This window comes from Oreochromis aureus, linkage group 17 (assembly GCF_013358895.1).
Source record: "Oreochromis aureus strain Israel breed Guangdong linkage group 17, ZZ_aureus, whole genome shotgun sequence".
NCBI classification, from domain to species: Eukaryota; Metazoa; Chordata; class Actinopteri; order Cichliformes; family Cichlidae; genus Oreochromis; species Oreochromis aureus.
In genome coordinates this window covers 31,770,291-31,914,469 of record NC_052958.1, presented here as the reverse complement: position 1 = coordinate 31,914,469, position 144,179 = coordinate 31,770,291, and the positions used below count along the sequence as shown (strand labels likewise).

The window sequence follows — 144,179 nt, the reverse complement described above, 5'->3', positions numbered from 1 at the left end:
GCTGAAAAATAAAGCAAATATTAAACCAGACGTAAAACGTGAAACTAGCCATCCCACACATGACTGAATAGTGTAATACTCTTGATGTTTCATCTGTCATCTGTTACCAAGTAGACTAAAATGCAGTTAGAAGCTAAATGAATTTCAGGCTTTTGGCCTGGGAGATGTTCTGGGTTATATGTGTTTTGTAAGCATGTATGCGGCCTTCTATGCTCTTAAGTCACTTACACAATAGATTGTGAAGACATAACGCTTCACAAAGCTCGAAACCTTCAATAGACTGAGCATCAATTCTAAGTGAGCACAAAAAATGCAATGTGTGTATAAAATAATTATATCTGCACCTGTAAAGGAAAGGTTAATACGGTGGCAAACATCTTCACTGCAATATCAATGCTGTAGCGTATATTATTAATGCAATGTTAATAATGCAGGTTATATTGTTGCAGTAAAATAATTTCTGTATCTCCACACTATGTAATACTACTGAACAAACTTTTTTGAAATGATGAAATGTGTTGCATGAAGAGACAATTTGATAGAGAAGACTGTTCATGTGGCAGCGTAAATGTAAAAGTAGAATCAGACTGAATTATAGGCCGCTGTTTGTCTCTGTTGCACACCTTTAACCTGTATTTTCAGGCCCTCTTCTTACACTGCAGGTGGAGTTTGAAGTTGAAGGAGGTCTGGCCTTGACTAATGGATTGTAAAAGGTTTTCACTCTGTCCTCAGTACCACAGAGAACCTGTTCTTGACACGAGAGGTTTTCTGTGTTTTTGCTACTTTATGTGGATTTTCATGCTTTCCATGAAAACTACCTTTGTTATAATTTGGGCATCATATATCACATTTTTTTGCACGCTTGATGAAAGGTGTTAAAGTATTTTATTTTGAAAGTTCCATCTGCACTAACCATTTCGCTCTAGACTGTGGTTCAGTGTTGTGTTTAGGTACCTGGAGACTGGCTAAGTCACTGTTTCATTTAGTGAATGTCTTGTCACGCAGATGGATTCAACTCCAGCATCTTTGAATGTGGTCGGCATCAGTGGTGCGTGTTCTGCTCTGCAGCCTTGGTGTTTTCGGTGTAGCAGCACATGAACCAATTCTCCACCTACTCCTGATTCTGGCTGAAGTGGACCTCCATCTCTCAGCAGCTTCCAAGCCTGCAGGCAGGAAAACACAGCACATGATAGGCTGGTGGTTATCAGTAACCACACTTTTAAAAAACGCTTCATTCAGGTTCAACATGTAATTTTTAATGGGGTCAGATTATAGTCGGAATTAGCTAAACATCGTGTTAATGAGAGGACTGAAATGCATCACAGTCGCCTGCTTTTTTCTCATTAAGAAGACCATTTCTAAGACAACCTGTCATTGGCAGGTTGGAGTTAAAACAGTCAGATAATGTTTCACCATCACAATTAAGATCAACAGCTCTCAACGCCATCCTTTGGAGTGGGAGATAGCGTGGTTATTAATTCATGATGAAAGTGGTTCATGGATAAGCAGTCAAACAAACCAGCATAAACTCACTCATTTCTAAGCCTTTCTAAGCACTAAGCATTTCCAAACCCCTGTCCACATACTTTCACATATGTCTTCTGTATGTCTGTTTTTAATTGAAGTTAGTTTAACCTCATGGAAACCTGAGTGTGAAGCTCTCGGTAACATTTGAGAAAATAGTATGCATTCAGAGTTCATGAAACATCTTTTAGATGAGTAATTTTTAAATGTTCAGCAATATACCTCCCAGCAGAGATTCTGACTGGGAATAGCAGGAGGAGGTTAAGTGAAACAGATCCTGGTAGACTATTTAGGCCAGAAGTACTGGGCCTACTAGACATTAAACCTACACGAACTGCTCAGTCATGGAAACCCTTGCTATGAAGCCGTGCACATTTTTTGTGCTGATGCCAAAGGAGGCGACAACAGAGGCGACTTTTACACACTCTGTGCCTCAGTGACCTGCCCGCTCTGTAGCATTACATCTTCTGGCACTATTTGCTGAGTTGCTGTGGTTCCTAAACGCATCCACATATTTTTCAGTTATGGTAAATGTACTGGTTCTTAGAAAACATCATTCACATAAGCATTTTTTTCTATGTCTAAGTGCTTTTTAACTAACATTCACTTCCCAGTGAAAGTATTAAGAGCTACTCTGGGTTCACTATCTTCCACAAGGATACTTTGGCATGCAGACTGGAGAAGCCAGGGATCGAACCACCAACCTTTCTACCTTGCTCTATCCCTTGAACCACAGCCACAGTTCAACCCAAGTTAATCATGGAATATCTAGAAGGGAAGAAATTTCACATATTGTTAAGATAACACACTTGAATTCAGTGAGCACTTAAGAGCAACACATGTTTGTAAAGACAGGCTGCATGGCTAGGTGCTTGATCTTATACACTTGGGGCAATGGGATTAATAACTTGAATTCAAAGATGAAGATACTATGTGACCAATTTTTGTTCTGTGCAGTGTAAGTTATGAGAGTTAGTATGCACAGTAGCATCAAGAGGCTCAAAAAATACCTTTTACACAACATTAAGATCTGGTTAGTGGAACATCCACCTACACGTCATCATTTCTCAGGTGATCTTAACTCATTTACTCACAAGTGAACGTTGGATAAAACAGCTTTTCCTTTTGTTTCCACATACAGAAAACTAGAGATGATGTTTTGATTTAAATATACCATCTTCCCAGAAAGAAGACAAAGCAGCCTTCACGTGAGATGCTTTCTGACCGAGTCAGCTAATAAATTAATTTCACAGTTAGAATACAATATAGAGTTCATAATTAGTCTTTGAGGGAATATAAATTAGCGGGGAAGATACAGCAGGTGAGAAGCACTGCAGAGAAACATGGACTGATTCAGTCTGTAACTGTTGGAGCCTATTTCTACGACGAATTTCATCACAACTTTGGAAATAAGGACTTGGTTAAATTATCATGTTTTTAGAAAGTCAATGCCATTTTGACCTCAAAATACTGAAATTAAAATTGACACGATTAAAGATTAAACACCATCTCATTACTTTTCACCCAGCAACCCAACATTTCACATATTAGCACTATTTAGCACAATATAGACATGTTGTCCTGGGCTCACTGATGGACAAATGCGTCACCTTTCTACTGTGTCAGAAGAAACAGTCATTTTATCCCATTTCTTTCCTTTTCTTTCTCTTTTTTTTGCCTGGAAAATATCACCTACAGGCACTTCAAACAGTTCAGTGACTAAACACGCAGATTTCCTGTTATTGAGTGGGGATCTCATTACAGCAAAGTAATTCACTCCTCAGTGGCTGCTTTGGAAATGCATCTACACCCGAGAGCTCCAGCGTGCCCATAAAAGAGCTAAATTAGCACATGGTAGTTTGACATTTTGTGGCCATAGGGAAGTGTTTGCGGGAAATGAGGTGCTTTATCTGGCCGCCTGCTTTACATTCAGCGTAAATGTGAGCTCTTGATTCAGCACTGCGCTGAGGAGGAATCACTGTAACGGATATGACAGGTAGGTGCTCTGTGTCGAGCCCTAAAAAGCCCTCTGTCCTTCCTCACACATGCTGTTGGATAGTGTTTCATCATCTGCGGTTCCATTAAATTTGTTTCATCTGTCATCCGATACACCATAAAGGCATGACGCGGGGGACATAAAAACACCGGTTACGTGTCAGTGAAAATAATGGCAGGAGTTAGAGCTGACACTGTAAAATCAACACCGAGGAAAGAGGAAAAAAAACCCTAATATGATCTATGAAAGATCTTCCTTGCTTCAGATGGGAGAGTAGCTTCTATGTGATGTTCAAGGAAATCTGAAACATTTGACCCACGAATGGTCAAGTGCAGATCTACTTCAGGTATATTTATACTACCTCACTCAGTAGGTCTGTTTAGTGGATCAGCCCTTCATCTGTCAGCGTGGCAATCGACTAAGATGAGAGACACGTGCTGGGTGGAGGAAATAGCTCAGATGGAAGAGTGAGAAAAGACAGGAGGGAAGGCGAGTGAATCAAATTTCTGAGGAGGAAACCTTGTTTTAGGGAAATGTAGCCCGGGGCTATGTTTAATGCATTAAAAGCAACCAGTAATGTTATCACCAAGAGTTACAGGGAAATAAATAACATTAGACACGACTGACATCCAGTAGCGGTCCAGTCAGAGGCTCTATTACCAACCACGAAATACCGATCATATTCTTGCTATGAGAAAAGTATGTGTTTTTAAATACAACAGTTTTTAGTCAGTGACTCATTTGTTGTGACACTCAAAGCATCAAAAGGTGATTTTTAAATATTAAAAAATGATTTTCTTTATTACCATTCATGTATATCTGCACTGTCTTTTGTTGACTGTCTGTTGCTGAGCCTATTTGTACTGGCCTTTGGTGTCGGGTATGAGCCACATGGGTCATACTGTTATTCTGTGTTTCTTTGTGTGTTTGTTTTTGGGTACTGACAAAAAGGGAAAAGTCAGTTAGGGAAGACATCACGGCGACACTAATACGGACATCCGGCTGACATGAGGCCACATCCCAGATGCTAATACAACTTTAATTTTTTTTTAAAAAGCCTTAAATGTTCTTAAATGGATGTTCATAGATCTATGATCCATTTCCAAGAAATATTTGCCACTGAGGTTAAAGCTAACAGATGCATATAAAGAGTCAACTTTCTCCTCATTTGATGATCAATGACAGCTGTGTTCCTGTTATACAGTCTATAGCTAGTGAATATTTAATAAAAACATGGCTCCTGGCTTACACACTGGCAAGACTTATCTTGGATGAGGGACTAACCATGGTATTAGATAACAAATGAGTTTGGAGAATACAGTCATGGCCGAAAAATTTTCACAAAGGCTTGAAATGTGTGTTTTTATGTACTTTATGCAGTTTTTATTTAGATTCTTCTTCTTCTTCTTCTTCTTCTTCTTCTTCTTCTTCTTCTTATTATTACATGTTTCTATGATAAAGTGAAAAACAAGTGCATGGATTGGCAGTGGTGCTCCTGCTTAAACATTTGGTCATGACTGTAGAGCTGCCAACATTTTGAGCTCAAAAGCTGTCATGTTTAACAGAAGACAGAATTTGGGATTGTAATTTTAGGGTAACAGCGATCTGGTGTCTGGCCACAGCTATTTGTCAGATATGCTCAGGACTTTAACGCTGCTCTTTACTCCTTCATCCAACATCCTGACTACAAGGACCAACTGCTCACTTACTAACACTGGTGTGCACCATTGATCTGAGATATTCAGTTGTAGGGAAATTAAACTCAAATGTACACATGTCAAATCATATTCATCATGTTCATCATATTCAAAGCAACCCGCTCAAGTTTAAACTGAGGATCAAAATGAGGAAAGAACAGCAACTTAAGTGACTTTCACTGTGGCATGGTTGTTGGTGGCAGGTAGGCTGGTCCAAGTATTTCAGGCGCTGCTCATTGGCTGAAATTTTCCCACACTACTAAATCTTTGAGGAATCTTTCCAGCACTAGTTCTTAAGGTAAAAAAGGATCCAACCAAAGTTTTCCTACCAAGTTTATCATCTTAAAAACACTAACACCTGTGACAAAACAGATTTATTACATATACACTGATCGGGCATAACATTATGACCACTAACAGATGATGAAGGATAAAGCATTGAGTTAGAGGGTGAGCACGTTCTGTCGGGTGCAGGTGGACCCAAATGCAGAACACCAGACAGACAGAAATAACAATAAATAAACCCTTTATTAGGAAAACAGCAAACTCTAATAAAAAAGTCAAATAAAGGAGCAAACCACAGTCTAAAATAATCACAGGGAGCAAGGATAAACAGAGAGCACATCAGGACAATGTATCAGGGGAGACACGCAGACACTATGACAAAGATTAAAGGAATATTGGACTATATATAAACTCAATGAGGAGTAACTGGCATACAGGGCACAGGTTAGAGCAGAGCACGGGAGGAAAGGATTCACATCAGGAGGTTAAAATAGAATGAGACACCTCCAGTAAAACAAGAAATGTCCAAAGAAAACTAACAATAAGACATGAAGCCAACCATTAAACAAACAAACAGAGACGTGGATAAAGGCAAGGCAGGAGCGTGTAAACAAAACCAGGGAGACTGGAATAATAATAACATGAGCACAAGGACAGAAATACAACAATATCACTGTGAATAATATTCTATTAATAGGATAAAATATCTGTCTTTAGGTTTATTGAATGCATTTTACTCTTTGGAGATTTTCCTTTCACGTGTCCGTGTGGGTGAAAAGTGAGACGCCACGTTGAGTTTGTGTAGCATTTGTGTGTGCGATCAACGGAAAGATAAATTCTGAGTGTGCGATCAATGGAAAGATAAATTCTGCCCATGTTAAATATTTAAATATGACTTCTGTTAAGATATAATGATAATAATAATAATAATAATAATAATAATAATAATAATAATAATAATAATAATAATAATAATAATGATGATGATAATAATATTATGGATTGCTTTTCCCACCATCTCTGATGATATATGGTTTCTAGTTCCTCCGGAGTTCTGTAGTACTGATAGAGACTAGGAGTGTAGGCTCATCTTGACTGTCTTAATACACATCCTGTTGTTGAGCTCGCAGGTATGAGTTGTTTAGTAGTTTGAACAATTCCCATTGCCCCCTCCAACATCCCACACCTCACCATTTTGACACGTAGCCTGTGGTTTCATTTCCAGATGATATTCAGCTCACATCTGACGTCTTATTTTGATTTTTTTTAAAAAAGGGGATGAAGGTGTGAAGTGTCAGGCCCGGAGAGACGGCCCGTTGATCAAAGCTCAGTTGTCCTCTCTGTGGTTGTTAGTAGCATTTTCAGTGTTGCTGGTTGGATCCTATTACTATTATTATTATTATTGTCATTCAGTTGTGTGAGCTATATTAATATTTTTGGCTCATTGCCGCTCTCAGCTTTAAGTGCTGGTTACAGTATGATGTCCAGTGTAAAAAACCCCAAAGAAAACATGGACCTGCAGGGTGATTCTGTCAACTTTTTGAATTCTTAAATTGCATGTTTTTAAAGCTTTGCCCACACAGGGCTGATGGGGCTGACAAAGCACTGCTAAATGTGTCTACATTCATTTTGGGTAAATCTTAGTTACCTTTAATAGTGAGTTCATTAAAGGATAGGTGAGGAGAAATAAGGATTCTGCATACTGCTTTATGTCCAAAAAGAGAAAGAAGAAACTTGATTTGAGGCGTTCATTAAACTGGTGCTCTAATCTCCAGAGTGTGTTACCAGTGACAATGAGTCCTGATTAGAACAAACACTTGTGGTGATAATGAAGGACTGACAATAGGTGCATTAGTTGCATAATGGCAAGACACTGTTGCAGTATGATCTCGTTCAATTTGGAATAACAATGTTGATGCAGTTTGCTTTTCTTTGTTGAAAACTGGATGCGGACACTGCTGTAACAAAAGACCTGTATCAGGTAGCTTCATTTGAGCATAATTCATAATAATGATCATCTTTTCTATGTCTTGTTCTAGCTGAGAGATCCTGTCTGTCATAACTGCTGGACTGGTGATGCTCGCAAACCGTTACGGCTCGTCGGTCTCTCGATGGGAGACGTTGGCCCTAATATCACGCTCCACAACACTCTCAATACCCTGCAGCTTTCTCGAGAGCTTTACCTCATCTTCTGTGCTCCCAAAGTGCCGCAGTACATGTGTTACTCGTGCTCGCTCGCTAAAGATCAATGTCAGCTGAGTGAAACACTTAGGGGAGTTTAATTTGAACGCACTCATACCTGTGCAGCCTGTGACTTCCGTAGCTACAGGTCAAGTTTTTTTAAGTGACAAACTTGCTGTCAGGCTTTTCACCCCAGTATCATTCCTGTGATACCAGTGATGCTTTCCACAAGTGTAACAAATGTGCAAAAGCAGCTGTCATGCAAGATCTACTTTTGCTCCAATTGCAGAGCACCTAGTCCCTTTGGTAATTATGTTAAGGCTTATTGAACACAATTATAATTACAGATTTTCCTCAGTCACTTTCAGTTGTGCACAACATTTACAAGCTGGTTTACAGTACAGAAACTTCACATTAGTTTGCATGTATATATACACTATATGGCAAAAAGAATTTACTCGCCTAGTGAAAAGTGCATAGAGAGCTTCATGTAATGGGTTTCCATGGCTGAGCAGCTACATCCAAGCCTTACATCACCAAGCACAGTGCAAACTGCCGGATGCAGTGGTGTAAAACATGTCACCACTGGACTCTAAGGCAGTGGAGATCTCTAGAGTGAAGAATCAGGTTCTCCGTCTGACAATCTGATGAATGAGTCTGGGTTTGGCAGTTGCCAGTTAGTCTGACTGCATGGTGCCAAATGTAAAGTTTGGTGGAGGAGAGATTATGGTGGGTTTTTTTTCTTTTCAGGAGGTTCCAGTGAAAGGAAATCTTAATGGATTATTTTACCAAGACATTTTGGACAATTTCATACTCCAAACTTTGTTGGGATGTTTCCTTCCAGTTGCAGCATGACTGCATCAGTGCACAAAGCAAGGTCCATAAAGATGTGGATGAGCGAGTTTGGTGTGGAGGAGGTTTACTGGCCTTCGCTGACCTCAACCTGATAGAACACCTTTGGGATGAATTAGAGGAAAGACTTGCGAGTCAGGCCTTCTCATCCAACATCAGTGTCTGACCTCACAAATGAGCTTCTGCAAAGAATGGTCAAAAATTCCCCTCAAACTCTTTCCTAAACCTTGTGAAAAGCATGTCCAGAATCTTGGTGACTTTCTGCTAAAAGTCTCATTCACCCAATAACACACTCAAACTCCAGTAGATGCATTAGGGGTATCTCAGGGTTCAGCATCTTGCCCAAGGTTACTTCAACATGCAGAGTAGAGGAACTGGGGATTGATCCACCAATTTCCCAGTTGGTGGATGACCTGTTCCACTACCTGAGTCATATAATGTCAGTTCATAGGAAGCATTGTAGAACCACTCAGAAGGGGGCTGAATGCTTTTAAAGGTACTTGAATTAGTACTTTCATTATCCTAAAGCCTTTTTGCAAATTTATCTCAAGTATTTTGAATTTCAAGTAATCTTTCAAGCCAGAACAAAACAGTGCCAAATGAAAGTTTTTTCATCATTTCCATCTTGAAACTCCTTATTTGTTCTAAAATCTTTTCCTCATCCATAGAGAACATTATATAATACTGCATATAGTACTGTATACATTATATAATTCTGTTGTTGGGATGTTGCCTCTCAGCAGGCTGGGGTCCTCCTTATCATCTTCACAGTTTAGCTGTTGATGTTTAGGCCAAGCTGCAGCTGTCAAATGAAAAGCATCCCGTGGAGCCAGTGTCTACAGGTTCACATCAAACCCTGGCAGACTCCATCTGCTCAGAAGGCAAGACCTATATTTATCCTACCTTGAAATGCCTGACTGTAATTTAATCAGCTAGTGTAGGTATCAAACTGAATCATACACTCCTTTCTTTTTTCTTCCTTACTAAAATAATTTGCCACTTTAGGTTCCTCAGTTCCTACATTACCTTCTTCCTGTGAGTATTAACAGCAAAAAGTTTAAATTGTGACTTTAATGTCGGTAGATACACCAGATATATAACGCTGCAACCAAGGGATTAGCTAAGCTTCATTTATCAACCAGACTAAGCATGTGGAGGAAAAAAAGCTACAAAGGGCTAAACAAAAGACACATTAAAAAAGAAATGTAGAATAATTTCTTGGTGAAGCAACACTAAGTGGCTGCTAAAGCTAAGAGACAACTACAGTTAGCTGTGCTGGAACTGCTAATACCTAATTGTTACTACCTTCAGTTGGCTTATGGGTAAAGGGAGAAATAATAATATTGATAATATTAATAATTATGTGAGATGGAAGAACACGTGGAGGCTGTTTGGGTAAGTTTGAAAAGGCTTACCTTTTTAACAATAGTCAATTTAGAATGCTTAAAACGCAGCTTGAGAAAAATGGAGCCCCAGGAAGAACGACCACAGGTACAAACTTTACACAGAAAGTCCCGATAAGGTTTGAACCCATAATGCTAACAACTCAGCTACATGGAGCACCAATAGATCCACCCATCTTTTAGTTTGGGTGGAGGGACTGGGGCCCATTCCAGCTATGCAGACACCCCGAAAGCAACGTCTGATTGATGATGTGGGACGTGTACAGCTAATATCGATCATGTTAATTCTGTGGCAGAACCACAGCTTTCCAGCAAGGTGGAGTTTAGACTTAAATTAATTTCTTTTAAATAATCTTTTAATTAGTGAGGTGAAATTGAATTCTATTTATGGATATAATGTAATAGTTTCCTTTTAGATTATTAATGCACAAAAATGATGAAAATACATTTAAAACCAGAGTGAAGGACAGGAACTCAGCGGTTAACTGTGAAGCCCTGATCAATGGAGTGCCTGTGAAGATATCATCTCACTGTGTTAAATGGTTATTGTGCCTCTCTGATTCCATAGAAACAACCTGCACGTATAAAGTATAATTTCACATGAACTTGAACAGAAGGAAAAAATGATGTCTGAGGAGAATCCCCAAGGATCTGAAAGCTTTATGTCAGTGCTGTTAACTGTCTTTGGAGGAGAGACTTACTGACTTACTGACACCACCACCTACTTCACAACAAGCTAAACTGATATACTACCTCTGCCAAAGCAAGGCCAAAGTGATCAGTGCTGTTTTTTAGTTAGCTCATTTGAATTTCACTGGTAGAGAGATGAAACATGGTGTAAAGAAAGACTACATTAAATGCTGATATAAATATGGGTTAGATTTTATATGAAGTATGAAGTCAGGCAGCGGCTTTAGTAAAAACTTCGATCCTGGAGTGTTCTTACATATATATGTTTTGTTGGATATGAATTATAAATAAACCAGTAATACATAAAGTTGGTAGGAACTTCAAACGAAACCAGTGTTTTTCCTGGAGGGGAACAAGTGGGATTAAGAAAGGCATTGTTTCCAGATATGTCATACCAGAATGTTTCACGAATGAGCCAGAAGAAACATGTATCACATCAGCTTTATAGAGTGCTGTTCTCTCCTCTCGTCTGACCTTGCTTTATAAATCTAGTCTCATAAGTAACACCTCGAGGCTGTGTTTGTTTTCATTACAAGGGTAACTGGACAGAGATGTGAAGCAGCTCTCAGCATACTGACAAAACCTTCCTTAAACCTCAAAAATGGACTTTACTTATACAACATAAGCTAAATAATGACTGTTTAGCGTAGTAGGTGTGAAAGTGAACCTTGGTGCCAGCGTTTCAGTGCTCTTCCTTTCACCCATTGCATGATGGGATAGGCCTTCAGCTCCATGTAACCCTGAACAGGAAAAAGTAGTATTGGAAAATGAATGAATAATACAACTAAGCTTATGCTGAGGTTCTTTCAGAAACTCACAGCCGTGGACACGACTGAATACTTTTCCAGGCAAATGACCTGCCAAAAGATTCCACGAGCAGATGCTGTGAATAAAAAGTTAGAGGAAGAGTGCATTGATCCCTTGGCCGGCTCCGTTTGGTTTGCAGAATAAATAAGAGCATGCGAGGAAAATTGGGACAGGGGACTGTGGGGTGGCTTTGAAATTGGTGGCAAATTACAGCATCGCATCGGGACAAGTAGCTGGAAAAGCCACAGGGCCTGGTAAATCTTAGCCGTTCATCACTTAACACTGCCAAATAATTTTACCGGAGTAGACTATAAGCACATATTGTTTCAGGAAAGCTTGCTGAGTACACATGCTCATTTTTAGCATAAGCTGCATATAGTTACACCTGGGGGAGTCCAACACAGCCGCACACACTCTCTCATTGTTTGCCCCCCTGAGTCCAATTATGATGACAGGCATGGTCACCATTATAAGCACCGATATGAAATTTTATCATCTCATATCAGCTGAACTCAACCATAAAGGACACTGAAGGGAAATAACCACTTCTATCAATATTCAGACAGTGAATCAGCTGACACGTAACTGTTGAAAATTCTCCAGTTAAATGTCCTGTGTTCAAATATTCAGTCATGAATATTCCCCTCTCACTTATTCCATATTAAAAAAATGTAAAATGTAAATGAGGCAGCTAAAGCTGTGCTCAAACTAGAGGTGATAATGATAAGGAAAGTTGATGTAAACTGTATGCATCAGCAAAATGTCCCTGTTATATCCCCACCCCAACCAGGCCATTGCATTTACTCGTTACACTGATTTATATAAACCAGCAGATTACCAGCTCCGGACAAACTAAAGGCCACAGACGCTGCTAGACGAATGGATATTTTCTTTCTCTGTCTGTCTTCGTCTTGCCTCCATTTCTCCAGATTCCTCTCTGCAGTGGACAATAAAACTATCCAAACCTAACTGTTACAACTGTGAACCTAATAATTGGTTGTGTCACCCTTGGCAGCAAGAACTGCAATCAAATGCACATCTCTGCAGAGAGAATCGTTTAAATTAAATTATTTAAAAACTACACTGGAGGGTTTCCAAACATGGACGGCCTGTTTAAGGTCATGCCAAAGCATCTCAATCTGATTTAAGTATGGACTTTGATCAGACCACACCAAGAACTCGTGAACTCTGACCTTTGACCTGGTTTTTGTTGTTTCTGCTTCCTGTCTACTATCAAATGTTTAGAATTACTAATGAGTCCTTTTATGATTTTACAGCTGTTGGCACCATTGATTGTTTCGTATTTGTCTCCATCTGGTATAGCTAATATTGAAATTATACATAACCCAAATTCCCCAGAAATTGGAATATAAAATTAAAATAAAAACAGAATCCAGTGATTTGCCAATGATACCATGAGATATGCTTCATTTTGAACTTAATGCTGAAAACAAGCCGGACGCTCTCTTTCCTCTTCAGCTTGGAGGATGTCACATCCATATTTTCCAAAGAGAAGTTCATATATCGATTTGTCTGACCCTAAAACAGTTTTCTCCCTTTGTCTCAATTCATTTTAAATAAGCTTCGGCCCAGAGCAGACAGCAGTGCTCCTGTGTCATGATCAACTATGGTTTCTTCTTTGCACGACAGAGTTTTAACTTGCGTTTGTGGATGGCACAGTGAACTATGTTAACAGACTGATTTGTAGAAATGTTCCTGAGCCCATGCAAGGATTTCCATGACTGAATCATGTGTGTGTTTCATACAATGCTGTCTGAAGGCCAAAAGATCACGGGCTTCCAGTACTGAGTTTCTCCAGGTTCTGTGAATCTTATGATGATGGCATGTAGATATCATTGATATGATATCCACAGTCTTGCAATTTTATGTGGCAGAACATTATTTTGAAATTGTTCAATGATTTACAGAAGCAATTTTCTGCAGATTGGTGAATCTCTGTCAATTTTTACTTCTGAGAATCTCTTCCTCTTTTCATATGTAGTCATGTTAGTGCCCTGATGCCAGTTAACGTAATTAGTTGCAAAATATTTCTCCAGCTGTTTCTTTTTATTACCACTTACATTTCCAGCTTTTTATTGTCCCTATACAACTTTTTTGAGACATGTTGCTGCCATCAAAATTCAAAATGAGTTTAAACTTGAGCTTTTCTTTATTATATTGTGAATAAAATATGGATTTATGAGATCAGCAAAACATTGCATTCTCTTTTTATTTATATTTTACACAGTATCCCAACCTTTTAAAATTGGGCTGGCAAGATAGAGCTGAACGCTACACTACTCCAAAAGTTAAGGTACTGCTTGATCAAGTCTCACAAAGTCTGAAAAAAATGACCTCCAGTTGGCCACTCATATGCATGCTTAGTTTTTGATGCACAGCACTTAAAGCTGTCCAGTAACTTGTAAGTTATCCTATTCTTTATGATGCTAAACTCAAGTTTTTACAACAGCTTTGTTGATGCAACATCTCAAAAAGACACAGCAAAAGTTGACAGAAGATGACGATAAAATAATTTGTAAAATAACATTTTTGAACGTCACACCATCATTTAATTAAACATACTTTTATCAGTTATCTGACTATAAATAACTCTGTTACATGAAGCTAAAATCAGTAATTCCCCAGTGCAGATGGATTAATGCTTAGGAAACAAAAGAGAAAAAAACAGTATAGCATTCTATGTATGGAGGAAGCGTTTGTCTTTTTCGTGTGTGGATGTGTATTTGTTTGCCTGTGACTGTGAGAAAGCCTAAATATGCCAGCGTGCATCTGTTTACATTTTAATGGGCAAAAAGATTTCAATATCAAAGTGAAGCGGATGTCTGGATAAATGAGGCAATTATTTTCACAGATTCCAGTGAGACTCATTTGCATTATATGCTAACTAGGGCTAACAGCAGGTAAGAGGGGAATGAACACCAAGAGTAGATGTTATCTGACACAGCAACTTAATTCTGTCCCCAAGATAGATTTGGAGAGGAGGACTATATTTAAACATTGTCAAGAAACACAAGACGTGTTCTGCTGGGAATAAATAGGTTTCTACAGGAGGTTTAACATAACAGATGGCAAAAAAGGTTCAAACTCAAAGTTCCAGAAATCAGTACTATATATCAACAATATATTAAATTTGCAATGATAAAAGCATTATTGGTATTACCAGACTTTCAGTGCTGTAGCAAATCTAAGCAGTAATGTCCAATAAACATCTTAATATTATATATCTATAATATTATGTTTTTGGATCACTCCCTGGAAATCTCACACATCTGACTTCTTGCACTCAGATCATTATCATTTCACCGTGGACTTCAAACTTGAGCAGTACTTCAGCTTGAATTTCAAACTGACCCACATTAAGTGTCAAAAATCATCAGTGAGCATCACGAATTAAACAGGATTCTCTTATTTAGCAGCAGCAGCATCAGTTAGGCACAAAAACAGCATCAGCCATATTCAGCTGCAAGAACAAACCAAGCTGCCACAACACAAAATCATAAAGCCAGATTAGAAAATAAAATAAAATAGTATTTTTTTCTCTGCATCTCTTCATTGTCAGACGCTAACACAACAGCCTCATTATCAGATGCATTATTGGATGTTCATCAGTGCAAGTGTCAGTGCCAGTATCATAAAAGTAGCAGCAGTAGAAATGGGCAGATGTTAGTAATCACAGCCTCCAAGGTTCAAGTTCCCAAACACATTGGTAGATGCACTAAGTTTTGCATCTTCTTAGCTTGTCTGTATCTTAATTTTACCATTCTTGCTATTTTCTCTTTTCTTTATGTGTGATTTGAATCTTCTTTGTGTTTATTTTTGTCATTTGCTTTGCTGTGGAGCACTTTTCAGAGGAAAAGGCCACATAAATATGATTTTTTTTTTCCCATCTTGCATCAGGACGGCTGCTCTTTGATCTTTGATGCAAACTCATAACTTCGTAGTTAGTGAACTTCAAATCTTAATAAAGTGTTCAACACAGGCTAGGAATGTCTCCTTTTGAACACAGGGATCCACATACCAGTTAGCAACAGTGGGTTTAAGTGTTTTTCAGTCAGCACCACAGTCAGGTTTCATAATATGAACTGCTTGTTCTTTTTGCATTTTAGCAGGGCTTGTTAGTAAATCAAGGGAGCCTTCTCTTCTTTGCCTGTGCTTGTCGATGTTTGATTCTCGCCCACAGAGTAGACAGAAACACCAGTCTGCAGTACTGAAACCTGCACAGAGTAGTTATTTTAGACCAGAACTGGCCATTGTATGCCCCTGGGCCACATCTGGGCCTTCTGTTGTCCCTGACAGACCTTGTTAGGTCAATAGGAAATTAGTATAGTTAGTCATATAGTTAGCTCCATTTCATCCACCAAAGACTCAAAAAAGAGCGCTTGATACAGAATGTAGAGTTTTTAACAAGAAACAGATATAAAAGCATGTAATGAAGTCAGAGGTAAAGCTGTGTGAGGTGTGTGTGAGGAGCAGATTGCTGTTTGACTGCAGTTTAATTAATTTAAGAGTGAGCCTTTCTCTGGGTAAATTGTAACAAGATGGAGCAAATGCACTGCAGGAAATCTGGAGATTCCGTTAAAAAAACAAAATGGACATTTCTGACTTTTTCGTCTCTAATAAGAGATGTTAAAGTGATAAGTGATGTTAAAGACACAGCCCAGTTCCTCATCTTTGTACATAGGACAAAAAAAAGTTTGAGATCATAATGGAGCGGGTAACAATGCACTGTATGAAAGGGACTATAACAGAGAGTGATCTGTTCACAGACGTAACCTTTCAGCCCCAGCTTTGATTGGCTGGAGCTGAAATGAGACAAATTGGCAGGTTTTATGACCAAATCTGGTAGGGAATAAGTTGTTTTGAACTGGATGCAAGATAAAGTGACTTAAATTAACTGAAATTAGTATGTTTGCATTGTGTTGCACCTCAATACTAAGATTGAATTATGTTGTTGATGTTTTAACTAGGGGTGGGAATTTAATGCATTAATTGCGATTAATTAATGCGATTAATTAGTCAATGCATGATTTCCTAGAATGCAGATTAGACTGATGGACACATCAGAGCTACAAAAATGGATAAATCAGAAGAAAGCGCATTGCTGGGACTGATTGGAGACAAATTTCATTTCAAAAACCTACCTGACGGAAGCCTTGATAAAAGCGTGGTTTTGTGGAAACTGTGCAAACAGGAGTTTGCATACCACCAAAGCATTTCAACCTTAGTGTACCATCTAAATGCGAAGCATGTTGCAGCGAGCACAGAAACTGTGGGAGCTGGTAGCGTTAGCTGTCTCAGTTCGGCAGCCAAAACTTGATGAAATGACTGACTTCAGGACTGTAGACCACTATCAGCAATAGAAGTTAGGGGGTTAGAAAATGCGCTACAGTTAGCGTCAGGTGATCTAACTTTCGAACTCCTGTGCTGAAAGACTATTTCAAGTAAAATTCAGCAGCTTTATGACACACAAGCAAAGTTAGATGCATTGCAGACAGCCCTGCTAATCAATCAATCAATCAATCAATCAATCAATCAATCAATCAATCAATCAATCAATCAATCAATCAATCAATCAATCAATCAATCAATCAAAGCTTTATTCGTCACATGCAGGTTGCCCTGCAGTGAAATGGGACCCCCCCGACCTTACACATATAACACAGACATTACATGGGGATACAGGTCGGAGATTGGTAGCATTAGAGAAAAAAAAACATTGAAATGTACATCCTCTGTACAAGAGGAGAAAAAGAGACCCCTACTCATGCTGTGCTTCCATGGTAGGACAGCATGAGAACAGGAAACAAAAAAACTCCTCTGCACAAAAAAGCACATGAATGTCCACAGCACAACATTATGAAGGACATGACAAGCCACGGGGTTGGGTGGGGGGTGAGGAGTAATCCGAAGCGAACACAGCATCTCCCCTGCACAGCGCTATCATTCCAGCGCGGCACATAGACCCGCCGTGTTCCCCCGCAGGAAACAAGCATCGAAGGCGTTTGGAAAGGGAGGGGGATCAGTGTATGCTTATCAGTGTAAGTGTATGTGTGTGCGTGTCCATAGTTCAGCGGAGACAGTGTCCTTCGCCCTGCCAGGCTAAGTAAACAGTCTAATATGGAGGAACTACACCAGGAGCAAACAAGACCGGGGCAACAGAAAGAGCCACTCATACAGGATGCTTCCACAAGGTGGAATTCAACCCTGCATATGGTTTCTTGGTTACCAAAGAATCAAGAGGCTATTGTTCCTGATTTAGACAAACAAAAGCACAAGCTACTAATTCCATCAGAGCTGGTAAAACTCCAAAAGCTGCCGGCTGTCCTTGAGACATGTAGGCAAATAAAACAATTTTTAAACTTATTGTTACTGTTTCTTCAAAAAGCTCTTTAGTTGACAGTTATTATGTAGATTAATAATTACTTTCTTGAACTGTCTACTACAGATTTGTGACTGAGCTTCTTGGAGGTGAGACATATGTCTCATGTTCAGTGGTTTTACCTGTTGTTTGCCACCTGCATCATGGTGGTCTCTGATGATGAATGAAACTACGTGGTGAAATTTAAGACTGCCTTCACAAAGGACCTATCCCAAAGTGTAGCTATATTCAACCATCAGTGGTTCAAGAAAGCTACTGTGCTTGGCCCATGCTTTAAGGATTTAAAGTGTCTTGCAAAGGGAAAGCGAGAAGAGGACTGGACCAGCCTTGAGGCCCTGCTGCAGGAACGGTGTAAAGATGCCACCACAAAGGAGCCAGCAGAGACAAAGAGCCTCTTCCTCTCTTCATTGTCTTCAGACTCTGGTTCAGATGAGGAAGCCCTGTGTAACAACGACCTGAGTTTATACAGAGCAGATTCCACTATCAGTAAGAATGACTGCCCACTTCAACGGTAGTCCAGTTAAGCAGGGACCCACCCACAGCTGTCTGTCCTGGCCTGCAAGTATCTGATTAGTCCTGCCACGTCTGTCCCACGTGAGAGACTTTTCTCACTTGCAGGTCACATGGTAACAAAAAAGAGAGCTGCCTTGAGCTCTGAAAATGTGAACAGGCTAGTTTGTCTAAGTAACTGGCTGAAAAAGACGGAGAGTAAATAAGCATGGAGGTATTATGAATCCATTTGCACTAAAATGTTTAACGATCACTGTTTTAGCCTAATGACTTAAAGTACTTAAAATAGCACTTTATTTTTCAAGTCTGCTCAATTTCGGGCAGGGATATTATTTTGTTTCTCTGTTTTGAGTTGAAATGCAGTTTACTTTTTTTTCCACCAGAAATTAAAAGAACTTGAGTTTACAATATTCATGTCCTTGTCTACTATTTGTGTCTGCTGCCCACTAAAACCCTTGTAAATAAAAAAAAACATTTGTGCTTTGGGAAAATTTTCTTGTGCAATTAAATGTGATTAATTGAGATTTATTAATTACAAAGCCTCTAATTAATTATTTTTTTAATTCGAGTCCTATCCCTAGTTTCAATCTGAAATGGCTAGCATCCTCATAGCAAGAACACTGAAATACTAAGAATGTGTTGCAATTGTAGAGCATCATGAAACTGAACATAGTGACATAGGCTACCACGCAGCTGTCAGGTAAGCTTGGGCAAAGTGCTAAACAGAAGAATCTCAAACACTGAATTTGACTTCAATGTATTTTTCAAGCCCAAAACCAACTAGATTCCTCTCACTGAACAAGAAAAAAAAAAAAACAGATAAAAATGCAGATTAAATCTTTAAACAACAAAGAAAAATATCAATCGCACTTAAACCCAAACAAAAATTAAAATGCCTCTGATATTGTCACGGTTTGCCAGGGCAAGCCGTGGGAATGTGGGGAAGGAGGACCAAAAATGCAGGACTCTGCATGTGGTGAACAATGCATTTATTTACAGTGAGGTAAATAATAATCCAACAATAAATCCCCGTGCGCTCCCCTGACTCCCGTGCCGTGTCTTCTTCCCACAAGTCCGAGCCTCATGCTCTCCGCTCCCGTGTCTGCACTCCCCGTGCTCGCTGCTCTGTGGCCTTCCACGCACCCCCTGCCGGAAACAATAGAAAGAGCCGTCAAGACACTCTACTGCTGCGGGCATACACTCACTGGACTTGTCTATCTAAGAGCACAGTCATGGAGTCTCACACAACAATCCTGCGCCGAGGAGCACTCAGCCACACTGCTAAGTAGCTCCCTGAGGAGTCAGGTGTGGCCAGCCTCCAGACTGGACACAGCCACCAGGCCTGCCTGAAACCCAGTGCTCAGCCACACCCATACACACACCCACTTGCCTATAAATACAAACATGGAGAACACAACAACAGCAGCATAGTGCAGCAAAGATACATAATATAAAATGAGACCACAACTGCTCATGGACCCTGGGTCGCTCAGACCAGGGTCCCTGACAGAAATCTTACAAAAATCAACATTTGTTCACAGCTGGTTTGTGGAATTTTTCTTTTTTCTTTTCTTTTTTTCACATTTTCACTACTAGTAGCAGTTTATAAAGAAAAAACTTATTATTGCGCAGAATTGTGTTTACCTTATTGATGAGGCCATCCAGAACAGTCGCAGCTTTTCATGACACCGCATGGAAAAAGTAAATAGCCCACCCCTACTTTAGACAGGACCGATGTGAATCAAACTTTACTATCAGTGGAAGCCTGTTTCCTGCTATCATTAGGACTAAGGTCTGCACTGAGCCTACAGACAGGGTGGGAGAAAAACCAAGCATGCAGAAAGTTTTACTACTTTTTTCATGTGTTGGGTTTCCTTTTTGTTTTTTTTGAAAAGTACATTTGAAATGAAATTTATGCAGAACATAATCATTATGATTAAGCTCAGAAGTAACAATAGGTGTATCAATAATAATACATGTTTGTATTCAAAGAAGAATGGGGCATATTTTCACAGTAATATTCAAAAGAAAGAGCTGGCAAAGATGAGAAGATGCATTTTCACAATATGCGACAAATTACTTTTCTCGCACCTCCAGTGCAGCATGGTTTTACATTCTGTAAGGCAATTTCATCAGATCTCACAGATACGGTAACAAATAATCACAAGAAGAAATAGCATCAATCCAATTTTCAATTTTGCTTTTCACAGGAGGAGAGGCTGGTGATGGCAGCGATATGTTCCCATTTATGACACCATGTCCTATTAAGGGGGGTGGGGGGTCTCTTTGCATTTTCTGAAGTGTCGTTCTACTCCACGAATCTTTTGGAGGGGGAGGAAGACCAGTTTTTCAGACACCAAAGTTAATAAGTGTACCTGCAAAGGAAAGATATCCAAAGAAGTCAGAAACATAGAAAAAATTCATTTATCACCTACCTATCTCTCTATAGGGTTTCAACACATTTATATCACAAGGTATAATATATGCCAGGTACATAAGTTGTGGATTTGTCAGCCAAAAACAAACAAAACAAAAACATGGATTCACCGAGCTGCCTGACTTTGGTGTTACTATCAAGTACAAGTCACATGGCAAGCTGTTCAACACTAGGAACTTCAACTGTGGTTTTACAATTAGTAAACCAAAGACTCCTTCTGAACTGTGGAGACCCCTGTCATGACCGAAGACTATCACTTTAACTGGGTACACAGGGTTAGGTATCTAGGTGATGTCATATTCACAGCCAGTATAAAAGATGGATGCAGCTACTGGGATTTCAGCCACTGGTTTGCAGATTCCCATTCTGAAGCCTTGACATGAACGTTTTAGCTTTTTGCTAATACCATCTTGGCATTTTGAAGTAGCTTTCTTAAAGTCTGTTTAGCCCCCTGGTGGCCATTAAAACGAACTTTCATTTTGGCTTCACTTTTTTCAGACTCTGCTTTTCTATGGTCATATCAATTGATGCAATATCACTGCATCACTTGACAGTGAGATCAACAGAGGGTCCCTAGATTCTAGATGCTGGAAAAAGTCTCTGCTGTCACAACCACAATGATGCTTGCAGTCTACAAAGCCATTGCACTTCCTACACTCCTCTGTGGCAGCGAGACTTGAGCCTCCTTGGCTCATGCCATCAGAAGACACATCAGATTATGAACATCAGAATGTAGCTGCATGTTACCAATCGAGCGGTCCTGTCCAAAGGAAGAATTATCACAGTGTAGATGATCTTCAGTGGCTTGGAATTGTATCCAGGATGGAATAGAACCGCACCCCAAAATAACTGCTGTTGGACCAATTGAATAATGGCTCACAAGATGAAGGGAAACCTCTCTAAATGTGGAAAGAGTGTATGAAATAAACCATCCGATGCTTTGCCACTGACATTTCAAAATGGTACGAAGAGATGGCAGACAGAGACTAGAAGCATCAGACCCTGTGACAGGGCTTCCTCAGAAGCACAGCTCACAGCCCCTGCGGAGAAATGCAGCAAAAAGCACCATAGAATCGCATTGTCAGACCTAACAGGGATTGGACTGGATCTCTCCAATGACTCTTTTCATAACTTTGCATATATAAAGCTATCTGTTCTTACTTCCATGTGAATAACCATCTCTGAAATGGTTGGTTCCATTGATATTCCCGTGGCTCCTAAAAAGTTTCCATCCGCTCACAGTCACCCAAAATTTCTGACTGAAGATTCCAGCCTCGCTTGCTGCTGTGATTCTAAGGTATACTCCAGAGTGTGTGAGAACAATGTGCCATCATTCGATGTGGTTCAGGCAAGTGTAGTCAAAATTTTTTTTTTTTTTAGAAATAACCTAAATAAAAACTTTAACTTATAACGTTTTTGGTTAGACTTGGCATTTAGCACTTAAGGTCAGAGAAATCTTGTCATTTAGTTCAACATTTGATATAGGTGACTGCAGTTTTAATTCTGCTGTCCGTGTCTTCGTTGTAATTCTGTATGGAGCAGTTTATAAATATCCCACTTCATTAATTTGTTCTTTTATTGTAAAAAAAATAGTGAAAACAAACACAAGGTGTTTATGGGACAGCTTTTTTAGTGGCGTTTCATGATGACGTTGCTCCTGTGTTACAGTGTTGTTTTGGATGCCTCATTATTGTGCTGTGTGACAACGGAAAATGTAAACAAGTGAGTGGCTTGCAAAGTTGTGAATAAGTCACGCATGTGCAAGTCTTACGTAACTTTGGTGTCTTATGTGGGAATTCCCTAGCCACAATTCTGGTGAATGTTGATTGGCTCAAAGGTTTGCTTGAACAGGAAAGGAAGCAACTATGGCATTTATCAAAAGAGAAAAAAAGGCATGAAAAGGTATGACGCAGAGAGGTTTCTGTTCACTTGTACATTATGACTTCTGCCTTCTCCTTGACAAGGGCTAAGGTGAACGCCATAAAAACAGGACACCACACTGCCTATTGTTCCAAACATTTTTGACACCACCCCCACATGACAGTACAACGCTACAATATGTTGGTGTAGATGTGTAAAGCCTTGTGTTGAACCTATGAACTACCGGTGTGCTACCCCACTGGCAACGTCACTCAAGTCAACTCGTGTGACAACCTGAATTCGACTTCTATGTTCACTTCCAGAGCTCCCTGACCCCTGGAAGCCTGCTGCATTAGTCGACACTGTAAAGTTCTCTCTAAGACAGTGAAAATAAAGAGTTCAAGCCACTTCTTATTTATAGCATGCACCTACTGTGGACATGCACACCTTTCTTTATTTTTGTTTGTAAATAGCAGATATTACCATTACATAGTTCACTGGTTGCTCTATGTGCTGCCTGATAGTTGCTCCATTTGTGTGTGCAGTTATGTGTGTGTAAACCACTGTCACTCCCCACTTACTCCTCCCTTTGGATTGATGTTACCTGCTGTTTCTCGCCGCAGTTCTTCTCCTCATGTATCACTTCAGAGTCATTGTTCCTCACCATCCCGCCTTTACCGCGTAAGAACAGGTGCCTCCTCTCATTTCTGCTGCCAGCTATCATTTCTTACCCAGCATGCTTTGTTGAATATGATCATGCAGCAGCTTCATCAGTGCTGGCAGTACACTGAATCAGTGGGGAAATGAACTGGGCGGCGTGCAGCTCATTCTGGCTCAGCTCTAAGGTCTTGTTAGTGTTCATTTGAGAGGTACAGTAGAGCAGGAAAATGGAGCCGTGCAGATGGATTTCTGCCAAAATAAGCCTCTTTACACCTGTATAATCATGCATATGCAAATGATATGGAAACCTCTTTACTTTGCTTGCATTATGCTTGCATCTTAGGTGGGGTGAAACTGTGATGGAATCCTTAATGCTTCAAAATGGAAAGTCCCCACATTATCTTAATACGTCATGTTAAAGAGTTGGGTTAGTCATATACCTACAGTAATCTACAAATAGGTGCTCCTGACAGGCAACCTCATTCAGTCTTCTCTGTTATGGTTCAGTCACACAAGTAGAACAGCAAAGACATTGTGACCAGGAAAAATCAGTGGCCACCGGTGATTGCAATGAACTATTATTATTTTTTTCGTATTTGATGAGTGATTGCAATTAGTCGTGATGACCAGCTGGTTGCCCATAGACTAACCTCTGGACAACCGCTTTCTATCGCAAGGCTATTGCACAGATCACCCGGGGGAACTAGGGCTCGAGTCGCAGTGACTGCAGTCCCTTTCAGACAAATTGCCATGTAGCTTATACATGCAGACAAATTGACAAAAGACTGCAGTCAGTTTGAGTCAGTCTGTGTCAATAAGCGCAGCTCGTCTACAGTGCATCTCTTTGCAACAAGGGACTTAACTCAGCTTTTTTCCAAGTGGTTGTATTCTGGTAATATTCTTCTATACAAAACAGGGTAGCTGAGCGACTATGCCATTTTGCAGTTAACCCTTTAAAGCCTTGATCACAAAATAATTCCCAGAAAATTCAAATTATGTGAAAGTGGAGAGTTTATTGAACCAATTGACAAACTTTAAATTTGAGTCGTATTTGCTACAGCTGGCTTTTTTTGAAATTGCTTAAAAATGTATTGTGCAAATTATTTAGGTTTTTTTCAGGGGAAAAAAAATCAAACCGATGCTTTTGTTCTTCAGCAGCAGAGCTTTTGCAGCCACTGAATCACAGGTTGCAAATATAATTATTCAAACCATAAATGCAAACACACATAGACCGGGTTCCAAATTATTATGCAAAGGATTTTTGTCGCTGACTTTCCTACATAGTCTATTCAAATGACAGTCAGTATACTTTTCAAGTAATCAATCGTTAGAGCACAATTCAATTTTTTTTAAACAAACCTCCCAATGATAGCTGTGGTTTTGCACAAATAGCCCCCCACTGATCCAAATTATTATGCACAACAGAGTTTCAAAACATTTTACTGGTTGTAAAGAACTGAAAATGGTTATTTGTTTAAAGTGCAACATTAGGAGATCATATTTACTGAAACCAAAGCTATTTCAATTATAAACATCTTAACAGGCCAAGTTACATATCAACCCTTTCTTTGATATAACCTTCACAATTCTTGCAACCATCCATCATAGATCTCAGATGCTCCAACAGTTCTCAGTAAGGTTATGCCCATAGCAGCCAATGCCACAGAGGTATTTTTGCAGCATCAAATGGTATATTGTCTGTCATGGTTCTGGTGCTTTGACTCAGTGTTTTGTGTTTGTGGACCTTTGAATCTTAGTTAATCATTATCGTGGTATTGCTAGTGTGACTTATGTTTCCTAATTTAGTTTTCTTACCTTTTATGAGTTTTCCTGCTCATTGTGTTTAACTCTTGTGGTTCTAGGTTAGTTCCCTTAATGTTTCCCTTTCCCTGTGTTTTGTCTTCAGTGTCTCCCGTGCATGCTCCCTCTCTCGTCTTGTCCCTCGCTCTGTCTGTCTCCCTCTCTCCCTCTGTGTCCCTCTTTTCTCTAGCTCTAGCAGTCCCAGTGTCTTAGTTTTCCCTATTATTTCCAGGTTACCATGTTTCTTAATTGATGTTCATGCCAAAGATTTATTTTAGCCAACTTTGGGAGTGTCAGCAAAAGTTTAAAGTTGCTGTTAAAGCTCGGATTTTTTTTTTTCCTGCTTTAGGGTTCTACCCTGCTACACAGTGAACCCTGACATTATTATGCTTGAAGATAATTTTGCTAATGAGGGCACGGTTCTTCTTTTTGGACCGTGGAAGAAAGTGGTCAATGAGAAACTCTACATACTTTGCTGTGGTCATTTTCACACCTTCAGAGATCCTAAAGGGACCTACCATCTCTCTCTCCCCATGACTCTGCCACCTCCTTGCTGATGTCACAGCCTTGTTGGGACATGGTGGCAATCCACCAACCATCACTACTCCATCCATCAGGACCATCCATAGTTGGGTGGTACTAATCAGTTAACAAGACAGTTTGAAAATTACTCATGAGACTACCAGCAGCTTCAATTACCTGCTTGCTGCTTTGTAATGGCATTTTAGCAGTTGTTCTCTGAATCTGATGAATTTGTCTGGCAGAAACCTTCATCTCTATGTCTTAGTCTGCACGAACCTATCTGTGCTCTGACTAAGCCACAAGTTTCTTCACAGTACGATAATCATGCTTAAGTTTTTGTATAATATCTAATGTTTTCAGACCTCATCTAAGGCATTGCTCTATTTAACACGTTTCTGCAGCAGAGATGCTTTTTCTTTCCCATATTACTTGAAACCTGTGGCATGCTTAATGATGTGGAACATTCTTCTTAAGTAGTTTTTATCTTATTGGGCTCATCCTGTTCCAAACTAATTATGACAGCTGTCTGAGATCGATATCAGTGATCCACAGAGCCCCGAGCCACAATACCACCCATGAGTTTAACTGAAAACAAAAAAATGAATGTTTATGACACTAAAATCTTATTTGCATAACAATTTGCAACACAGTGTAAAGATTTATCAGCTTGGTCAGCATCAGCAAAACAGCATCTCGTCTACCACCAAGCATTCAGGCTGTGGTGGAGATGGAGGAGGAGGAGGACTCTTATTAGAGCATTTTGTCCCTCAAAAAGTCTCAAAGCCAGCCAAGTTAGGAGCTACTCTGTAATATTTTTTTAAAGTGTTGTTTGCTATTTGGCTTCCTGTGTTATGCTACTATGACTTTGACTTTGAAATGTGAGACGTAGCCTACATGATTCTTGAGAATGATCCCACAACACAGATATGGTTGATATGATTTGATATCAAAGCCATCTGAACACAAGCAGATGTTTTGTTATGAAAACCCCATGGGTTTATAAATGACTTTGGATTATTAATAATTGTGAGATCAAGAGAGACTCTAATATAATACTGCTCTGAGTGTTTAAAAATAGAGTGGGAGGCAGAGCCTTCAGCTTTCAGACCCCTCTTCTGTGAAACCAGCTCCCAGTTTGGATTCAGAAGATAGACACACTCTTTACTTTTAAGATTAGCCTTAAACTTTCCTTTTTAATAAAGCTTATAGTTAGGACTGGATCAAGTGACCCTGAAGTCTCGGTTTGTTATGTGGCTTCCCACAATGCACTTCTTCTTTTCAGCCACTATGCGTTTATACACCACTCTGCAATTTATCATTAGTTAAGCTTAATATTTGTCTCTCTCACAAAAAGTTGATTCTGTTCATCTGGGTGTAGCGTGTTCAGTGGAAAAAACTCATCCAAGTGACTTCTTTACTCTCAGCTGACTGTAGGTTTCTGTAACCTTATAAAGAGCACATTTACATAATGAATGAGAGTCAAACCTTAAATCCTGATCCGTATGCGCTGGTTTACTGTACACATCAACTTTTAGATGTCCCCCATTACTGATGGAAATCTCACAGTCTGAGACAGCTAACCTGCCACTTTTCGTATCCTCCCTAGTGAATTTGATGTGTCGGTCCACCGAGTTCATGTGATCTGTGAATTGTGGTACGTCCTGAGATTTGATTTTCACTCAGGTATCATCCACATACCTGAACCTGAACTTTGTGGTGTTCCAGGGTAGGATAACAAAGCCCCCTTTTCCACTTCTTCCATGTACAAGTTAGCCATAATGGGTGAAACTGGGAAACCCATGACACACCCATGTTTCTGCCTGTAGTACTGACCCTTGTATGTGAAACATGTAGATGAAGAGCAACATGAAAGAGCAAACACCCTTGGTCGGTGCTGAGTGTGGTGCTGTTGCTGAGGTTGGGGTCATCCTGTAATCTCTTATAAACTACCACCAACGCTTTAGTAACTGGAAAGTAAGTAAAGAGAGATGCAACATTGTACGAGACCATGGTTTTATCTACCTCCATAATGACATCTCTCACCTTCTCAACAAAATCCAAGGTGTTCTGGATATAGAGTTCAGAGCTGCCTACCAGCGGGCTGAGGATTGAAGCCATAAACTTTAACATAGTATAGGTTTGCCGAGTTGATTATACAGACAATTGGTCTTAGAAGTACGCCTTGTTTATGTATGTTTGGTAAATCATACAAACTTTGTGTAGCTTCCCCTGGGTATAGTCTGTGGTACGAGGTCTGGTCAAAAGGATTGTCTTGTTCTAACTGCTTCAGACAATCTGTCAACCCTCTTCCTGTAACCACTGCCTGGGTCTCGTTTCAGGGGCTCATAAGTATTTTTGTCACTGAGCAGTTACAAATTTTTCTCATGATAGTCTTTCTGGTTTTGCAAAGCTGTGCGCCTACCCTTGTCTGCTGGAAGAATAATAGTGTTGTTGTCATTACTAAGCAATATGAGTGCCTTCATTTCCTCCATGCTGATGTTGGATGCTGGGGGCTGTGCATTGCCGAGTCAGGCCGAAACTTTCATTTGCGGTTGCTCTGCTTCAACGTCTGCAATGTCGTTCTTTCAAATTTCTGTTTCTGTGGCTGTGATCAGTTCCAAAAGCCAGACTTGTCTTGGCGTCACAGCAGAGTTCAACCCTTTTGAACCTGACAGACAACTCACTGTTTGGGTGAGTTTTTCACCCACTTGTCCACATCCTCCGTGTGGCATCCTTTTTTCTTCTGGCCACTGAGGACACTCTCCATTCTTTGCTGTGGTTTCCGACAGTAAGAAAGTCAAACTTCTTTCGTTGCCTGGTCTTTTCATGCTCTGACTCTCTTCCACACCCATCCCCTTCACATAGTCGTGGCAGATTGCTGCCTCTTCCTGAGCATGGTTCTGCTGTAGATTTCTTCCTGTTAAAAGGGAGTTTTTCATTCCCATTTGTTGCCAGAGTGCTTGCTCATAGGTCATCTAATCTCAGGGTTTTCTCTCTAGTTCTTTAACTTACAATATAAATCGCCTTGAGATGATTGTTGCTGTGATTAAATAAAATGAAGTGACTGAACCCTATCCCAGCTCGCCCTAAGACAGCTGGGATAGGCTAAAGCCCCCCACCCCCGACCCTGAATTGGATGGATGGAAGAGAATGGATGGATGGATGAAGTGAACTAAATTGAATCAATAGCTATGTTAAAAAAACCCCAAAACATTCACAGCAAACAAACTGCAGCATCAGCATGCATCCACTGTTTGATGCCCAAAATATCATCCAGGAGGCCCAGAGATTTCACCTGCCCTCCCCCACTTCCACACCCACCCATGTGCTCCCTCTGAAATGCAAACAAAACCTAGAGCCATGTCTATAAATTGCATTTTGTTTGAAGGTGTCCAATCACATTCAAGGCTAAACTATTACTGCACCCACCAGTGACCTTCATGAGGAACAGCAGAAGCTCCACTTGAGTTTCACAACTGTGAAGGTCAGCAGTAAACACTGGACATATTTGTGGACCTTTACAGTGAGTTTGTACAAGACTTCATGCTACCTTGGGGATTAAATGTAGTTTTGATTGATTATTATTTTGAAATTCAAACTCTCACTCTCTGAATATATACTGAAAAAAGTACATGCATAATTACCAAATGTATTGGTGCTATGCCAGAGAATCGAGTTGGCATTTCACCTCTCTCCAGCACATCAAAATGACTGATGAGGTGTGTCAGGCTAGAATAATCATTAAATTAAATATGTACTGAGTTAGAGAGCATCTAAAAGGTGTCTGTTTGGCTCAAGTGCTTATGTCTCTGGGTCAAAGCCAGCCTTCACTCTTTGGTGTCCTTCAATTTTTCCTCTTCTCAACTCAGTCTCATTTTCATATTTAGCCAGAACAGACGTGAGGAAAAATATATTACACAGTACTTCCCCAGGAAACCCAAGGACGACAACATATCCTCTACCAGATTTTATTTGGAATAGTTTGTACTTTCTCAGGTTACCATGAACTTTCAGTGGGGTGCTTGTAACATTGACCTCTTATTGAGAGAAGGAACATATTCATTCTATTTTTAATGCAGATTTCGGGCTTAGTAAGACAAATTTCAATCATTTCTAAAAGATGAATGTTTCTGTGCTTGTAACATTCTCGAAGTGTTTCTTGGTTACTGGACTCGATACACACAAAAACACTTGAAATACTTCTGTATTAAATTTCCACGAATATTCGAGATGCTTGTATTTTCTCTGTGGAGATTTTATTTGTTGCTATAGTAGACTGAGTCTGAGTGCCTGAGTGACCTACTGTACCCTCCCCAGATTGTTGTGAAAAAAACAAAACAAAAACCAAAAATGTAGTGATCGCTGTAGGGGAGACCGGGGATAGTTGTAGCATTTTTGACATTTCTGTCTGTAAATTGGAGCTCTTTTAAGGTAGTGGATTCAAACTGTAATGCAAAGTATTTACATGTCTCTGCTATTAAATAGTGCAGCTATTTTCTTGCAGCACAATTACCCATTGCATGGTATGGTCTCAAACACAAAGAGTGAAATGTTACAATTAACCCCATAGTCTGGGTTAGTTGTAACATATCCTGGGGTGAAATGTAACACAATGAAATAAGGGTACTGACAAAACATTAACATGTAATCTTTTTTATTCAACACATGAATGCACTTAGAGCCATTTATGTAGCTATGTGTGTGTGTGACAGAATGCAGAAATCCAGCTTTTGAACATATTCCAACCCCCCCAAAAAGACAAATTATGGAATTTTTTTGCAACTGAATATTTCATTAATTTTGGTTGGTCTTCCTTGAGTTTGGCCTCATTGGCTCAGGGGGCATTATAACCTACAACTCTTGCACCAACTTTTGAACATAACAATGAAGGTGAAAAAATGTAGTTGTGCACCAGCATCACAATTCCATTACTTTTTATCATGGCTTACCTTGGTGTGGTTTGCAAAGTGCTTCAGAAAGATGAGGAAATCTGTTTCTTGCACCCATCCTGATTTATTTCCACTACCAATAATTCCTACTGGTCCATCTCTGACACAGTGGTCTGCATAATGTATGCATGGGAACACAAACAGTGGAGGAATTGTGTTGCCAATGGCATTAACCGCATATACAAAGGTGACCACTGAACCTCTCTCTGCTGATGTCATTGCCCCAACTTGTTTAATATAAGTTAAAGTAATAGTGTGGTAAGTTGTAACATCTGCATTATTGTTACAACTAACCCAGACTGTTGCTGTTACAACTGACCCAGACTCCTATAGCCATGAACTAGCTAACATTATAGCCAACGGCTAAAACATTAGCACTAAAGACCTACACAGAATATATCCCCATAGACATACAAATAACATAATTTAAGTTTGATGAGTTTAACTGCAAAGCAGATAATGCTATTAGAAATTGAAATAAAGTAGAAAAACTTACTTTTTGGCATATAAATTACTTTTTTGTGTGTTAAATTGTCTGTGTTTGACAAAATGTGCTGATTTTTCACATGTGATAGCAAAACTGAATTGGGCATGCACAGGATGAGTCACATCATTTGAAACTTAGCCCTGATTGGAGAAATTGGAAGTGTTACAACTGACCCACGTTACAACTATCCCTGCTCTCCCCTACTGATCTCTGCATAAAGTGCATTATTCAGATATGGCTGTGAAGGCCCAGGCCCCCTCTTTGTTGCTTTTAATTATACAAAAGCTCGTTGTATAAACTGATTTGCATAAAAGGAACATCAAAAAACGAGACAAAAATGATGCAGTGATGTGTAACATTAGAGAACAGAAAAGCTATTGAAGTGACCCTATTAATAAAACTGCTGCTTAAGCTTTGATGCAGGAACAAATTTGAAGAACCTTAATTTTAAAAAAATGTGCTTTGCTCATTGTAACTTCAGTTGGCTGTTAGACCTCCATGGTGCAAAATGATAGATATGCAGGATTCGACACGAGAAGGCTGTTAGAAGAACAAGTTCACCTTAAATCTGAGATTTGGATCAGTGGGTATGGGCGTAATTTTGTGATGTTCTCATGTATGCAGCCTGATATACGCTAAAAAAGATTTTTTTTATAAAGTGGGAAATGTTTGGTGTCCACCGTAAAGCAAACACATTTGAATACAATTTTTTTAAAGAAAAAAAAGTTATAGCGATTTTTTTGTAACAGCTTCCTACAGGGGAAAGCTTCCTAAAGAGTTAAACATCAAGTGCGCTCACTGCGCCGTGGTGGTGGCACTAAACCAGTCCTGGGACTCCCAGAAGGAACTCTTAATATTCTTTCATCTCAGTGAGGGAGGCAGTGCGTTGGACTCGGACCTGCGACAGTATCGAAGAAAAAAAAAGAAAAAGAAAAAAAAGGAGCCTTTCCTCCTCTTATTCACGGCTCCATTCTTTTGCCTCCATCACTTGGCGGAGGACAGGTGGCGTTTGAGCATCCTCTTCCTCCCTCCGCTGGGCACCGGCCTGCCTCTGTACACTGTAACAGCAAGGCTACTCGGTGCGGCGCAGCGCACCGGAGCGCAGCTGGAGGAGAGCAGAGGGGAGAAGCGAACAGGAGAGCAGAAGAGGGGGAGGAGGTGGAGGACGGACGGACTGCTACCCTCAGACAGGCGGGATTATACCCCACAGCATCCCGTCGCTTCAACATGCCTCGGGGGAATAAAAGACTTGCTGGGATTACCGCCCTGATCGCCTCGTTGCTGCTCGGCTCTTGTGGGACAGGTGCAGGTGAGCGGCACCGTACGCCTCTGGCGCTGTTTAGGAGCGATGTAGAGTGTGGTGTTTTCTTGAAAGTCATCCCTGTGGTTTACTATTCCACCTGGACTCACTCATCTCTAATGAATGAGAAAAATATGTTTGGACGGTTGTAAACACGCCCGCTAATTAGCCTGCCAGCTGGCAAAAAAGAAAGAAAAAGTAGACAAAATGTATCTTCGTCTTTGTTCTCATATATTCAGCAGATTGTTAATTCACAAAAACCTGAAAGGGCTATTATAAATAACTCTAATAACTCATAAAACACATTACAGTTTATTTATTTGGATTTAATTTCTTGATTATTTTTTCGAGTCATTATGGTACAAATGATTTTAAGAGGAAGAAATATTTTGTGTCTGCCCTGCGAAAGCTTTAACTGATCTGACCCGTTTCTCCGGGTTTGGCAAGGAGAAGCTCAGCGCAGTAAATTTAGTGAATTAAACAGTTGGCTGGATCTTATCCGACCACCACGGGGGCTTGTTGTTGAAAGGGAGCGCACATCCTCTGGGGATTTACGGCTGTCAAGTTTTAAGAGATAGGGAATTCAAGTTGCCTTCTTATTTTATAATTTTTCAGCATTTGATGTTTTCTCATGAGAAGGAGAGTGGGAGAGACTGTGCGCTCGTTCTGGAGAGGCAGGGAAGCTGTATAGGATCCTGGAGCTTCTTTAAGGTTCAGAAAAAGATCCTTAAAAAGTGATTTCTTGGTGTGAGGAGATTTCTTTAAAAGAAATCACTGAACATGTCTGTATTACAGATATAGAATTTTTGTCTGCAACAAGTGTGCTACATCTCCTATTCACTGCTGCTGTTCAGTCTGTGAGTACATATGAGCTGTTAGTTTTTGATGGGAGGAATTTAGTGAATAGTTCCAGGACCTCCACAGTTGAAGTGGCTCAGTAAGATGTCATGGCCCCGTCCTTCCCACTGTAATGACTGCACTCTACTTCCCCAATACTGTAAATAAGGGGAGCCTTGTATGTGACATCTCAGATTTAAAAACAAAACAAAAGGATCAGATGGTTTTGTGCACACAACTGGCTAAAAAAAAAAAAAAAAAAATCAGGAGGACGACTGTAAAGATGGGCATCCACAGGCATAGCACTTTCTCAGCTGTATTGATTGTTTGGATAGATAGTGGACGTATTTATATTACTGACTGAAAATGACCTAAATTTAGATGAAAAGACAGTGTTGGTGCGGACCCACTTTGTTCTGGTTCATGAAGCCTAAGACAAACAGGAAACAATCGCAAAGCCAGCAATTTCACTTTGCTTCATATAGTTGATCTACAGAGTAATGTGTATTAGTGGGAGTCTTTATCATCCGTCTAACAATCTGTCGTCTGTCCATATTATGCTTCCTAAGCAATGAGCAGGTGTCAGCTCAGTAACGAACTGCCATCTCATTCATCATGTTTTCTACAAGGAGGATGGGATGCTTCTGTCCATTCTGTAATAGTCTCTATCTGTCAATATACCCACTTTGTCACACAAGCACGCACACACTGAGCCAATTTCTCTAACTTTTCCAAAATGAAAATATAACATACCCACCTGACAAACTGAATGAACAGCTGTGTGATGGTGAGGAAGTGAACTGCTGAACTTGTCACTTTTCAGAACAGCTATGAGTCAGTTCATTTCCCAATGTGGACAGACAACATGTTACACAAACTAATTCTTTCTTTAGCGACCCAGTCCTTACCCTAACTAACTCCCAAAGCTCAAGCAAAGACTTCAGCCTTGGAGACAATAAGATGTTTGTCTTATGTCTCTACTTAAAGTCAAGGTATCTGTGATGACACAAAAGGTGCTGAGGTAGAAGGTTTTAGATGCTGTTTAATGACCAAACAATGACTTTGATTGAAATCATCTTTGCTATTTGTGTGTAGCATCAGTTTAGGCAGAACAGCTGATCTTAGTGCCAGCACACATAAGCCCGTGGCTGAGTTGCCATTCATCTATAAATCCAATCGGCATAAGTCATATCAGGCATGGTATTTATGCTGCTTTAGCCTGCATACAGCTGCTGCAGATGTGCAAGCTACTTTGAAACCCACCTCCACCACAGCTGCTTCATTCCGCGGTGCTTCTGACCTCATTAGCGTCATATCTGTTGTTGCTGATGCCTGCTCTGTTCTCTTTGAGCTCGCTCTGCATGTATGCACAGAGAAGGACAGAGAGGTCCCAGAAAGAGCAAATGTGAACAAATGTAAATTGCTGAAGATGGAAATAAAAATCTTTTGACGTAGTCCTGACTGAAATACGTTTTTCATCCACTGACTCACGATCACAAGCCCAACACAAAAGATGGTGATACCTAAAGTGAATTTACAGTACAATACAGTCACTTTAAGGTGAGAATAATGCAGACAAATCCAATGATTTTTCATACCTAAGTTGCAAAGTAGGCCAAGAAAAGTGTTTTGTGTCGTGATTGTCAACAGCCACAGTGGAAATGAAAAGTTTTACTTTCTCACCCAGCACTCATCCTCTGCTAATCAATTCATAAAGAGGAGAATTTTTTTTCAAGGCTCTCTTACCATTAAACATACATTTCTAATTGGGGGTTTTAATGGCCGTTTAAGAACATTATGCAACTGTCGCTGCTGCTAGTTACAAACAGAGGTCACCTGCTGGATAAATATGTCATTTTAAACATTTGAGTAAATGACCAAGGCTATTATTTTTTCCCATAGCGAAGACTCTCAGCACGGCATCTTCACCCCTTAGATCATTAGCATCATCAGCGGCACCACCATTATCATCTGTGAGAAACAGTCTCCTTCCTCCCACACACACCCTCCCTGTTTGCTTTGTTTTATTTCACAATACAGGTAGACACATTTCTTTTTGCATTTTTCTCAAACTTGAAAGAAAACACAATTTTTCTTTATCTTCTTTTTGATTATTGCACCGGCAGGGGCACCAAGGTAGCACAGGATGCGTTTCATCTCTCAGATGGCTGAGGGTAGAAGTTTGATTATTTAAATAGCCGAGGCTGGGACGACGACGACTTTAAGGTGTTGTTATTTTCTAAGAGTGCTGGAAATTCGTCTCCACCAGTCTCAGCCAGACAGAAAATAAAAAAATATGCTGGGGGAGAAGTTGATTTAAATTTGTGCCTGGCTCCCCGCTTCATATGGGAACAGCCCTGTCTCATCAGAATTTATTACTTTTCAATGAGCTGGTGGTTTGCACAGAGAGAACTAAAACCACGGAATAAAATCAATTTGATGTGAATGTGTCTCTGCAAACCATCCCTGTCCTTTATGGTTTGTGAGGTTTAGAGAGCCAGTATGTGGCAAAAGAGCAAAGTAGTTAAGTATAAATTGCCCCTTATTTTTATGTCATGTATTTAGCAGATGTGGAGTCATGAAGAGGTTCTGATTAAACCAAGGTTGCACAAAGGTGGCAGTACCTGGTGGTGTGAGCCTGGAACTGTCAGTCATGAATCTAGATTTATTAATCCAGGGACAAGTAGTTAAGCCATAAAAGTGACAGAGAACTGCAGTCCATCCATCTGCCTTTGTAACCTCTGGGATTTTGTATTTGCCCAAGGCCAGCTCCCCAGCGGACGTCTGCCTGCCTAAAAACAGACCCATTCATCAAATGGGCCTGTCATTATATCAGATGACTTGTTATCGGTCCAAGAATTGGCCACATTCTGCTGAGGTCACTACTCACTGTCACTCTCTGGAGCAGCAGGAAAGCAGAAACTGTAGTCATCAGCTATTAGCAAAACCACACTGTGATTACCGTCACATGACTGCCTGTGAGAAATACTTGACTCTATCTTCAGCTTTGATGATTTAGGTTTCCAATGTTTGTGTCTAAGAAGGAACTAAAATACTGGAAAACTACAAACTTCAAAACTTTTGTTAAACTTAGTCTTACTTAAGGTCTCCTTTGTTGTGTTTCTGGAGCTTTCAGTCATACATCACATTATCTCTATAATTATTTATTTATGTTGCCACTAAATTGTAGAAGTTAGGCAAACTCTGCAATGCAAGCAAATCTGCAGAAAAAGCTGCTAAATGAAAGATGTGATGAGATTCTTATCTGCTGTTTCAAATAAGTGTAGTCTGAACCTTTTGATCAAACATATTTTTGAAACAAAGCAATAATTAATAATTAATAAAACAACATCCTTTTTTTAACTCAAGTTTTTTTTTTCTTACAGTCCTTCTTTTATATTACAGCATTGAGCAGAAAGTTTCAACCATGGTTGCTGGAAATAAACCTACCAAAAACTTATGTTTCTGCTTTGTTGCTAAACAAAAATTTCAAACCTGCATTACATTTTAACCACCTGGGGGCAGTGCAACCCTCATAGCCTGTATAAAAGACGGCTTTACCATCACGGTCTGAAAACTGAAGCCACTGCAAAAGCACCTTAAAGCTGCACACTGTCCAGCATATTATACTAATAATAACGACACTAATAATAATTTGTTATATTAAAAACAAAATAAACTAACTAAAAAAAGTAGCAATACAAATAGTAATACATAGAAATGTCAATAATATATTACACAATATGTTATTGTACAATATATTATTAATATTATATATCTGATAGATAATTCTCTGTGTTTTATTGTATCCTAGAAAGTCACAGCATGTGGTATAAAGATTTCCTGTATCTGTCCTTGTAACAGTGGAGCTTTCAGTCTGTTACAGATGCTTCTCTGCTGCCCATCCACTAAGTGTTGTGCGGGGTGGTCAGGATAATCCATGATAACAGTTTTCTGACTGCTTCTTCATAGAAGACTCTGGGAGAACAGCCCTAATATTGCTTGTCTATCAGCTCAGAAGGACCATAATAAAGATCAAGTTGGTTGCAACCAAGCCCATAAACTCATCAGGTGTTTTCTTAGTGACAAGAAAGGCCTCAAAGTATTCTTGCCTTGCTTTTGACAAGTGGCTACTATATTAGCACGCCATGTACCTTGATTTGTCAGTCAGATCCACCACTCTGCTACATCCCTCACATGCTCTTAAGGATTGTTTTGAGTCGACTGTGTGGGAGGTGATCTGTGACGACCACGGAGAGGACATCGACAGCCTTACTACATGCATTACTGACTATACTAATTTCTGTGTGGATAACACCGTACCTACCAGGACTGTACGGTGTTTCTCCAACAACAAACCTTGGATTACCCCAGAAATTAAAGCTGTCCTCAAGCAGAAGAGGAGGGCCTTCAAATCCAGAGACAAAGAGGAGTTGAAAAGGGTGCAGAGAGACCTGAGGGGACTGATAAGGAATGGGAAGGACAGCTACAGGCAGAAGATGGAGAACCAGCTTCAGCAAAATAACGTTGGTGAAGTCTGGAGAGGCCTCAGAACCATCTCAGGCCACAAACATCAGAACTCTCTGCCTGGGAGGGATGTGAGGTGGGCAAATGAACTGAATCATTTCTTCAACAGATTTGATTCAGCCATGAGGCAGTCTCCAACATTGGCTGCAGACTCACCCACGCCCACTGCTGCTGTTCCACCTCTGACACCTCAGACACTTCACACCTCCTCTACTCACCCTGCTCACTCCTCCCCACCCCCAACAACAGCATCCAATACACAATCAACACAAGGCTCCAGCCTGTCTCTCTCAACCACCCAGGTTAGGAGGGAACTGAGGAGGATTAATGGCAAGAAGGCAGCGGGCCCAGATGGCATCAGCTCGAGGGTCGTCAGGTCCTGCGCGGACCAACTGTGGGGTGATGGAGCACCTCTTCAACCTGAGCCTGAGGCTGGGAAGAGTCCCACAGCTCTGGAAAACCTCCTGTGTTGTACCAGTGCCAAAGACTTCACGCCCCAAGGACCTCAACAGCTACAGGCCGGTGGCTCTGACATCCCACCTGATGAAGACCCTGGGCGGTTGGTCCTGGCTCAGCTTCGCGCCTTGTGAGCTCATCACTGGACCCACTTCAGTTTGCCTACCAGCCTGGCATTGGAGCGGATGATGCCGTCATTCACCTCCTACATCGTTCCCTCGCTCACCTGGAGACCGCTGGGAGCACTGTGAGAATCACGTTCTTTGATTTCTCCAGTGCCTTCAACACTATTCTTCCCTCGGTTCTGAAGGACAAGCTGGAGAACTCAGGAGTGGACCATCACCTCACTACCTGGATTTTGGACTACGTCACCGACCGACCACAGTATGTGAGGACTCAGGGCTGTGTGTCGGACAGGGTCGCGTCTGCAGTGCGGGGCCCCACAGGGAGCGGTTCTGGCTTCGTTCCTGTTCACCATCTACACTGCAGACTTCTCCCACAACTCCACCCAGTGCTTCCTGCAGAAGTTCTCTGATGACTCTGCAATAGTCGGCCTCATCACTGATGGGGACGACAAGGAGTACAGAGGACTGACTCAGGACTTTGTGGACTGGTGCCAGCTGAACTACCTCCAGATCAATGCCAGTAAAACCAAGGAGCTGGTGGTAGACTTCCGCAGGCACAAACATCCTCCACTGCAACCACTGAACATCCAAGGTATGGACATCGAGGCTGTGGACAGCTACAGGTACCTTGGTGTTCATCTGAACAACAACTCGACTGGACTCATAACTCAGACGCCCTCTACAGGAAAGGGCAGAGCAGGCTGTACCTGCTGTGGAGACTCAGGTCGTTCGGAGTGGAGGGCCCACTCCTGAAGACCTTCTATGACTCTGTGGTGGCCTCAGCCATCTTCTATGGTGTGGTCTGCTGGGGCGGCAGCTGGGGACAGGAAGAGACTGAACAGGCTGATCCGAAGGGCCAGCTCTGTTCTGGGATGCCCTCTGGACCCAGTGGAGGTGGTGAGTGACAGGAGAATGGCGGCTAAGCTGTCATCCCTGTTGGACAACATCTCCCACCCCATGCATGAGACTCTGACAGCACTGAGCAGCTCCTTCAGTGGGAGACTGCGGCACCTGCGGTGTGGGATGGAGAGATTTCGCAGGTCTTTCCTCCCCACTGCTGTCAGACTCCACAACAAAGACTTTTGCAGCTGATCAAACACACAAACCCTCACACGTGCAATAAGACTGCTATATGTGCAATTCTTGTGCAATTCTTCTTCTGACGAAGTTGTATTTTTGTATTCTCTTACTCAGTTGTATATAGCATTTGTATTTCTGTTTTATTCTATTGTATATATTATTCTATTCTATTTTATTCTATTGTATATAGTATTTTATTTTATTTTATTGGATTCCAGTGTTTTCTAATTTCTGCTACATAACTTTGCACTTTTGCTGTAACAAACCAAATTTCCCACCTGTGGAACTAATAAAGGTCATCTTATCTTATCTTGTCTTACATACAATAAACTATGAAAGTTCCTGTTATTGTGCTCTTGTCTGTTTTACACATGAACTTCATGTAATGCGAGTAGTTTTAATGACATAAAGGCTGTCCCTGTGTCACCTCACCAGCTGAGCCACCCATGATCACTGACACAGCAGTATGATTGGGTTCCTTCAGTTAGCAGGTAGCTCAAGAGACACAGGAACTGTGCAAAAATATTGGGATGTTCTCTGCTGTTCTCTGGTAATATAAAGCACAGGGAAACATGTTAGGATTTTAACGGTGACTAATTGTCAAAAAACAATTGCGATTAACAGATTTGTTGACCTGGAACTTCCCAGAGAGAGCATGAACATGTATTTGGCCACTTTCCAAATGTAAACCAAACGTCTCTGGATCGTACCTCAGCTTTGGCCATCCTGAGGAAACACTTTCAACCACTTAATGCCTAATGAAGTGCACTGCAGGTTTTTACTGCTTTGTTTTGCTGAAACACTTGTTAGTGACAAGCTAAGAAACCAAAACAGTGACTTAAAAGGTGCTAAAATATTCCTTAGAGCTGAAGGAAACAGCTTTGCATAACTCTCTGTGGGTTTTGTCAGCATATGCAACACCTTTGACATAACCATCTAAGTCATTGCCATCTTAACAATATCGATTATTTCAGTGAGTAATGCAAGAGTTGCATCAATATTTTAGTGGAATTAATGTTTATGTGCTTGCTTTGAGCCCAAGATCTTTCCTACTGCTCTTCACAGTTTTAAGGTTTCCCAACTGCTTTTGACAGTCTCATGTGGAGAATAATGTGTTCTTCCATCCAAATTCAATAGATGATATGGCTACAAAGTCATTTATTATTAAAGGAAGGGTCATGCGAGCTGACCCTTAGAAGAATGCGCTGTATTTCTGTTAACGTAATGGAGGAGGAGAAGCTTAGGAGATTAGCGTATGGTGGTAGCAGGCCTGAGAAATCACCAAGAAAGTGGAGGAGTTTGGTTCACTGCCCTGCATGGACATTCGTTGCCTGCGCCCTTCGTCTTTAATCCATTCAGTGACACTACCAGCTCCTTCTCTCATTTCATCCATCAGTGGGTTTTCTTTGTGTGTGTGTGTGTGCATTCAGATTCATTTGTCTCTCCTCATCTCACCTTCACACAGCTGCTGCTCTGTGGTGCACAACAACACAAGTCCCACCAATGAAGTCCTGTTCAGTCCTGCATCATGATCTCACTCTGTATGGTATTACTGTAACAAAGGCTGGGGGTGGAGTAGCAGGGTGGTAGGTGAATAATAACCTACTTAACCGCTTGTATTATTGTATAAATCCACTTCGAACTGCCTCGAGAAAAACAAACTGAAGTTTTTGGTAAAAAAACAAAAATTTGACTCTTAATCATGTTACCCTGTGTGCAGTATCGCATGTATCGCATTCTCCTTCGTTCCTCTCTAAACCAGGTAAACAGGAAATCATCGTCACATCAAACCTAATCATAGTCGGTGACCTTCTCTGTTTTCAGTTTAATGAATATGTAAGAACCTCTTAAAATATATTGAGAACCCCAGCCGGCTGCGGCAGATGGCTGCCTCTCTCGCCAAGAAGTTTTCTTCCTGTTAAAAGGGAGTTTTTCCTTCCCACTGTTGCCAAGTGCTTGGTCATGGGGATATCATCTAATTGTTGGGATTTCTCTGTATTATTGTGGGTTCTTCCCTTACAATAGAAAGCACCTCAAGGTGCCTGTTGTTGTATTTAGAATTATTTAGAATTATTTAGATTTAGATTAGAATGATTAGAAACTGAATTGAATTGAACTGGACTGAGTCATCAGCTGATTCCTTTGTTGTTCTCAGTAGTGCCTTTTTTGTTGCGTTTGTTTGCATTGCTTTGTAGTAGTGTTTACTCATAGTTACAGTAATGTGTGTTTTTATTAGCATGTTCTGTTCTGTTAGGTTTTGTTAAAACTGATGGAATGCTGTGTCAAAAACCACAAAGAGAAGAAAAGATTGTGAAAGGAACCCTCAATGTCACTTTGTATGAGAAGCAATATTGTCATTGTGGGCTATTATTTATCAGACAGGCCTTGAGAAACAGAAAGGTTTTTCAGTTGCAGGATGTCATCCAAGGAAACTCTGCTTCTCACAGATCAATATATACAATAAAATATGAGTCAAAGGCACGTCGATACAACATTTTAGTGTGAAACATCACAATAAAACGTTATTTGGAAATGACTGCCTGTCACACAAATTATTGTGCCTGAATATAAAAGAATTCACCCCTCGCTTCTGGAAGTTCACATTTTATATGTGATTTGACACCTTTTTCTCTTCTTCTTCTTTAGGCTCCTCCTATTTGGGTCACCACAGCAGCCCATCTACCTACATTTTGCTATATCCTTAGCAGCCTCTTCTTTCATGCCAACCTGTCACTACACTCCACTCCACGACATTGGTGAATTTTTTCCACATTTTTCCCTCATGTCGTGCAGCTACCCATCCAACATCCTTTCTATTCATCTTTCAACGCATATACACCTAACCTTGCCTCTCTAACTGTGTCTCCAAACCACTCAGTCTCAGCTGTCCCACTTATGTACTCTTTTCTAATCTTGACTGTCCAATGAAAATATCAACATCTCCAGCTCTGCCTCCTGTTATTCTTTTTTGCCACACATTATAGCAGGTATAACAACAGTCTTGTAAACCTTCTCTTTCACTCTATCCTTCTGTCATGAATCACCCGTAGCACTCTTTTCCACCCATTCCTGCAGTCTCTTCTCCACCTCTCTTTTGCACTGTCCATTGCATTGGATGTATTTACACTAATGTACCTTTTATACCTCTACTCCTTGTATCGTCTCTGTCACCCCTCTCTCTCTGTCACCCCCCTCTCTCTGTCATTTTCACATGTGCACAATGTCATCTGCAAACATCATAGTACACAGAGACTCCTGCCTGAACACATCTGCCACCTTGAACCTATCAGTCAGTCTGCTCCCACACCTCACCAGTCTCTCAATCTCCTCATGTATATCTTGCACCATACTTTCATGCTTCTCAGCCACTCCTGTATTCCTCATGCAGTACCACAGTTCCTCTCTTAGCACTCTATCATATGCTTTCTCTAAATCCACAAATACACAGTGACTTTCTCTGTACTTCTCCATCAACACTCTCAAAGTAAACACCACATGGGTGGTTCTTTTTTCTCAGCGTGAAGCTGAGAGCCACTACTGCTGCTCACTGATTGTCACCTTAACCAAGCTTCAACAACTCTTTCCCATGTCTTCATGGTGTGGCACATCAGGTTTATCCCTCTGTAATTACCACAGCTTTGCACATCAACTCTGTGCTTGAAAATCAGTACCAGTACACTTCTTCTCCATTCCTCAAACATTCTCTCATTCTATATTCTGCTCACTTTTTCTTTTCTAACTTTTGAATACTTTCTTCTATTTCCTCATTCCATCACCAAGTCTCCTTGTCCTCCTTTCTTTGTCCAGAGGTTACACTGAACACCTTCTTGGTTTACCTCACCAATAGCTGAACTTCCGCAGTCATCTGGCTCTTCCTTACCATCCAGAGCCTGTCTCATTTCCTCCCTGAATTCTGTGCAACATTCTTTTTATTTCAGCTTCCATCTTTTAATCCTTGGCTTTAAGTTAACTCACTTTCTCTCCTTAGTTTCCAAAGTCATCCTACACACTGTCCTCTAATAAGATGCAGTCCTTCTTAAAGTAATTGTTCACTATAGCCATTTCCACCCTTTTCACAAAATTTAGTACCATCAGTCCTTTTGCACTTCTTTCTTTAACACCATACCTACCCAACACCTCCTCATCCGCGCCTGTTCCCTTCACCTACATGTCCATTTAAATCTGCTCCAGTTCCTCTTATTTTCTGACTTCCAACCTGTGGGGCATGCATACTGACAACATTCAATATCAGCACTTTGATTTCCAGCTTCAAGCTCATGATCTTTTCTGTTGATCTATTCATGATCTATTCTGTTTCAGTTCCTGTCTATACCATGGTAAGATGCACCACTGATGCTCCTGGCATTGGTTCCCTTCCATCTGATCTCCTGCGCACACAATATACCTACCTTTCTCCACAATAACAGACACCTCTCTCCCCTTACTAGTTCCTACTCTCACCTCAGCAAGCCTGCCTTTCCTTCTTTCTCACTATCTCCTAACACACTTTTCCTTCTCATCTTTTTTATTTTTGTCCAACATTTTCCGCTGACACCCTGTTGGCCAACAGCACCAGAGGCGGTCATTGTTAACCCGGGCCCTTAACGATCCTGCACAGACATTCTTTATTGTCTGCATGTTTGACTTGGTAAAGATTTTATGATGAATGCCCTTCTGATGCAACCCTCCCCATTTATCCAGGCTTTGGACTGACACTATGAATACGCTGGCTTGTGGCTCCCTATTGCTGGATTGTGTGTGATTTGACACTGATCAGTAAAAATGACTGGTTGAAGTAGATGAATTTGTTCAGTGAAAAAAAACTTTCTGTGGTCAAGATATGTACTGTCTCTGGAGGGTAAATGTCCTGCAAGAACTGAGAAAACAGAGGAACATGTCAAGTGAGCTACTTGACGTGTTCCTCTTTTTTCTCAGTTGTACGCTCCTAGTGTGGACAGTGGTTAGCAGTGCTGCCTTGCGCCAAGAAGGTTTGACCACACCAGCTGTGGAGATGCAAGTTCTGCCTGAGTGGAGTTTTGGGAGTAAACAATATAATCAAATCAAATATGAAGAATACCAAATGTCTCTATATTTGCAGTTAATGTCAAAGGAGCAGTTCCAACCCAATCGAAGCGACTGTGCTCTCAACAAAATAATAAGTCTTGTACAGCAGTGCTTCCCAACCTTTTGGAGCCACGGCACATATTTCACATTAGAAAAATCACACGGCACACCACCAAACAAAACATCACAAAAAACATAATAATTTTTCCCCGTGCACCAGGTATAGTGGAATTGGCTCCGTTTGTACGCAGTATACCATTTTTGCTTTCCTCTGACTACTACTCATGCTAGGGCCTTCATCTAGAATTTTCTCCAGGACTCAGGTCAAATTGATTACTTTTTCTTTTCAAATATTTATCTATTGCTATGACACGCTGCATTGTCTCACTCACAGCACGACTATTATATAATTTCTTCTTTGTCTTCTTCTGTTTTACTGGAAGTTGGCAACCCATTTAATTTGAGCAGGTAGTTGTACTGCCCTCTAGTGGAAGAGAATGTAATTGTTCTGCACGTTACGCCGATCGCTTAGGGTACTAATCAGGTGGAACCAGATTATCTTCCGCGGCACATAGTGGTTGGGAAACACTGTCGTGCAGAGTGTAATCATCTCCTAAGGCCATGATCATATGTTTTTAAAGAAAGCTCTTCAGGTCCACTTTAAATTTCTTTTGTTTTTTCTTTGTCCAAGTTCTACCATTTTTTTGTGAAATTCAGCTGTGGGTTTTGCAAAATCTTGCCGACAGAGAAATGAACAAACACCACATAAAACAAACTTCTGTTGATGCTCCATCTTGGCTCTCCATCTTGGCAGAGGAACAACAGTCATTTTAGCAGATGCCCAGTAATGATGTTCATTCAAGTGACAAAACCTTCTAGTGGCCATAGGGACTAAGACTCTTGTCCACTGATAACTTCAGAGGGAGTGGTGAAGCATTGCCACTATAGTTTATAAAGGAAAGGGTTACTGTCATCCAAATGTTACACACTATAGTTGTTTTTAGATCTGTTGAGTTGTTGTAATACATCCAAATTGTCTGACAGAATTTGTGAAACTTGAGGTTTAGATAATGTACTTTTAAAAGGTAAAAAAAAGAAAGAAAAAACAATACTTTGCAAAACATCTTTAGGAAACACAGAAAAAAACTTATTACCCAACCCTGAATGCTGGAGGCAAAAAGGAAAGGAGGAAGCCGATTATAATTTGTAAGTCTGTTTGGTTTTTTTTTATATCACTTAATATTCTCTAAGGGAGAATGTCTAGAAAGAAAAGTATGCCATTCAGTGTATTTTTCCTTATTTTGAAATGCTGAAATGATCCATTAATGATATTTTCATCACATACTCCACATGTCTCCTTCTGGGTCCATTAGTAAGTGTGATGTAACCAGCAGCAATTCTTCCAATCTGCATAAGACTGACATATTTCATAGTGAATGATACTAAGTTTTCCTGCTTACTACCAATGTGTTCATTCATTTTTTTTAATTACTAGTTTCGGCATGTGCTGTAATATGATAAGGGTTAAAGCTTACACATGTTTTAATTGTGCCTTTGTTACAGTCCCTTTTGATGATATAATTTCCTGATTGGGTCTGCCTCCCATGAGTCCTCATGTTAAACGGCAGTGATGTTTTCATGCCGTGTCAAAAAAGAGCGGTTGATTATGTTGCATGGGAAGGTGAATTTATGCGTGTTTTATAGCTTAATGTGATTTTCTAACTTCGGAGGGCTTCGATCATGAGTCAGCAGAATTACTGGCCTGGTGTGTTGCTAATAGACAGATGAAGGGCTGGTATGGAGGAACTAACGTTTCTCTCATTGTTAGCAGTCAGCCCTGCAGCACAGCATCTCACTTGAGCTGTCAGACTGTCAGGCTGTGGTCTGCAGCCAAAGAAGGCACAGGATTCATATCGTTCTCAGCCAAACTGCATTACCACGCAAACTTTTCCTTTGACTTTCATGGCCGCGAAATAGTAATGATTATGGATGACTCAACAGAATAGTCTTATTTCACAACTTCTGCAGGGAAAAGAGAGATAGGAAGACACAACAGGAGAAGTGAGCTTGCTCCAAAAGGCTTTAGGAAAAGATCAATCGTAGCTCAGTTCCGTTCAGTGACAACATAAGTTGTTCTGGAGAGTTTAGTTATTGGTTTAGCAGCTGGAACTGTGCCAAAGAACACAGAGAGGACTTAAAGAGGTATGCTTTGGTTTGTCTGGGCAAGTTCATGATTTTGTGGATTATTTGGGGCCATCTTTAGGAATGGTCACATGCTGACCCATCATATATCATGGTGTGATTAACTGTGCAGAGGTACATGTTTAACTGAACCAGCTAAATGTCCACTGGATTTAAATTTCCAGATGAACTGAATACATAACATTGTAACAAACTAACATGTACAAAAATGAGTGGCCTCGGTAGGGGGTTGGTTGCCAAACAAGCTTTTGGGCCTCTCTGTGTGGAGTTTGCATCTTCTCCCCATATCTGTGTGGCCTTTCTCCAGGTATTCTGGCCCTCACACCGTCTCAAGTGATTCTAAACAGGCTGTGAGGAAAGAATGTGATTGTTTTTCTTCCTCCATGTGACTAGTCCAGGGTGTACACTGCCCTCCCCAACTGGAACATGAAGTGGATAAGTGAAAGAGAATGTTTGGATGCATGGTAGGAAAGTTGCCACTTGCTTCATGATGCAATGCATATTGTTTTTGTCAGTAAATACTCTTTTGTAATTTTTTTTCAACTCTATCACACACATACACACACTTGCAGCCTCTGCACCAAATGGCTCTTCACAGTTTATTCTCAGCATCCAAAAACTTATCAGAGCCACAAGAGCTTCATGTGTGTTGGTCTGTTAATTTTGCTCAAAATAAATGTGGTAAAACGTAACTTCTTGAATGTGACGTCACATGGACCTGTCTGGTGCTTCAGCAGGAATGTCTTCACTGCATGTGTTCAATCATGCAACACATTTTACTCTGAACCACAGAAAGCCAGAGAAAAACACTGGGGATTACCAGTGTAGGGTATATCTTCTGGGCACCATGAATGTCCACACAAAATCATGGCAGTATATCTAACAGTTGTGGTATTTATGTCTAATCAGCATGGTGTATCCACAAACTGGCACTGCCACTTCTAGAACTGAAATGTTGTTTTTTCTCTTTTCCAGGACAAATACTTCTAACCACTTTTATAGTTGACACAACAACAATTCTCAACATTGCTGACATATTTTGTCAGTCGCTGTGACACAGAGATGACAAGACCCAAAACAAATGGTGCAGTGTGACAGTGCGAGGTCATACATGTGACATGTCACTCAGAAATTTCAGCCTGTCGCTACTCTGTGCAGGAGATAAATTAATGTCGCTGAGTCTGAAACTGTTCGCTGCTCTTCACCTGCTAACACTGCAGCCTCAGAGAAACACTTTAAATATTATGCATAACTTATTTCTTATTGCAAGCACAACATATGCAGCTTTCGGGGTGATCATGGCTCAAGAGTTGGCAGTTCATCTTGTAATCGGAAGGTTGCCGGTTCGAGCCCCGGCTCTTACAGTGTCGGTCGTTGTGTCCTTGGGCAAGACACTTAACCCATTGCTTACTGGTGGTGGTCAGAGGGCCCGGTGGCACCAGTGTCCGGCAGCCTCGCCTCTGTCAGTGCGCCCCAGGGCAGCCGTGGCTACAATGTAGCTTGCCATCACCAGTGTGTGTGTGAATGGGTGGATGACTGAATGTAGTGTAAAGCGCTTTGGGGTCCTTAGGGACTAAGTAAAGCGCTATACAAATACACGCCATTTACCATCTTTTCTAAAGGTCTGAATATTACTTCTTTATTTCTTGGGCAGGGATAGCTCAGTAGGTAGAGTGGTGGCCCCATGATCGGAAGGTCGGGGGTTCGATTCCCCTGAACAGCTACCCTGAGGTACCCCTGAGCAAGGTACCGTCCCTACACACTGCTCCCTGGGCGCCCAAAGGCTGACCACTGCTTCAGTGAGTGAATGGGTTAAATGCAGAGAGGAATTTCCCCACGGGGATCAATAAAGCACACTTTCTTTTCTTTCTTTTTCTTTTCTTTTCTTATAAATACATACATGTGAGACCAGACAGAATCTTTACTTGTAGGACACCTTTACATGTTTTAACACTCTTTGCTCAGATTGTGTCTCTGAGCATGTCAAAAACTTAAAGGGTACAGATTTAAAGACAACGCCTGTCTTCCTATTAGATATCCAATAACAAATTCAACAATATCTATGTAAAAGCAGCCTGGATTTACGTACATGCATTACAGCCAAAACAAACTAAAAAACCTTTTCTGGGGTAACCACAAAAATTATGATTACAAATTATGCATCATTTGATTTTCTTTAATTTAGCGTTTTGATGAACCTTTTTGTTTTGATCAAACAGTTTCAACGGTCAAACAAAATGCAGTGTAAAGAAGATTTCTGGTGACAGCTCTTTAGCAAAAGACTGTATTTTCCTCCCTCCTTAAGTGTCATGACATGTAGGTAGAAAGGACCCAAATGCAGACAACTTAAACAAAAAACTGACCTTTACTGAGGTGAAGCAAATAACTCCAGGAGGAAATATAGAAGGTGTAAAAACACAAACTTAATGAGGAAGGAAGAGATAACGATATGATTCGGCAAACAGAGCCTTTAACACATGAAGAAATCGAGGGAAGCTGAAACTAATTAAAACAACCAGATAAGGAAGTGAAAGTAAATACAAATCACAAGAGACGACTGATGATCAAAAATAAAGCAGGAAGTAAATAACTGGAAAGACTGAGTATAGAGAACTTGACATATGAGGGGGAACAAGGGCTCATAGAAAACAGATTGTAAGGAAGACAAGCTAATGAAAATTGTGAGGAAAGAATATAAGCAAATACTAAATAATCAAAACCTGGAACGAAGAAATAAGAGACACTAATAAATAAAAAGTCATTAAACCCAGAAGAACAATGAATTCCAATACAAATAACAACAGCAACAAAGCAGTACAGCTAAATACTAAGGAAAATACAAAGATACAAATCTAAAAGAATACAACAAACAAATAGTGAACAAGTTCAAGAACTCAAAAGCTCTGGGTCAGACCCAGGACCATGACAGTAAATATGTTTATAATAATAATACTTTATTATTATTTACAAGGCAATCCAGCTAGGAATTATGCTGCACAAAACACTGTTAGGAAAGTGATTTGTCAGTAAAGAAATGTAATTTCTGTGACATGTATTGCACAAGCTAAACCTAGACCTAGACGATACTATACACATTTGTGAACACAAATAGCTCTCAATAGTATGATATGAGATTAACTTGAATTATTCGAAACATGGTATGTAAAAGTAGAAATATGTATGTTTTTAGTGGTCATTAAATAACACAATGTCTAAAAGGAATACACCAGTCAAGGGAAACAAATTAAAAAATACATATCTGTTTTTATCTGCGCTTTTATTTACATTACTGATTGTAATTTGGAGACCAGACTAATTCCTAGATTAACTAAATTCGTGCCTTGTTCTGTTTACAATGTAAATAGGAATTCCTAAAATTTGAATGACAAAATTGATTAAAAGGATTTCTGCACCATATCACCACTTGAGGCGGTATTTTCTACCACGTTGCACCAGTGCAAATTAGGTCTCGGGGTTAAAAACAGTACCATCTGTATTTACAGTAACATGATTGTGTGTAAGATGTGGAAACAGAGAAATTTTTGTGACTGATCCTGTTGCATTTGTCTGCGAGTTCCTTTCTCACGGTACTAAATAGAAGTATACGAATATTTAATTAAAGTGTGCAAAGTGATTTACTAATGTTTTCAACACTCAGTCTACTACTAATTGCACCAATATTTAGTGCAGAAAAAAAGCATGTCTTATTTTTTGCACTTCATATTGAAATGGACTGATTGTGCCTGTGTTTAGAAAGTGGTGCAACTAATCACACCTATAAGCGCTATTCAGGGGTTGCATTCATAGACTATTTTACTTTGATTAGTAAATCTGGCAAAAGTATTGCATATAAAGATGCCAATTGTTGCGACGCACTTTGAGTAAAAGTTGCCAACACTCAGCTCTCTGGTATTAACATTAGCACATAAACTATGCACTGGGAGCTTCATGGCAAAGGAGCAGGGTCTGTAGTTGTTATGTGTTTGATTTGTTGGTTTGCTGAGAGAAACAGTGTTCTTGAAACAGACTTATTCCACTTCTATGTGGAAATTTACTAAGTGACAAAAACATACACTTAAATAATTAAGGCTCAGAATTCAGAGACTCAAAATAATAAAGACTTATTTCAAGCATAGCTTTAGTTTACTTGTAATAGTATTATATTAGGTTTCCGGTACTACAGGCTCTATCAGTGTTTGTGTTATTATTCCGCTGTCAAATCAAGTTAGTCCTTCTGTCAGTTTAGTCCTCAGTAAAAATTCTAAGCAAAACTTAAAGCTGGTTTTTAGTCTAATAAAGTTAGTGAGTGGCTGGGATTTCAAAGCATCTTATATATGATTGCTATATCACGTTATATCATGTTTGCCTGTGTTAATCAGTACTTTTCCCCCCTCACAGCCACCTTTCAAATGTCACAGCAACTCTAAAGAAGATCAGAGTTGCTTATTCAGAAATCTGATGATGTTTTACAGCACTCATGCCCTTTCTGCCATCATCTATATCTTGTTTAGTATCTCTGTCTGCTTTGGACTAAGCTAGACACGGCGGCATCAGAATGAATGACATGAAATGTGTTAGGTTGCATATGTTGTTTCCATAAATGAACTGAACTGAAAATCTGGAAAGATTCGCTGCTTAAAAAACAGCTGAAATCCCCAGTTATTAATGATGACTGTGCACATTTAGTGAAATAGAATCAGAATCCAGTCGCTCGAGCTTGAGTCCATGCTCACCCACTGGCTCGAGCAAGTATCTGCTGAAACAGGCACACACGAGACAACTGTACTGTTTCCTTGAAGCCTCTGGAGTGTCACATGTATGCTTTTTGCCACAGTGGATGATACACGAGGTTTTAAGGCCAAGTCTCACTGCCAACTCCTCACATATGGATGCTTGTAGAGGACCCCTGGGTGCTGCATTTAAATGCACTGAGTAAGCATAATTTTAAGCAGCAGGGTTAATGTTGTGCAGCATATTTTAACGTTAGGGAGTAAAAACTGTAGATTATTTAGCAACTGAAAACAAACTCAAAATGCTAAGATTCCAAACAGGACACAAACTGCAGTCTCCTGACTGACAGACTTGTGATTTACTTCACATCTATTCTTCCAAACTACCAGTCTCTACTGTTTATGATGCGATTATTGACGCTTGTTGTCCAAGAGTTCATTCTACCACATGAACAGCACAGTTTTATCCTCTTGCAAGAACATAGCAATGACAGTAGTTGCACACCTTTCTTTGTACCGTTATATTACTTTGTTTTGTTAAAATAATGACTGGCATAAAAAATAAGTTTTTAATATAATGGGTCACTTCAGTCATTAAATTAGTCTGCTTTGCTAACCTAATTGACTAAGATATTCATTGATTATTTTGCTAGCTACACCTGGGCTAAAACCTTAGTCTGCTAACAAGCTAAAGCTACATGTAACTTAGCTACACTATATAATTGCTGTTCAAAACGAGAAGTTAGAAAAAGCTCTTTAGCATAACTAGCAAAACCCACATCCATAAGGTGGGAAACAGCAGCTTTTTCAAATTCTTTATTCAGTATTTAGTGGTGAGTCAAAACAAAAGTCTATTGCAGACACAAATTCTGGTATCTGTTAAGTTATTTACGGGTATGTGGGGAAAAAAAGGCAGTTGGAGAATGTGGCTTATTCACAGGGGTTTATAAATATGAAAATCAAACAGGTTGGGATTTATAATAAAATTTTTTTTAAAAACATATAGATATTACTATTTGCTTTAGGTGTGACAATGTTGTGCAAAGGTTTGATGAGATTTGGCTCACCTGTTAAGGAGGACACATAAACAAGGTTACGCGTAATATTAGTAAACTACAGAAAACATCCTGGCATTTTACTTTTCATTTTTATACTGCATAGCTTAATTATCTGTTCTTGAATCTTAATTTTTCTGTAGGTGAGAAACATGTTTACTGTTTCCTATGTTATGAAGGGCTTACAAGTCACTGCTGTCCGTATGGTATTTGCATCAGTGCATTACGGCTTCAAAAAAAATGCTATGATGTTTTCCTGTTTTCCGTAGTTTACTAAAATTACTTTATTACTTTGTGCAACTGTTTGGTTGTGTTGTATTTTTTTTAAGCATTGCTGTTGTTTTAAAACATGGGCTACTGAAAGTAATGACAGTTGTGATTATCCAATTTCTTGCACAGGACTAACCAAAGTAAAGAGTATTCTTCAGATTTCCTACAATAAATTCACCTGAGCTTGAACAGAAATGGACAAACTCTCAAGTACTTGCAGGGAAGAGGGGTGTTAGATGGAAAAGGCTTAGGTGGATATGACAGGCTATTCAAAACTGTCAACAGTCTCTGGTTAATAGTCTCAGGTAATGAAAATCCCTCTGTGCTTGAAATGAAGTACAATAATGTTGACAAAGTAATCTCAGAGGAAGCCTTGTTGTCATGGTAGGGAGACAGGACCAGGCATCTCTGAAGGGATTGTGAATAATTTGGGCCGACTCTTCTTGCTGGTGGAAATCCATTAAAAAGTGTTAGATTACACAGTAGTCATAGAAATGAGTGAACATTTGTAATGATCTAATAGTCAGGTGTTCTGGGGAAACTGCTTCCCTGTGAATAAATAACATATTAGTCACAGCCTCTGTCTTATAAGTACTTCAGTCATGAGGAGACCAGCAGCCCTCAGTTCTTCACTAAAAGGTTCTTCAGCATGACAGATTCTGACAGACAGAAATATCAAGTCTGGGTCCTCCACCGAAGAGTAATCCTGTTCACTAATGTGTTCCTGCACTTTAAAAACAACAACAACTGTGAAGTAGCACTGGCAGATATACGCTACCAATTTAAACACAGGGAGCCACAACATTAAAATCACTGCACTGATATTGTTTAGATTTCTGACATATTTTAAAATTTGTCCTGGACCACTGAATCATGGAAAGAGGATCTCTGGTTTCTTTTGGCATCTTGCCTTTGGCAGTGAATCCTCTGGGTCTTAAAGGTTATCAGTTTAGAAGTTCAAGCATTTTGTGGCTAATTTGTCTATACACACTTCATGAAACTCGCTAGACACACTTGTAGTGTTCGTACATCGGACAAAATGTCATGTGTACCGCTTATAACTGATGATGAGAAACAGCATTTATGATGCTGTTCATCATAAATGCAAATGATCAATTACAAATAAAAGTATGTGTTACATATGTTGCAATAACAAGACTTTTTTCTGATATGGTTATATGTAGTATTTCTACTGAAATACCTGTTGGCATTAGTGCTGATTGAATTTTTTATAAATTTACATCACTAAAGTTCAGCATGCCAGCATTTGACTTTGACAGCAACAGACAAATTTTATTTTCTGTATTCATTGATTCAGTATTTAAGATTCATCCTAGCAGTGTCACTATTAAAGAAGAAAAGCCAATGAAACTGTATAGTTCATATGCACACTTCAGTGCTGCAAGGTGTAATAATTGTGTACACGTTGTGTAATTCTGAACAATGTATCCAAATCAGATTTTTTTCCCCCTCTTATCACTTTAAACCCTGTATTAACAGTCTGGTAAAATTTTTCCAGTGTTTCTTTAATAAGCATAACACTGAATAATTTTAAAGACTGAATGAATATAGTCAGACATTTGTCAGTATTTTATATACACTTTATATTACTACTGCAGAATTTACATTTTCTAATAAAGTCCTGTGGACAAACTCTTGTCATAGTGTAGATCCTTCGATCATCAAAGCCATCCATAACATCAAAATAAGCTCTTCACTTTATGATATAGTTTTTGCATTGTGTCAATGACTCAACTGCAGGTACATGAGTCACTAATTCATATAAAATTTGAACTCCACTCTATTTCTTGTCCTTGACTTCCATAAACATGAGAGTGTATGAGGTGTGTAAACGTCTCTCTATGAAACCAAGCTGTCTTATTGCCTGAAATAGCATTTTAAGGCCCCGTATCCATCCCACAACCTAGGGTTACATCTGTTTTGGGCATCAGGTAATCCAAGTTTAACCTTTCAGGTGGGATGACACTATCATATCAGCAAAACACACTGAGATATTAGCCTATGAGACTGATTGAAATGGGCTGTTATATATCACTTTTTCTAGTCTTACTGACCATACAAAGCATCCTACATCATGTGCCTCATTTACACAGCTCTAAACTCTTAATCTCTATGTACTTTCAATTTTCCTTTAGGCTAACTGTTTTGGAAGAGTGGATGGGGGTCTTCCCCCCATCTAGCCTAAATGTCTTTGGACTGCAAGAGGAAACCAGAGCACCTAGACAACACTCACATAGGCAGAGGGAGAACATGCAAACTCCTCACAGAAAGTCCTTATGAATGTCCAGTGAAACAGACCGTGAGTGTAAACACTCATCTCTGTCTTTTCTCCTGTGGTTGGATAACAGATGTTTGTGACAACCCACTGATGTCCAGTCTTCCATCATCATCCTTCAGAAGCTCCTCCCAGCTGTCCAGTAGTCACGGGCCGGTCTTTGCTAAGGTCAACAGGAGAGAAGGTGAGTAGTTATTCATTGCTATTGTTAAACTTAGACGTTTCACCATCTGCTGTTAATACCCTGGTAATTGTCATAAATGCTAACAGAGACGATCCAAGCCGGAAATCTGTGCGCCACTGCAAGCCCAAGTGAAACTGTGACTTTATTATCCAGAATTCATTACTCAAACTTAATCCCACATTGCAGTAAAAGTTCTAACATAAAGCTGAACTCGTTGGGGAGTGCTCTCTTATTGTAAAGGCAATTATTTTGTTTTTGTTTTATTTGCCACCTTGTGAAGAAATCCATTTAGCTGACCTTACAGAGCACTCACAGTAAAATTCAATTATCCTCATGGTTTAGTCATCATACAGCCCACAACTGTGGATGTTGCAGAAAGATAATAGGTACACACACTGTGGGCTTCATATGTATCTTGCTATACTGTGCTTCACACACCCTTCGCCCAGTTCTTGTAAGATGTTGTTTTTGGTGGTTGATCTTTTTTGCGTCGGCCAACAAGAATAAACAAAGAACTGTTTCCTCTTCTGTCAGATGGTTCTCATCATGTTTTGTGCATGTGGAAGGCATCTGCATACACAGAAACCAGCAAACATTTTGATGTTTGAATTACTGTCTTGACTGGCCGACTGTCTTTTCTTGGTCTTGATTGGATTGAGTTCTTGCTCTTGGTTTAAAAAAATAGTTCTAAAATTAAATGGCCATCTGGTAATACTAGCTTGTGTATGTGGAGCAGATGTCATCTGGCTGTCTACACTTGGTTGGTAACCAAATACGTTGACAGTCGGATGACGCATGCATTTCCTGTTACTATTGCATTTTTTTTTTTTTTGCTGTATGTGGAAACAATATCAACATATGTCTTTCTGCAGTGTAGCTTATGACATCATACCGGGACTTTATATTCTTCTTGAATCTTATCTGACCCAGATTGCGTGACACACTGGATTTACCTTCCAAACCGCACACGTTTTGTAATGTTTTTAAGCCACACCCACACACAAAAACTATTGTCATGAAGTAAAACCGCTTGAAAAGGATCAACCAATGGATTTAGTTCCTTTATTTATTTATTTATTTTGTTAAAAAATTCTCTCAGTAGTAAAACTTTATAAAGGTCAAAGTGCTATTGATGTCATGGTGAGCTATGTGGCAGGCTGGGTCTGGACCCAAACGCCGGTTTCGGAGACAGAAAGCTTAACTAAAGGCGGCAGCGTTAATGCTGGAAAATGCAAACTAAAACAAAACAAAACATGAATACTAAAGAAACAAACCAAACACAAACTAGAACTAGGAAACTCCTGCCTGGTCATTAGTGACTGGACAAGACTTGACATGACTGAGGAAAATGGAATTACACATGACACACAGCTAACGTGGAGAACGCAACAAGGTGGAAACACAGCTGTGACTAATCAGACATACCAAGACAAAGGGAAAGCAAAACTGAACACACTAACACAGGACGCAAGACTGTCAAAGCATGCACAGAGACACGGACTTGACACTGAGACATGACTGACTGGACACGAAATGTTGAACACATGGAAAACACAGTGGCCGAAACTAAAAGCTGCAACCACAAATATAACGTGAGCAGAAAACAATCAAGAGAACCAAAACCATGAATAACAATTATTAAGGAATATAAATTAAACAACACAGAACACTGGGTCACTGGTCAGTGCTGTGACAATTGAGGCCGAACTTGGATGGCTGACCCCAAAGCAACAATGAGAGGCCACAAAGCAACTTTCACAAACTTTCTTAGAAGAAAGTGTGTAAATAACAATATTGGTTTGAGACTGGGATAGTTCTTTTTATTTATATAAAACAAGTTTCATTGTGTACTGACCACCAAAAAACCCCCATTCATTTGTCCAGTACATCCAACTCTAACATGCATGATACACAAAATCAAAAGGCAAAGAACATTAAGGTTACTCTGTACTTTTGTTATCACTGCTTACCTCAAGTTCTTTAAACTAAAAACTAAAATGTTGTTGGTAAAAAAACAGGAACGGTTTCGTATTTCCTGCAACTATTCAGTCGAAAAGGGCTAAATATAAAATTTGTGTTAGCTCAACCTGCATGGTTATCATTCTTCTCTACCCTTTTCCCTTACAGCAATGACCTTTTCCATTTTTCACTTGTGTTTGATAGTATTAACAGTGAGGGGTTTGAGGTGCAGGCTATCCATAAAAAAGTTTTTACCTTGTGCAGCTTTACACTTCATACATTTGGTCAGTTGTTGACATCAACTAGAAGCACCTTCAGGCCAATGAAATGGTAGGAACAGACTGAGAATAAAAACAACAACAACAACAAAAGAAAGCAGTGCTTCTTGACGGACTCTCTGTCTTTTTAGTGAGATGTGTTCAGTGCTGTGGGTGTCAGTGGTGCAGGAGAGTCTTTGCCTCCCTACAGGGCACTGAGCACAAAACATCAAAGGCAAGCCTAAGCTGGATTCACAGAGTGTGAGAAATACATCTGTGGTGGCTGTAGGGATATCGAAACAAAGAGAAGAAGAAGACATTTATCAATTTATCATTTGTATAATAAATGACTCTAACATGTGAGATAGATAGATAGATAGATAGATAGATAGATAGATAGATAGATAGATAGATAGTGAAAGAACAGTTACTGCTAACGATTTGTACTGTACAACACACTGAAATTATATTACACTAGTACATCAAAAGTCTCTACCGGGCCACCTGCTCGCAATAGGGACATAAAACTGGGTTGTGATTCACAGAGCACAGTAAAAATTCAACAGAGATGTCTCTACTGGATGCTGATGCTGGCCTTGCAAAGGGCTACCATGCCATGTTTGGAGCTTTACAAAGCCCACTTGCAGACTGCAGAACCAGTGGACAACATCGTCAGTGTGAGCGGGAGATTTCTTCATCTTTTACTCACATTGTAAGAATAATTTGATCAAGCTGGAGAAAAATGGAAGATGAGCCACCAGAATGTTGTTTTCTAAATAAGGTTGTTTGTAAACACATGATCGATATTAGACTGAGACAGAGGAATTATTGTCTTCATTTTTCCACTGAAACACTAAAGCCAGGGACTTATTGGACCACTTCCAACTGCCTAGTGTAACATGTGATGTGTCTGCTCAGTTTGTAATTTCATTCAGGGCAGGTTCAGGATGTGTCTTGGGAGCTAGGAAATATCTGCAAAATACATAATTTATCTGCCACATTAAAACCACTGACAAGTAATGTGAATAACACTTATCAAAGCATTATAATAGAATAAAACAGAAAAGACCTTTATCGTCATTGTACATGTACAATACATTTATGGGACAATGAAATGCTACATTGTGCTGGGCTCCTGTCATTTATGTGCATGTTATTTAGACATCAACATTTACCTGGCGCATTGCAGAAACTCCTCAGGATTGACTTTTGGGTTGTAATGAAGAACCTAATGATTTGATCCAGCCTCCAGAATCCCCAGATCCTAGTCTGATGAAGCATCCGCAGGATTCACAAGATGATCAACAAATAACATTAAGGAATCCAAAGGCAACATCCCAGTGCCAAACACCACAAGGTACCATCTCAGGTCCCATGTACTTTTAGTGGCATAAGTAGAACTCTGTTTGAGGTATGATTACAAAGCTGTGGGAATAACTCATTAAAACTAAAACTCTTCAAAGTCAGCTGTTAGGCATATCTGGACAGCTTCCGGTGAGGCTATTTTTAGACTAATAACAAGAAGTCCTGTTCTGACGCCGTGCACTTGTGTCTCTATGATGTGTCTCTGAATCTCCTTCATGTGTGTCAAAACAGCAACCCTTCAGCGTTTTGGGGTCTCTACTGCTGAGCATGCTCCCTTTTTTAACTTTAAAATAGAATTCACAATGCACAATTTTGTGAGTTTTAAAAAAATAAAAAATACATGCATACATCATTTAACTGCTAAGTTGAGCCCCAAACTACGATCTTGAACATGGAAATCTGACCAGTCTGACATAGAAAGCCACTGCTGATTGCGCACATTTGAGATCTGTGGTGCAATAGTTATAACAGGATTTGTAAAGATCCATCTGAAAGTGGCCCAGAGCTCTACAAGCCAAATTTAAATTGTTTTGTTTTTTATAAGCAGATTCCAGAAAGTTCTTGATCCCACCCTCATTTGTTGTTTTAAGGAACAACAGCAACAGCATCCTGTTATGGTAAATGGCCTGTATTTGTATAGCGCTTTTACTAGTCCCTAAGGACCCCAAAGCGCTTTACTCAACCAGTCATCCACTGGTGATGGCAAGCTACATTGTAGCCACAGCTGCCCTGGGGCGCACTGACAGAGGCGAGGCTGCCAGACACTGGCACCACCGGGCCCTCTAACCACCACCAGTAAGCAACGGGTGAAGTGCCTTGCCCAAGGACACAACGACCGAGACTGTCCGAGCCGGGGCTCGAACCGGCAACCTTCCGATTACAAAGCGAACTCCCAACTCTTGAGCCACGATCGCTGGGTTATTTACTCAGCTTATAGTTTCTCAGGATTCTACAACAGTGATTGTTGGTTTCCACTAGTTCCGGTTCCTTTGGCTCTCGCTCCCACCGCTTGAGTTGTGATAGGTTTGTAGCTTGAACCTATTCGCTGGAACGTTGAAGGCAATGTGATTACACAGCAAGCAAGACACGAGTAGGCAACATTCTTAATGTTTCACGTGCACGGGAGAGAACTGGACAGGCGCCGTTCCTTCGCTTGACCCCAGTTGCTCTCGTCCGCTCTCCTGTAACACTGCTCTTTTATTGTGGTTACATGAATATGCATAGGTTCATTAACATATGACCTCTTATATAGGTATACATGTGAACAAAGAATACCGTGTGTGTGTGTGTGTGTGTGTGTGTGTGTGTGTGTGTATCTGTGTGTGGGGGTCAAACTGTGACCCCAGGAAGACTCCCCAGAGCCGTCCATGTAAACAAAAGGCATTTAGCCTAAAACAGACATAGATACGTTTATCCTACCATAAAACAATAAGACAAGGTACGACCTCTCCCATGCTCCTAAAATGTGGGTGTGAAAGTCAGAGAGCTCTGGAATGCACACAAAGCTTGCAGACTATTAAGGATCAAACCTCTACCAATCTACACCTAATTATAAAACTCTAAGAATATACTAGAAAGCAAAAATTTCAGAAGAAATTTTAAGTGTGCCTATGCCGCTGGTAATCAGTGTAGTTTGCCATTCATACAGCTACAGAGAGCAAAACTCAGCAGAGCAGCCATTCTCCACCATGAACTATGGTAAAAACAAACACCGCTCGCGCCTCACAGATGACAGCTTACAGTTTTGGGTAAAGATGAAGTGACTTTGTACAGCCCCGATTTGCAGATGCTGTGCACACAGGTTCATGAGCAGAAGTCCCATTGTACCACGGCAGACCCGACAATGTTTGCATGAACACGCTTTGAAGCATTATGTTATGGACCACTTTTCACACATGGTTGGTGTACCCACACAGCCGGCTGTAGCTTTTCAACTCACAGCCCGACACACACCCAAAAAACAGCCGAGAGAGCACAGACTACGCCCGAGGCGTGATTGCAGATGCCGCTCAGGTGGGTCCACCTCCCCTGCAGCGGCACTGCAGACCACGCCCCGCCACACACATCAATCACGTAAAATAAATATTTATGCACTTTTGCATTCACTTTTTGTTTTTTGTTATTTTTACACAGTGTTCTGAATGATTAACAATGGTCTACAGCCAATCTTGTGTATTATTATACAAACTTTGGTTGTAAGATGCCCTACCTGGCCCCCTGGCAAAAGCTTTGCTAGATCCGCCCCTGCACAGTTACCAGCTGTCAGCTAAAAAAAAAAGGGAGCTTGGTGTTTATTTCTCTCAGAAACAGTTCATAACTTCCTTCAACTCATTCATGTCACCTAAAAAAAAAGCTAAACCTGTTTCTCCATCACCAGTTCAGCTCTGATGATTTAGTAAGGTCATCTCCTGGTTTCGACCACCCGCTTCTACAGCTGTGGCTCCAGCAAACATCAGCTGATACTAGAAATTAAAATCAAATGAATTCTAACAACAGCTGATCAAGTTTAAACGTGCTGCTGTTGTTTAGCGCGATAAACAAACAAGAGCGAAAAGCCGATCATTGATCAGTTTCATGATTGAAGTTGCAACAGGCAGAGAATGACAGGGGAGGCTTCGTAACGACAGAATAAATCGTAATATTTTCTCTGAATGTGGCACGATTCCGTTTGTACGGCAACTCTACGAACTAACCATTATGAATAAAATAAAGTCCAACGTCAGTAACTTAGCGCGCACACAGCTGTAAAACTGGAGAATAATAATAATAATAATAATAATAATAATAATAATAATGATAATAAATCCGACGAATAGTAATATGTGTGCCTCTTGGCATAGGCACACATAATAAGTAAATATTTCTAAGCATAAATGACAATCCCAATACAAATCTAACAAGTTGCATCTTGGCTGCTCAGCCCATATGGGGACTGGTGCTGGATGGGCTGCTCACACATGGTGCCCTGTTAATCCCACTCAAGGATCACAGTGCTGCCTCCACTTTCAGTACTGTGCCTCACTGTATGCACTGTTTGGCTGAACATTGAACGTGGCCAATTTATTAGGCTGGGAAATGGCCCTGGCACTGAGAGTTGCTCCTCCTGATGAAGCTATAAAAAAGGGTCTTGGGAGGGGCCAGAGAGAGGCTTTGACACAGAATTCAGCAGAGGCCCTCAAGCAGAAGGCTTTAATTTAAAGGCCAAGGAGCAATGGTCCTCAATATGTTGAGCAAGTTTGGGGTTTTTTTGCCATCAGTTATGGAAGAAGGACACTTTTGTACGACTAAGCTGAACTACTTTACTGGAGGAGTAAGACTAGTGCAAGTGGTGCAGCAGCTTATCAGAGCCTAAGTAGAAAACAAAGCTTATATTGACCCATGTCAGTTCAGACACCTAAAGCAATACAGAGGCGCAGAGTTGGGGATAACATTTTTGAAATCTCTGTTCATAAAACGTGTTTGAGGAGCAGTGTGGTGCCATCTGTCCAGTTTCAACCAGTTATTTAATCAAGAAATATTTTCACACCACTGATAGCACCTGATGGAAAGTGAATCCAAGGCAGAACGGGGTACAAGGTACACCTTTCAAATCCAAAATAATGAGGTCAGTCACGCTCAAATCTTCTGTACAGTGGCGGTCTGGTTCTTGAGGTACATAAAGGTTAATAGATGCCAGGACTCTTTGTACAAGCTGATCAGTGCCTTGCTGTTACTGCCTTTAGGCTTGACTTTTTCCACCTCGTCAGGTCTAGAACTGGAGCTGAGGGTCTTGTGTGTGGAAAAAAAGCAAAGTGAAGTCCAGAACAGGGCTTTAGATTTGAAAATAGCTATTTCGTTGCTATTGGCAAAGTCAGCCAGTTCACACACACACACACACACACACACACACACACACACTGAATTTTCATCTATCCTAGTGGGAGTTTGCTCCGTGACAAGGCATTTGAAAAATTAGAAAATGCATGATGTATGTCTGGTAACCTGCGATCCTTCCTGAGTTAGTTAACAGTCTCATTTTTGTGTTAATGCTGTTACAGGACTAAAGAAAAGCACAGGGGAAATTTCCCACAGGGGTGATCAAGCTAATGTTAAATGGGTGCACTCACAGGTGTTCATATTACAGATACTGAGCTGAAATCTGCCTCCATATAAAGGGAATAACAATAGAATTCTTTAGCCCCTCCCTCCTCACTTTTTCAGTCAAATCCAGCAGTTCCACTCTCTTGCTGCTCTTTGGACAGTGTGGTCAGCTGTAATTATAATTTAAACTCAGTCTCATTTGGACTGCCAAGAAAACATTAAGATAACTCCATTTCATCTTAAAGCCAAATGTTAATGGCTGCATTTAACATTTATAGGCAAATGTTAATGGCAGTATTTAACATCTAAACAGTTTCTGTTTTTCAGTGGGCCATACTGATAATTGCACATTAGAATCACTGTAATTATGCTGAAACAGGCTTGGAACACTCCATCAGTCCCCAGTAATCATTTCCTGGAAGTGCTCTTTTTTTTTTTTTGGGGTGTTGAAGGTTAAAATAAACTACGTGGAATTAAATGTAGAATCAGATATTGATCTAAGTGTCATATGTTTATGTATCAACTTTGCCACCCCAGGTCCCCACTTACTGCTTACTGTTAAACACCCTATCTAGTTAAATTCCACAGCTCCTCCATTCAGTTCCTTCTAATCTGAGGTAGTCAGCCTCCCCATAAATCTTATTATATGGATAAATATATATAAATATTGCCTCATTCCTTGACAAAATGCAGCTAAAGAGCCTCTAATCTTAGCATTCTGTCTACATTGCTTCTACATCCTTCAGTCAATTTACTGAAAATAGCCAGAGTAACTAATCCATGACAGCTCATTAAAAATCACATTTTTATGCTGTGACTAACCCCCAATTTACTGCTGTTAATAAACTATCTGGGGTCCATAAGTCTACTTTTACTGTGTTCAGTCACATGAAATATCATATATTTAATAACAACCTGTATATTATTAATGGATATGCATGGTCATGGTTATGCACGGTTCAGATGGCAAGTACCCGTAGATGAAGACTCCTAATGGAGTTTGTCAAGAAGGCTAATTTCTGATATACACTGCTCATTGTTAATGCTCACTTCTCAAAATCTGCAATATGGATGTGGGAAGTGTCAGTACCACCACTGCCAAGCTCAGTAACTCTGAGGGTCACGCTATTAATGGGAAATATGACAGTTTGAAATAAACACAAATTACATTTTAAGCTAAAAGCTTCACATGCTTAAACTTGATCAAAACTCGGCAGCAATGAAACCAGGTCGTACATGAAAAATCATGTTAAGAAATATTTATTTTTATACAGCCAGCACTTTTGGGGTGATGCTACCATTTATTTCACTCAACTTAGCAAATGTTGGTCAATAATAAAGGACTTTTAGCTCAAATTCATCCTCATCCAGTAGAGAAAATGCCCAGCTCTAAATTCTCCAATATATTCAGTGGTATGGAAATGATCTTAAGCCCAGGTTAAGCCCAGCATAAGCCCTTCATGCAGAAAAGTAAATCAGGAGACTCAAATGTAATTTTTAAAAATGTTTGATGCATCTTGAAGCAGAATAAAGGCAACCAAGCATCATAAGTTCTAAGCACTGTCCTTTCACAGGGAGTATTCACTTAAAAAATAAAAATCACAGGTTCATGGGAATAAGGGTCCTATTTTTCTCATTTTGAAGATGAACTATGACCCCCCTTCAGATTCTGTATAACTCAAGGATCAGCTTTGTTACATATAAAAAAATCACATTGGATTTTAAGCACTTTTCTTTGCTGCATTTGGACACTAAAAGTGGTTTTGCTGTACTTGTATTAAAGGCTTTCATAAAAGATTCCAGTGACCTGGCCTCTGTATCTTTCAGGTTTTTCTTTTTTCTTTTCTATTTTTTTGACTTCCTAGACTGTTTATTTGCTCTGGTGCCCGGTCAGTTTTATATATAGCTGCATATTATCTCCCAGGTTGTCAGAAATACACCTCAAGCTCTGTCTCAAATTTAACTCTCTCCCTCAAATCAGTTTAAAAACCAGACAGACACATTTATAGATCTTGGCCTACTAATACTGCCATGTGTCCCTGCTTAGTTATCTGTGACTTACTGCATGTTTGAGACCCGCTGACTTTGGGTGACTTTTTTTCCTTGTTGTAATGGCTCGTATCCTTTCCCCTCTACCACAGTCCTGCTTTTGTCGTCTTGTTCCAACCTTCTGTTGACATGAACAACTGTGCACCAGTGCTAACCAAACAGTACATTTATCTGGCAGACACATCTATTCCTCCTTGTAAAGCCACTGCCCTGACAAGCGTTGTGTCACCATCTATTTCCCAATTGACACTAACATGGTGGAGATGGCAATTAGAACAGAGAGGAATAGCGTGCAGGATGTTGAGTTCTTTTACCGTCTTATTAGTAGAGACAAAAGCTGAAGTTAATTCTGCAAGTGGAGATGGCTCTATCTAGCACCAGGGGCACTGCTCTATTGTTTGTTGCAACAAAAGCTGTGTCACTGGCTTGATTGGTCTCTCTGTGGTCAAGCCACAGACTGTGGTCATGAACATACAGTAACTGCAGCAGCAGGTATTTCTCCGTTAAATTCCTAGTGGCTACTGCTAGTTTCAAACTAGAGATTTACTAACAAGAGCTTCACCATTAAAACATAATAAATACCATAGATACTAAAGATTTTATAGGGACATGTAATTGGGTTGCTGAGAAAATTTATAGCTCTCCAATCAAAAGCAGTCAGCTATATAAACAGGACGTGACTGCAGTATCATTAAGTCTAAGTGACAAAAATGAAACTGTAGTGCCCATCCTTTGTAAATATGGTTGTGCCATCGGAGATAATTGCTAGCACTCAAATGCACATAAAAAGAAGCAGGTTGTGATACATAAGCTCACATATACATATACAGGTTTTCTTAAAACCAAGCAGGTAAACAATAGCAAGCAGAGGAAAAAGCCTCTAAAATAACACCCCTCACATCTTCTCCTCACATACAGGGTCTTAAACAATCAGACCCCATGTTATCTTAAAAACATCACAGTACCATATCACCCCAACGGAGCGCTTTGCTCTCGAACTGCTGGCTTACTTGTGGTCAAAGGGGCATAGAAGGCATAGCCTTCAGCCTTCGGACTTCTCTCCTGAGGAACAAGCTCCCAGTTTTGATTTGGGAGACAGATACCCTCTCTACTTTTAGGATTAGGTGACCCTGAACTCCCTTCTCAGTTACACAGCAATAGACCTAGGGGGCTTCCCATGATGCACTTAGTGTTTCTTCTTCATTCACCTCTTTTCACTCAGTACGTGTTTATACATCACTCTGCATTAAATCACTAGCTATTATTAATCTCTGGCTCTCTTTTGTCCTGTCTCCCTCCCCTAACCCACACCTGGTCATGGCAGATAGCTGCTCCTACCTGAGCCTGGCTCTGCTGGAAGTTTCTTCCTATTTAAAGGGAGCTTTTCCTTCCCACTGTCGCCAAGTGCTACTTTATTGGCGGTTGTCTAGGCGCCTGCTGTAATTTGTTTGCCATAATTTTATAGCAAACAAATGTGTGTAGATGTGTTGGACTATTTCTGTTTTACTTCTTTATCCATATGAACTAAAATATGATCATTTTGACAATGTTTCATGTTTACTAATCACAGAGTGAGATACTGTACAATGCATGGGTTTAGAGGGTGTAAAGATTTTGTTTCTTTTTTTTTATTAACGTAACAAGTGTCATGCTGTGATACAGCTTGTTAATTCATGTGAGGCTTTTAAAAAGAATCTGCTCCACATTTCAGATAATCCCAGTCGTGTGTAGTTTCTCAGCAAGTTTTTTTTCTTATTTTGTTTTAAAATAATCTTAGGCACTAAGATGGTGTTCTTATTTGGTGTGACTCAAGGACACTTGTGAAACATTTGCAGTTTCTGATGGGCACAAACTTGGTGCTGTGGGAACTGAACTTGATATCTGTGAGTTTCTGTTCCATCTCCCACTCCTGCCCGCCATGAAAAAGTCATAATCCATAGCTGACACCACGTGTCCTTGGCCTGTATCCTAGCACTGAGCCAGGAGGAAGCCTCTAAAATAAAACCCCCTTTGATGCTTTCATGCTAGCCCAAATAAAACCATGCCTGATTTACCGCAATGACACATATTAACTTATATGAAAGGATGTGCTTGTTTATGGAAGAGTAGAACTTGAATCATACTTAAACACTAGGTACTCTCAGTAGATTATCACACTCTCCTAAGACAAATAGTTGGCTTTTCAAAATCTACCAGATGCAGATGAATACATTTTAGTAATAAAACATTGTGCAATCAACAATTTATCCAGTTTTTTATTGACCAACCATGCAGAAATCAAAACTGCACAGTCTCCCAGTAAGTAAAAACATCATTGAAAAAACACCCTCACCTCAAATCTCATGTTCAGGCAGACTGTTTGGCATAAACTTACTCCTAAGTTCTCAAGAAGCATTGCACCTGGATACTGTTGTTGGTGCAGATTTAAAGGTGTCTGTCTTGTTTTTAAATTGTGCAATGAAAATAAAAGCTAATTTGCTTTGTGCCAAAAATTAAAAACTTGCTTTAAATTGTAGTTCTTATATAATTCTTCCTGTGCGTTCGTGTTTTAATTGGAAATTTGCCCATTACATTTTTTTTTCTTATTTGGCCAGTGTTCTACAGTAAAATCTAAATATCTCAAATTAATATTTTAATGTAAACAAGACAAAGCATAAACTGGGTCAGAATAACAAAGTGCTTTAAATCTACATTCTACCTGAAGGCCACCAGCTGTGGTTGCAAAAACACGTCCAGTCCTGTAGAAGTCTGTGGTGATGACATCACAGTAGCTTTGTCATTATCATTTATACAATCTGTGACATCTGCATATCTGTTTATTACTTTGCCAACTACACAAACAGGCCAAACAATGTGCGTGTACCAGTTTAAATACGTTTTCGCAAGCCTGCCATACTTGGTGCCACTCCTTGGCAACCTGTTTTTTGCAGGGAACTTCTTTATTTGGCTTATTCAAGGCTGATTAAATGGTTTATGATAAATGTGGGAAGAAGAATGGGTCACATTTTTTTCTGATTCATGGCTTTTATCAGCTTTTCTGATCACCAGCCTCTTGACATGCTTAGTCAGTTGCCCCCAGAAGTCTTGGTCTACTCATTAGCTAACTTACAGTATTCAGGTAACATTGCAATTTGAATGTGCAAAAGTGCTATAAAGTACAACTTTGCAGCTTAGGTGGCTTTACAGGCAGCTAGTGACAGAGAAAACAAGCAGATACGCAGGATCAGAACTCACAGAAACAATTATGCTGCTGATCAAACAGGTGATATGGGAGAAACATGGTAGATATAGTCATCAGTTTTTTTTCCCCAAACACTTTATACCCAGTTCTTCCCTCTTTTATTTAGACCCCTTCTGCTCTCCTCTCTTCCAGGTGTTTCTCCCTTTCCTTCTCTCTTCCTAAGTCTCCCTCCTCTGCAGCCCTATAGATGTCAATTGATCTGCCTTCTTCTGTCACTCTCTCAGTCTCTTGCTTTCCTTTGTTTGTGTTTGTCACTTCTTCCCTCTCCACTCCAGCTGTAATGAGTAAAGGTCAGCCTGTCTGCTCTCTCCTCTTGCGCTGTCAGTGTCCATGTCTGTTACTGAGGTACTTATTAGCTCTGGCCTTTAGCTGCTGCCCTAACAAGCAGGAAGCACAGCAAGAGAAAAGAAGATGACCTCAGACACGGTTAATTCAAGTGAAGTCACAAGTTTGTCAGCCAGGAGACTGCTGCTTTGTTTCTCAAGCTTTGCTCCCCCGTTTGCTTATAGCCTTTGCTTTTACTCGCTGCTTACTGTTTAGGCACCAAAAACTAATTAAATCTAGGAAAAGATCATTTCTTGGTTTACAGTACGCCCCTTCTACAACATTAACTCTGCACATTGATAAATAATGCTTACTCACATGGGTAAACGTGACGTCAAGGTGTTTTTTTGCAAGCATTTACTAATGCAGCTAAAAAATTTGCATACTGTAAAAAAATTTTTTTTCAATGCTAAATTCAAAATATTAGTTAATTAAATTCTGTATTAATTAACTAATATTGTGAAATACTTCAAGCCTTTTTTGTTTTATTCGTAATGCGTATGATTTACAGCGTGGAAAAATAAGGAATCTAGTACCTCTTATTATAACAATATTTCATGTAGTTAAAATAAAGTACTATTCAAACAGTATAAACACTGCGTCTCTTGGTCTAGTTCAATAAAGGAAGTATAATCATGGGGAAGATAGTTGCCCAGGGGATGATGATCAATACCGTCCACAGGAGGGTAAGCCACAATACGTCTCAGTCAGAGGTCTAAAGTGGTCCAAAGTCCTCTTTAAAGGTGGAAGTAACTTTTATATTTCATTTAGACATGAGGGACCTAGAGTTTGGAGGACGAGTAGAGATGTACAGGCTTCGAGATGTTTGCCATCCAGTATCTACTATCTGTGATGAGGGTGCCATTTTTGAATAAGTCAGAAGTCAGAAATTCTGAGTTCCCAGATGGAAAGTTTTTGTTAAATGCCTCCTCAACTCGGAATCCTCACTGAGAAAGTCAGAGCAGACCAACATACACCGAGTTAGCGATCCAAGACAGTGGCACTGAATGCAAACAGTACTAAAACTGTGAACTTTTTTTCTTTACTGACACTGCTGTCTATTTTTGACTCACTAAATAAGTCATACAAAGGGCACTGACCAGGCTCTCCCCATGAATGTGGTTTTTAAGTGCAAAAAAAGTTTATGTTTATCGATACCTGGATGGGTCTATCTTGCTGAAAACCAAAATGGGAATGACATCACTCCCGAGTTCCGACATCAAAGTCCCAAGCTATCTGGAATGCAGCATTTAGTTGTGGTTATACCACAGAGTTTCCTGCAACTTTCTACCAGGAGATTTTATTGCATGCTTTTTATTCATGCTTCCATCTGCTGACAAGCTTTACTGAGATGCTGATTTCCTTTTCCAGCAGGACTTGGCATCTGCCCATAGTGCCAAAACTACTGCCAAATGGTTTGCTGACCATATTATTACTGTGCTGGCCAGCAGCTCACCTGACCTGACCTCGCAGAGAATCGATGAGTGATTGTCAAAAAGAAGATGAGAAACAACCCACCACAAAAAATGCAGAGAAGCTGAAAGCTGCGTTTAAAACAGCCCAGCCTTCAATAACACTTCTGCAGAACCACGCGCTAACGCCACGCCACACTGAAGGGGTAATTTGGGGTACTAAGAACTAACGGTATAAACGAGTTGCTTTTCAGAGGTTTTCAACACAACAGATTTCTGTGTTGATTTTTTTTCTCTTTTTGGCTGATTTTAGGAAATATTATGTGAGCTATAATCACCTTAATTAAAACAAAAAGGGCTTGAAATATTTCGCTTTAGTTGTGATGAATACACATGTTTGCCTTTTTAAAATTAATTGCAAATTAAAATAACTACTCTTTGTAATGTTGCTCAGCTGAACAGTGACTTCTCTACTGTTCCTTGAGTTGAATGTTAGCATGTTGCCATGCATCTCACTTCATCTCATAGCAATCAGCCAATTTGATTAAGAGATTTCAACATGCTGGTAGCATGGATACTTTCTCACTGAAATATTATACTGGGAGGCAGACTGGAATTGAGCCATTATTAAAGTTGTTAGATTTGTTTCTCCTTCAAGCTACAACTGAAAGTGTGGGCTGTTCTTAAAGGCTCATAATCTTTATGATCAGTTATGATGCTGACTGGCATTACCAATCACTGCTGTACTTTAGCAATCTGTTCTGCAGCGTGCTATGTTGAACAATTCTAATGAAGTTCGTGGTGGGTTGTGTTAACACAGGAAACTGATATAAGGAGGATTAATAATAGATGTGATAAAAAGACACTGTGTCCACTTTGGCACTTTGGAAGTTTTTGTAGTATTAATTTACATTCTCCTAATAGCAGCATGACATCACTTTGAAAACACAATCTCAAGTGCTCTTCAGGGTGGCTGTGTTATTGTGTGTGTGTGGCTGTGTGTATGTGTGTACCCTCAGTAGGGGAGAAATCCCTCCATCTGCTCCTCGGGCACCATGGATTTGCTTTGCCCTTACTCAGCACTTTTTATTAAGCTTACACACATGTAGACTCACAAACTCAGACACAGCCGCTCACTCACACACACACACATACACACACACAGACACTCACCCCCACACACACATAAACGCACTCACGCACACACACACACATACACACAGCCACTCACCCCCCCACACACACAAACGCACTCACGCACACACACACACATACACAGACATACACACACACATACACACTCTTCTCAGTATTCAAAGTGTCGTTATCTCGAAGCAGCCTTTTCCATCACCTCCAATGTTTCTTCATAATCAGGTTCGGCCAAAGCTCCCCCTGCTCTCTTTCTTTCTCTCTCTTTTCCACTATACTATTCACACACACACAGACACACACACAGAGACACACACACACACACACACACACACACACACACACACACACACACACACACACACACACACACACACACTTCTTTGAGTCAGGGATACCAGCAGCATCCAAAGTAAAAAAAATCAGATTGCAACTGGGTTAGTTTTGGCAATGTCTCTGCAAAGGTTAGCAACTGCATCAAGGCACCACTCTTTGTGTCTGTGCCTTTTAGTCCTTTTCTGCCTTTGTTTCGCTTTCTGGCCCAGTTCACTTCTTCACTCCCTTTCTCCAACCTACTCATCCTCTGCGACAGGTTCCCAAATTTCCCAAATACAAACCCACCTGATTAACTGCAGTATTTTATATGACACAGTTCAGACTCTGTAAATCCAGAGGATTCCTGCTGTGTGTTCCTGCCATCTTTCCTGTTTTGATCTACACCATTCTTTTTTCAAACGCAGATATTTTATTCTTTTCCCAAAACTTTTCATTTGAAACATGAGCTTGAGGTGATTAGAGGTGATCATTAGAGGCAACTAACTGTGCTTATAGAAAAACAAATCATGGAGGCTATCAGACTCAAACATCCCTGATGGAGTCTGGTGCATAAATATTCAGCAGCTTATTTCAGATAAGATATATTTTGTTTATGCCAGAAAGTTGGGAAATTACTGTGTTACAGCAGCCAAAACATTAAAAAGAACATACTAGCTCAATAAAATGGAGTACCACAAAACAAATATGTTGTTTCTCCTTATATGCTCTTATATTCAATATTCTAATCCACATTCATTTAGATTTTTGCTTACTATGCACCACAGTGAATTTTCCTTCTTTGATTAAGATGCCCACGGATATATAATCTGTGTGAGAATACTCCACGTTATTCCTTGTGGAACATTTAGTGAAATCAACTTTCACCTACTTTGATTTCGCCTCAAAAAAGCTCAATAAAAACACTAAACAGTGATACATTGTCAAATAAACCACAACATTTTGTGATACTTAATTGGAGGGTGTTTTGCTATCTCTACTTAAACTGGTTTATTGCATTATATATTTGTATTTGATTAATTTACTTGGATATTAAAGTTCCTTTGTTTTGAAAAATCCACCTTGATTTTTGTTTGTAGCTAAAAAAGTCAACACTAGAAGAAATTCAAAAACTTATTTTTATAGCTGTACTTTTTGCACAAAGAGCTGAGTTCAAGGGCTTCAAACTGAACAGTCATTTCCGTTCAGTTCAATTCAGCTTTGTTTATATAGCACCAAATCACCTTAAGGTGCTTTATATTGTAAGATAAAGACCCTACAGTAATAGAGAGAAAACCTCAATAATCAAATGACTCTCTATGAGTAGCAGTTTGTTGTCAGTGGGAAGGAAAAATTCCCTTTTAACAGGAAGAAACCTGCAGGAGAACCATCCATCTGCTGCAACAGGTTGAAGTGAGTGTGACAAAAGATGCTCTACTGAAGAGAGCCAGATTAAAAATAACTAATGATTAAATGTAGAGTGGTGTGTAAACACATAGAGAGTGAGTGAAGACAAAACAGTCAGTGCATCATGGCAAGCCCCCAGCACCCTAGGCCATTTGTAGTGCAGATAGGAGGTTCATCTGATCCAATCCTGAATATAAATGTTATCAAATAGGAATGTTTAATCCTAATTACAGTTGAATCCAAACTTGGAGCTGGTTCCATAGACGAGGTTCCTGAAAGATGAAGGCTCACCCTCCCATACTACTTTTAAATATCCTAGTAACCACAGGTAAGCCAGCAGTCCATGAGTAAAATGCTATGTTGGAGCGATATGCTACTATTAGGTCTGTAAAATTAGATGGTGCCTGACTATTCAAGATTTTTTGATTCTAAATTTTAGAACATGGCTCAATAACCTTAGCTTCATCTGAATTCCCTTTGAAACAAACAAATGTGCAGATCTAACTATAGACTATCAGCCTTCATTCTAATGAGGATTTCTAAATGAGTGCATTTAGCTGCAGTATTATGACTCTGTCCTTCCAGTTTGCTGCTACCTCCACACTTGCGTCTTCTTAAAAAAAATGGTATAGCAGTGTCAAACATACCACTGCTACCTTTTTTAGACTACAGGATGAACACAGTGTGTGTTAGTCCCACACATCCCTGAGTGTCCTCTCCAGCTGTTGCAACAGATGTTGCCCAGACAAAAATGGAGCACGTTACCCCTAAAAAATACGATAGTACTCTGCATATCACTGGAGAACAGACAAAAGTTTCAGCTCAGTGATTTGTCTCATGTCAGAGAAGATATTTTAAGTGAAGTTGAATCACATTCACTTTCTCTCATATTGTCACCTTGGTGAGCTCATAAAAACCAGAACAGATCCATTAAATGGCAGGACAAATCTTGACACTTAGTTGTGGAGATTCATAAATACCATTCTGGTGCTGCATCATCTAATCCATTTTTCTTCAAAGGGTTTGTGGCCCAGATATATCCCACTTAATGTCTTGAGGATTTATTAGTTATCATCATGAAACCAGGCAAATTTTGACATATTCTAGGGTTTTATGTCTGTGAGCATCTATGTGGACTTCAATCAAATCCAGAAAAGGGATGCACTATAATTGTACTGTGATTTGCAACATTTAAAGTTCAAAGCAGGGTCTCCTTATTATTAATAAGAGATTTAGAAAAGGAACATTAACTAATATACCTTTCCAGTAACTTAAACCCTCTCTGTGATGTTTCTGTCATCTCTGAAGGGATTTGCATTTTTGGCAAATAGTTTTTAAACTTCCTTTCAAGTCGATTAAAGGGAGCCAATGGCTCCTTGGCATCTTTGACCATCGTGACATTTTGTGATATGAAAAACCTGAAGATTTCATACTGAAGTGGCTGCCATGTTTGGATCCAGATACTTGAGCTGTTGAAGTAGGCAGATTAGAAATTTACCATTTACCATTTTATAATCAATCTGATGATTTAAGAATATCTATAACAAAATGTATTGTATAAACCAAGAAATGCTTTGAAAGACAATAACAGAATAAAATGGTTGTTAAATCTTAATTTAGATACCTAAGGCATGAAAAGGCATTAGCGGATTATTGGTAATTTATGTTACTGTCTTTGATTTCTTGTTCTTTAATGATTTCTCCAAACTGGCTGTTTGAACTGGTATTATTTCCTTGCCATTCTTTTCATTTTTACTCACTACTCACACTCATACAAATGTCTCCAGTCAGTCAAAAGTCACACAGCTCAGAGTTAATGAACCCTTAGGAAGGTTATAGGCCGCAAACACAGAATAACAAGTGAAATGATTCTGACGCCATTTCCAGAGCCGTGCCTAACCAAACAGTCAAATAACACATGCTTGGATGGATTATTAGTAATACCGTTTTGTAAATGTGATCCACAATACTAACTTATGCATGTGAACAGTGGTCAGCTGGTCAAATTAGTTCATCACCACCCGACTGGTCAAACTTTACACCAATGGTTTTTGTATGCTAATGTTTTCACACACAAACACAGAGCATTTCTTTCACTGTCGACTGTAACTGCTTTTTGCCTGAACTTCATCTTGATCTTAAACCAGGTCTTCTTGTTAAAATGTAATATTTTACCTTATGATAACCATTGTGCCTGCAGTGTGACTGTGTAAGAGTCATGGTCCCACAACAAGAATAATACTCACACTAAGTTCACACTAACCGTGTATACCCATTATTATAATCCAGTCTTTGTTTTTATCCCCTGTGCAGGAGCTGGAGGTTGGTCTCCTCTTGTCTCAGACCGATACCAGTGGTTGGAGGTGGACCTGGGGAGGAGAACACAAATCACTGCTGTTGCCACGCAGGGCCGCTACGGCAGCTCTGATTGGCTCACGGCCTATCTGTTGATGTTCAGTGATACAGGACACAACTGGAGACAACACCGGCAGGAAGACAGCTTAGGGGTAACTCTTCTTCTGGTGTTGGGATTATGTATGTTGGGTGTGCAACATATTTGTGTAGTCACCTGATGGGAGTATGGATGTCCATGTCAATCCTTCATCTTGATGTAGACATGTTTCACTTGAAAAGTACATATTTTTTAACTGATTGTGAAAAGATCATAGATATTTAAGTAAAACAGGAAATAGTGCTCACTAACAAAAAGTGCACACAAAAAGAAACCCCCCACATGTGTTATATAATACAGATTTTAACAGCTAAAAACACAGTTTGTCCAGGCAGTGACACTCTACAATCACACACAGTTAACCTAACTGTCATAGACATTACTTAACAATATATGTGGGGACTGGTGCTGCCTGCAGCAACATGGCGTGCTCACCAGGAGCCTTTCACTATTTATTAATAATACATGGAACAATGAAAGGAACTTGGGCAGGAGTCTGTTGACGGTGTGGGTCTGCTGTCAGAAAGTTTAGCCTGTGCTGACAGGAGGCTGGTGCTGTTGTGAGAAAGACCGCCTGGCGTAGAAAAACTCCCAGCTTTGATGCCTGAAATGACAAAGATGTCCATCACCAGTCTGCGAGTAGGTCGCTGAATGGGCGCTTCTGAGCTCAGTCGCTTTCGATAAGTGTGGCGGCTCTTAAAATGTAAATGTGCAGAAGAAGTTGGTGAGAAAGCTGGCTGAGACAAGCATGCGGTGACTTAAGTACCTAGTGTTGCGGTTGCTTTACGTCTAAATATATTCCCCATTTCTTTTTCTCTCTTGAATTTTGATTTTTCCAGCGTTGTTTCAATAAAAAAGGAGAATACTAGACTGGGAGAATGACTGATCACCAATGAGCAAAGTACAGATGTCAGAATGACAGGCAGCCACGCAAGCCTCGGCTGACTGAACAACATTTGATATGATTCAGAGGAAGTCACGCGTCTCCTCCCTCCTGTGTGGAAGAAAGTGCAGCTTTCATTATAGCAGCAACCCAAAGAAAACTTTTTTTTCTTCACATTTGACTGGGTACAACTTTTTCACAGTGAAGGATACAAACTCTCCAAAGCCCTTTAAGTCATCACTAAAGAACAAACTCCTTGTAGCTTAAAAACATGTTGATTTGACAGTCAGCATGAAAGGCAGTGAATCCACATCAGCTTTTAGAGCACTTTTAAAGCTTCGTATATTAGTCAGGCTTGCTTAGTGTCTCTGTGATGGTGGGAATTTTACTGCAAAAACAGCTGCATCAGTCACAGCTTCTCACTGACTTGTGAGGTAAAGGTAGAAACAAAGTCTCTACTCAGGTTACTTTCATTTATTTGATGGTTAAATGGTAAATGGTAAATGGCCTGTATTTGTATAGCGCTTTTACTAGCCCCGCCTAAGGACCCCAAAGCGCTTTACATACCCAGTCATCCACCCATTCACACACACATTCACACACTGGTGGAGGCAAGCTACAGTTGTAGCCACAGCTGCCCTGGTTAGAGTTACTAACTACTTCATGGATTTAAAGTTGAATGAAATTAGGTTCCATCATCAAGCAAGTTGCATGTGGAGTCTTACTTTATCATGCCACATGTTTCAAATGTTTTAAAGTGTGATTAAAAAGGAGACTGTGCCCATAGAAAACAAACACAAAAATGGCATTAATTTGCCTTTTATCATTCACTCCTACTTATTTGGATGCTTCCTTGCAGTCCCAATCTGACCATTTGCATTTCACCATTTTTCTTCAAACTTGAGTATGCACTAACTTGTTGTGGGCGGGTCTTCCATCCATGATCATGACCTATCCTTCCCCATCATACTGCAACAAAGGAGTGGCTAAAGGAGAAGCACATTAAGCTCATGGAGTGGCCCAGCCAGTCTTCAGACTTCAGTCAGCTAGAAAATCTGCCGAGAGAGATGAAGCTTTGAGTTCAAATACTTCTTTCACTCGGTGACATAAAAATCAAATTAGAACTTTCATGTAATGTGTTTTATTTCTAGATTTTTTCACTGATATTCTGTCTCTCTGCCTTATGAAACTACCAAAGAAATAAGAGACTATTCATTTCTTTAGAAGTAAGCAAACTTACAAGTTCAGCAAGGTATCAAAGAATTATTTTCCCCACTGTATATCTCTGGCTTCAACCCAGATACCAAATAGCAATCTCAAATCCCAATCATGTCAGAAGCATGACCAAAACAATACTTGTCATTTAATTTGACCTTTAAGGAGTTATGCACTATGAAAGCATCCCTCAGCATCCCCAGGATTTCCTGTGCCACAAACATGCTTCTGGGATGCGATACAAACATTGTCAGAAAATCAGACCACCATAAGAGGTATATCTGATTTTGGCCCATGGGGTAGCAGGCAAAAGAGTTTGGTTGAGATTTAAAAGTCAGTGTGTCATTTAAAAGTTGTTTTAAAGCCCACTTATGATAATTTACCTCCCTGATAAAGTAAAGAGGAGCAAATGAGGTTAACAAAGCTGGCAGCTCTCCTCAGAACTTCCTAAGGAGCAAAAGTCATTAGCATGGCAACAAGTATATTTCAGCAAACAGTCCATTTAATTTAAAGTGAATAATCTAGCTTCACTGTGGGCAGCTATGCAGTGAAATGCCTTTGTTGACTGAAATGTCACTTGAATAACATGTCTGCCAACATTATTTTACTGCTGATTCCAAACGTTCTTTTCTTGTAGCTCCTTCTAATGAAGGACTTTATTGCATAATTCAGTATTTTTATATTATCTTCGTGGTACCAACTCTGCCAGACACAGGTTCTCTGCGATTCCTTTGTCACGCCCTCTCCTCCTCTTCTTCGACTCATTCTCTAGCCTTTCCTCTCTCCTTGACTGAAGGCTTGTCAGAGGCTACTCACATTTCAAAAGATGCTCCGGCAAGTAAATGAGATGCTGCTCTCCTCAGCAGGAAACAGAGCCATTTGTTGAGCTTAACGCTCCGCTGCCCAGCCGGCTCAGCCCTTCAAAGCACTGAAGACGGCACTGAGATCACAATTATGCAGTGCCAGAGAAGCCAATTTCTCTCACACAGTCACATCGGTACACCCTCAACAGAGTCTCTCACACAAACACACAGGCAGCATCACACAAACTCTCCAGATAGGACACAAGCAAAGGACATGCACATGAACACATGGACACCTACTGTATACCGTATATGCACCTTGTTCTTTTTTTTTTCTTTCTTCTTACACATATTATTGCAGGTGTTTCTCTGTGTGTGTGAGCCCTGCTGGATTCCCACAGGCAGCTGATTGGGAAAAATAGAAGCCATTAGTCTTTTAAAGAGAGGCTTGCTACGGAGACAGAATAGGTCCAAGTTATTGATCACTGGACAGAGATGAGGGAGAGGGAGAGACATTATCATTACTTGGGATCAATGGCTTCTGTGAGTTCAGAGTTTGAAAATGAAGACCGTCTTAGGGCAGAGGAGATTGGGAGACTTTTTCTTTCCACAGACAAGGAGATTTAGTGCTGCACCACCTAAATATGGAAAACTTTCAATGTATAATGGTTCTATCTAGCTTTTAGTCACCATTATGAACACTTGATGAGAAGCATATCTGCTTTCCTGATAGAGGTATCACCCTTTAGTGTTTGTTATTGCTATTACATCATTATTACATTATGACATTGTTGTTACAGCAATCAGCTGACTGAGACAGAGTGAAAGAATGAAGAAAACTAACTGTAACAAACATGTAACTGTATTGTTGCAGGCTTTTCCAGGTAACAGTAATGCTGACACTGTGGTCCAGTACAAACTGGAGCAGCCGGTGATAGCTCGCTTTCTTCGTTTAATTCCACTGGATTGGAACCCCAGTGGGAGGATTGGCCTCAGACTGGAAATATATGGATGTCGATATAGTAAGTAACTGTGAATTAAGTGTTATGTTATAGCAATTATAAATATATCCAAAATAAGAAACGGTGCCTGGAACACCTTGAAAGTTATATTAATCCTGCAGCATTATATACAGAACTAAATTGTTCATTGTTTTTTAGAATAATAGATTTAAAATACTCCCACATTTCTGTAGGCAGAAACGTGACTTTGGTTTGATTTTGCTCTGGTGTGTGATGTGAGTTATACCAACCTTTTGCAGCCAGCTTAGAAACCATTAGAGAAAAATAAGCAGTGCTGTTCAAACAATAAGACAATGGCCATGCACTAGAATTATTGGGTGCTGTGTGTGAGATGTAAAGAGACCACATGGTTTTAATACAGAGTGCAATAAGAATGGAAACGATAGAAATGTACATGCAAAATGCCTCCAAGCAATCGAAGCATTTCAAGGCAGCAGCAGCAAGCTTTGCTTCTTTGTAATTGTCCTAAACTAAATGTCAGGCCTGTTACTTTGTGTTGTACCCTAACTATAATAAAGCTATGGTTTGTAAACTTGTACTTCTCTCTGAGTGACAACAGGGCTTAAATTCAAGTACTGAAGCCTACTGATCAATCGCCATCGCCTCTTTAGTTTAAAATATACTAAAGAAGTTTCACAAATCGAACATAGCATTGTTTAACACATCAGACACCACAAGTAACGGTCACCTCTGGGCTAAATCATATGGAAAAGTGATGTTAATGGGGTTACATGTGCTTGCTGAGTAAATCATTCCACCAAGAGATCCAAATCTGCCTAGAAATATTCTTATAATTCTGTGAAATTCATGAGAAATGGTGGCAAAGACAGAGTTTGCACAGTTGTGTTAGTATTTGGTGCTAGTATGTTATTTAAAATGAATGAGATGTAAAGAATAAAACTTTTCCCTCTCCCACTTAATTTTGTTCTGTAGCTTCTAGCGTGGCAAGCTTTGATGGGAGCAGAAGTAGCTTGGTCTACAGACTGAGTGTGAGGGCAAGCTGGACTGTGATGGAGACTATTTCTTTGAAGTTTAAAACCCTGAAGAATTCTGGGACGCTGCTCCATGCAGAGGGACTGCGAGATCACAGCCTCACGCTGGTGCTCGAGAAAGGAAAGCTGTTACTCTACCACCTACAGGGTAGGACACCGGTCTCCCAGATCCACAGCCATAAATTCATGCTTTGTTGTGTTTTCTTACATGATAAACATAACCCCAATAATACTGAATCATTCTGTGAAATTGCAGTTTATAGTGACATTGCCTAATTGGTTGTGCAAGATAAATATATTCACTCTGTTTAAATCAGGTCTTTTATGCACATGTAGCTTGTGATGCTGAAACACACATTGTTGGAAAGGTTTGACAATGCCACTGCCAGCAGAGATGTAACACATACATTTTCCATCATTTGAACAGGCAGCGGTACCATCACATATGCAGAAAGTCTGTGGTCCCAACGGACTAGCACTAGCATTAGCTGCCAAGCTCTCTAACAAGCCTCTTTTGACAACATTAGTTTAAACCCCAGCACGAGTTCATCTGTTGGCCTTTTCCCTGAGTCTGTGTTGTCCGTCTGTCACAGCTGAATGTTTGTAATTTACATATATATATATAAATGTGTTTATATATATATAGTGTGACCCCTCAGCTTCCCACTGGATGTACTGATGGTATAAATTTGACCTCTAACCTGTAAGGGTCCTATTGGTGTCCAGAAAGACATAAAGGAGGGTACGCTTTAGGGCAGCCCAACCGATTTAACAAATTGCTTGTTAAGATTGACCCTTTTGGGAAAAAACGTGCCTCTCAGAGGGATTTTGTCTGCTGTGATGACATCTGTTTTGATCTTAATAGTGTGCCTGATTGTCATGTTGTCATACCATATAATCAGGGCCTATTTTGCACACCTCAAACAGTTTGCAAGCAACATATTCACATCAACTGAACGTGGCAATGTTTTTCGAAGGACCAAACCGGCAATAGTCGACTTCCTGAGGACAATGACTGAAACTCTGTGCTGGAGAGTTAATGAAACTTCAGATGTTTGAATTGAATTCAATATTTTGGAAGTTCCTTGAGCCAACTGCACTGGCAAACTCTGCAGCTCCACTCATCTGTTCATTCATTTTTCTTTCATTGTTTAGTGCTGCGAGTAAATGTCAGCTAAACACGGAAACTGTACAGCATAATTATGCACTCACTCAGGGTCCAGAGCTTAAACCATCCCGTCTGTGTATAGCAAATTTAATATCTTGCATGTTTTGTCCCTATAATGAAATGGAACAAGCTTGAAGTCACTCTCCACCCATCTGCTGGTTCACTTGCATGTTTGTCAGAAACAATTTTGGGAAATACCTCTGATTCAATTTTGATGAAACTCATGCTTCTTTCTACATATGCCTTTTAGCTCACTACAGTGCTTGTTTGTTTATCCATATGTCTCAAACTAATTAGGCTTTGAAGAAATTTGAAAGAGTGCTATATATCCAACTCTGAAAAAGTTGAGATGCTTTGTAAAATGTTAATGAAAACAGAATGCAGTCATTTGAAAATCTCAAAACCCATATTTTATTCACCATAGAACATAAAAAACATATTAACTGTTTTCTAAAAATGTAAAATATATTAGCTTATTTTGAATTCCATAGCAACACATCTCACAAACATTCAGACAGATGCAACAAAAGGTCAGAAAAGTAAGTGGTACTAACAATAAATAGCTAGAGGAACATTTTGTGACTAATTAGAATAACTGGCAACTGATCAGTAACATGACTGTGCATAAAAAGAGCATCTTAGTAAGGCAGAGTTTCTCAGAAGGTAAGATGGGCGGAGGATCACCAATCTGTAAATTGTGTATTTCACAATAATGCTCATCAACATAAAATTGACTATAAATATGTCATCATGTACAGTACATAACATCATAAAAATATTCTAAAAATCTGGAGAAATCTCTGTGTGCAAAGGACAGTACACAAAATCAATATTGGATACCTGTGATCCTGAAAGGCCCCCAATCTCTCTGGGGGAAAGCTGATTTAAAATGCACGCATGCTACTATCCCATCCAGACAATACCTTTTCAGGGAAAATCTTGCACATTTCAGCAGGATTCCTAAACCTCACACTGCATCTATTACAGCAACATGGCTTCACAATGGGAGCTAACCTGACCTGTAGTCCAGACCTTTCACTAACTGAAAACATTTGATACATCACGAAACAAAAAAAACACAAAATGCCACGAAGAACATCCAGGACTTTTGAGCAGCTTGAATCCTCTATCAGACAAGATTAGGACAACATTCCTCTCACAGGAATCCAGCAGTCAGTCTCCTCCGTTTCCAGATGTTGTTAGAAGAACACGGCATCCTACACAGTGGGAAAAATGGCCCTTTCCCAACTTTTTTGACATGTTGTTCAAAATGAAGAAATACTTTTTAAAAAAGGATACATTTGATATGTCTTATATTTAATCTGTTGTGATTAAAATATGGGTTTATGACATTTGCAAATCATTCCAATCTGTTTTTATTTACATCTTTTACACAGCGTCCCTACTGTTGTTATCTGGATTTGTACATTTGACCGTATCTGGCAGATACAGGCAATCAAAATGTTGGTGATTGACTGTGAAGAAGGAACTTGTGTTTCGCTTTGTTCTTCTCTTGTCTCGTTTGTCTCACTGATTCTTAGCTATTCCCAGACTCTTCGCCTCTATCTAGTGGGGGGTCTCTCTTTCTGGCTGTTTCTCTCCCAGCTTGACGTCCTCATGTAGATTCTCTCTCTTTTAATCTATAATCTATGATGGATGCTATAAACATGTGTCAAGGATGAACACTGTGGAGCACAGTGGGTTAGCATAACATAACCCACTGCTTGTGTGGAAGCTAATGAAGGTAAAATGTTGTGATGACCATGAAGCTACAGACACAGGACTCAAAAGCACAACTAAGAGAGATAGAATTAAAAGTAAAAAAACAAAAAAACACTCTTGACTTTGGCAAAAAAGTTTGGTAATCACTCAGCCCGCTGACAGGGACCAGGCCATGGCAGTTCAGGGAAACTGGGAAGTCAAATTCCCTAAAAATGTACACTGGAAAGTAGAGGCTGGAGCACACAATACAGTCTGGCACAGAAAGAGAGGTACAGCCATATCAAATACACTTTGGGAATAGGACAATGAGGCACAGATGACACTCATGATGGTGGAGCTGACACAACACTGAAGTGCCTAAAACATGTGTATTAAAATAAAATAGGAAACCATGATGAATGACAGGAAAATAGAAAACATGACCCAAGGTGCAAGGCGAGACATTGTGTGTGTGTATCTGGTGTAAACAAGGTTAAACCTGAGGTGCTGTTGGACTGCCAGCCTGTCGTATTATCACCATATGGCAAAGCTCTCATCAGCCGTGCCATCTGGCTGCTGGAGTACTCTGCCGCTCTGCTCATCAGCCAGGCCTTCCTTTCGGTTACAGCTGAAATTAAAAGTGCAGCTTCCTGAGAATATATCACTTTCCCTCAGAAAACCATATTTTGTGGTCCTAAATGAAGTTATATTTCAAAAGTGAAACTGCAGATGATTAATCATAGAAATTAGTTTTATGTGTTTATTTATTTATTTCTGTGATATAAGATTGTGTGGTTATATTTATAACAGAGCAATAATTTGTTCTAAAGTTAAACTTTCTTTGATGTGGAAATAAATGAACAAATAAATAAATAAAAAGCACCACTTAGTCACTGTACTTTTCATTAATCACAGTATTCTCTTATCCAAAAACGGGACATGCAGTATAGTTGAAATTTTGCAGACTAGTTGTTTGGTTGCTGAAAAACTGAGTGAGACTCGGTACCTGCTGTTCGTGTGGGTGAAAGGAGAATTCAAAGAAAGATTAGGTTAGAGCATTGATGAACTAATGGTAGCACACACCAGAAGGTCAAGTAGGAGTATGATGCAACAGAGAGCATCCAGCTGTTAGAACTAATAATCGATCAAAACCTTCTTAGATGCACCATAAGCACCCAATTTCCCACAATTCCTGCCATGTTTTGATTAGTGGAAAACTGAATATTTTGAACATCACTATAAGCAAAGCTGAGTTTGCTCCATGCATATATTGCTTGAAGATTGTCAACCAGATTGGATGTGATACAAAATATGTCCTCTATGGAAAAATATGTCATCCAAACTTGTTGGATGACAAGTTGCTGGTGAAATCAGATGCAAAGAGGTTGCTGTGCAAAAAAACATCCTTACAATTGCTTTGGCCATTAACAGGTTGCCATGGACGCCTGTAGTTTGCATTGAAGACACAGACTTGTCTGCAAACACTCCACCTTCAAAGTAAAGTGTGCTTCAATGGAGCAGCAGTGGCTCAACTTTTACTTTGAAGTCTAACAAATTCGGTTTTCTAGTTGTGTTGCACTTTCCACAGTTTCACTGTAACTAGGAGAATACATGTCAACTAGTCAGATTCTTTCATGCATACTACAAGTGACACATAGCAGTCTGCTAGCAACCAAAGCAAGGTGTTTGCAGGTAGGAAATATATGTTTTGCTTTAGTGGAGAGTAGCTTCCAGGGTGGGTCACTGAGTGTCACTAGGCCTGAGAGATGGGGCTTTATTAAACTTACCCTACAGTGGCACATGTTCAAAATGACAGACAAGTCAACATCATATGTTTAGTGATCACATGACAACAAAACCTGAATACAGTACATGCTGTACCATTCAGTTCACGTTTCACGATTGTCAAACTTCCTGCATCATCCATTTACTTACCCATAATCAAAAGCATTTCAAGAGAAGACATAATTCAACTGCATTTCAGTGTTATATTAATGTTTGAAAAAGGGACCTTTCATTTACTATACACAACATTATTCTTCAGCATTTGCCATGCAGGCACACACACACACACACACACACACACACACACACACACACACACACACACACACACACACACACACACACACACACACACACACACACAGAGGCTGAAAATCCCAGATTCCCACAGCTATTTTTCTAAGATTTTGTGAAAGTCTAAATTTGTTTCCAACTCCAGGCCTCTCTCTGCTTCTTTACATCCCCTCACTCTAGTCTCGCCCTCCCTTTTCTGCATTCTTGAAATAAAAAGCAGAATATTGTCCAATTCCCATTAGTTATGACTGGGTGGAAGCAGTTTATTTCCCTGGTGGTATTGTCTAGTATATGTCAGCTGGAAAGAGGCGTCATCTGCAAAAGCTGTCAGTCTGACATCAGCTCCCTGAGTGACGCCTGTCACATCCCTGCTAGACTCAGTCCAATAGTCAGCAAAGTGCTCAAAGAACTTTGGGTGGCTGGGAACGACAGTTAACACAGGATTGTTGTTGTAACGGTGCAGAGATTATATTGAGCTAAGTTGCGATTATCCTAAAAATCGTACTTTGCCTCAGTCACAGCACTGACACTGCACACTCTCTTTATTCCCCTGCCTCTCTGTCAATCCCTACCCTATCTTTTTTTTTTTTTTTGCTATAGAAAAAAAAAATCATGTTTATTTATCAAAGCCTTTTTCATATGTGATCCAAATTCTGCCTCTGCTAGTTCTTTTTTCAGATTGAATTATTTACCTTTAACAATTGCTTGGTATTCGTCTTTTTTCTTCTTCCTCCCTCTGAATCTCCAAGGAGCTTGGAGTCTACAGACAGTGTAATTTAGATCAATAGCTTGGAGCATCCACCCTGAGCCACAGCATGCTCCTCCACAGTCAGCTGTTGGAAGACAAGAGAAGATCAAACTAACAGAGCAGAGATAATAGCAGAAGGTTTAGATGCATTATCTAAACACTGAAGAATGTGAGAGACTCTGAAGCTCTTCACAGTTATCGCTCCCTTTTGCCGGCCTGATCCTGTCAGTCCCGGTCCTCTCTTTAACGGTGATTCATGTCACTTCACCAGAACAGCAAGCTGGCTGAGACAGAGAGGTGGCTAACGACTGTGAACTGGGTAAATGTACAGCTTATAAGGGTGCAAGTGTTTTCATTAATTAGCAAGCAACATCCATTAGCATACGTAAACGTCTGAATGGAAACACAAAGACAGGAATAACAGACAGACCAATAGACAGTGACCAAGGAGACAGACAGTCAAACAAACACATGCAGTGAGACACTTAGACCCTCTCTGTGTGCCTGTGGCTGTCCAAGCAGTTGGAATAAATTGACTGGCTCATTAAGATTTATGTCCGCTATCCAAAACCATCTCATTTCCTCTATGCTTTACATTTATCAAAATGTCAGTTTGCTGTAATGTAGCCTGCTGCTTCATAATTCACTTCAATTCTGAACTGCCATTGGAAAGCTGTAATACACAGCAGTAAATGCGCTGAGGGCTCCAGTGCCTTTTGGACAAATGGTGTTAAGTATCACTGACGAAATTAGGATGGCATCAGAGATCCATGCAGGGCAGGCTGCATGTTAAGTGAAAGGCTTTCTTGTCTCTGTATTCTCAGCAGTGAGGACATGCTGTGTTCACTGTCTGGTTTCTGGCATACTAAATGGAATATTTCAGGGTTTACAGTAGCACGACTTTGCCACAATCAGGATTTTGCTCATTGTACAGAGCAGCAAAAGCTACAACTAGATCTTCCCCCCAGGCATCTGAACAGCGCCACTGAAATGAGATGAATGTCTTTGGACAAAGTGTGCCAGTTGGCAGAGAAAATAGAAGACAATGAACTGCGGTGATTGCTGTTGCATTTGCTTACTCAATTCCACTTTGTCTACAGCGATTTACTCGTGTTGTATGCTGCCTCCTAAGAGTTCCAGAGGAGCCAGGAAATGAAAAGAAACCTCTTACTGCACTCCCCTGTTCTATGATAGGTTATTACTACTGAATTTTTCAGTGCAGCAAAAATAAAGAATATATCTTTAAAATAGAATTTAAAACAATTAAAAAAAACCCCTCATAGTTCATTGTTTAAAGGCAAATGTAAAAATGTAAATGACTGCCCTCTTGTTTGCCTTTGAAGACACTGGGAAGTGAAAGAGAGATTTGTGGCAGAAAAAAGTGAGAACAAATGGAGGACTCTTTCTAAATGCTAACTGACTGTAGATGGTAAATATTGCTATAACTTCTTGCCTTTCGCACTTACTATAGGACTGATTTGATTCATTCAAATTTATGGTAAGCTAAAATGAATGTTTCCAAAGAAGATGTACTTTGTCTAGAGAGTAATTCAAGAAAGCATAGCATAGGAATATCATCTCTGGGGTATAAATGCCAACCTATGCTATGATTATCTACTACTCTGTGTCTACAAGGGACTATCTAGCACTTTGATCTTGATGTTATTTCAAGAGTTTTCATGTTTTCTCTTATTTACAGAATGTTTTTTAAAAAACAATTAAACACATTTATGTTCCCCTCAGGATCTTAGTGATCTCTTTGAGGCACGTTGAGTACGTTTGATTCCTTATTCTCTCTGACAGCAAATGGGATGCTAATTTGGGCTATTGAAAAAGATACTGTATTTACTGGAAAAACTGAAGTATTTTGGTAAAAAATAACACAAATTGTCATTCAAAACAGCCACAGCCATTAATTTATAATAATATAACCATATTATATAACCCTCATATAAATAGGTGGGTAATAACCTATAAAAATGTATCCCATCTTGTTTTCATGATGAGAAAACAAGAGAAAAGAACAGACCCAAAACATGTTGTACCTTGATATAACCAGGCCCATTAATGCAACAAACGGGCTTTTTTAACACGGGAGTCTTAAGGAATTGAATTCCTTTTGGAGCCAGCACCAATCTGCCATTTGATGGATTGTAGTGTTTTTTTTTTTTTTTTAATAAAACTTTAAAACTTCAGAGCCATTAAACTAGATTTTTAATTACTAACTACTCAATTCATTTTGGATTTTTCATTAATAGCATGGAAGGTACTGCATCTGCAATTTTGTTGTGCAACCTTGTGTAGGATAATGATAATTAAATTAATCTTGAATCTTTTTCAAAGCCATTGATCTGTGAAATGGTTTGACACCATTGGTGTGTCCTACCATCCTCATACACAAGGATGCAAATACATGAAATAAACAAATCTGAAACCCACTCATAGTCAAATTCTTGCCATGGATGTCTTGCTCCTTTACCTTCTGTATGGTAAGAAATTCCTTGTTGTAACTGTGACGAAAACTAATAATTGGTTTTGAGAAAGAGTGTTAGCTTTGCAGAGAAGTTGTATTTTAAATGCTGGCACCACATGATGATACAGTCCTGAAATAATTATAACAGTGTATCTTGTGATAAGACTTGTCACTGTCATCCTTCATAAACAGATTTAGAGCTTGAGTGAAGAGGCATAATGGAATAGCAGACAGAAAATGATCTGGCAGTATTGCCTTGGGGACCTGTCTGGGGCAGTAGGCTCCTGCATAGTAGAGTGTTCAGTGCAAAGCCATCAGCTTAAACACAAGAACATTCAATATTTGTGCATTCAGTCAAGTTAAATTAGGCTGTTATTGTAGTGTTACATAGCTTTGTTCCTTCGGATTGATTAGTTAAGGCAATGGCATGTTACGGTTCTCTTAAATTGAACCTTCTTTCTCTCAGCTTCCTAATAAACTTGCAGGCAAGGAGAAGGGGAATAAGGAAGACTGACAGAGAGTGAGAAAGAGATTCATTAATGGAAGTGAAGTGTTTCTATTATTGTTTTCTCTTAAACTACTTGCTTATCCTCAGCATAAGTACTGGAAGCAAGAGGAAGACGGGCTTCTGTCGATGGAACTAGGCTAGCTGTTTCCCATTTTCCTTTCTCTGTGCTAAACTAAGCTAAGGTAGTTATCTCCTGATCAAAGCTCCATTGTTGAAGCCCCTGAAAAGTTGGTCTCAGACTGGAAGTAAGTTTGGATACTATTTAACATTAATCACAATCTCTGTTAAAGTTAAGAGCATTATGTAGCCACTTATTTGTTTAGAATGAAATACACAGCTAATGTGTTTCATCAGGACTGTTTGTGTAATCACAAACTATATGTAAAAGATAGAGACACTGATCACTTATTGGTTTGTGAATATTAATACTGTTTTCCTCAATTTGGCCGTTTTAGTCAGTCTTGCATTTTTTAGGAGGTAGGGATCACCATATTTGGAGAAGCTGGAATGCTTACTCATCAGCTAACATTAACTAGCTTCATTAGCAAAGTGCCTCTTTAGGCTACATTATGAGCAGAACACACAGGTTATACTAGCATAATCAAACTGAATCACAATACATTTAACCATAGCACTGTAGCACGAGATAGCTAACAGCCTGTGTGTACTTTTAATCTACTTTTGGTTCTTATAAAAAAATACTGATGAGATTTATGTATATAAATTTTTTATTTTAGTTTTTTGCTTATTTCCATTGCAAAATTGAGCATTTTTGCAGGAAAATATATAGGGGGCAACTAGCTTTAAAGAACTTGCCTCAAGTTGCCTCTAGACTACCTGCAGTTTTTGTGACTTCCATGTTAGATTTATTTTTCAGATTTTAATTTTCATTTGATTGTCAGTAGTGGGAGAATAATAAAGAAAGTGACCGTCATTGGACTTTTGATTCATAGCTTGAGCACAGTGCTAAAGACAATTTAGGATAAGTCTAATATATCTGTGTAATATAGCCAGTATAGAAAAAAATAAAGTCACTGATGCAAACTTTGAATGCATCGTGCTTCCTTGTTGAAACCTGAAACTGGTACCCACAGTTTGATATATTCGGCAAGTTGATCACTGACAGTTATTTTAGATTGGAGAAACTAGTTGGTTTATGATAGTAGTGGTTAAACGCCTCAAACTGATTTGGGGAGAAGTCTGCAGATTTTTTGTAAGGTTTCTTCTTTCTAACTCCCAGCCACCAATTTTCCAGCATTTACCAGCCTTTTGCGTAGCTCTCCCTCAGACCCCTAAACACACAATGAGGCGTTGGAGCTCTGTAATTTGAACTGTCTTTCTATCTTGAAGAAAATACCTTTCATAATTAATGACTTGGCGTATGTCTCTCCTTCTGTTGTAGCTCTTTCTGTCAGCAGAACCTCGTTTCCTTCCCAACACATTGGGGGACGTAGAGATGGATCCACCTATTAGACCTGCTGGTGTTGGGTCTGTCATTAATTATGTCCTGCTATCATTTTGTAGCATCATCATTTATCGTGCTCTCTCCTCCTCCCTCTCAGCATACAGAAATGTGCTCTATAATGAAAGAGGGTGACCTCAGTGACCTGCTTCCTGTTTTGAAACAGAGATTAAAAAATATCCCACTGATGCAGCAATCTTTCTGTGGCGCTTTTTGTTTTGATAGATCGAACACAATCCCTTCCTATAGGTGTTTTTGCTGGGAAAAAGCACTGACTATTTTCTACACGGATGTTTGTCCTTGTTAAAAATGTTTTATGGATGTTCATCTTGAAGTACTTTGGAGGTAATAAACTTCAGGGAAAAAAAATCAAAGATCCTCAGCAGGAGATGCACATAATGGGATTTCTGCATTGGCCGGGGACGTTGCTCTTCTCTGAAATGTACCATGGCACCGACATGACAACTTTTCTCCCGCTCCTCTCTCCCTCTGTGTTGCAGGTGTGAGTTCATCCTCTGGTGGTCAGCTTCTCGTTTCCCTGGGCAGTCTGCTTGATGACCAGCACTGGCACCATGTAAAGCTGGAGCGGCTCAGCACTCACCTAAACCTGACCGTGGATAAAAATACACAGCAGGTTCAAATACCGGCTGATCTCAGCCACTGGCACATTCACATGGTGAGAGGAAACACACACACACACACACACACACACACACACACACACACACACACACACACACACACACACACACACACACACACATTCTGAAGCAAACGTGTCAAAAGCGCATCCACTCCTGCAGAAATATTCATTTGTTCAACAGTGTGAGTGAGTTACTCGTTAAATAAATCAGACAGGACATTCAAGTCATATTAGTTCTCCTAGTGAATGAAAAGGCAGAAGGTGGGCAGCTTTCTGTGCCAAACCAGCTTGAGAGGGTTATTCAAAGGGGCTATTCAGTGCATAATTTAACTGTGTGAGTGTACTGAGGCAATGAAGAGGTGTTTTGAGCTTATTTTTCTGCTTTAAAAGGCAGCGTACTCTGTGAATGAACCTCTTACAGCAACCTTGATGCCATTCAGAGGGAGACGGTAATATTATTATAGTGTGTTTTGGAATTACTGTACAGCTGACGGTGGCGGCTGTCCAGAGCCACGGACTGCAGAAACCCATCCTGTCCAACAGGAACTTTCATGGCTGCCTGGAGAACCTGCTGTACAGCGACATCAACTTAATAGACCTGGCCAAACACGGCAGTCCGCAGGTCGCAGTAGTGGTGAGTCATTATATTTCAGCATTTTATGAATTAAGTTCACCACATGCACTAAAAGTAATAATGTGGTACAATGTTGCCTACTGATCGCTTGTCACTCATGACGCCGAACTAAAGCTGTAATGTTATTAATCTAAGTGTTGCATGTTTATTATAATAATTCTGAGGACATCTCTTTGTACACGCAGTTTTAAAAAGTTTAGTAGAAAAAAAGCAAAGGTTTTTGTGGAGTCTCAGATTGAAAACAACTGCTATATGTCACCATTTAGTGTAGTAACTCCTTTCTTTTACACAAAGCTTTCATTGTTAAATATGTTAAAAATAAACATGACCTCATCTTAGTGTGCGTAAAAGAGAAAAGCTGAGTCCAAGTCCATAGCCACCTCAAAGAGTATAACATCTGTTCTGTCAGTACAATACTCATTGTTGTGTTGGGGTTCACTTGCCAGTTCATCTTCATGCGTCTCTGCTTGTGTAGGATGTATGGCACATTCATCTGTTGTTTAGCAGCAAGTGCCTTGACTGCCTCCACAATCAATTTGTAATATCTGTAAAGTATTGTAAATATTTTCTTTCAGCTTTTTGTTTTGTTTTGCAAGAACTGCAATGCTGAGTCCTATATGACATTTCAAACCTACGAGAAAAGAAGAGATTTCTGAGCATACATTGAAATTACTTCATTTTTGTGTACTAAAAAAAAAGAAATATTTTCAAAATGTATCTTCAGAAATCACTTCTTTTCTAGTAGGTTTGTAACGCATGTAGGACTCAGCATTGCAGTTCTTGCAAAAACTAAACATTCAATATTAGTCCAGTGACTCCACCATCTAGTTGAAGCCTTTCTGTGTGGAGTTTGCACGTTTTCCACATGACATGGCCGATTCTCTCCAGGTACTCTGGCTTCTTCCCACAGTCCAAAGACATGCATTTAGTGGGATTCGGTTATTAGTGATTGTAAATTTCGTACAGGTGTAAGTGCAAATGGTTGTCCATCTTTCTGTGTTAGCCCTGCATCAGATTGGTGACCTGTCCAGGGTGTACCCAGCCTTCCACCCTGTGGTGCCTGGGATAGGCTCTAGCTGTCCCCCATGACCCTGAGGATAAGCAAAAGTGAATGGATGGATGGATCATTATTGTTGTATTGTTTTACACTTTCTTCTCACTCTAAATTGTGTTTGGTGATATGATCCACTTTGTGTGTTATTTGTAAGAATGCATTAACATCTATCATTATTGCATCTCTAGTGAATAATTTACTGGGCCATTGCATCGATTGAACCAATGTGCAGAAGTTAAATGTGCTTCATTAATTCACTTATCAGCTACACATTTGTGTCTAATTGTGTGGTGTTCAGTGGTTTATAGTTTTTGCAGTTAACATGGACACAATGAGATGGTCCTATCACACAGAAAGCAGGATGTGCTGGTTAGCTATTGGAATGGCTGCCGTGCTTTGCCTGTACTGTTTTTGCAGCTAGTAATGGTCTTTATGTGGATTTTATGTGCACGCTCCCTGCCATTCTATGTTTTCTATTGGTCATGCAAATGTCACACCGTGTCACCAGCGAGTGCTCACCAACCAGGAAAAGAATAAATTTCAGAGCACAGCGGTGCCATTCAAGTGTTGTATGTGAAGGGCACTTTAGCAAGGTAATCGGGCAAATTTGAGAGTTTATGTTTGATTTGTTTTTGGGATGGAATTCCTAAAAAAGTTTTAAAAAGTTTTTTATAAATGTCAGCCATAACCCTATGTCTAGGGTTTAATATGGATATTAGGGGTAGCATCACTGCAACAGAGTTTTTTTTTTCCACCACTCTGATTGGTTATAGGTCAGTCTGGCTGGTCCTATTTTTATCCACCAGTAGACTGCACCTCTAGGAAATCCACCTTGTTGAGCAGTTACAGAGCCAAAAAATATCTTCCACATATCTGTTTGGTCTTCCAATGTAATGTGTTATTCATCGAAAATGTATTCATCAGTTGTTTGTCCTATGTAAGACGTAGTTGTGATTGTATATTATTGTCAGCCCCGGCTTGCACAGTCTCGGTCGTTGTGTCCTTGGGCAAGACACTTCACCCGTTGCCTACTGGTGGTGGTCAGAGGGCCCGGTGGCGCCAGTGTCCGGCAGCCTCGCCTCTGTCAGTGCGCCCCAGGGTGGCTGCGGCTACAATGTAGCTTGCCATCACCAGTGTGTGAATGTGTGTGTGAATGGGTGGATGACTGGATATGTAAAGCGCTTTGGGGTCCTTAGGGACTAGTAAAGCGCTATATAAATACAGGCCATTTACCATTAAATAAAGAAACTGGAGTTCTGCAGTGTGTCAGTCGTTCATTCTTTTCCCTTTCAAAAATCAAAAATTAGCTGCAAGTTCAAAGCAACTTTCAGTTTATGTATTTGTAGCTTAAGAATAAGTGACATTTTTATAGTAAACAAAAAGTATTCTGGAAAAAAATCATTTAATAGAAAAAATTGTGTTTTATAGTGATGATAGTATTTTCTAGTAAAGCTGTGTTAAACTTCTGTCAAGGCTGTCAGTTTATTATGATAGTAATTAATTATTTAGCATTTATCATTCTTCTGTTAAAATACTTCCGTGATGAAAGTTTGAACAAGTTGCAAACTTTTATTTCCTACGACAGACTTTTAGTGACTTTTCCCCCAGCCTTCCTCTTTGCCTTTTCTGCATCATGGTAATTATTATGCTAATGGTCACTGTCATGATTACTATTGTTATCATCATTATTTTCATCATCCTCCTCCCTATTTTTACACCCATCATCATCATCAGCGTCATTAGCATCATCATAATCTCCTTCATTATCATCACCAGTGTCATCACATGTACATTCTGGTGTTACAAAGCCCAAAGCAAAAAAGCTGCATGAGACAAGTGGCAGTTAAAAAAAAGGAGAAAACTTGAACCATACTACAGGGACTGCAGAATTATTAGGCAAGTTGTATTTTTGAGGAATAATTTTATTATTGAACAACAACCATGTTCTCAATGAACCCAAAAACTCATTAATATCAAAGCTGAATGTTTTTGGAAGTAGTTTTAGTTTGTTTTAGTTTTAGCTATTTTAGGGGATATCTGTGTGTGCAGGTGACTATTACTGTGCATAATTATTAGGCAACTTAACAAAAACAAATATATACCCATTTCAATTATTTATTTTACCAGTGAAACCAATATAACATCTCCACATTCACAAATATACATTTCTGACATTCAAAAACAAAACAAAAACAAATCAGCGACCAATATAGCCACCTTTCTTTGCAAGGACACTCAAAAGCCTGCCATCCATGGATTCTGTCAGTGTTTTGATCTGTTCACCATCAACATTGCGTGCAGCAGCAACCACAGCCTCCCAGACACTGTTCAGACAGGTGTACTGTTTTCCCTCCTTGTAAATCTCACATTTGATGATGGACCACAGGTTCTCAATGGGGTTCAGATCAGGTGAACAAGGAGGCCATGTCATTAGTTTTTCTTCTTTTATACCCTTTCTTGCCAGCCACGCTGTGGAGTACTTGGACGCGTGTGATGGAGCATTGTCCTGCATGAAAATCCTGTTTTTCTTGAAGGATGCAGACTTCTTCCTGTACCACTGCTTGAAGAAGGTGTCTTCCAGAAACTGGCAGTAGGACTGGGAGTTGAGCTTGACTCCATCCTCAACCCAAAAGGCCCCACAAGCTCATCTTTGATGATACCAGCTCAAACCAGTACTCCACCTCCACCTTGCTGGCGTCTGAGTGGGACTGGAGCTCTCTGCCCTTTACCAATCCAGCCACGGGCCCATCCATCTGGCCCATCAAGACTCACTCTCATTTCATCAGTCCATAAAACCTTAGAAAAATCAGTCTTGAGATATTTCTTGGCCCAGTCTTGACGTTTCAGCTTGTGTGTCTTGTTCAGTGGTGGTCGTCTTTCAGCCTTTCTTACCTTGGCCATGTCTCTGAGTATTGCACACCTTGTGCTTTTGGGCACTCCAGTGATGTTGCAGCTCTGAAATATGGCCAAACTGGTGGCAAGTGGCATCTTGGCAGCTGCACGCTTGACTTTTCTCAGTTCATGGGCAGTTATTTCGCGCCTTGGTTTTTCCACACGCTTCTTGCGACCCTGTTGACTATTTTGAATGAAACGCTTGATTGTTCGATGATCACGCTTCAGAAGCTTTGCAATTTTAAGACTGCTGCATCCCTCTGCAAGATATCTCACTATTTTTGACTTTTCTGAGCCTGTCAAGTCCTTCTTTTGACCCATTTTGCCAAAGGAAAGGAAGTTGCCTAATAATTATGCACACCTGAAATAGGGTGTTGATGTCATTAGACCACGCCCCTTCTCATTACAGAGATGCACATCAACCAATATGCTTAATTGGTAGTAGGCTTTCGAGCCTATACAGCTTGGAGTAAGACAACATGCATGAAGAGGATGATGTGGACAAAATACTCATTTGCCTAATAATTCTGCACTCCCTGTAGTTTTTTTAAAACTATATTTCTTGTGCTGTATTATTTCAGTTTCCCGATGTAATTGAGAAATTTGATTATGTGGCACAAAAAGGCAGTGTGTACAAAGCCTTTCTGACTCTGATGTTTCAGGTTTCCAAAGAAAACCTTCAGCGTTTTAGCTGTTCAGCTGATATCAGTATGGAAATACAGGTGTCCTTTTTCAGAGAGGTGCCGATGAGAACTCTGTGACACCCAGTCAAACCAAGTCAGCCTCTGCAGTTGATGAATATTCATGTTTTATCTCTTTCATAATCATTTCTTTCTCTCTCTCCTCCCTCCTCCTGTTCTCAGGGCAATGTGACCTTTTCTTGTGCTGAGCCAGTTTCAGTCGCTGTGACGTTCACTGACTCCCACAGCTTCCTCCAGTTGCCTGGCCTTACATCATGGTCAACAGGGCTAGTGTCTGTAACGCTGCAGTTCAGGACGTGGAACAAGGGAGGTCTGCTCTTGACCTTTGGTCTCCCGCAGCAGGATGGCACAGTTTTTCTATACCTGAGCCAGGCGAGGCTTCGACTACAGATCACTAAAGCAGGCAGATCCTCGCTGGATCTCAGCGCAGGTGGGTTCAGTCATGATCTGGATGTTTTTCCATTCATTTGTGCATACACTGAGTACACTTAATGGTCACTTTATTAGGTACACCAGTTCAACAGCAATGGCAGCATTTAGGCACGTAGCCATAGTCAACTTTGATTGTGGCATGGTTGTTGGTGCAAGACCAGCAAAACATGCATGATTTTTCCACATCTCTAGAGTTTACAGAGAATAGTCTGAAAAAGATATCCAGTCAGCAGCACTTCTCTGGCAGAAAATGCTTCATTGATGCCAGAAGTCAGAGGAGAACTCTTTGGATAGACTGCTTCAAGCTGACAGGAATGCAGCAGTAACTCATTACAAATGGGCTACAGCAGCAGAAGACCACACTGGATGCTTGTTTGTTAGCTAAAAACAGGAAACTGAGGCTACAATTAGCACTGACTTACCAAAATGGGACAACAGAAGTTAAAATATTTGCGGATCTGATGAGTTTCTGTGTTTGCTGTAACATTAAGAGGAAGGAACAGACTTTGGTGTAAACCACATGAAAGCATGGATCCATCCCGCCTCAGTCTACTTGGGTTTTGTTGGCCATGACCATCCCTTTATGGCCACAGTCATGTCAAGAGTTCAGTATACTCAAATGACCTCCACAGTCACCTGATCTCAATCCAATAAAGCACCTTGGATGTAGTGGAACTGAAGATTTGCGTCATGGATGTGAAGTTGACAAATCCTCAGCAACTCTGATGCTGTCATGTCAATATGGACCAAAATTTCTAGGGAAAGTTTTGAACCTTTTTGAATTCGTGGCACGAAGAATTAAGTTCTTTGAGCAAAAGGAGGTCCAACCTATTGCGGGCAAAGTGTACCTAACAAAGTGGCCAACAAGTGTATGCAAGTAAAAAATGGAAATGGAGTAATATATATTTTTCTTATACTTGAAATTAAAATTAAACCAAGGTCACATCCTGATTTAAACTCAACCACACCCTGTTCCTTATTTTGTATGTGTGTATTTGTGTCTCAGGCTCAGGTCTGAATGACGGTCAGTGGCATTATGTGGAGCTGAGCTTCAAACATGATCATCTAAGCATCACAGTGGACAAAGATGAAGGAGCCACCGCTCACATCAGCATCTCGGTTCCTCTCACCTCAGATAGTCAACTCTTCTTTGGTGGTAAGAATACCAGCATCATGTACTACTTTTATATAAAGAGATTTGGGGGGTTGGGGGGCAGATTTTCAGCGTTTCTAAAAGTTCTCTATGGTCAAAGTCAACAGATTATACATACTGTAAGCATGTGCAAGTGCTTTGCTGCCAGAGATTGGGAATCTGCTGACATCGACAGACAGGGGTAGTTAAAATTCATGCAGGTACTCTGGTAATAATTATCATCTCCAGATCTCCTTTGGAGGTTTAGTGCCACCCAGAGAGGGACAAAGTCATAAAGCTGCTCAGTGCTCAATCCCCACCCCCTCTTCTTTCCCATCTTCCTTCTTTTTGCCTCCTTTCTTGTCCTTACTGAATCCACTACTCCCGCTCTCTCATTCTGTCTCTCCCAATCACCTTTGTTTTTATTTTAAAATTGAGGTTTTCTTCTTTTCATTTCCCTCCCTCCTGTTACTGTACACTGTTAAAATAAAAATCCTAGAAAAACAGTAATATTCCGGCAGCTGGGGCGCCAAAATAATACTAGAAAATACCAGAAAATAACTTTCTCATAAAAATACGGTTATTTTCAGTAATGACAATACAGTTTGTTGCCCTAATTGTACATGGGATTTTGCCTTTTTCAAGTGATTTTAAACATTAAATTAGGAACATGTTAATGTGATTAAACAATGAACTTATAAACAAGGTCAATGAATGTGGCAATATGAATAATAATACTTAAATGTACAGAAATATACAGTTAACAGTTGGTTTAAATAATAATGGATTGCATGCCCTGGGACAGACTGACAGAGGCGAGGCTGCCATATCGCACCATCATCCCCTCTGGCCATCACCAGTAGGTGAAGTGTCTTGACCAAGGACACAACGACCGAGAGTGTCCGAGCCGGGGCTCGAACCGGCAACCTTCTGATTACAAGGCGAACTGCCAACTCTTGAGCTACGATCACCCTAGCTAGCAATAATAATTATTATTATTTGATGTAAAAAAAGTTTATGAGAATCATTTTATATGTTTTTCTATAGCATTACATTTGAATTTAACAGTTCAATCTTTCAAATAACGGACACATATTTGTGAAATCATGATACATTTGTGAATGTATATTAACAATCTAAATATGCATATGTACAGAAAAATACATTTAAAAAACAAGAAAATTATGTTTATTACATTACAGTGATTTTACGTTAATTTACATTTGAAATGTGAAGTCACAGTCTATTTATGTAGATTTAATGATATTCTAGAAGAACAGAACAAAACTGTAAAATACACAGTAAAATACTTTTATATTAGGATTTTTTTTTTACAGTGTAGCACATGTATACTTTCTCTCTTCAACCCCTACACATGTACACACATGGAGCTAAAGACAAACTTTTTAAGAGATCAGCTGCAAAATTACATCCACCTGCCTAATATTGTGCAGGTCACTTCCATGCCACAACAGCATATATCAGAGTGGACAAAGGCCCTCTGGGGGTGTGCATTAGATTGTTTTCAGCAGATCCTCTGGGTCTTGTGGGTTGCACTGCAGGGCCTCCATGGATTGGGTTGTGGTGCTGGGTGGTTGTATAAAGCAATGTTCAGGAGATTGTGTCAAAGAAACATTTACATGAATGCCAGGGCCCAAGGTGCAGCAAAACATTTTATTGATCAATGTTATTTACTTGACCTGCCCGTGGTTTGAATGATGTGTCTGTTTGGTGTATCTGCAGTACACTAGCCTACTGCACAAACCTAGTAATGAGGGTTGCTTTGGACACCCCCTTTCCATTGACACTGTCAGTAACACTGCACCTTAAATAACTCTGTTTGTCATTCATAGGATGTAGATTAAATTGATTAATAACTCTATAACATAACTAATGTGTATCACTGTAAGCAGCTGTAAAAATACATCACATTTTTGTTAATGTACAGGATATATCTTTTGAAGAGATTTTTTTAAAACTTCTTTTACATGCATTATCCGTTCACACACCTTTGCCTGCAGCATTAATGTTTATATACTGCTTATGAATGGTATCACAACATTAAAGGAGTGCTCCAGTTTTTCTAAGAGACAGCAGCCTTAGTATAATGGGGAAAGGATGGCAGTGAGTTCAGCTGTAGTTAAACTTTTAAATTCTTAACCTAATTTCAGGTGAAACTCAATTGTTATGACATTGTGATCAACACTAAACTTCCTGCTGCGTCATCTTGACTGCCAAAAGCAAAACAGATCCAACAAAATCTTCTTCCGAGCTTCTAAAATTTAAAGTGACTGCGACCAGTGACTCATCTTTCCCCCTTCCTGTGCTAAGAAGTGCCAAACTGTGTGTCTGACTGACTGTAATTAGAGCAATACAGAGCCGCGAGCAACAATGCTGTGTTGGGTCACCGAATACTGCCATCCAGGATCAACCTGAAGCATGAATCAGTGATGGATAAAACATGGGGCTCATTCACAGGATTGGGCAGAGAGGATTTATCTGACAGCCACCTCTGGACTGGTTGTGCTGAGGGCTTAAATCAGAGTTCATACACAGAATCCAAAGACTATGCAAAGGCTCATCACACAGAGCAAGATAAGGTAGTGGTAAGCAAAAACATTTTGAGGGTAACTGCCTAAGAAAAAGTAGATATTAGACCATGATGATATTGCGAGCTGCTTTTTCAAATGAATGAATAAGATAAACATGGAGTGGGCCGGGAGGTGGGGGGCCTTTGTTGGTCAGCCACTCTTTTGTGCATGAGGTCATCAGTAGTGTCAAAAAGAAAAAGAAAGCTTACTGAAACCTTTGCGTTGGTGCAACCAGCAGGTCAAAATAGGTTGACAAAATATCTCAACATCTAAGTATTTGTGTTCTGAAGAGGCTGAATACTTTTGATTTTAGCTCTCTTTAAGTTTTCTCTGCTGATGTCACATTTCTATCTGTTCAACATTTGTGCTTTCATGTGAAAAACTACATTCTCACAGGATCCTATGCAGTCATCTGAAAAACTAAGTACACCCTTATTGCTTCTATAGGAATTAAAAGGGGAAGTGGCAACCAGGTGCTGAAATCAATTCAACTGGTCATTAGCAAGTGTGAATTCTATCAGAGCAGAAGATTTGGTAGTTTGCTGATCTGTAGTACAACTGTATGGTAACACACTAACACAATCTTCCCAGGAAGATGCTACAGGCCTCAGTCAACATGTTAAATGTTAAAGTTCATAATCATAACCATAGTTCAATTACGAAAAACTGAAAGTAAGCATGGCTCTTTTGGAAGGCTTGCACAGAGACTCTACTCTAAAAAAAATGTATAATTGCATCTAAACAAATCACAAGACTTCTGGAACAATGTCTACGGGCAGGCAAGACCAAAATCAAGATGTTTGACCATAATGCACAGCAGTATATTTGGTCAAAACCAAACACATTATATCAGCACAAACACCTCATACCAGCTGTCAAGTACAGTGGTGAAGGTTTGATGATTTGGGCTTATTTTGTAAAAACGGGACTTGGGCCCCTTGAAGTCACTGAGATGTCCATGAAGTTTGGCTGATCTGGGTTGTGCAAAGCAGGAACTCCAGCAACACTTGAGGGAAGATGAACAATTTTAATAATTGACCGACGCGTTTCAGCTTGTGGCCTTCATCAGGGTCACCATGCACCTTGGAAGTAGGTGCGATTTTTGCTGCGATTGATCTGGGTTGTTCAACAGTACAATGATCAGCAGTTACACTGCTGAAGGTAGTTCTTAAGGCTCGTGAATCTTGACATGTACTTAGTTTATCACAGAGTAGAGTTCTGTGAAAACTTAATCACAAATATTTGAAACCCCTACCATTTCCAAACAATCTGTCTTTATATAAAGGTGCAGTCTTCAGAGTGATCAATCTACAACTTTGAAGAGTATAAAATGACTTGAGAGTGTTTATTTAAGCTTATGAATGATGATGAATAATAAAATATAATATAAAAGTTTTTAATAATATTCCGAAGGAGCTGCTTTTTAGATGACAGCTGCAGTTGCAGTGCCTGTTTGTCCCAGCTGACTTTGTTTGCATTCATTCTCAGCTAGTCCCTGTAGTTCACTGCTAGGTTTCACACGAGGTCTCGGCTCTCCACATTCTGCATTCTAAAATAGTCAGGGGTACAAAATCGACCTAACTGCAGTCACGACCTATCACCCATTGAAAATCTTTTGGAGCATCATGATAAAAAATACAGCAAAGGAAGCACTGAGCTCTTAAACAGCTGACACCCCAACAGGAGTGAGAAAATATTTTGCTTTTAAAACCGCAGAGGTTAGTCTCCTCAGTTCTTGCTTACAGAGTGTTGCTCAAAACAGAACTGATGCACTACGATGGAAAACAACCTCCTGTTCCAAAACCAAAAACCAAGGGATATTAAAAACATACTTCAAACTGTTTCTTTGTTTCCACAATGTTAATGTGTGTTTTTGTGAGCTGGTTTTCATGAGACGTCTGTGGGCTAAAGTAAAGTTTTTTCTGAATGTCCTGTAAGGTGCAATTTTTTTAAAATCAAAAATGTGAATTAAGATTTTTTTTTGGTGTGTATTTTTGCACCTAATTAAGATGTGAAGAGATAATTCTCAGAAAGGATGGAAATAAATATTGTTGAGAGAACTTTGGAGAAAATCTATCTCTGAATTTTTTATTTTAAAAATAATAATCGAGTTCATGTGGAATCATTTGGATAATTTAAAAGTCCAACCATTAGATGTTTTTCCCTTCTCAGGTTGTCCCACTGAGGAGAGCGCTCAAAAGTGCAAGAACCCCTTCAACACATTTCAAGGATGTATACGTCTCTTGACTCTGGATGACCAAACTGTTGACCTGATCAAAGTGCAGCAAAGGCTGCTGGGAAACTACAGCCACTTGCAGATTGACATGTGTGGCATCATTGACAGGTAAGTCCCTAAAAGTACCACCTTTCATATGTAAGTGTGGTGCCAGGCTGAATGTAGACATAGTGAAGTGACTTTTATTTGTTAGTAATTACAACTGACATACAAATGACAATGTAAGAATAACACCTAATATTAATTATAACTAAGTACTGGGTAATAATTAGAGATGCACCATGAACATGGACAGTCATTTTCTGAATTTCAGTGTTCTCCACCCAGTGTATATATCCATAGACACTATAATGATGATGGCCCCTTGAGTTTCCACTGTTGCCGTTTTAAAAACAGATGTTTACAAGATGTCAGAGGTCTGTCCGTGAAATTTGTGATTGACAAGTCCTTAGCCAGTGAGTGTGCAGCAGTTTCAGACTCAAGCTAATTTATATGCAAATTAGCTTGTCCGTTTCATGTGTTTGCAGCAAATGCACAGCGGAAAATACCTGAGGGCAAATATCCACTAGCACAACCACTAACACACAGTTAGCATGTGGCTATGGTCAGTTCTTCATTGTTACCATGAAAGTATTTGTAAGAAAAACCTATTAAGATACTAGTAAGAGATACTTTCTAAACATACTAGAAAATTATTCTTACCTGGCATTTACCTAAATAAATCTGTTTAACCAGCTTTTGTTATGTATTAAAAAAAATAATATATATTTATGTAAGGTAATGGTGGGGGTACAGCACCAACTTTGGTGTCTTGACAAACCGGCTTTAGCAGTTTGGCTTGATTTAGGAAAATATTGTAGTTTGGGGTTAAAAAAAATGTTCAGAACTAAAACCCTGCCGTCAGAATGACAGACCCATCTTACTAACCGGGTGTGTCTAGGCAGTGTGTATAAAGCCACACCAGCTGCTTTGATAGACTAGAGTAACAATAACTGATAAAAAAGATCATATTGAAATTAAATCACACACTTAGGTAAAAGGTCAAGTCCTTGAAATTGAAATGGGAGAACCACTAGCCACTTATGCAGAGCTCTTTTCCTTTGCTGCTTAACAAGGCTTTAGGAGAGCCTAAAACCTTGTTTGTTGTGCAATTAGGGAATTAGTTGGCACTGATAGGCAAATAATAGCTGGGGAAATTGTTTAGGCGATTATCAAATTAAAAAAAAGAATGCATTTTAAGTTCTTACCAGGTTTCCTTGGAGAAAACAGACTTTGAAAGTAAGAAAAAAGGCAACATTATTCAATAAGGAATTGGCAGTGGACTTTGTGTGTACTCAGACCGGGCATGGTTGCCTGGTACCATGCCTGAACACAATTGTCCCTCCTCCCCACTCCCCTGCTGGCCGCTTAATGATCTGGGTCCACGTACGCATCATTTTGTCTCAGCATCTCAACTCTTCTCTCTTTCTTTGCCACTGCTGGGGAGCCTATATGTGGATTGTAGGGGTAGTGGAGGAGTGGAAACAGCAGGTAGTGATCCAGCAGCAGCAAGAGGTACTGGCATGTTGGAGGGAGAGATGGAAAATTTTGCATCTCAAACAGACCAAATTTGATAGAGTGAGGACTGTAACATGTGCATGATGCAGTGCAGCTCAAGCTTCGTCTAGCTTGTAGGTTACTCCTCACCTTTGTAAGGAATGAAAGAAAAAAAAGAAAAGGAAAGGGCTGTTTGCTTGATTGTCAGCCTTTGGAAAATTGCAAAAGTTGTTGCCCCAAAATTTGCCAAAGCAAAAGCGTGGGAGGAGGCAGTTTCAAACAAACACTTTGACTGAAGCATACTGACACCTTTAGGACGCAGATGCTTTCCAAGTCTATAAAGTTCCTGAGCTTACCACCACCACCTCGACTTCTGTCCACAGCGAGTGTGTGTGTGAGTGCATGTTTTGAAGCCAGATAGATGAAGCTGTCAGAAGGCAGTAATTCTGACCTCTTTGCTTCTGCCAGGTAGCTGACAACTTAATAATACACCTTGTCAAACACACACACATTTTCAAATAAATAGAAACGCAGGTCACTAGGAGGTCCACTCTTCTTCTTGTTGTGTCTGACTGTCTCTGTGTCTGTCTATCTGTCTGACAAACACAACGGTTTGTCAGCGTGAGCAGGGACTCACAAACATAGAATTTGCTATGCAAAGTCACTGTGTGTGTGTGTGATGTGAAAGCATATCTTGGAGCAAGTGCAGAGCAGGCAAAAAGAGTGAAAATACATACCTTTCCCTTCTCTTGCTCATGCAATACAGCACGCTACAGCTATTTGAAGTCTTTGTTGGACATTCCAGTCGGGCTGTCCAGTAATAATTTTCAGATCAGGGAAGTTTCTGTGCCGTGTTGCTTTAGCCAGAGGCAGTAATGGAAACCAGGGAGATTGGATGCGAGTCTTGTGATCCAAGCTGTGTTACAGCACACTGTCATTCCATACTATAACGTTTCAGATAAGCTACAAAGTCTTGACTGAGTTAATCCAGGACTCCTGTGATGTGGACTGCAGTTCGTGCAGTACGTGACCAAGTCGCATTGCAAATCGTCAAGCTAGGAGCCCCCTGGAGACTTATAGTGGTCATAGTGTTTGTAAAACTCCGGATTTTCACTGGGTTTGGTGATAAAACGCTATAGGGCATCTCACCATTCAACCCAATCTGAAGTCTTGTTGTCTGTGTTCCTGTCTGAGGCTGCAAACAACTCCCTGAATGTTGAGACAGTTGAGAGAAAACTCTTCTAATGTTTCTGAAAAGTGTTACTCTCTGTGAATGTAAGCAGTTCTAGCCAAGAAAAGTTTAGTTTGCTCAACTAAATGAAGATAAAGTTATGCTGTTGATTTGTATGGAAGTGCCATGAAAGTCCATCCAAAAATTATAGTAAAGGGATCTCATCAAGTCAATCAAGTTGGGGAAAAAAACTAATTGGAGATTGGAGACAGATGTTTCCCTCGTAACAGTCTGTAGTCGCTGAATCTGTTGTTTATCATTTAAACAGTTAGAAATCAGTTCTTCACCAAGTTTGCTTTACCTCTTTATTCCCCCTTGTTTATTTTCCAGATGTTGTTGATGTTTTCTCCTCCGCCCCACTTGTTAGTTTCACCGTTTCCTTCCCACCTTCTCTGATTTTCTCTCCCACCATCCCATCCCGCCCCACCCTCACTCTTTTTTTTATCTTTTCGGATGCGTTGCACGGCTGAGGAAGATTTTCTCACTTTAGTACCCAAGAACTTTCGAGTAGAACTAGATATTTTTGAAAAGTGGGGTTACCATCAGAAAATTTAGCAAGTTGTGTTAAGGGTTCAAGTCTAGTATTATGTCAGTGAGGGTTCTCACAAATATACAGACGTGTGCTTGTATGTGTTGACAGCTGGTTAAAACTGATTTAGGGGTTAAATGCTGTTGTAGAGCTCCTTTTCACACACAACATTCAACAAATGTAACACAGCTCCTAGTCATCATTTAATAGTTAAAAAGAAAGTCTTTATAAGAGTCAAGAGATTAGATTTTACTGTACCAATTGTAATTTCTCTTGTATGCACAAAGTTGATGTTGTTTGCTACTGACAAATGTAACATTGGTACACATCATTCATCTCATTAATACCTACATACAAAGTAACACAGTATTCTAAAAATCCATAAATAATCCATTATTGCTGCCGGGCTGTTTAACAGCAGTAATGGAGTGATGGATGCAGCAGTGTCTGTGTTTTAAATGGCTGCACTGAAAGGAGGTGAAGGGTGTGTTTTTCTCTTTCCCGATGCTGTTTTCCTCTTATGCAGTGAGGAGTTTGGTTGTTGTTTGACTCCCATGCTCTCCATGGCCTTTGTGTGAGGCAGCCTTTTACTTCACTGACAGGCTGCCAAAACATGCTGAAATTCCACAGTGTAGAAAACTCTCTGCTATTGTGTGGTAGATGAGAAGCACACTCTGGGCAATGAAAGAATACAGAAAAAACTAAAGTCCACCATGCAGTACCATGGACACTTGAGCACACTTTTACTTCACAGACTTTCCACATTAGACCCCTGCTTTCTGTGTGAAGCTCCAAGTACCCCAAGTTGACTTGTTAAATAGTGTATTCATGGGTAAGTGTTGTGGAGATGGAATGTATTGTGTTATTTTTTTTGCCTGCTTAGTGTGATGAGTTAGAATTGACTGGAAACCAACTTTTTATGGCAAAAAAGTCCTGCTTAGACAAATTCAAAGTTAAAGTGGGCTTGAGCAATAGTTGACCAGGCTGACTGAAGTTCTTTCAAGGTCTTTTGTTAAATATTGGCTGCTTTTTCACTTATTTTCAGCCCAGTTTCCAGACCTGACTATTTTCAGAGAAATGTCTGTTCATGTCTGTCATCAAGCATGAAAAAAGGCACCTAACTCAAGGGATGAACCAGAGTTGTGCCCACACATAACAGACAACTCAGCAAAGAACCGATTTAAAATTGTACCTTTAGGCACTTTGTCACTAGCAACCTGTAATAAAAAAAATAACTTATTGTAGTAGAATCTAAAAAAAAGTGTTTGACAGATATAAAATAGTATTTTTGCACCAACAAAGTTTTTCCCAAAGAACTTAGCATATCTTGGCATTTTATGCAGTGTGTCCTTAAAAAAGTTGAGGAAACTGATAAGTTGATGACAGAAGAAGTGGCAGATCTAAAAAAGCGTCTACAGCAGATGAACAGTTTCTGAAAGTCTTGTCCTTAAGATCTGAGAGATGGTCATTCTGTTGATTCTATTGCTCTGTCATGGTTTGGGGCTATATTTCAGCCAATGGTGAAACAATGTTGGAACTATTAATGTAGTAAGATAACATCAGATTTTGATCGACCATGGTACCATCTAGAAAACGGACCGTGTCACTGGGTTTAGGTCAGGTGACTGTGGATGCCAGGCCATCTGGCGCAGCACTCCATTACTCCTTATTGGTCAAATAGCCCTTACACAGCCTGGAGGTGTGTTTGGGGTCACTGTCCTGTTGAAAAATAAATGATGGTCCAACTAAACGCAAACTGGATGGGATGGCATGTCGCTGCAGGATGCTGTGGTAGCACCAGCAGCTGGTTCATTGTGCCTTCAATTTTGAATACATTCACAACAGTGTCACCAGCAAAGGACCTCCACACCATCACACCAACTCCTCAATGCTTCATGGTGGGAACCATGCATGTAGAGACCATCTGTTCACCTTTTCTGCGTCACACAAAGACACAGCGGGTGGAGCCAAAGATCTCAATTTTGGACTTTGGACAGATTTCTACTGGTCTAATGACCAGTCCTTGTGTTTCTTGGCCCAAACAAATCTCTTCTGATTGTTCCTTTTCCTTAGTAGTGGTTTCTTGGCAGCTATTTGACCATAAAGGCCTAATTCACTCAGTCTCCTCTGAACAGTTGTTCTAGAGGCGTGTCTGCTACTGGTACTCTGTGTGGCTTTTATCTAGGCTCTAATCTGAGGTGCTGTTAACTTGCGATTTCTGAGGCTGGTGACTCGGATGAATTTATCCTCAGTAGCACAGGTGAATCTTCCCAGAGCGGCGCTCATGTGAACCAGTTCCGACGTAGCGCTTGATGGTTTTTGTGCCCACACTTGAAGACACATTCAGAGTTTTAGCAATTTTTCAGACTGACTCACCTTCAGTTCTTAAAGTAATGATGCACTGTCATTTCTCTTTACTTAGCTGATTGGTTCTTGCCATAATATGAATTCTAACAATTGTCAAATAGAACTGTCAGCTGTCCCAACCCCATTAAGAAGGTAAGAAATTCCACAAATTAACCCTGACAAGGCCCACCTGTGAAGTGAAAACCATTTCAGGTGACTACATCATGAAGCTCATTGAGAGAAGGCCAAGGGTTTGCAGCACTGTCAACAAAGCAAAGGGTAGATTTATTCATCAATTTTTGATTTGCTAAATAATTCCATATATCTTGCTTCGTATATTCGATGTCTTCAGTTTGTATCTACAATGTAGAAAGTAGTAAAAATAAAGAAAAATTAAATTATATTTCTTGTTTTGAAACAGATCTTAAAATGTCCTCAGAGCCAACGGAAGGAATTCTGACAGTGTGATGTCATCTGGTAAAAACAATAAAAAGCAGCACTTCTAGAGTGTGACTTTTTTAATGTAGACATGCAGGAGTTGGAGTAGTCAAGCCTTAAGAAAATTAATGAATGACATTTTCCGGAATGCAAATTTTGCATTAATGTGCGATTTCACAGATTGCAAAAGAAAACTAAGGCCCATTACTGCAGTGTCCTTGTGTGTTGTGCATGTGGAGTGCACATGCAAATTAACTTATAAGTGCTTATAAATACAGTTTATGTAATTGCACTGGGTCCCAGCTAAATATACACAAAATTACTGTTTTGCAGCTCTCTTAATGTTTTAGGCTCACAGGAGCAAGTTGCTAATCTCACCTCTGTTAGGAGCAGGACACATGCATTGTGATCCTGTGAGAAACATTATGCAGAGCACAGGCTGCACAGAATGGAAAGGTTTGCTGTTGTGGCTGTATGCTGTGTTGTGGGAGAATTAATTGAAAAAAGACAGGTATGAGTTTGATAAATAATGTAGCCATGGTGGATTGGTTGCCTAAGCCAACAGACGAAAAGACTAAAGAATTCATGTAAAATCATTATTGTGTATTTATAGGCTATATATTTAGTCTGTGAGAGACAATAACCAGAAGGTGTTTGTATAAAGGGGTGCAAAAGAGGAGCAGCTATGGAGCACCACAGCAGACTGACAAGAGAAAAATGCTGTTCTGTGTCTGGGACAAAAGTGTTTCTTTCATGCCTTTAAAAAAACAATAGAAACACAAACAATAAATTGTGTCTTTTTTTCTTTTTTTTGAGTGGCAGGTTGGGTGGGAGTTCAAGAGTTTTGTCTGTGGATCCCACAATGTTAGTTAACAATACTAACACAACAAAGGAAAGTTTCAAGCCACCTACATCTGAGAACACACACCTGTGCTCTCATTGACACTGAAATAAAGCCCTCTGAAATGTTGTTTTTTTTAAGACTGAAAGTTTTTTATTGAAAGACTTTGTATATTCCCCGTCTCTCCTACACACCTCATCAAAACAGTCAGGCATGCTGAAGGTCTGTTGTTCCGTGCAGACATCCGTAAGAAACTTTTTCAGATAACTTTAGAAAAAACACTAAACATCTCTCTGTCTGTCTCTTTCATTCTCCAAGGTGTTCCCCCAGTCACTGCGAACATGGAGGAATATGTACTCAGTCGTGGAGCACCTTTCACTGTAACTGCTCCAACAGTGGCTACAGGGGAGCCACCTGCCACAGCTGTAAGCAACCACTTCATCTGAAGCTCTTTAAAATGCCTGAAGCCTAAAATTTATCTAGGAAAAAGTAGTGACATTTTTTTTTTCCTTTAACTTTTCATTTATTATTACGTGACACAGATTTGTGTACTTACACATTGAGCAGAAATGTAAGTGAATGTAAGTCCAACCCTTACTCTCTTGTGTTGCTTCTCTATACTCATCAACTAGCCGCCAGCTCTCTCGGCATGGCTTTGGAGTGCAGACCATGTCTTTTTGTCTGTTGTTTGTTAATAACTTTTACAGCGAAAAGAGTAGAAGGCTGCTCATACGTGCGTGTTATGTTATTTCCTATAAGAAAAGGTTAATATTTAGGTCTTTGTACTATTTACTTAATAAAATAGAGGCCACATGCCCTCCAATAGTTCTTTCACTTCCCTCTTTTTCTTTTCGGGCCATTGTTTCAGAACTTTAATTAGCCATGTTCAAATGGGAATATATCGGTCAGATTGGTGGTACTTCATTATGCTGAGTAAATTGGACTTCTATTCAAAAGTCTTAAAAGGTCGTATTTTTTGCTTTTTGACACCTGCAGATATCCCACTATCTCTCATCTTCGCTTGGTGTATTTGTTCAGTTTGAATATATGTATGTATTAATGTCACGTGAAGGTGTGTGTTTGAAGTTTGTACAGTGACATGACAGACTGGATTTCACTCCCAGTGGACACAATCAGTTCATGCTGAAATCAAACACCCATCCAGCATAAAAAATACATAATATGTACATTTCATAATGAATAATGAATAAAGTTCTCTTGCAGAGAAGTTATCAGATTAAAAAACGTGCCTAAACTGGAAAAGTTTTATATGTGATATCAGTTTATACCTAAACCATATCCAGTGCAGAGAGGGATGAAAGGTGCTCTAAATAGCTTCTCCCGATTGCATTAGGTACTTTAGAATTAAGTTAAACATGCTTTTAGTGAAAAAAAAAAAAAGCCTAAAAAGCTGTGGTTGGTTTTCAATGAAAGTTACACTTTACCTGCAGGCCTGTGGAGACTTGTGAATAACTTTGCCCCAAATTTGATATGCTGCTTCTTAACAGAAATAGCCTGGTTGGTAATACATAATGCAGAAATAAAGTGTCATTTTATCCACCGAGGAAAAGCTGAACAAAGAACAAAGGGATGGCATCCTGCTGCAGATGAAAGCCACAGTTTTCTCCCACTTCTCACTTCAAAGAGCACGCATCAAGCGCAGCGTCAATATCCGACTGTGACTTCTTCCTGCTTCCTTAATAGTTTGATTTTTAAATGTATGAGTTTCCCAGATATTAAAAATAATGTACACTCTTATGTATGAAAATATTTTCTCCTCAAAAAGTTTTTAAAATTGTTATATGGGTCGCCACATATGAACTGCAATCAAACATGAAGAATGAATCCCTTAATTTAATCGTTGGGCTTAAATGCGTTAGAAAAAATAACAGAGGGAGAAATCAAGAAAGATACGACGATGATTGGAAAAAAAAATATAAAGAGGGGGTTAGAATAGGAGTAAATGGGAGGTACATAGCAAGCATGTCCAAAAAAAGGAGAGTAAGTCTCAAGGCAAACTATTCTTTCCACATAAATGGATTTCAACTGAGAGAGTGCCTACAGTATTTTAGGTGAGTCAGATTAGAAATTAAACTGATTTTTTGCTTTGATTGTACCGCTGAGCATTAATTGAATCCTTCTACACGCTGGTGGTGTGAACAGCTCTGAGCTGGATTAGGGCCAGTTCTACCTCACTCTCTCTCACACACACACACACACACACACACACACACACACACACACACACACACACACACACACACACACACACACACACACAGACACAGCTGTGTTAATTGAATTTGGGTCAAAACCTTTCTTCAGCCGTATCAGGGCAGTGTCTTGGGGAAAAGTTAAACAAGCATTGACGTGGCTGTTGCTGCTCATAGATGGACTCGACATATTCCCTTGTGGATGTGTGTGTGTATTCTACACACCAAGCATTATGAAACCGTAGGGCTTTATATAATTTGCTTTCATCTATTTTTTTCCCCACAATTGCCAGTTTTATTGTTACAATTTTAATTGATAGATGTTTTTAATTATTTAAAAATCACTAATCTTCTCATGTTTCCATGAATTTTTTATGCACATACTCTGGGTATACATGTACATATGTACTGGTGGGCATGTAGTCTGCTTGACTTTTATACTGAAAACAGTCAGTGACTGTATGGTGTAGACCGGTTGAGAGTAAGAAATGTGTAGAGATGATAGTAGAACAGTAATGAGACTTGAAAAACTAGAACAAATTGGACTGGAAACAGAGAACATTAGCCTTGAAAGTAAAAGGCCTCCAGCTCGCACTGGAACGGTTCGCAGCCGAGTGTGAAGCAGCGGGAATGAGGATCAGCACCTCCAAATCTGAGGCCATGGTTCTCAGCCGGAAAAGGGTGGAGTGCCCACTCCGGGTCGGGGATGAGTTCCTGCCCCAAGTGGAGGAGTTCAAGTATCTCGGGGTCTTGTTCGCGAGTGATGGGAGAAGGGAGCCGGAGATCGACAGACGGATTGGTGCTGCGGCTGCAGTGATGCAGACGCTGCACCGGTCCGTCGTGGTGAAGAGGGAGCTGAGTGTAAAAGCGAAGCTCTCAATTTACCGGTCGATCTATGTCCCGACCCTCACCTATGGCCACGAGCTGTGGGTAGTGACCGAAAGAACGAGATCGCGGATACAAGCGGCAGAAATGAGCTTCCTCCGAAGGGTGGCTGGCCTCTCCCTTAGAGATAGGGTGAGAAGTTCGGCCATCCGGGAGGGGCTCAGAGTAGAGCCGCTGCTCCTCCACATCGAAAGGAGCCAGTTGAGGTGGTTCGGGCATCTGACAAGGATGCCCCCTGGGCGCCTCCTGGGTGAGGTGTTCCGGGCATGTCCCACCGGGAGGAGGCCCCAGGGCAGACCCAGGACGCGCTGGAGAGATTATATCTCACGGCTGGCCTGGGAACGCCTTGGTGTTCCCCCGGATGAGCTGGAGGAGGTGGCTGGGGAGAGGGAGGTCTGGGCTTCTCTGCTTAGGCTGCTGCCCCCGCAACCCGATCTCAGATAAAGCGGATGAAGATGGATGGATGGATGGATGGATGGTAAAAGTTGTGCCTCACTACTGAATTTTAAAAACTTGTCATATATCATTTGAAGGCGAACACTTTCTAGTTCCAGGTTGCGGTGCACCTTTCACAGTTTCAATACTAGTCAGCAAGTAGTTGCTGAGTGTTTGCAGACAAATGAGCCTCTTTCTTGCAAACTACTGCTAGCAACGAAACCACAGGGAAGTTATGACCACTTTTATCTTGCAACTGCTGGCACTCTTCAGCAAACAATTGCCTAGGTGACTTGCCCATGTAACTGGTGCCTATGTAACTACAGTCACACTAGGGAAAATTATTGGGACTGTTTGATGAACTTTTAATTTCATTGCCTTTGAAATCGTTCTTTCAAAATCATATCTGCAAATGTTTACAGTCAGTCGCTGTCTTTAAAGCAACTTTAGATGCTGAGATGTTGCTATCAATATGCAATTACATGGGGTCAATTTGACAATTACATCCAACCCTATTTGTGATAAATCCTAAAGCCGCAAATCCGTAGCCACCTGCATACACAGAAATTCAATTAAAAGGAAATACAACTATTTTATTGTCTCCACATTCAGAATCCTGCCAGAAACTCATAGGTCTGAAACAGAAATTTAAATTTAAAAATTCCCCACAAATAGTGCAGTACTTCCTGCACAGAAAAGTACTGGCGTTTGACAACCTTGCTTTCTTATAGGAACATAACCAGAATACATTGAATTGGTAACCAGTTGATTTAAGTTCTATTGCAAAGATATCAGTGGATATCAGAGTAACTCAGATTGATTGCAACATTTTGGCAATCAATATGGATTTATAAATTTAATGTCTGTTGCAAATCTGTGCAGTCGCCTTGCGATAGAAAGTTTTGGACAGAACGTTTTGAAAATGGCTGTTGAATGCAAAAAAGTGAAAGCAATCACCCGCAATAAAATATTTTTCATGAGTTGCAGTCTTATTTTTACTCTAGTGTGACTGAGCCATAAAGCAAGTGAGCTATTTATATGTGATGTGACACATAATGTATTAACTGGTAGTGTTGGCTCTTTATGTAGCTACAACAAATAAACAATAATGTATTTGTTGTTTGAAATTTGTATCATTCAATTGCCAATATTAGAAATAATAAAAGGGTTACATCATGTGAATTCAGTTTGACTGTATCGCCGTCCCACGTCTGACTGCCATTTATTAGGATGCATGTTACGGTTTAATGGTCCCAAGCATAGCTAAGAAATCAATAAGTGTTGATCCAGTTTATTAAAGTTGACGTTTTTTATTGTGTTCTCTTCCTCAGCAATATATGAACAGTCATGTGAGGCATACAAACACAAAGGCAACATGTCAGGGCATTACTATATAGACGTGGATGGCAGCGGACCAATCAAACCCCAGCTGATTTATTGTAACATGACAGGTATGGTACACAAACGTATTCTATCTCCTTTTAAAGAAAATGCACATTGTTTTTGTTTGTTTTTTTAGTTTGAAAGATTGTTTGGCTCCCAGCGTAACTATGTGCACACCTTCTCTTGGTCTTTCCACCCTTCCTGTCTCTCCACCAGAGTATAAGACGTGGATGGTGATTCAGCACAATAACACAGAGCTGACCAGAGTTCAGTCCTCTGCTGAGAGAAACCAACATTTTGCCTACTTTGACTATTCCTCTGAAGAGGAGCAATTAGTGGCTGTCATCAGCCAATCAGAGCACTGCGAGCAGGAGCTGTCCTATCACTGCAGGAAGTCCCGCCTCTCCAACACACTTGGTAACGCCTGGAGAAATAGTTGTTAGTTATTATGTGTTAAATTCATCAACTTTTTAAGATAAGATATTCAGAAGAAGGGAGGTGGTGTGAACTGCTGATGTATTTAATTTAGTAAGAAATTAGAAATAAGATTACAATACTGCTGCACATTTGTTTCTAATTTTACAACACAAATTAAGTGGATTTGTTTGGTTTTATAATAAAGATTTAACTATCCATCTATCCATCCATCGATTCCCATCCATCTTCTAACATAGAAGGGTTCACCAGGGTACACCCTGGAGACATTCACACCTATGGCCAATTTAGAAACACCAGTTAACCTGACTCCACTAACTGTGTGTATTTAGACTGTCGGAGGAAGCCAGAGTACTCAGAGAGAACCCATGCAGACATGGGGAAAACATGCAAATTCTGCACAGAAAAGCTGGTCAGATGGTGGAGTCAAACTCAGGACTTTGTTGCTGTAAGGCAACGGTGCTAATCACTGTTTTTTGAAATGACAAAAAATAAAAAATAAACGAATGAAAACAGATGAATGATAAATTCTCTACTGGGGATGTTTCCCTTCCCAGCCATCATTATCTTTATAGGAATCATCTTCTTCATACCATTTCAAAATGACTGTGAAATTGATTGCATTTGCAGTCTAACGCTTCCCTGTAGTGAAAAATAAATTAACGCTTAATCACGTCTTTATCTGTGTGTGCTCAAGAGGGTGCTCCTTTCAGCTGGTGGGTGGGAGGCTCCGGACCAGGTCAGATCCAGACATCTTGGGGTGGAGCACTAACCGGTACCCGGCAGTGTGCTTGCAGTCTGCAGGACAGCTGTCTGGATCCAAGTCACTACTGCAACTGTGATGCCGACTACGACCAATGGTACTGTACTTTGGAACTGCAAATGTGAACTATTCTGGTATCACTCCAGGCTGTAAGTTCTGGGGTCTATTTAAATCTGGCTTTTTGATTCTCTTAGTTTTAAAAGAAAATAGCTTTTGTTACTGTATCATGGAAAGCGGGAAGAGTGTGTCGCTGCATTTTGAAAACAGGTGTATGTCTCTGAGATTCTTTTACAAACTGATTTGGTTGCTTCACATGACATCCTGCCACACTGAACAGCAAAGAGCCATAAAACAACAAATCCAAACATATTTAAACGTCTCTCTCTTTTTGTTATCCACTCCTTTTTTATTCAAATCCTTTCATCCACCCTGTAAGCAATTCTGTATTTAGGTCACCTTCTCCAATCCTGTGACCAATTCTGCAGTTAGACCCATGTTGTAACCAATCCTGCTGCTGCCTGCATAGCCAAAGGTCCTTCATTCTATTATCTCTTAGCCTAAATCTGTACTGTGGAACTCTATTTTTATAGACTCTTCTCCTGCCATCAATATCTCATCAGATACACGGGCGCTGAATGCTGCCTACAGTCCCAGATTTATTTTTTGACTACATTTCACAGCAACAAAGCAGACTGCTGGAATTTGAAGCACCACAGAGCCGAGCGCGTGTGGTGAATTTACAGATTAATCACTCGACCTGCCTTCGTTCAGAGACGGTTTTCACAAGACATTGTTTCAGACATGTTGTGTCAGCTTTTCTCAACATCCACCAGTGAGCCTCAGAGAACAGACAAGCACAGTCGAGAAATGAGGAGTTACTAATCTAAATACGGCCTGTCCCACTTTTTCAAACATAATTTTGTTTGAGTTTTAGTGGTGACAAGTTTTACCTTAGCTTTGCATGCATGATCATTCTGCTTTATAATACCGATGCTTTCTCACCTTCCACAATCTCTTCCTGTTCTTTCTTGCATTTTTTTGCCTTTTACCCAACCCTCCTCCTCTGTCCCCTCTTGTTTTTCTTATCTTCCTTCTGCTGTCTCTTCTTTTCATCCTTGTACCTCAGGACTGAGGACACAGGCCTGCTCACCCATAAGGAGACCCTCCCAGTAAGGTCTCTGGTGCTGGGAGACATCCATCGGCCCGGGTCAGAGGCTGCCTATAGGGTCGGACCACTACGTTGTCACGGAGACAGTAAATTCATTTCAATTGGTTATGGTTTAGCACAATGGGGATGATGTTAAATATTGAGACCTCAGTTTTCTCCATGTGAATATCATACATATTGATGATGTTTTGATGGAGTACTCAAGAAGTAGGTTTTATTCAACCACAGAGTGAAGGGAATTCAAGTAATTAGTGCATCCAATCACCCACCATTTAACTTGTTAATGGGAAAAGAGTCTGCACAAGCTAATTAGTAGCTAAAATATGACTTTATTTTTGTTCTTTAATAACAACCGCTAACACAAAGATATATACCAAACTAATGTAAGTGATAGATTTACCTTGTGTTAATTGCTTTTAATTTTACCACTTAGTTTAATGACTACATAAATAAATGGCTTGCTAGATAAATCAGCCTAAATTGGATAGCATAGCTGGAGTTATGCCTTTATTCTTAGTTAATTAGCTGAACAGTTGGTTCATTTGTTTACCATGCGATTTTCATTATATAGCCATCATAATGAGTTTTCTTTTAATAAGCTTTGTTCCAAAGTGATATATCCATTTTTTAAAAGAAAGTTTTACATCCCTTTTTTATGAGCAAACATAAAGAGATGATATGACACATTTAAGAAGTGATTTTTCTTTTTCTCTGCAGAGAACTTCTGGAATGCTGCATTTTTTGATAAGGAGACATCCTACCTTCACTTCCCCACCTTTCAGGGAGAGTTGAATGCAGACATCTCTTTCCTGTTTAAAACAACATCGTCTTCTGGGGTTTTCCTGGAGAATTTGGGCATCAGGGACTTTATTAGGATAGAACTCAGCTGTAAGTGAGAACTTAATGTCCTGGATAATTGTTATCGAATGCTCACTGCTTTCTTGATTTATTCTAAATTACTGATAATGACAGTTTATAAGAGGGATTATTGTATTTCTGCTTCTATTTTGAGATTAACTGTGCAGTTTGTTTCACGTTAACTTGGCAGAGGGGAAAAGTTTCTCAGTGTTTACAAATGTTTTTATTTGTTCAGACACTGCTAACTTCAGCCTCTAGCCACAGATGCCTAGAGACAGGTGAGTGACTCCCTGGCAACTGCCCCTCGCTAGGGAAAAACGTTGACTGTTTGTCAAAAACCTCCTTAAATTGGTTGCAAGAAGATTGCGACAGTCGCCTGTAGTTTCCGGTTTGTGTCAAAGGTTTTCAGGTTTTACTACTGCTCAGCTCTTAGTTTATAGAGCACATATGTGCATAGAAGTCAGTAGCCGCATGCAAACTACAGGCTGGCAATTATGATGATTACATTGTCCCATGTTTTTTGTTGATCTTCTTGCAGTTGACAGTCCAGTCAAGGCAAATAACAAAAATCACAGCAGCAGTTCCACAAAAGCCCATCACAGTACAAGAGCTGGATAAAAAATATCTGATCGTATATATCAGGAAGTTCCAACTAATTGGCCTGTAATTGCGATATTTTTCCACCCAACTGAATAAAAAAAAAATCTGAAAATTAAAGTTAGATTACAGAGTGATTCTCAGTGAGCCTAGAAATTTATTACTGAACATTAGAATTATCATTACTTTTGATTTCAAATGAGGCTTGGTTGTAACAGTCTCGGCACACATGCAACTTCCCACACACAGACACACACAGGAACAAACAGATGTGAGTCTTTTTTCCTGCCCTCGGCTGGTCTCTAAATCATCTCAGATCTGCGTCCAGCTGTCTGTCCATGCTGCCAACAGATGGGCCGGTGGGAGGAAGTCACTTCACACTTCTACCAACATATGATGATGGACGAACATGACTGACTAATGGGTTTGCTGAAAGACGGCACAGTCTGCAGCCAGACTGCAGGGAGAAAGAAGTCTATTAAAAATATCACTGAAAATAGCCACAAAAGAGTCTGATATACTTTAGTTGCTAATACTACAGGGACTGCAGAATTATTAGGCAAGTTGTATTTTTGAGGAATAATTTTATTATTGAACAACAACCATGTTCTCAATGAACCCAAAAAACTCATTAATATCAAAGCTGAATGTTTTTGGAAGTAGTTTTTAGTTTTTGCTATTTTAGGGGGATATCTGTGTGTGCAGGTGACTATTACTGTGCATAATTAGTAGGCAACTTAACAAAAAACAAATATATACCCATTTCAATTATTTATTTTTACCAGTGAAACCAATATAACATCTCCACATTCACAAATATACATTTCTGACATTCAAAAACAAAACAAAAACAAATCAGCGACCAATATAGCCACCTTTCTTTGCAAGGACACTCAAAAGCCTGCCATCCATGGATTCTGTCAGTGTTTGGATCTGTTCACCATCAACATTGCGTGCAGCAGCAACCACAGCCTCCCAGACACTGTTCAGAGAGGTGTACTGTTTTCCTCCTTGTAAATCTCACATTTGATGATGGACCACAGGTTCTCAATGGGGTTCAGATCAGGTGAACAAGGAGGCCATGTCATTAGTTTTTCTTCTTTTATACCCTTTCTTGCCAGCCACGCTGTGGAATACTTGGACACGTGTGATGGAGCATTGTCCTGCATGAAAATCCTGTTTTTCTTGAAGGATGCAGACTTCTTCCTGTACCACTGCTTGAAGAGGTGTCTTCCAGAAACTGGCAGTAGGACTGGGAGTTGAGCTTGACTCCATCCTCAACCCGAAAAGGCCCCACAAGCTCATCTTTGATGATACCAGCCCAAACCAGTACTCCACCTCCACCTTGCTGGCGTCTGAGTCGGACTGGAGCTCTCTGCCCTTTACCAATCCAGCCACGGGCCCATCCATCTGGCCCATCAAGACTCACTCTCATTTCATCAGTCCATAAAACCTTAGAAAAATCAGTCTTGAGATATTTCTTGGCCCAGTCTTGACGTTTCAGCTTGTGTGTCTTGTTCAGTGGTGGTCGTCTTTCAGCCTTTCTTACCTTGGCCATGTCTCTGAGTATTGCACACCTTGTGCTTTTGGGCACTCCAGTGATGTTGCAGCTCTGAAATATGGCCAAACTGGTGGCAAGTGGCATCTTGGCAGCTGCACGCTTGACTTTTCTCAGTTCATGGGCAGTTATTTCGCGCCTTGGTTTTTCCACACGCTTCTTGCGACCCTGTTGACTATTTTGAATGAAACGCTTGATTGTTCGATGATCACGCTTCAGAAGCTTTGCAATTTTAAGACTGCTGCATCCCTCTGCAAGATATCTCACTATTTTTGACTTTTCTGAGCCTGTCAAGTCCGTCTTTTGACCCATTTTGCCAAAGGAAAGGAAGTTGCCTAATAATTATGATTACACCTGATATAGGGTGTTGATGTCATTAGACCACACCCCTTCTCATTACAGAGATGCACATCACCTAATATGCTTAATTGGTAGTAGGCTTTCGAGCCTATACAGCTTGGAGTAAGACAACATGCATGAAGAGGATGATGTGGACAAAATACTCATTTGCCTAATAATTCTGCACTCCCTGTATAAAAACATGAGTAAAAAAAAGAGATTTCTTGCAAGTCAAAGCTTGTTTTCTCAAGTGTGTTTGGATTTTTCTTTCTTTCCTCTTTTTGAATACAAAGCAAGAATCTGACTCCTTGCAGTCATTCTACTCTGCCCACATGCTTAACTAATACAGTTTGAAATTTGTTTAATTATTTTATTTGGCTATAATTTAATTTAAAAAAGCATAGCATGCATGTGCTCATCAGTTCATTTTTCCCAGTTACAGCAATACCAGCAATACCATCTGATCTATGTTAGCTTTAGATTTGAATATACATACACTATCATGTGCTTTATACTGATTTTAGCCAGAGTTTCATCCTTCCACTCCAACTACTACCAGCTTTGCCTTTATTGGACAGCCAACAATGAGAAGATGACAGTAAACATTGGGCGTATCAGACTGGAAATGAAGCATGGTCTTGCACTGGCACTTATCATACACTGGCTCTACATTATGTGCAGTTTTTGTCATCCATAAATAAATGATCAATGATAAACCTCTTAACTTCTTAAACCTTATCTTCAAGAGTGTCATCAGCTTTGGACACAGTGTGATTATGGACTGATTCTTTGGAGAATCGTGGTTTGCAGTGAAAATAAGCACCCTTTGATCATTTTCAATGAAGATTTCCAGGAATCAGATGTGGTCTGCTGATGTGACCATCTCTCGTCACTGTGAAGGCTTCTTCACCTAATCGTTGTTTTTAAGGCTTTTATATGATCTTTTTATCTGTGAATAATCCTCTTCAGCTTCTATGGAGGTTGTCTTCTCCTTCGATGTGGGGAATGGGCCACTGGATGTACGAGTGAAGACGAACCTCCCGTTGAATGACAGCCGATGGCACAGAGTGCGAGCTGAGCGAAATGTGAAGGAAGCATCGCTGCGTGTCGATAATTTCCCCGCCGCCACGCACGAAGCTCCCACTGACGGACTCATGTATCTGCAGCTAAACAGCCAGTTATTTATAGGTGAGGAGCAAAAGTTGACTTTTTTGTTTTTCAAATTTTTAGGCTTTAAGAAACCTGAGGACCATTTAAAGTCAGAACATGTCAAAGAGATTTTTAGATTCAAATAAGTCAGGGTTAATTTAAGGTTATCAAGATTAGGCATTTTGTTAAGAAGACTATTGTCTCGTTTTGAATTTGATGGCAACAACGCATCTCAAAAGTCTCAAAAGGCCAGAAGGGCAAGTGATACTAAAAAGAAACAGCTGACAATAGCTCAGCAACATGAGTGGAGATCAAAAAAGAAGCATCCTAGAGTTTCTCAGCAGCAAAGGTGGGCAGATGGAACAACTTCAGAATAATGCTCCACACTGTAAAGTTGTGAATATTTCTCAACATCATCTGTAGTACATAATATCATCAAATCAGAATCTAGAGAAATCTCTGTGTGCAAGGGACAAGGCTGAAGAGTCTGGGTGCTGACTGGCTGCATGCAGTTGCAGCTACAGATGTTTAGAGCATGACATAAAAAAAACAGCACTGTTAGCTGCTAGAATAATATCAGACAAAAACATGACACCGTTCCTCTCCCACAATTCCAGGCTGTTGTTAAAAGATGATGCTGCAATCAAATTCAACATGAGCGCAAATGTGATTTTTCTTAAAATGAGACGTTTTTCACTTTAAAAATTTGTTTAAATATGTTTTCTGTGTTCTGTTTTGAATAAAATATGGGTTTATGAGATTTGCAAACCATTTGCAAATCATCATTCTGTTTTTTATTTATATTTTACACAGTGTTTTTCAGATTTGGATTTGTACAAACAAGCATACAAACGTGCCCACATGCAAAGACACACTGATGAAAACACAATTTAATTCTTGCAGTTTCTACCCAACCACACAAGTCCCACATGGACACCTGTTGGAAATCAGGTAGTAGTACTGATTATCTGCATAGTGTATGTAAAATAAGAGCAAGCCTTACTGTTAGAGTCCAATCCAGTTGGTTTTTAGGTATTTAGAAAGTTGTGAGGAGTGATTAGAAGTGCTGATGATTTTGATTTTACCAAGAAATAATTCTGCTATATTGTATGCAGGACGTGCTGAATTCAGTTTTTCTAAACCAGGGGTGGGCAATCTCAGTCCACGAGGGCCGGTGTCCCTGCAGGTTTTAGATGTGTCCTCGAACCAACACAGCTGATTTAAATGGCTAAATTAGCTCCTCAACATGTCCTGAAGTTCTCCAGAGGCCTGGTAACGAACTAATCATGTGATTCAGGTGTGTTGACCCAAGGTGAGATCTAAAACCTGCAGGGACACCGGCCCTCGTGTCCTGAGATTGCCCACCCCTGTTCTAAACAGTAATTACTGGACAGCAATTACTCTGGATAAGTAATGTCCATTTGTGTGTGTTGAGAAAATGTAATGTTTGGTGTGTGTGATTATCACCTTCACAAACCAACTGTGCATTCTGCTCGGAAAATGGGAAATAAGTGCAGCCAGTTATTAAAATTTGCAAAAATACCTGGAAATATTGTAAATACACCAAAAATACTACATTTCTAATGAGCTTGAAAGTCAATATTTGGTACGACCGCCCTTATTCTTGAACATAGTCTGAGCTGTCCTAGACAAACTTTCTTGTAATTGTCTTCAGGCACATTCAAAGCTTTTCTTTAGATGTTGGCTGCTTTTTGTTCTGTTCATTGTCACAAAGGTCCCACACTGCTTTTGTCAATTTTGACAAAATCTCAAACACCACTGGCTGGAATGTAGCAAATAAAGTAACAAAGTGTCTAATTTAATTTAATTTAAAATTGGTTCTTTGCTAAGCTGTCTGTTTTATGTAGAGACAACACTTATTCATTCTTTCTGTTAGGTGCATTTTTATGGTTGAATAACTCATGACTCAGTGGTAAGTGGCTAAACGAAAAACAAACTGAAAAAATATTGATGTGAAAATGGTCAGAAGCGAGGACTGGACTGAGAATGGGTGAAAAAGCAACCAATATACAAAGAAAAACTTTGGAAGACCTTCAGAAAGTCTGGAGAACTATTGCTCAAGACCACTTCTAAAAATTACATGAAAGTATAAAAAATGAGGGGTGGGTCAAAACTATTTTATAGTACTGTGGAAGATCAATAATACTGGGTGAAGAGTTTTACAAGCACAAAAGAAATGACATTTTGTAACCTGGAGATAGGAGTCTGTGAGGAGGTTGGCTTCAACAGACACCTCTATGATGCATCAGTGCAGGAAATTGGATACCAAGGGAGACTGGTGAAACACCTAAAAGATACAGCCTACTGCAAAAGAGTGTGAAGTCTCTGAAATTTCAATCATTTCCTGTTTTCACTTCTTCTCTTCCTGTTTCGTGAGTGAAATGCAAAATTTTTCTGAGCTGTGGCTCCAATAATTGAGATATATCATTATTATTCCCCAGAGTTTAAGTTCACCACATCTGTTAGACAGCTGAAGATGTTTTAGACGTCACTGACAGTTACAAGGAAAGTAAATGCAAAAAGAGTCTACATTGAAACCTGTGCAGTAATGCTAACTAGTTAAGTTTAAAGGAATAAAGCAACTGCCATAGCCCTAGTGAGTTAAGAGCCATGGTATGGGGATACAGGGTTGTGAGTTCAACTTCACTATCTACACCCATATCTGATTACTGCCAGACCTGCTGAAACCTGTCCACCAAACTGAAAATCTCAAAAAGCAACACACTGTGCTGCAATCTAAAGAAACAGCTAAGAAACAAAGTCATTGGCATCAATTTTCATGGAAAGGGTTACTAAAGCCATTTCTAGGCCTTTGGAACTCCACAGTAAAAATCGTAAAGATCTACAAATGGAGAAAACCTGGAACAGTGGTGAACCTTCGCCAGACCTACCAAAATTACTCCAAGTAATCGACAATTCATGTAGGAGGTCCCAAAAGAAGTCAGAACCACATCTATAGAACTGAAGGTCTCGTTTGCTTCAGTTAAGGTCATCAGTAAGACAGAAAATGAACAAAAATGTCGTCCATGGGAGAGTTCCAAGGCAAAAACCTCTGCTGACCAAAAGTAATCCAAACATTCAAAAACATCTTGAACTCCAAGACTTGTGGACTGACAACACAAAAGATTTGTGTCTTGTTACATCTGCAGTAAAACTAGTACAGCATTTCATAAAAAGAACATCATAGCAACAATCAAACACGGTGGTGATAGTATGATGGTCTAGGGCTGCTTTGTTTCTTCGGGGCCTGGACAACTTGCCCTTATTGATGAAATTATGAATCCTGATGGAAAATGTTTGACTATCAGTTCATCCCCTGAAGCTTAAGCACACTCGGGTTATGTGCTGTTATAATCTGAAACATAACAGCAAGTCCATCTCTGAATGGCGTATAAAACTGAAGGTTTTGAAAGCCTACTCAAAGTTTGGACTAAAATCCAATTAAGATGCTTTGGCATGAATTTAAACACTTTAAACAGACTTTAAACAGGCCGCTGATGCTGGAAAACACTCCAATGAGGCTGAATTAAAAACAATTCTGCAAAGAAGAGTGGGCCAAAATTCCTCCACAGGGAAGTGAAAGACTCATAGTCAGTTATCGCAAACACTTGTTGTTCTGTACCTCACATACAGAAGCAAAGTTTGGGGGCTTTTATTGAAAAGACCTTCCCTGTTCTTCAGCCTCACTCTTGGGACAGCCAGAGGCAACTGCTAGGTGACCCATGGGACCTAAATGTCAAATCCAAATAAATCCTGAGAAGAAACCAAAACCAAACAGATGTGTTGTCTGATTTTCATCATTACCCACTCTGTGTAACCAAAAGTTGGATAGTTTCCACTAAAACACAAATGAAAATGGGTCACACTTTTAAAGTTACATGTAAATTCAAATGGCAAATGAAGCTATGTGCTGTAGTTTTTAACATTACCAAAACAACAGGAAACACTGAAGATGTCATTTGGTCCTCTAGTGAGTGCTTATACTACCAGGGGAGTGTTTGTGGGACTGAATCAAAATAAATCACTTGTGTTCAGTGAAGGAGCATGTCGCCTGGTGTGACAATGCAGCTCTGTGTATTTTGAGGCATTAGCAGAGCTCAGCAGCACAGGGGAATGAGCGATGTCAGACTTTGGCTATATGTGAATACTTATTAGCAATTTTTCTTTTCATGAGATTTGTAAGAAGCAGCTTTATCCTTTAGAGGAGATAAACCTAACTGTATGAGCAGCACTTACTCCTTTTGAAGATGTAATATTGCCTCTTTATCATTACAGTTTAAACTGATTGAGCATTTTTTTTATTAAATCAATAGCTTTTGGCCATTTTTAGGAGATGTTGCATACATTTTTCCACCATTTTCCTCTTAAATTCACCACTTCCCTCCGTCTGTTCCGAACACATCCAGATGCCTACACATTAATCTATCTGAACTGTGCTTGAAAATCAGTCTTGTACTGTAGGGCTTTGGCTTTGTTCAAATATTATGAACATTGGTTCATTTATATTTGTAGGTGTTAAATTTTTGAAGAGAAACAAAATCATTGAACAAAGTGTGATGAGACTGAGAGGCTGCAGAGAGATCGAAGCGGGAATTGAGTTGCTGGTAGTGTGAAGCTAATAATCCGCTCTGAGCAGCTAAAAAAGAAACTAACATCAGTCATTTTCTTTACTTGGGCGGGATTTACCGGCAACGCACGGGGACATATTTGTTTGAATAGAAATGTGATTAAAAGGATTTTGAAGGACAATGCTTTTTAAGAAGGTGTTTTTGTCTGTTAAAAACGTGACTCTGTTTTCAGTAAAACGTCAGGGATTGGGTGCCTTTGCGCTCTTTCTGCAGCTTTATTGTTAATCCAGTGTTCACAGCATGCCCTCTGTGGAATCATAACTCACAGTACTGCAAAGACATTACTATGAATAATGGATCTCATTTGTAATATATAAAATTGTGTAACTTAATAAGAAATTATGTTTGCTAGTTTAAATAAATAAACCTTAATATTTCCTTGTTTTTAGGCTTGCAGTTTATGAACAATACAATACAGTCAATTCAGCAAAATTAAGGAGGATGTCATTATGGGTTATGTTTTGCATTATTGTTACTTGGCCTAGGATGTAGCCACATTAATCAATGCTTTAATAAATCATAGGTGAGCGTACTGGTACATGGCATATCTGACTTTAATGGTGCATACTGCTTCGGTGAAGGAGTATTGGGCTATTAAATCTCTGTAGCTTGATAATGAAGTGTTCATAACCCTGTAATTTATTGTTGGTCATGGTTGTGTAATAGTTTTTTTGTTTTCTGGTTGATTCTTTTAAGGCTATACAGAGGAAGGCAGCTTTGTATTTATATGGCCGATAATCAGCAAATTCACAGGACTTAAAGCACAAAATATTTCTGTGTCTGAATTATACAGCTGAGAACATAATTATTCTCCCTGTGTCTGGGTTCTCCCGCTTCCTCCCACAGTCCAAAGACGTGAATCTACATTTTCAAAAGATGTGAATGGTTGTCTGTCTCTTTGTATCAGCCCTGCAACAGACTGGCAACCTGTCCAGCGTGTACCCTGCCTCTCGCCCTATGGTAGCTGGGATAGACTTCAGCCCCCCCCCCCCCAAAACCTGACAAGGATAAGCACCAGAAAATGGATATGCATTTATTGTTTAAATGCCCACATGCCCAGCCATGCTGAATTAGGTCAAAACTCTGCAAAATGACCATCTTGCAAAGCCTCAGCAGCTTGCTTCAGTCAGCTCACAGCCAGTATTCTAGCGGAGTGTTGATATGGCAGTATGCTCCGGGGTCTTTCGCTCCATCTGCCAATCTTCTTCCAAGCTGCGAAAGTCTGTCTGTGCTTTTAGCTGCGAGGAGCTTCTCTTCAGCCTTGATCAAAGAGCTGGTCTTCTTGGGATTATGTTTGTTGCTGTAACTGACTGCTGAGGTTGCTATCTCAGCATCTGCTTTGTGCACCTGCTTGTGCTACCACCGGGAGCATCCTTTCTTTGGGCAGCTGCTGAAGATGGGTTTGAATCCTCCACCCAAACATTGTACCCAAGGCGTGTTGGTCTTTCCCCCAAGAGTGAAAATTTGCAGGACTAAGCAAACCATCATAGGCTGCTTCGATCAGGAAGCACATTTGGTAGAAATCAGCCTGCAGTGCGTTTTGTGCTACATTAAAAACTTTCCCCTCCATTTATTAAATGTCTGCAGCCATTCAAAAGCAGTAGGACACAAAGGTGGAAAAATACACAGCCTCTGATTTTAGTGGTGCCGTTCCAAAGCATTAAGCATTGCAGCATTGAATATTAAGCATTGTAGTTCAGTGTTCTTACTATTCTTTTAACAGCAGTACTGTGTGCCATTGCTTTAAACATATATTGCTTAACAAATTTATTAGAGAACCACCCAATGCATAGTTTATATCACAACTACCCTAAATAAACAGTACTGGTGATTACCAAAATCATTTTTTAATGTTGTTATTTTGTTTGTTATCATCTGTTATGGTTATTCCACCAGTATGTGCAAGCTCTTTAATCAAAATTATTATTTTTAATGCTACAATCTTTCATTTCTGAAAGAGAAGAGACGTAGAAAAGGACATTATTATCTTTTGATAAAGTTGCCAAATTGCAGTTATTCACTTGCGTTAATAAACAGAAAAATTAGTTTTAGTCCTTGATTAATTTCTGACTTCAGGCTCAAATTGGAACCTGGAATTCAATTTTTCAATAAAAAAAACATTTCAATTTTTAGTTTTAAACAAGTTTTCTTTTGACAGATTTCTAAATGATTTGTGTTTTCTTGTTTTTCTCACAGTTAGTCTAATACATTTGTTAAGCTTTGTATAATTTCTCCAGAAGTAACTTCTCAGTTTTTGAGCTGTTGAAACCTGTGATTGTCTCAGCTGTGCAGTGAGGAGACCGGTGAAGTGATTGGATAAGAGTGAAATTATTAGTCACGTCATTTCATCTGATTTATAATTCACTTCAGCCTGCCCTTTTGCACTTGCAGCACGTAGCAATGACCTAAAAAGAAAACTCTGAGCTTGTTGTTGCACTGGAGTTAAAACAGGGATCTGGATTATTCGCCATAAAGTGGGAAAGTAAATCTGCTTAAATGGCTGAAATTCATGTTGTCATGCAAGGCTTTTCTTTTCCCTCCTACAGCACTTCTTCGTCTTGCAGCATCTGTCCTTTGTTTCTTCCCTTGGTCAGAGGTGGCACCCCTCAGGACCCCGTCCTTGTTCTTTTTGTGCACTGTGATTTCTTCCTTTCCTAACAGTCACAACCAGTACTTTCTAGAATCACAGTGTAGATTTGGCTTTTTAAATCATCATTAAGCAGGAGTTTTCCTTTCTCTGTATTTCATTCTTTGTAGTCAAGCTTATCTTCACAGAACGTGTTAAAAGATGTTAATTAATTTTCCTACCCTGTGTGCTCATAATGTGTCAGTGTTTTATAACTTTTGTTGCAGAAGGAAGCCGGAGCCACACAGAGGTTATCGATTTTGCGGTATGAAAAGCCGCTTTGGCTGAACATCGACTGTGACAGTAATACCCTGCCAATAACTGTCTATGAAAACAATAATAACTGTCAGGAATAGATGCAGCCAGCTTGGAACTGTAATTGTGCCCAGACCCTGTGTGAACTGCCTATATTCGAATGTTAATAGGAAAATGAAAGGAAGCAGGGATTCGTCAGCACACACCAGATGGCTCAACAGCCAAGTAGTTAGTCCATCAAGAGCCAGGACCAGTTTTAGGCTGTGTGACTGTGTCTGCCCTGCAGTGCAGACATGGTGTTGTGCCACAGTGGCAACTTATGGCTGTCAATCATAATTTACTGCTGAGAAGTATGAAAAACTATAGATCTGCAGTCTATAGGAACTAGATTGTACTGCATAGAACTTTCATTAAGAGGTTTGAGTCTGAGTAGGCAGAAAAAGAGCAATGGTGTATCAAGTGTTATTTCTTTCCTGGCAGGAGGCACTGCATCCAGACAGAAAGGCTTTTTGGGCTGTATCCGCTCTCTGCAGCTGAATGGCGTCACTCTGGACCTGGAGAAGAGAGCTAAGATCACGCCTGGAGTCCTACCTGGATGCCCAGGCCACTGCAGCAGCTATGGCTCACTGTGCCAAAACGAGGGTCGCTGTGAGGAAAAAGCCAACGGTTTCTCCTGCGACTGTGGACGCTCTGCCTACACTGGAGCCTTCTGCCACAAAGGTACAGACATTAACACTGACAGTGGAGACTTTCTGCCACTGATTACACAGATCCAAAGACTCAATTCATTGATGTTGTTTGTGCAGATTGTTTATAAAAGACTGACGTAGCTTCTTGGCCTGAAAACCTAATGGCAAACCTGCCTTCTTACATCCTTTGTATTTGTATGTACGCCTGTGAGAAAATGGCTTTATGGATCACTTGATTTATGAGCTCAGTAAACACTGTATCACTTTATTGTCTTAATACCTTCTTTTAAGTCTTATAAAATACAGGATGATAATTATTTCATACATCATGGTATCCATTTGAGTCAAAAAAAAAAGAAGAAAAACAAAAAGAAAGCAAGGTATGCTTTCGAGCTGGCCTACTTTTTGATTAATATAACACCACTGTAGCAGTGCGCAGTGACCCTTGCACCAAGATGGCGACGGTCAAAGTCCTTGACAATTCAAGCTAGGATGTGCACAATCTCTGGCTCTGTGCCTTACTAAATATATTTGAAAGCAAATGCAAGGCTTTCTTCTATATTTAACAGATTAAACAAAAGTATTAACGTGAACTTTATTCATAACTGCAGACCCAGAAATCTCAATATCCAGCAGCCTCCAGACAAGAGCGACTAATATTTTAAGATCACAAGCTGCAGCAGCAAACACCTCAGGGAGCCATGGTCTGATATCATAATGAAATTGAAAGGAAATCTCTAGAGTTGAAATTGGCTCCCTCCATATTTTTGTCCCTACTATTGCCTTGACAATTTCATTTTTTTGTGCATAAGAGATGAAAGACTAATTCAGCATAAAATTCATTATAGGTTTGTGTCTAAGGAAGGCAGAGTACACTTTTAGATGCAGGATGTTTCATGAGATAAGGAATGAAAAAGAAATATTAGGGTGGTATTTGATGGCTTGAAGATAATAGTTATTCTGAAACACAGTGTTGTATTTTACAACCCTGCATAATATTCCTGTAATATTGAGAGACCTAGAAAGTGTCTGGCTCAGATCACAGTAAGCTGATTCTGTTCTTCTGGATGTAGTGTTGTCCATGGGAGAAATATTTCATCACCTGTCCAAGGGTCGACTTCTGACTCTCATATGTTTCTCCCACTGAAATGCTGCATCCAGAAAAACAGAATCAGCTTTCTGGCATGATTGATGTCTGGTTCAGGCTTGAATGACAACATTTTCTTTTCTCTTTCTCTGTAATAAATGAACATCTTGGTACTTTATACATTTATATATTCCTGATGCTTTCATCACATTTTATAACACTTGTACCAACTTTTGAATGACTTTGAAAATCAAGAGTGATTTTCTTCTGTCTTAACAGCAGCTTATTATGTTTTTTTATGGCACTTTATTTTGACAGTTAAATCTGCGCATCCTGTAGAGCTGCTCTCCAAATAAAGGGAAAGAGATTTGCTGGCCAATTTTATATATCAGTCGCAGGCATTACATTAGTGAAACTCTCAATGGAACGACATCTTCTAACACCCACTGTTATAGTAAACATGGAAATAGAAGAAAGAAAGAAGAAAAAAGTATAAAACTTCAAATCAAAAGTTTGATTTATGCTTTGCTATTCATACTTTGACACATAATGCTTCACTTTTAATGCTACACCAGAAAAGATCAGGACCATGTGTTGTCTTGTTACACTATTCAGGTTAATGAGTTTGACCTTTTCTAAAAGCAGTAGGGTAAGGGCAGCTAATATTAGCCTACAATCTGCTATGGCAGCGTTCAGGGCATGCAGTGGAGAAACACTATATGCAGTGGAAGAGCTAAATGAAAACGCAAACTCTGGTGTTGGCAATGTTGCAACTTCTAGTAGAGGACACAAACACACTGTCCACACATTAGGACAGCACTTAGTTTTTGTTATAGGGGGTAATTAAAGTGTGTCAGGTCTGACATGCCTGAGAGAGAGAAAGAGCAAACAAGAGAAACTAAATAAAAACTTTTGGAAATTTGATAGGGGAGTAGAATAGAGCAGGTGTTGATTTGTGTGAGGCAAAGCACTCAGTGACCTATCTTAACCTTCTGCACCACTGAAGAGACATTAATATACATTATTATGCAAAATTCTCAATTCACCTGTAATTTCTTTATATACTGCTCAAAACACAAACTTAAAGGAAGACATCAGATGATGTTGGTTGCTTGCTGTGATAAAATGCCACAGGTAAAGTATGTTTTACTGTTTAAACTAAGACATTTAATTAGCTCATTAACTCACAAAGCAACTTGTTGAGTTATTCATCAAAAAGTACTTAGATAATATTAGCAATGTATTGTTTTGTGTTCCAGTACATACCAACATATCGAAAAAACATACAAACAACCTTTCATGTAGACCTACTGGATCAGGACTGTGTGGGTGTGGACAGCCCCCCCCCCCCTCACACACACACACACACACACACACACACACACACACACACACACACACACACACACACACACACACACACACACACACACACACACACAATTCTTCCTGTTTTTGTTTTTTGTTTTCTAAAAGCCATAATGAAGAAATATTTGCAATGAAAGAATGTGAAAAAATGCTTTTACTAAAGTGCAAACTGAACCAAAGATAATATTTTTCTGTTCTTTATGTAACTAAACAGAAGCTTTTCTATGGTTATGGTAGGTCACTTGTGACACTTACATAAGTCTGAAAAGACAAAATAGACATTTTCAGATACTGAAAAACTCCAAATTTACTAAAGTATTCAACCAGATGCTCATTAACATTTAATCAAAGCCACACTGTTTCCCTAATCTCAACCAAAATGATTTGCTGCTTAGCTCTATCATATGAAGCTCAAGATGTCAAGTCTGAATTTTTGCATCCATTTCGTCCACCCACAATCCACCTGGAGTTTTAAAAAATATTTTCTACTTTCTTCAGTTGATGTGATGCTTATCATCAAAACAGAATTTGCAAAGAGCATTGGTTGAATTTAATCTTTAAACCAGCACATTCAGCTCTGACAGTGACACTTCTCACTAACTTCTTAACTCCCAGAGGTTTCAGCCAGCTTTAAGTCAACAACATCCATCACCTACATCCTGAAGGAGCCCTTTGAACTAAGCAGGAACAGCAGTGGCTTGCCTTCATCCATCTACTCAGATATCACACTAAGAGGAGAAAACATCTCCCTGAGCTTCAGTACCAATCAGAGTCCTGCTCTTCTGCTCTATGTCAGCTCGTTCTACAGAGAGTACCTGATCCTGCTCATCAACAAGAATGGTGAGGACTCTCAAATGGCTTTTTTTCTTGGCTGTCTTTTGTTGATAAATGATTGCTTCTTTTTAATTCTGCAACCTATTTTCTCATCTCATTGTTCCTGCAATTAGTTGAGTTAAGCCTCTCCTCTCTCCTTTGCTTTCTCCTCCCTCTCTGTCTGTCCTGTGCTGCTTTTTTCCACAGAGCCTGACTAGCGGGGTTGGGTTTGAAAAAAAATATTTGGTGCAGATATGATAAAATGATAAATCTTATTTGAGAGGGAGGTCTTTTTTGAATTATTTATTTTTCTTTCTTTGTTTTGTTTGTTGAGGTCATTTATTGCATTCAAAGTAAGTAAACTGGCATTATAGGAAATACCAATCAGAATCAAAACTCCAAAAGAGCTGATTAAAATATTTAGATTTATCATCTAAGCCACTGAAAATATACTTTTTTGTCACTGTTATGAATAGAGTTGTTGTTGCTTTGTAGACACAATATTGAAGCTTTTTAATGACACAAAGAAAGCAGGTTTAAATTAGCTGATCAAGCCAATATCATGTATCTGAACTCTTGCTGAAGTATCCAATTAAATCCCAGGGAGACTTTTATTTTGATTGTGCCAAAGCACAAATCAAAGCAATTTCCTTAAGGCCTCTTCTACTGCACAGAGACAAACTTTCCCATCTGACTCAGTTACTGAAAGCCTGCAAGACACTGCTCCAGCTATAAGAGTCTTTTATTATAAATATATTGCTTTATGATAAGGGAATTAATCACTAATAGCCCATACTGAAAAAAGAGTCAAAATGAGAGAAATAGCATAGAGTATCAAATTATATGTGTAGTGATTCTAAAGAAAGATTATTTCTTATCATTTCTGTTCATCTTTTAAGCCTGCAAGAATCTCAGAACATTCAAATTATATCCGCAGCCAAGGGATATAAATGTAACACTGAAACATAATCAATTTTGTATCATGGAGTTTTATTCTTAGATATAAAGTGTTAATCCTTACAGTATTGCATGGTTTGTAGAACGATCTATTAAAATATTCAGATATGTGGCTTGTTTTCTTCTTTGGTTTTGTGCCCTAAGTGCTAATAAACAATAGTTTCTTTCATCTACTAGCCCGAGCTAACCTGAGTTTTTGGCCTAATAACCTAACATCCCAATAACCATTCAGCATATTGTGAATCAGGTGACTGTAGAACTCGACTCCCGCACATCAACTTGTTTGTTTTCAGGTTTGAGAAAATTTGCAGTTGTTTTGTCAGGCCAGATTATGAGTAGTTAGAGGAGGCGATGCAATGAGAGACCATTAATTTAGTCAGACATCTAACATTTATTATAGTAGTAAAATACAGTCAAATTTGGCCTCTGAGCTCATCACTTCATGCGTTTAAAATAAGGGAAGTCATGAGAAAAGGATTTACAGGTGTGGGTGGGGTGCGGCACTGCCTGCTGTTTCAACCCTGCAACACGATACATAGTAGGAGGGACACTAGCATGTTAGGAGGGGGATTTTGCAGCGATAGGATGTGAAGAGAGTGAGGCATGTGCGCATGTCTGACACAGTGCAGTTAAATTTAATTACTTTATCACAGGCTTTGCTTCATTTGTGCCAACTGCAATCTTAACCACAGACATGTTGAGAATAATACAGATTCATATTTTGCATTATTCCATGAATAGATCTACTTTGTTGATTGTGGTCTTTAAAAAAATTATATTTTTCCTGAACCTCAATGTCAATTGAGAGGTGAAGTAACAGCGTTCTCATCATCGTTTGAGAACACTTTGACCAAATGACCGCTTTCGACTTTCTGACTGTTTTATTGTGTATCCATTCGACTACAATTGTATTGTTGCTTTGTGTTTGTGAAGACGAGCTGGAACTGAGGTACAAGCTGCACAGCGGCAGAGATGTGGAGACGCTGAGAAGCAGAGTCATAAACGTGGCTGATGGGCGCCTGCACACAGTGATCGTCAGGAGACTGGCAGATATCGTCTCTGTGCAGGTGAATACAAACACACGGGAGATTTTTCTTACTCTCTCTTACAGGTTTCTGCTGTTTCTGTGGACATAAGCAAGCTGGGCTGTTACCACCAAATGGAAGGACACACAGGTTTTTCTTCCCCCAGAACTCCACCAACATTTAAGTCTAAGAGCTAAAGAGTACATTGTTTAATTAATCTGCTGCTCACACTGCTTTAGCCGCTGGTGCTAAGAGGAGTCTGCTGGCAGACTCTGAGTGGAAGGAAAGTATTGTGGGCTGATGCTTGGAGCTATTTCTTTAATTTAAAAACCAACCCTGACCACAAGGATGCTTTTGGAAGTAGAATAAAATGTAATAAATGGCAGATTTCCTCTCTGTAGTCAAGCTATGACAGCCTCTCTGTTTTCTGTCGCTCCACTTAAGTCTCAGCATTAGCAAATGTCTTATTGACAAATGAGACTAAAGCCCAAATGTCATTGTTTCCTTTTTTTTTTTTTTAATAAAGAGGATCTCTCTCAGACACGTTTGCCACCTCAGTCTTTTCCTGCTCAGCGGCTGTGAACAGCAGCAGTGCACAGTCGCATTTCAGACTGCCTCTCATTAGAATATGCAGATCAGGCTACAGGCTGAGCATATAATCCTCACATGTTATGCTTTTTCCTTCACTGTGGCTCACATAGCCATCATCATTTAAACACTTGACATAAAAGTATTTGCTTAATGTTGTTTTCAGATTGACCAGAACGCCAGAGAGAACTTGAACTTGACATCTGATGTGGAGTTCAACAGCATCAAATCACTCGTACTGGGCAGAGTGGAGGGTGAGTGCGGCTATGTTAGGACATGCACCAGTACTGGCTCATTTGAATAGCAGTACTGAGATATTTGGCCTCATGTGGCAAAGTGGTGTTCTGGATCCTTGTGCTGTTCTCTGGTCATCATGTTGTATGGAACAGAGGGAAAGCTGCAGCCCAAGCAACAGCTGTGACTCTGTGAAGCAAATCAAGCTAACATCCATATTCAGCTGGTCACAAACAGAGCACTTTCTTGAAGAGATTAGAAAAGGACAGCACTCTGCGAAAGTCACTGCGATGTAGATGCATTTAAAAGTATGGTAGGTTAAGATAATTGTGTAAATGGCAGTAGTGCAGAAGTTCAGAATATACCTGCGTGTTTTTGCAGTTTTATCTGTGGTATCAGGGCGGTGAGTAACATAGTCTTTATATCTGTCTAGCTGAGCGAGGCTTCAGACAGCTGTAATCATAACAACTTCAGAAAAAGGTCCTTCACTTTGTATGGTAATGAGGAGAGAATGAAAAGAACAAATTACTTAGAAGATTGGAGTCAGCACCTTCGATTCAGCATAACAACCAAAATAATAATAAATCTGAGCTGCAGTGGGTAGGGTCAAACTAAACCAGGAAGTCAGGAGGTGCCGATCCCCCTATTCCTCTATGACAGAATGCTGTATTTCAGCATCGCTGCAGTAGTTGCACAGCTGATTTATCTGCAAGGGGTTCTCATTAAGAAAGAAACACTTAAGTGAACTCCCTACGCCGTTTTTGAATAGCATCACTTGGGATTTTCCACTGCTGCTAGAACCTGTGGACGTTAGAAAGGATTTTATATTGCTAAATTAGAACAGCACTGTTTCTTAAAGGATGGCGGTAGCACAGGGTAAAAGCGCTGCAACACCTCTTAACCTTTGAATTCATGTGTTTTCAGTTCAAAAGCTACAGGTGTAAAACATCAAGCTCCTAGCAATGCAGTCTGTCTTTACAAACATTTGTGAAAGGACTGGTTGTTATAAACAGCTCACTAAAGTGTGGTCTTATAATAGGATGCCACCACCGAAACAAGTCAGTTTGTCAAATTTCTTCCCTCTACAATTAACTGTAAGTGCTGTTATTGCAAACATTTAGAAGCATTTAGAAATCATAGCAACTCAGCCATACAGTGGCAGACCATCTAAAGTAACAGAACGGGGTCACCCCGTAAATATTGCATATTGCTGACTCAATAACTGCAGGGTCCAAACCTCCACTGGTATTAACATCAGCACAAACAGTATACGCCAGGAGCTTCAGGGCATGGGTTTCCATGGCCAAGCAGCTTCTGTAGGTGTAATGTGTAGGAGGCCCAGTACAACCCAGTATCACAGCAAAATGTGTAAATTGCCCACCAGTCCATTTGACGCTTTGTCTCTCCAAAGTGTTAACTGGACATGCATGCAGGAATTGTATTGCTGCATGCAGAAGTTGCATACTAGTGGGGGCGATAAAATATCTAAAGCCAAGAGGCTGGTAGTGAACAAAAAAAGTATAAAGTTTATTCCAGGGTGCTTAATCGACAGAAAGTTAGATGGCTAACATGTATAACAATGTCTATCTAAATGCTTTCCCTTGGTTATTTTCATGTCAGCTGAAAACAAAATATTTCCCTCTGCTGTTACTGCAACTTCTACATCTGTGTCCATTTCATGCTTTGGACCGGCGTGCCTATTTTGCCGTGATATCGAGTGGCCCAGTACTTTTGACCATTAACCCTGACCCTACATACATGAGCCAAGGGGTTAGCAACGCTTTCTGAAACCAGTTTTGACTCATACATTTTTTTTTGCAAATCAGGCCTCTCATTTCATTATTCCCTTATAAATCTGTGTGTAGGTTTTTTTCTTTACTTTTGATGAAATATGACAATGAGTGGGAGAGGAGCATAAATGGAATGAACATAAAATACATTTGCTTTCTGTGTTGTGTTGTGAATAAAATGTGATTAAATTACATTTTGTTTTAATTGATGTTTTACACAGTGTCCCAACTTTATTAAGCAATGGGGGCTGTATTTTGTTTTTGTCAGGAAGCTACTGAACTCCTTCCTGCACTTGGTTCACAAGTAAGAAACAGATATAAATTGATGCTGTTGCTGTTTTTAGGTTCTCCTTGTTATGTTTTTTTTTTTTAAATTTATTCTTGACCCAGGCTGTGTTAGTATGTAACCTCACTGCCCCCATGCTGAGCCAGAGGACTCAGGCAGTCATATCAGTATCAGAGAGGCAGCAAAATAGTTGATATACTGTCGCTCCCTGCCAGCCCTGTCATCCATCAGCCTAACTAATGGACCAAGAAAGAATGGAGAGATTCAGATGCTCACAGAAAGAGAGAGAGAGAGACAGTGAAAGGAGGTGGAAGTAAAGGTGAACAGCAGTTTTTTCAGTTCATATACTGTCAGGGTTTGGCTACATAAACACCTTTTGACTGTTTTTAGCATTTTGCACCCAAGGATTATTCATTGTGTAAGAATAGTATCAAAACTTTTGCCACATCAGCTGTAATTTTACTAATACATGTTGAGTTTGAGATGTTCAATTCCACATATTTTAATTTTTTTAATATATATTTTTATATATATTCTTGTATATTTTTCCGCACAAGAGGAGATGTTGTCTTCTTAATACATTGGTAGTTAGACTTGTGAGCCTGCACGCTGTGTTAAAGAAATTAGTTTTCTTTCAAATACATCCATTATTCTACCACCACAGCTTTCCCTTTTATTTTTTTTCCTGTCCTCAGTCATACCTTGCTGACTCATGCATATATGCACATGACACAAGATACTTAAATCAAAGTCAATTTACGCTGAATTTAAAAACTCAACGCCTGATCAAATATGCAGCTGATAAACTGGCCTCTCCAACCAGGCCACTCTGCAGTGTCCCATTAATGTGGTGAAAAGTTGTTTCTCTCTGGTAATAACTTAGATGACTGCCAGTGATGTGCTGTGTAATCAAATTGCACTGCAGGAATAATTGTGGTTTGTACTGACATTTATAGCTGCTTAAGATTTTATTTAGCACCTGCTGCCACACATAGCGGGGATGTGACTATATTAGAAAGTAAGATTCACTTCTTAAAGAGGTATGCACATGAGAAATAGGTACAGTTTTTTTAATGCTGGGCTGGACCCTGCCTTTGTCTTGAGAACTGGTTCATATTGCCACGATAGTGTCTCACAGTTGCTGAAGATTTGTTGGCTACACATCCATGATTTGAATCTTTCATTGCACTGAATCTCAAAGGTGGTCTATTGGATTGAGATCTGGTGACTGTGGAGCTCATTTGAGTATAGTGAACTTACTGCCCATGTTTGAGAAACCAGTTTGACGTGTTTAAGCTTCGTGATACGGTGCATTATCATTTTGGAAGTAGCTATTTAAAGGGCACACTGTGGTCACAAAGGGATGGAGACAGTTAGCAAAAGTACTCAGGTTTGCTGTGGTGTTTAAATGATGCTCAGCTGCCCAAAAATATGACAAGAAAATCTTTGCCACACCATTACACCACCAGCAGCCTGAACTGTTGATGTAAGGCATGTTGTTTCATGTTGTTACTCCAAACTGTGACTCTACCATCCGAATGTTGCAGCAGAAATCAAGAATCACACCAGGCAATGTTTTTCAAATCTTCACTTTTGGTGAGCCTGTGCAAATTGTAGCTTCTGTTTCCTGTTCTTAGCTGACTGGAGTGGCACCTTGTGTGGTCTTCTGCTTTTGTAGCCAATTTGCTTCTAAGTTTGACCTGTTGTGCATTGACAGAGCTCTTCTGGATACCTTGCTTGTAACAAGTGGTTATTTGAGTTACTGTTGACTTCCTGTCAGCTTGCAAGAGTCTAGCCATTCTCTTCTCTGAGGCATTTTCACTGCAGCAAACCACCGCTCACTGGATATGTTCCCTTTTTTTCAGGCCATTCTCTGTAAACCCCAGAAGTGTTACAAATCCCCAATAATACCATCAGATCAGCAGTTTCTGTAATACTTAGACCAGCCTCGTCAGGCACCAAGAACTGTGCCACGTTCAATGTAACTTAAAATTCTTTGCCACTATTTTGTGCAGATGCAGCACAACAGGCACAAGAATGCACAACATAATTTGTGTGGCTTTGATGCTGGATGCTATGATTTATGCCCCGTCACAACCCGCCTCAGACACCATGTCAAAATAGAGAAACATGCAGGATAAAGGCTGAATGATCATTTAAGAAAAAACTAAACACTGAGTTAACACAAGCAGAAAGAGACGAGGTGTTATTATTAAGAAGAGGAGTGAGGGTGTGTGAGTGGATGAGTGAACAGTGCTGAGGTCGAATCATCATGAGACTCAAAACTATGAAACATGTTGAAGAAGAGCACTCAAAGGTGTGAGGAAGAGTGGGGTTTATATAGGAAACCCTGGGCTCAGGTGTCTCCAACTAGCCTGATCTATCCTGCCCCACTCATACGCTATGCTGGAAATAGAAAAGAAATAGAGCAGCGACAAAGGCGAGCAGACCATCACGGCCCTTTGACGTTTATTTTTTCTTTAAAGTTTGTTTCACTTTCCCAACCTTTTGATACTGTCATCATATTGCAGTTGATGTGCACAAATGCTGTATAACTGTATAACTCTTTCAAAGCAATCAAACACTTTGAACATAATGAGTGGTTGTTCATTGTCGTCAGAGTCGAGGTTTTATTTATCTGCCCCCCTTCTCCCTCTCTTTGCTGTGTGTTTCTCTCTCTGGATTCAGAGCCTGATGGATTGGATGCCGAGATGGCCGAGCTGGCCTCCCTTGGGTTCACTGGCTGCCTGTCAGGTGTTCATTTTAACTCCATCAGTCCTCTGAAAGCTGCTCTGCTCCATCCTGACAGCCCTGTTATTGTCACCGGCCCATTGGTGCAATCAAGCTGTGGTTCCTCTTCTCCAACCAACACCTACGCAGCAGAAACAACACACTCCTTGTCAGGTACAGGGAGCAAAGTCAGCCTCTGTGTGCTCAGTTTATGTATATATCATTGGCCAGCCCCCTCCCATCCACCCACCTTCTCCTGGTGTGGGAATCTGTCTGGTACGCCTTTAATATTATTCTTATGGCTGTTCATTAGACTTTCTTATTGGCTCATTAACCATCCTCCTTGGTAAACAGAGTGATGGTACAGCGACAGATGAGATTAGTCAGACAACTGTAGTGAGGTCCTTTAAGGCTGTGCTGAGACTTTAAACAAGCACTCTCAGTATTGACTGATGGCTTTCTCAGTAACTCTACCTTCTGTCGCTTTACTTCATATATATAGATGTGTGTGTGTGTTCTTGCCTTCTCATCTTCACTCTACACATTTTTCTCCTCTGCCTCTATTTGCAGGCCAGCCTGGTTCAGTGGATCCAGGTCAGCCTTTAGTCAACACCATCAGAAGTGACTCCGCTCTAATTGGAGGTAATGCTATTCTTCTCAGCAGGAATAAGAACAAATCAAAAGATTATAAAAGTTGAATCAAAACCTTTGGGAAGATGCAGTTCTGTAGAACTGAACACTTTTTCTTTTGGCTATTCATCAGTTTTTCTTGTGACTGTGTTTATGCGAGCTTTCTTTTGCATGTGTGACTCACTGCTGTTTCGTTGTGCGTATGTGTGCTTGAAGGCAGTCAGAAACTTTGTGAACTGCCAGGTCTCTCTCTCTGTCCTGCACCATGTTTATAGAAACCAAGTCTCTCATTTGCGGGGCAGCCACGATGACAGGTTGTTGCGGACGGCAGACTTTAATCCATTCTTTAAGTGCATCTAAACACACAGTGTTGGCCTGCAGTCTTCTCTGGCTAAAGATTAAACAAGTGTGAGAAAGTTAGTTTTAGAGGTGCTGGTGGGCACATTCTTCAACTCTGCAGAAAGCTGCTCTTACCTCCATCAAGGAGGTTTTGTTTTTGGTAACACTTGCATGCACGGTGTCACTCTGTCTGTAAGCTTGAAAAGTTTCGAATAAATTTGAATGAATAAAACTTTGTAGGCATGTAGAGTCGGGCCAACTTAACAATCCATTGAAATTTGCCTTACCCATGTTTAGGTATGTTTCCTATGTTTGTGCAATCAAAGTAAACATGTCATGCTACTCTTATGTGATTTTTAACATATGGTTAAAAATTAGAGAGCGATTTTTTTTTCAGTTTATTTAACCTTTGACAATAATGAACACAAGTGCACAACATCTGAAACAATTTAACAATTATTTTTCTTTTTCTTACCTTTCTGTTGTTTTTAGGGGTGATTGCTGTTGTGATTTTTGTCACCCTATCCGCATTGGCAGTGATGGCCAGATTCATATGCAGCAGGAAAGAAACATATCGGAACCAGGAAGTAAAAGCAGCTCAACCTGAAGACAGCAACGAGTTCCCCTTCAGCGGCCAGCCGGATTCTCCGAGCGCTCCCAGTGAAAACCAGAAGGAGTATTTTATTTAGCAGGACTGCTAAATAACCGCTCACTGACCTGACCCTGTACAGATCAGGAGGACTTACTCTCAGTGCTTTACAAAATACCACTGAGCTTTTTTCTTTCTTACCTTTTTTTTTTTGTAAATATTGTACACTTTGCTAGAAAAACTGGGAAATGTGTTGGACTCCATTCCCCTGGAAGTAATCAATGGTGTCAATTTGATGTACATAATATTTAAAGATCCACAATAAATGGTGATTTCTGTGCTTATTACTCGAATTCTCTGCCATTGTGAAATGCTACAATTAATTTACTAAACAGAAAAACAGACGATCAAAAGGCAATGGCACATTTATGCTTGATTTATAAAGAAAAAAGAAACACTTTTCTACGAGGATGATGACTTTTATGTAAAAAAATTGAGACATCAGAGCCATAGGATGTTTTAAAAGATGGGAAGATGGACTTTACTGACAGGAGAATTGATATGCGTGGTTAACATGTGAAACCTCAGCCAAAGCACAGTGCAAGAATCAAACAAAATCCATCTGTTTTAACTTAACATAATTTCAACACCTGCTGTATATATAAATAATAAACTGTCAGTCAGTCCAAAGCTTTACGTCAACCCTTTGTCACTGAGTTGGTCGGAAAGCTTTTATGCTACTCCGTGTACTTTTTCATGAACAAAATAAAAGCTTTACAATGAGACCAAGGGTCTTTTTTTTAAAGTTGCCTACCTGTACCTCCTGCAGTGAGCAGCCAGCCCGAGAACTCAAAGCGACACGGACCATAAAACACCATCTCCCTGCTTTCACTCTGCAGACATTTCATCTGTTTTTGCTGTTGCCTCTGTCTTTGCCTGATAAGTGTCCTGAGGACATAACCACACTAGAACATTCTTACCACACCCGAGCATGTTTGACCCCCAAAGTCCAGTTTGTTTGACTAGTGAGACTGCTGTGTGCCCTCCAAAAATCACCCAAATAATCCATGAAGTTAAAGCTTTAATGCTCCATTCACTTCGGGATAAAGGAAAGGAAGCATGGGTACAAATGATGGGGAATATGAGAGGAAAAATGAAGAATACTCAGACTCTGAAAGTTAAGCGCAGTGTGAGTCAGGCTAGTGGGGGGTGAGGGGAGGGACAAATGTGCACGATCAATGTACGAGGCAGCCGAGCCTGGCAGCGCCCCAGCCTGTAGATAAAAACATGTTCAAGTTTTGTGACATCTGGTGTACATTCATCGGCCCTTTTATGTTTACCCGGTGGTCCTTTTACAAACTTGTCTATCGCTGCAGAGCTATAGATCATTTCATCTTAGCCTTGCTGCAGGTGCACCCCAGTTCGAGAAAGGATCCCTTAAGGATAATCAGAAAAAGAATTAGGATGAACTCAAGGAGACAGCTGTGTAGAAATGATGCAATGAAAGCCAACCAACTCAGTATTGATGTTTGTTATATATATTTTTCACTCTTTATGCAAAACTCTGATGCATTGGAGGGATTTTGACCAAAGAAGTGAAAAAAGGGAGTGCTTTTATTTTTTCATTTCCTTAATGGTTTCATGCATCACAACATGAAGTCATTACTGCAGAACTTAGCTATTTGTTCTTTTTCGCTCATTTCTCTCAAAAGCTGTCATTGCCATTCAAATAAATGTCTCTGTTGATGCTCTTTAGCACAGAACATCCACGCAAATGCGATGATACATTTTTCATGAAAGTGGTTACTTGCTCTTCTACACATCAGCTGACTGCTGGTGTTTTTGTCTTTCCTGTGGAGCAAATAAAGAGATGCATTGTCTTTTCCAATGTAGCTGAGAAACCATAAAGTGCTCCAAATGCAAACTTTATGCTTAGAAAATCAAAGGAAAGCAACAGCACAGCGATGCCCAATGAGAGGGGAGGTAAACAGAGGAACGGTATGGATGATGTCAGAAAAAATAGCTTAAAAAGAAAGTAATTTTTGTGGTTTCACACAGCTCCTGTCAGAGGACTACTATGAATAAGTCTTCTACACAAAACAGCAGTCGTCTGCATTTTGGTTGATGAAATAAAATAAAAGTGTATAAAGTGAATCCCAAGAAAATGAGAAATGTTCTCCTGCAAAGTACCCGGTCTCAGTACTTCTAGATCTGCTGCATAGCTGAGTCTCTGCTCCTTCAGCCTGCAGTCTCTTAAA

At 39.9% G+C, this 144,179-nt stretch overlaps 1 protein-coding gene across 1 annotated transcript; it reads left to right on the top strand.

The window, feature by feature from the left end:
- Positions 1-31,853: 31,853 nt before the first annotated feature.
- LOC116315490 (contactin-associated protein-like 4) lies at positions 31,854-142,700 on the top strand. The gene is made up of 24 exons (XM_039601506.1): positions 31,854-32,369; positions 55,076-55,186; positions 75,055-75,248; positions 78,969-79,116; positions 80,050-80,256; positions 90,748-90,923; positions 91,378-91,524; positions 96,334-96,601; positions 97,610-97,759; positions 102,499-102,670; positions 109,802-109,908; positions 114,348-114,467; positions 114,616-114,816; positions 115,532-115,694; positions 116,724-116,851; positions 117,483-117,653; positions 121,087-121,305; positions 129,277-129,516; positions 132,556-132,780; positions 134,644-134,777; positions 135,490-135,577; positions 140,322-140,537; positions 140,934-141,005; positions 141,825-142,700. Exons 1-24 carry the CDS (start codon positions 32,288-32,290, stop codon positions 142,019-142,021), a joined length of 3,936 nt encoding a protein of 1,311 aa, XP_039457440.1. The 5' UTR covers positions 31,854-32,287; the 3' UTR covers positions 142,022-142,700.
- Positions 142,701-144,179: the final 1,479 nt, after the last annotated feature.

Bases quoted from the DNA above. Each gene is read 5' to 3' on its own strand.
- LOC116315490 (XM_039601506.1), top strand. From the start codon at position 32,288: ATGCCTCGGGGGAATAAAAGACTTGCTGGGATTACCGCCCTGATCGCC. The intron at 97,760-102,498 runs GTAAGAATACCA...TTCCCTTCTCAG, and splicing joins TAGTCAACTCTTCTTTGGTG to GTTGTCCCACTGAGGAGAGC. The intron at 116,852-117,482 runs GTAAATTCATTT...TTTTCTCTGCAG, and splicing joins ACTACGTTGTCACGGAGACA to AGAACTTCTGGAATGCTGCA.